The 143,009-nt window shown below is 43.2% G+C and overlaps 5 protein-coding genes across 13 annotated transcripts; 2 read left to right on the forward strand and 3 right to left on the reverse strand.

Moving 5' to 3' along the window:
* Positions 1-3,898: 3,898 nt before the first annotated feature.
* CARHSP1 (calcium regulated heat stable protein 1) lies at positions 3,899-42,429 on the forward strand. 4 transcript variants are annotated; one of them, XM_075105330.1, is made up of 5 exons: positions 4,148-4,225; positions 4,512-4,689; positions 24,169-24,361; positions 27,750-27,872; positions 40,691-42,429. In XM_075105330.1, exons 3-5 carry the CDS (start codon positions 24,189-24,191, stop codon positions 40,851-40,853), a joined length of 459 nt encoding a protein of 152 aa, XP_074961431.1. In that variant the 5' UTR covers positions 4,148-4,225; positions 4,512-4,689; positions 24,169-24,188; the 3' UTR covers positions 40,854-42,429. The 4 variants fall into 4 exon arrangements, with proteins under 4 accessions (XP_074961433.1, XP_074961430.1, XP_074961431.1 ...); XM_075105331.1 differs by having other exon boundaries at positions 4,156-4,225; positions 4,599-4,689; XM_075105332.1 differs by lacking the exons at positions 4,148-4,225; positions 4,512-4,689 and adding an exon at positions 3,899-3,927.
* A 1,131-nt stretch (positions 42,430-43,560) lies between these two features.
* Positions 43,561-51,774, reverse strand: PMM2 (phosphomannomutase 2). Its single transcript, XM_075105326.1, has 8 exons — positions 51,610-51,774; positions 51,127-51,238; positions 50,310-50,386; positions 49,263-49,354; positions 48,433-48,532; positions 47,422-47,497; positions 46,179-46,294; positions 43,561-44,622 (listed from the first exon to the last, which is right to left on the reverse strand). The coding sequence occupies exons 1-8, from the start codon at positions 51,676-51,678 to the stop codon at positions 44,518-44,520; spliced, it is 747 nt and encodes a 248-aa protein (XP_074961427.1). The 5' UTR covers positions 51,679-51,774; the 3' UTR covers positions 43,561-44,517.
* Positions 51,345-55,019, forward strand: TMEM186 (transmembrane protein 186). 2 transcript variants are annotated; one of them, XM_075105328.1, is made up of 2 exons: positions 51,345-51,451; positions 52,844-55,019. In XM_075105328.1, the coding sequence occupies exon 2, from the start codon at positions 52,847-52,849 to the stop codon at positions 53,579-53,581; it is 735 nt and encodes a 244-aa protein (XP_074961429.1). In that variant the 5' UTR covers positions 51,345-51,451; positions 52,844-52,846; the 3' UTR covers positions 53,582-55,019. The 2 variants fall into 2 exon arrangements, with proteins under 2 accessions (XP_074961429.1, XP_074961428.1); XM_075105327.1 differs by lacking the exon at positions 51,345-51,451 and adding an exon at positions 51,718-51,846.
* Positions 55,020-55,390: 371 nt separating this feature from the next.
* ABAT (4-aminobutyrate aminotransferase) lies at positions 55,391-118,785 on the reverse strand. Of its 3 annotated transcripts, XM_075105324.1 has the most exons (18): positions 118,638-118,785; positions 103,674-103,750; positions 102,032-102,344; positions 94,122-94,250; positions 83,345-83,442; positions 82,466-82,495; positions 81,611-81,728; positions 73,692-73,741; positions 67,997-68,077; positions 67,390-67,482; positions 66,965-67,027; positions 65,110-65,173; positions 64,124-64,272; positions 62,448-62,585; positions 60,959-61,126; positions 60,102-60,248; positions 58,854-58,965; positions 55,391-57,574 (listed from the first exon to the last, which is right to left on the reverse strand). In XM_075105324.1, exons 4-18 carry the CDS (start codon positions 94,189-94,191, stop codon positions 57,453-57,455), a joined length of 1,503 nt encoding a protein of 500 aa, XP_074961425.1. In that variant the 5' UTR covers positions 94,192-94,250; positions 102,032-102,344; positions 103,674-103,750; positions 118,638-118,785; the 3' UTR covers positions 55,391-57,452. The 3 variants fall into 3 exon arrangements, with proteins under 3 accessions (XP_074961425.1, XP_074961424.1, XP_074961426.1); XM_075105323.1 differs by lacking the exons at positions 102,032-102,344; positions 103,674-103,750; XM_075105325.1 differs by lacking the exons at positions 102,032-102,344; positions 103,674-103,750; positions 118,638-118,785 and adding an exon at positions 111,033-111,123.
* Positions 118,786-125,535: 6,750 nt separating this feature from the next.
* Positions 125,536-141,146, reverse strand: METTL22 (methyltransferase 22, Kin17 lysine). 3 transcript variants are annotated; one of them, XM_075105317.1, is made up of 11 exons: positions 140,932-141,146; positions 139,102-139,447; positions 136,325-136,672; positions 135,903-135,943; positions 135,673-135,817; positions 135,124-135,195; positions 134,465-134,518; positions 132,632-132,712; positions 131,583-131,685; positions 130,603-130,771; positions 125,536-129,079 (listed from the first exon to the last, which is right to left on the reverse strand). In XM_075105317.1, exons 2-11 carry the CDS (start codon positions 139,226-139,228, stop codon positions 129,044-129,046), a joined length of 1,176 nt encoding a protein of 391 aa, XP_074961418.1. In that variant the 5' UTR covers positions 139,229-139,447; positions 140,932-141,146; the 3' UTR covers positions 125,536-129,043. The 3 variants fall into 3 exon arrangements, with proteins under 3 accessions (XP_074961418.1, XP_074961421.1, XP_074961419.1); XM_075105320.1 differs by lacking the exon at positions 140,932-141,146 and adding an exon at positions 139,722-140,485; XM_075105318.1 differs by lacking the exon at positions 140,932-141,146 and adding an exon at positions 140,011-140,101.
* Between the last annotated feature and the right edge of the window lie 1,863 nt (positions 141,147-143,009).

Genomic DNA, 143,009 nt, shown 5'->3' on the forward strand with positions numbered 1-143,009 from the left:
GTGCTAATGATCAAGAATAAATATAAACAACAGGAGTAAGGATGCTAACTGAAGAGGGAGCAGGGGAGAATATTTTATTTCTGACAGGTAGTCAGTATTTACAAAATAAAAAGAAAATGGCAGAGTAAACAGTTCTTTAAAGCCTTGTTTTGCTACTAGAATGGGCATTGGGTTATTTTAGGGATGCCTGGTACATGTGAAGAACAAGACAATATTGGTCCTAAAACACCACAATTTCCCTGGAGCTTACCTTGCTGAAAAGCTCAGCTCTTCTGTGTTTCTACTTCAGAACAATCCATAGACATTATTTTTCCTGAGGTAAAAAACTGTAGCCTTTTGTCTGTGAAGACAAGCGATCTGAAAGAACAGGTTTGAGAGCTGAATATTAGGTGACTGCTTCAGGACCGACAGACAACCTGACTGACCCTAAAATATTTGGTAGCTATGTAGCCTCTGTCTGATTTCATGCATTAAGATTCCTTTGCTCATGATAAATATAATATTTCTTTAGGAGGAGTGGAATCTGAAGACATGCTAGCCAAGACGAAAAGTGATCTGCAGCGACTAGATGGATTATGCCTCCTGCCAGTCTGTTCACTGATGACTCTTGCACTGGCATGAAGTCCCTTGCTTCCTAATGAAGGCAACTACAGTTCACCTACATGCAAATCATGGGTGGAAGAGCATGGAACTGCTTTAGCATAAGAAAAGGAAGAATAGACATAAGAAGGTAAGCCTGCTAGAGGCCAGCTCTCACTGTTTCACTAGCTAAATGAAATACCCAACTGGCCAAATTAAGAGTTAAGCAATACCTGTCTGGTAGGGTTTTGGTATACCTTCCAGGAGTACAAAATGGGAGGTGATTACAATCTGGAACTGACTTACTCCTTGTCCAAGGCATAGCATCCCAAGTCTGGCTCTGAGGCTCTGGGACTTTTTTCGCACCCTGCTATTTAGAATGCTCTGGATTTGATGACTAAGTTTGGGGGCTAAATACTCCCCCTGAGGGAAAGGTGGAAAGATGTTCAACTAAGTTCTTGTTGAGAAGGTTGTGTTAGTGCTACTTTTACTATACTGTGCTACTGATGGGTATATGGTGATTTGTGACTTTGTTTTCATTATTTCAAAACTCTGTAAAGTAATTCGCAAGGTTATTTGTATCTGTAATTAGCATTAACTGGCTTCTGAACCTTAACCATAGAGGGAAGTTTGTTTCTTTATGACCACTTTTTTCCCCCTGGTCTTGCTGCTATGATTTATCTGAGAACAGCAAAGATGTCCTCGATTCCTACACTTTGCAAACCGAGTGGGACTCATCTGAAGCATGATTCAAAATTACAGATGATTAAGATAGTGAGAGCACACAATAACTTGTCAGATACCTGGTATGATAAAATTGATCTTATAAAATAGAACGACTGTATCCCATTGTATGCTAAAGAGCTTTAAGTGAAAGGCAGATCACATGCTTTGGGCTTGGCACACTGGTGTTGCATTGCTCAATTTCCAGTTGGCATTGTGACTGGACATGAGAACATAAAGTGCAGTGGCGCACTCTGGACTGAAGCATACTTAACATGCTACATATTCAAAGAGTTAAAGGTATTTTTCCTCCTTTTATTCTCTGCTACAATCTGATTGCTCTAGTCATTAAGAGCCTGCTTCAAATTTCCAGGCACAGTTCATTCATGTCCAGCCTACACTTTTTGTGCTTCTGCCAACCATATCTTTGAGATTAAATAGTTCCAAAAACCAGTCCAGAAGGAGGAATTGGAAATCAGGACTGTCTTTGTAATGTATGGAGCTGTCCTAGACTAATTCATGCCTTTCTAATAGAGATGGACAGTATTCACCCTATGTCAAGTACCAGCACCTATCTAATTATTTAAGAGCTGTTCAAGCCACCTCATCCTTGCTGCTGCACAGGGATATGTATCACCCCACCTTTACTAATGAATAGCATTAGCGGATACATTTCCCCCCTACACACTCATTTCCTTGACTCAAATTGTGTAAGTAATTGCACTTTGAATACTTTAAATGAATGAAAAGTGGTATAATGATGCTATGCTATCAAGAAATCCTTCTGTTTTTACCTGTCAGGGGTGCTGAGGGGAGTGCTCACTCCCTGTAACAGCCCAGAGATGTGTCTGAGCAAGCAGGGGACCAGCCAGCAGGAAAGGAGAGAGGCAGGAGAGCCCTGCAGGTCTGGACCACCCCCTGTCCTCCTCCTAACTGTGAGGTGCGTCTTGCTGGCCCAGCCCAGCAGCAGTGGCCTTGGGGAGGGTTCCCAGCCCTGCCTGCATCCTGGGAAGGAGCCAGTGCCGCCCTGCCGCCGGCCACCCCACACCAGGGGCAGAGAGAGCAAGGTAGGCCCTGTGCTAATGATTAACTAACTGGTCGTTGGTAGTTGTACTGAGGGGAAGGAGAAGGGGAGGGAGACAACTTGGAGTTTAGGCGGAAGCTGGAACCTCTCGTCTCTAGCAGCTGGTGAAAGAAGCAGCAGGCGAAATCTCTTTTTCTAACTGTGATAGCTGGGGGCACACCCGTGCACACTCACATGGAGGGTCCCCCAAGCCCACAATCTAGTATTGAAAACCAACCTCATGACTGTGGACATACATTGCCACGTATCTCCCATAGGCCACTGCTGTTTGGGAAGAGGAGGGATGACTCACGAGTGCTGAACTTTTGAGGAAAGCGCAGCTGTAATCCCAGACTGTGTGTGACTGGGGAGATTGCTCTGAACAGTGCTTACTTACGTAGTGCTTCATCCTCCTCCACCTTGAAAAAAACAGTCAGTTTTGCCACACAAAGCAAAAGAGAAAAGATTTCCAGGAATAAAATGAATGCTTTACGCAAGAGATGGCATCAGTCCCATTACTACATATCTTACTATGTAAGATCTTGTGCGGAATGGAAGTGGACCAAGAGAGGTTATGATACTTCAGAAGATGGCCATGTGGTTGACAGAGGAAGCTGGTTAGTTCATATTGTGCAACCACTTCTAGATCCCCTGCCTCAGATCAAACACTCTGTTATAGGACTTCTGTTTATTTTTGCTTGTGAAAAAAAGCCCATCTAAAGTCTATTTGTGGCAGATTTGCTGTAAGTTGTATGCTGCTGTTTCTTATGCGATCATGGTTGGCTAAAGGAGTCTATACTTCTGTCTCCTATAAACCTTACATTCGTAATGGTGTGAGGACGTGCTTTGTCTGGCACCCGTAAGTGGAAAAGAACCAGAAAGAATTCAGTGCCTAAGCTAGCTTTTTAAAACCATATTCTAAAATACTGTGGTTTATAATCAGCTGGGAAAATTGTGCACAAATGGAAGCATTGCTAAAACTCTGGTGAGCAGATACTGGATGAAGACGGCTCCCTCTGCCCTAACACTGACTCTTGTGACCCTAACAGTGACTCTTGTGTTCCTAGGAAAGTCCATGACAATTAACTGAAAGTTTGTCCTTGTCACTGTCCTGCACTGTCTCATCAGTTGTCCTGCTGCAGCTTCCGCTTCAGGCCCTGTTGTGGCAGCTCTGGTTCGCGCAGGAGATGCCGAACACATGCAGATGATGCTTCTACGGAGCACATGTGTGGGCTTTCTCATCGGCCTGCGCCGCGGCTCAGTTCCTCATCCTTCCTCGTTGCAAAATTCGGGAAAACTTACCAGGGTTATTCTTCCGAAACGTCAGCTGCTTTTACTGAGCCCTCTGGCCATGTCGCACCTTCTTTAACAACGTTTTGATTTCCCCGTTGTAATTCTATTTTTTGACAAGCGGCCTCGGGGCCGAGCGTGGTGGCCTCCGCGGCTGTGCGGGGGTAACGGCCCGCGTGTGCGGCGAGGCGCGCTGCGGGCGCGCGCCCTCCGCCCGCGCACTGCCTGGCGCCGCGGCAGTGGCAATACGCACAGGAAAGCAAAGCTCCCAGGTTAGTAAAACGCATCGGAAGACGCCAACCGGTTGCTTTGTTTCCCGCGCGGGAGTCGCCCCCCCGCTGCGGAGCGGGGCCGGCGCGCGGCGCGGCGGGGCGGGGCGGGAGGCGGGGGCCGGGGCCGGGGCGGAGGGGGGCGGCCGGCCCGGCCCACCCCGCCCGCCTTATATGTCGGTTCGCGCCGCGGGCGCGGCAGCGCCGCCCGCCAGCCCAGCCCAGCCCAGCCCAGCCCAGCCCAGCCTGGCGAGGGCCAGCCCGGCCCAGCCCTCAGCGGCGCCGCGCCCTCCAGCCCGAGGTGAGCGGGGCTCGGCCGGGGAGGGGGGCCTGGGGCCGCTCTCGTGGCCCTTCGCTGCCGAGCGAGGAGCGGAGCCGGGCGGGTCGCGGGGGCCGTTTCGCTCAGCGGGCGGCCCGGCTCGGGGCCGGAGCACCGCGCAGGGGCGGCCTGGGGCCGCCGGCTGCGGGGCGCCACCTGCCCCGCTCTCGCCCCCTCCGTTTCGGTGGGGTTACTTCGCTTCAGATATTAGGGCGAGTTTGCTTTTTTTCCTCTTTTTAAAACTTACTTGTGCTTTTATTGCTCTTAGGACCTGGGGATGTGTCATTGTTACGCTCGGAGCTGCTTATAAACCGCGAGAAACAAAGCATGCTAAATAAAAGCTTTCTCCCACTAGGAAGAAAAAGGTCTGACGCGTAGAGGCGTACCTCAGAACTTCTTACAGCCTTGCTAGTCCGTTCCTGTGGCGCGAACGGTTCGATCTTACGGTCAGCACCTCTGCTTATTAAAACTGGGGAAAATAACCCTTATTTCGTGTTTTCCTCGCATATTGGATGTGTATGTGTGTCACTTCTTGCCCTTGTAGTGAAGCCTCTGAGCTTAATTTTTGGATCTGTGCCTCTGAATTTGGCTTTTAGGGAGGAGATTTGAAGTTCTTTTCTGACAGTGTTTTTGCTGGAACTGCGGAGTTACTTCTGAAAAATGTTTGCAAAACCTTCTGTGATGCCAGATACGATTTCTTGGAGAGCCTGAGAAAACATTAAGGCTGCTTTGATGTGACCTTCCGGACCATTTTTTTCTTTGTGAGGTTGAGAAGGGGTTTTTTGACTGCTGTTCTTAACCTTCACCTTCTGGTGATTATATTGTGTTTGGCAAACATGCTATCTTCCATTACTAATAATCAACAAAAGGAAGCAAATCAAGTCCTGTGAACGTAGCTGCAGAGGGCTTGCACTTTCACAAATGCAGCTTAGTATCTTGTTAAATCTAAAGAGGCTTAACTGACGTATAATAAGGATTTTTTTTTTAAAAGTGTGCACATGTGAAGAGTTTGTGTGTTTAAAGAAAAAAAATGCATGCGCCAAAGGAAATGTAGGAAAGATGTGAATGTTCTCTGGCATGTTTCACACGCTATGTGGGAGTGTAAAAGGAGAGAAACCATGTTTCTTGCGAGTGGCCCTTTGCAGGGGCAGAGCTGAGGCTGGAGCTCATCCCACAGCTCTGTGTGCGTCGTGACACTCACACGCGACACGGCCAGCCACGTGGTTGTGCTGCCTCTCTGTCCCCGTGTTGTGTGCACCTGCTTCTGGCTACAGCTACCCTCTCCACCTTGAGCTGTCACTGTGGTTTGCCCATGGCTGTAAATATTTTGACCAGCATGCATGCAAGCACAGAAATATTTGTGTACAAGTAATTTCAAAGTAGCCATATAAGGCCGGGTAATGCTGACTTCTGTCTTCTCTTATGACTGTTGCTTTTCGGGTACTGGTGTACATTTGGCAAATCCAGTCCCTATATATGCTTGAAGAATTCAACGTACTATGAACATGAATGTATCTACTGCTAGTAAAGCTCCCTTACAGCACACTGTCAGACTGCGTTGGTATTCCGGTACATGGAATGTGGTTCTTTAGATAAAATGTGAGTGCGTGGGTTATTTCTAGGTGATAGGACCAGCAGGCAATGGCCAAGGTTGCTCTTGGTGGTGAGCCTGGCTGTAGCAGAAGTGAAGAAATCGTTCCCCTGCTTCCACTTCATTGTGAGTGGGCTGTGGGGTGCAGAAGCAGTTGGGGCCTGCTGATTGTGGCTAGGATGGCTTCAGCGTGGAAGCTGTTACTGATTTCCCCTCTTTGTCTATTTTTGTCTCAAGTTTCTATCAGGAACCATTTTTGGATAGCTGCCCAAGGGGTAGATTCAGCAGGGATTGATAGTAACTGCTTGAAACTTGGAAGATGACTGTTGAGGAGCATGACTAGCAAAATTTAATGAGACTGTAACTGTTCAAGTCAGTGTTGATAAATATTTTGGATGTTGGTGGTGAGAGCTGATGGTTGATCTGCCCCTCATCTGGAAGGTTTCCGTCAGAGGCTAAGGAGAGGAATTGAGGCTTTGCACTTTTAAAACCATCAACTTCCACCTTGGAGTGAGCCGGTGTGAGCAGGGACCACATCTCTCCCCTGGGGTTGGGAGCTGCCTTCTGAGGGCTGGCAACAGCACTCTGCACTGCAGAGGGGTGGCAATCTTTGACGAGGAAAAAAGGAATGAAATGGTGTGTTTGGTTTTTTTTCTGCACGACAGTTTTAAAAGAAGAAAACTCAAATCCTGTTTTTTGCAACAGGTTGATGCGGAGGACCAAACAAAAAGAAACAGCTGAAAACACTGTGTAGAGAACAGAGAGAAGCAGAGTGGTGATTTGGGTTGGCATGATGTGTCGCTCCCCAGTGTAGTTCAGATAAAATGAAAAATGGAAAGCATTCATCTGACTAACCGCTTTCTCTTTTCTCTCAGGGCAGGGTAGAGGCAGTTGTTTTGTTTCCTTCTATCTCAGTCTAATGCTGTCTTTCTCTCGTGTCTGAGGCAGCCCCCTGGACAGATCAGTCGTCTTCATTTCCTCTGCTTCCCGCACTGATTTCTGCTCATTTCCGTTCATTGCTGCCTGTCTGGATGGTCTCTGGGGGCCGCAGGGGGTAACTCAGAGCCCAAGTGAAGCAGCCGTAGCCCTGTGCTGCTCTGCTCTTTCAGTTCTGTAATTTTTTTCTTCTGAGCTGACCTCTGCTAGCTAGGTAGCAGTTTCAGGATTTTTCTTTGTGCCTGTTCTCCTTTTTCATGACATGTGTGTGGATACAGTTTGTGTGATATAACTTAAGCTATCGGGAAGAACACTGAACAAGGTAACGAATGGTGTCTGTGCAGCGAACAAAGACAGTGCTGCATACACGGTGTTGAACTCCCCCTGTTGCAGCATTGCTTCTTGCACAGTCTCCCCTTTCTGACAATAAACAGCTGCTTCTTGGTTTTTGTAAACAGGCATAAGCAAGATCACTTTGGAGGAAGAATTTGCTTTTTCTCCCCTCAGCTATTTAATAAGAAAAAAAAAAAAAGACATTAAGGAACAGAAGATGCAGAAGTGTGAACCACTCTGTCATGAGGTGGCACCTCAGAGCACCATCCTCACCTTGGAGGCAGCTGTGAGGTGCATCTGGGAGACAAACTGAACTGATGCTTTCTTTGTTTCTGCGCGGTGCAGAAAGACTCTTACTTAGCTTCCGTTTTTGTCATTTTTGCAGCATGCGGAGTATGTTAAAGTGGTGCTTCTGTTGTTTACTCTCCCCCAGGGAAGCTGTAAAATACCAAGCAAGTCAAGTCGCATCTTCTTAGGCTTGGCCATAGGGCTTACAGGTAAATGGAGCATGGATTCTGCCCTGGGAGCCTGATCTTACACTAACGGACAGGGCGGCAACATCCTGGAAAACCCCCGCCCGCTTCACTTAAATCAGGTTTCCTTTGAGTGGTTCCTCCGGTGCTACAATCTTACTGACTGATTTCAGAGATTTGCTGGTTACTTGCCATTGGTTTGAGGCTGTTGCATACCTGCTTCTTTCATTGGGTCAATTTAAAATATGGATAAATAATGAAGTAACCTAAGAAATCTGTTTTAAATAACGATTGTGTATCTTGGGGGTAATGACACTCACATTAAGAGGCTGCTTCATTATTAATGTAATTTGGAAACTGAATAGTAGTCTAAAGGAAACGAACATTACATTTTTCACCCATTGTCCACAGAGTGTTAGGCTCCACAGGCTAATCTAACTCTTGCCTTGAATTCTGCATTTCTCCAGGGTGGCGCTGCAGATAAAGGTCTCAACAGATGCTTCAATACTAGGGTGTTTCAAGGACAGCAAATGTGAATTTGGTCTCTGGATTCCTGCCAGGCTGTTGGGGTAATAATTCTGTTTGGTGCCCTGTGACCACGCATTTCACCTAGCAATGGGCTCTGGGAAGGTAAACTTGGGGTTTAGCTGCAGCCTCCCTTTGAAAGGTGATCAGGTAGTAGAGGGATAAAGGCACAGAGAAAACAAGCTAACCTGCAGTTAAGTCCCTGGGTGGTTTTCCACTGAGAGCAGTGCTGCAGAGGAGGGCTCTATTACAGTTTTCTGGAAAAAGCAAATAAGCCTGCGGGTGCCACGTTGCAAGGCAGTGTTCCTTACCCTGGTGGCTCTGTGCCTGATCTGATCACAGACCGCTTTGTGCGGGACGAAGGAAAACAGAGAACCTTGACCTGATAGTTTCTCTTGAATATTAAACCATGCTGGTCCTTTGCCATGCCACATGAGCAGCGTATGACTTCGGAAGTGGCAGAGCATTAAGAGCTAAGGCTGATCCCAAGCAGGAAAGCAAAGTACACGTTAGTGCTAGTTTGGGAGTTTATGAGCTGACGTGCTGGGGACTGCTGCGAAGCTGGGGTGGGAAGCCAAGCTGGGTCGAGTGTTGATGGTGCTGCAGCCATGAGACACCAGTGGAGCGTGGCCAGCGTGATGAGCGCTCCCACGCTGTGCTGTAGGGGCCTGTAGCAGTGGGTGTCTGTCTTCCTCAGCTATGTGTAGTGTGCTGCATGTCACATCAGCAGTGGTGTATGTGTCCCGTGGTGGAGGACAGACAGCCAGTTGGTGTGGAAACACAGCTGCCTGCCGCAATTGCAGCTTTTTGATGACTAACAGTAAAAAAAAAAAATTATTGAGAATCAGAGTGTGAACATCTGCTTCAAAAAGGCTGTTTATGCTGTTGGCTGTTGGGATAAGGAGTAGGGAGGTTTGTAGTCAACCCAGTATCTGACGTTCCCCTTGCCTTCCCAGTGCTGGTTTTGGGCAGGTGGGAGGGATGGTGTATTCTGTCGTGGCAGCTCTGCCATGGGGAGTCACGCTGCTTTCCTTCAGGCACAACTCTGTATCTTAAAACTTTTCCAGGAGCGCTGCTTTTCCCAAGCTTTTAAATTCTTTGCAACTTGCTATTTAAGATACTGTATAGACAAAGAGTTTATTTCCTGGACACAGACTACATTTAATCTTGCCTGTCCTGTTGGGGAGGAATATTTTTTTCAATTAGTACTCATTTAATGTTTGGCTTGTTTGCATTGTGCAGCCAGTCAGGTTGACCAAGGCATTCTAGCGATATGGACTATATTGTTTTATGAGCTTCTGCCCTCTCAGTGATTATTGTTTGGTGTCTTTCTCTTCTTGCTACGATTTCAGAAGGCTGGTCAAAGGCGTTTGCTTGTTTTCAGTTATGTCAGTTGCTTGATTGAAGTAAACCATGGTCATGGTCACAACTTCTTGACAATTACTTAGAAGGGTAAATGAAACTGCCAAAAATCAACGTGAAAGAATTTCCTGTTTATAAAAACCTAGACCTGTTACTGAGGTGTGAATAAATGATTTGGATGTTTTCACCTAGCTCAGCTAGGCAGTGCCTGTCTGTGTAGTGGCATGTCCAGACTAGGAGCTCTGCTGACAGCTGCCAGGAAGGGCAGAAATTACGCAGCTTTGTAGATTGTGATTCTCTTTGCTCCAGTCTTTGTAGAAAGTCTAGCAGTAGGGATTATGAAACATGGTGATAACCTTTTCCTGGAGCCTCTTTGTGGTGGAGGCTGGTAGGGGTTCTGAAAGTATTTCACGTGGTGGGTTTTTAATTTTACTGGTAGGGGAGAGAGTAAATAGAGTGAATATTTGTATTTACTTTCTGCTTTATGGGGGTATGGGAAGTGTGTCTGAAAAGTGATCTTACACAAGTTTTATTTTCTGAATAAACATGTACTTTGTTTCCATGTAGAAAGGCTGCTTTTCCCTATCTCAGGAACTCTGGCAGAGTCCTAAAAATTGTTCTCACCTATGTTTAGACACAGGTTCTAGAGGAGAAAATGTATCTTTATACGTGTTTGTGCAGCTCTACTGTCTTCTGATATATTGATTTAAAAAATTTGTTTTACTTTTCCCCAGTGCCAGGTTTAGGCAAGAAAGGTCTCTCTCCCTGGGGACGTGAGATGCACTGTAGTGTCTTTTACCTACAGTAACAGGGACTTCAGGAAAGAAACTCACTGCTGGAGCCAGCCCAGGCTGAATCTGGCAGAGCTGCTGCATAGGCAGTGCTGGCAGCATCCCAGGATCATGGTATCATCACACTGCTGCCTGCACTGCCATTTTTTCACATGCTGACCTTTCCCACCCTTCCACCCCTCGGGCTTTTCTTGTAGATGAACCTTTCCGGAAAATCCTCCCAGAATAGTAAAATAAGGAACAAAGGTAGTGCAGAGCTGTCTCTGCGTTTATCACAGCCCTGTGGGGAGAAAAGTGTTTTTTGCCAGACACTTGCTAGGCTGGTAATAATTGTGGTCTGGGATCCTAATTGGATTTGTTCTTAAACATTTTAGTGTGGCTGGGCTGCAGTGCTGCCTCTTCCCTGGCACAGATCCTGAAGATGAACTCTGTCTCTGGTACTCCACTGACATGGAGCTATGCAGCCTGGGATCTCCTGGCCACCAAGACCAGGGTGAACCCACCAGACATGAATGCACCTGGTTTCCCAGTGCCATGACATGACTTGTTCTGGACTTACGGTTATGAAAACGTTTCCCAGAGAGCCCCATGTGAGAGGGTGCATTGAAGATGCATCTCCATCCTTGGCACATCCCATGTCGTGTGCGTGGGGCTTGTTCCCAGCTCGCCCTGCGCTCTGGATGTGTGTGGCAGGCAGAAGCCCAGCTTGCTAGCTTGCTTTTGGGTTTCATCTGTCCCTGTCAAGACTGCCAGCTGGCTGTCAGTTCCTCCCCTGCTTGCCTGCACCCTGCCCTCAGTACAATATGGTTTTCTACATTTGGCGTTTGTTTAACTCCTTCCACCAGGCTTGGTGCAGGCACCCTGGCACTAGCTAGTAGGTCTGGTTACCCTGTTGTGCTGCTGCCGGTGTGTGGCTACATGCATGTGGGAGGCTGCTATCAGCCTCCAGTGAGCAAATCTGGAAAATGTTAACTTCTTAAGGTCATGTAACTACTAGCACATGGCCAAACAGGTAAATTGAATCAGAATAGTCTTTCATAAAGGCATTCATCGCCGTTGCTGTATGCAGTGTTTGCTCTGCCTGTGTCCCATTCCCTCTGTGTTTGCAATTGAAGTAGACATAGCTCTTTGGGGTAGTGACTGCTGTAATACAATGCTTAGTACAGTTTTCTATCAAACACGTGCTTCTGTACTGACTTTCAGTTTTGTACCTGAAAAACATACATGCCTCAAGATTAGTCTGCTTTTTCCTCGACTCTAACAGTTTATTTTCACCTTCCCTGAAAAGCTAATGTTGCCCGTTCCCTTGCTTTGGTCTGTGTTGGCTTCTGAGCATTGACGTAGTAGAAATAAATAATAGAGACAGCATCTGTGGTTCTGGACAGCTCTGTCCTGTTCCGTATGCTTCCAGCACATTTCTGGGGCCACAGCTCTCAAAATCACAGCATGGTAAATAGTTTTGTTGATGTGTAAGTAGGCACGAAATCCAGCCTCGCACACGTGCCTGTGCTGGCACTGCAGTTTTGCAGGCAGTAAAACACAGTATGACTCCTTTTGCCATTTAACTGGCTCTGGATGCAAAGAGTGGATGTGCTGAGCAAGAAGGACAAGTTTGTGCTCACCTGGTAATTGGGGAAAGCCATCAAACTCCCTGTAGGTCCATTTTCTCATTAGTTGGCTAAGAATGATGTATTACCTTTCTAGACTATTGGTATTGTAAGCTATTTTTGAGACTAAAAAGACTTTTCTTTTACTAGAAGTCTAAAGTGTATTATCAGTGATGTTTTCCAAACTGGAAAACAGGCCAAGAGGATGTGATGGAGGATTTGTATAAGCTGTAGTTTCCAAAGGGTTCAGGATGTTTACTGAAGTGGCTGCTGTCCCTGAAGCGGTTCTGGAGGCTGTGAGCTGTGGGTGTGTGCTTTGGGTGTATTACTACTCCAGCAATCACAGATTTGATTACACGGTATAGGCAGTACCTGTTTGTAGTACAGTAGACCACGCAATTCTATCTAAAGCAGCAGCTCACAGTGGGGATAGTTGTGCTGCCAAGGCTGAGCTGAGGAGAGGTCTAGGGAGACCTAAGGTAAAATGGCAACAGTTTCTGTTCTGCAAGTAGTTTGATTGTGTATTTGCATGCAGTCTCTGCTTTGCAAGTAGTTTGGTTATATAAGAAAAAACAGATCTGTGCAACGTGTGTATTTACATAGTGCTTCTCCTATAGAGTTTAGTTAAACGAATAAAGACAATTTCAGCTTAAGAGTCAAGACCCAAGTCTTAATTTTATAGTGTTGATGAAGCACTTGCCTCCCAGCAAAGCATGCATATGAGTTTTGCTTGAGTGGCGTTTGTGAGTGCAGAGCACGACGGTCCACTGCCTCAGCCTCCTTTGCGCCAAAAGCAGAATGGCAGTTCCTGTAGGGAGGTTTTTAGGTCTTGCGACAGGCACCTTGGCAGTGGGTGTGCTGCGTTCCACTTGTTGCTGTGGGGCAGAAACATCAGCGGCGGGAGGGGCAGGTGCTGGGACGGGCTCAGCAGTAACAAAGCCGTGTCACAATCGAGATGCAGGCTGAGGAGTCATAGTACAGTTGCCTGCTGGCAGAGGAAAGTGAGGGGGCATTACCTCCCTCTATTAAGCTGGGTTGCAAGAAGTCTTGTTCCTGTCCAGCGGTATGACCCAGACTGGAGTGAGACTGACTCTGGATTTGAGCAGGGAACCCAGACTGGCTATCGTCAGCCTGGTGAACCTATGCAGCTCAGTCAGGGTTTTGTATCCAAATGTGTGGTCACGGCTGGTCCTCACCATGCTGCTGCAAAGGAGGTTGTTATCTCTGCTTTACAGCTGAGGAAATGAGGACACTGAAGGAGTTCTCAGGGTCACAGGCACAGGCTTGTATACAGCACGGTGAGATATACTGTAAATTGGGTTGAGAAATACAGTGGAGGGAAGAAAAACAGAAATGCACTTGTTAAATGGGCCAGTGATCTATAGGCACATATATATGAACTTCTTCCGTTAAAATTTAGGTCTGTCATCCCATCTTCTGTTTTAAGTGTGTGAAAAAATTAATTTTAATGGAATGTGCACTTCTACACCTCTGAGTGCTCTGTCAATTAGCATAGGCTGAATATGTGTTTCGTCAAGGCATTGTTGCTGGTGTGATGAAGCCAGACCCTAACCTTTCATGCAGGTGGAATGTAGTTTTAAAACTTTGTCATGGTAGAAAAACGTGTTGTGGCTGCAGCCACTTGTGCAGGGAGCAGCTGTGCTACTGGAGCCTGGGAAGTAGGGTGCAGGTAGGAAACTGTGGGACACAGGATAGGACTGGAGGAGGCTTTAATGGAAATCAAGAGCATTTCTTTGTTGCTCAAAATATGACTCTTCTGTCAGATACAGAAGATTTTATTTTCCTAAAGTATTTCAATAAATTGTATATCTGTTGGTCATTAATTGATATTGATGCAGGTTCCTAATGACATCTCAATCACAAACCTTTTGTTTAGTTGATTTCTGAGAGATTCAGTTAAAATATACTAAGGTTATTAGACTATGATTCTTTAAAATATGTATAGGAGTTGTCAGGCAGTGGGATGGGGAGATGGCCTGTGCATTGGGACAGCCAGAAAATAGATCCAGACCTGGCAAAAAGGAGTCTGGGGTCTGCGGGTGCCTCATGGCAGGGTGCAGACTCAGAAACCACTCACAAATAAATCGATCCTCACACCAGTACCATCTGCCTCTTGCTGTAATGCTAGCAGATGAAGTATACTCAGAGGATTATTTTTTCCTTTGCCAATACTTGTATGCCTCATAAATTTCTATAGTTATAGATTTTTGTAATGTGAACTGTTTTCTCCTGTTGAAAATGTTGATTAGGGAGGAAACACAGCAAACTAATTGTTGAGTTACGCTTGAGCCACATAAATATTTCAGGGGATTTCAGTAGCCTTAAAAGGCTCCAAGTTGCACATGAACAAACTTACCCATAATCATGGCTGAAGTTTTGTGATGTGAGAGGAGGCTGAAAAAGGGAGAACTTTTGAAAAGTGCCTAGGGATTTAAATATGTGTAACTATTCTTTATAACAGTATGACACTGTATAAGCCCATTTGCCTTGCAGATGAGCCCTAAGACGCTTAGACACAAGATACACGAGATTTCTCACGTTGTGGTATAAATATTTTCTGCCAAAATGAAATAAATCCTGGAATAAATTCACATGGGATGTGCCTGCAGGGAAATAACGGAGAGGGAGAGCTTCAGACTTGGAGAAGCACTGAAGGAAGAGCTGAGTTGAGGAGCTCAAGAAGCAAGCGCTGGAAGGGACAGCTTCTTCCCTGTTCAGCCATTCATTGTACTTCATCTGGGAAATATGTAAGCTTACTGTGATTGAGTCTGTCTAGCAAGTATAGGATGATGTGTATTACATGTTGCCTCTGCTATCCAAGAGCAGAGTTCCCAGCCTTGGCTAATGGAGGCGTGATGAAGGGAGCAGGAGTCTGGAGTGATCAGTACAATGGTTCTATGCTGGAGACCATAGAACTTTGAATAGATAATATCTGGTTTCTGGCCCAAACCAGCTAACTTGTTGACAAGCTAAATCTTTAGAAATATTTGAAACTAGTAGGGTTTATTGTCTAAGAAAGAGTAATGGCAGCCATTCAAGCGACAAATCAGGGAGGTGATTTAGAATTACTGAGGTATGTTTTAAACGGGCATAAAGTTTTTCTTTTGTACTTAGAAATGTAAAAGGAGGGTGGGTAAACACCAGAAAGAAGCTTGTAGTTCCTTGTTCTCTATGCCATTTATGTCACTTCTGATGGAAAATTTAAGGTTTGATTTACAAGTAAGCCTGCACCATTCTGTGCTCTCCTCTGAGCTAATGCTTCTTTCCCATTCAGTCTCTTGCATATTATTTCCTTCGCTTTCCTTTTCTTACCTTATTTGCTATGCTATGTCTTTTGATCTCATTGCCCTTTCTTAATTTCCCTGTAAAAAAGGGCTGCTAAAAGGAGATGGGTGTTTTTCACATGACAATTAAGCTGTAGGACTCCTTGCCACAGGATACAGTAGGTGCTGAAAGATGATAGCTCAGGAGGCCTGAAAAAACTCATAGGAGGTTATTGAACACCCCTACACCGTCTTTAGTTTGGTATTTATTCTAACCATACATCCAGGATGCTGGAAGGACGTTGAAAGTAAGCATTGCTGTGTACGTGCCTTAGACTTAACTCTCACCTAGGCAGCCACACCTGGCTACCAGCCAGACTGAGTAAAGTCATCCTGATGTTCCCCCATTTCATTACAAAAGTCCTTTTGTGATCTCCTTTCACACTTCCCTGCCCCTTTATTACAGCCCATATGGGACATGTGAACACTAACTTATATCTGGGGAAACCAATATTTGCTACTAGAGGTGATGTGTTGTGTACTTGGCTCCAGGGAATGAGTGTTTGGAGCAGGGCTTTGGGAGTTGGTGTATGTGTTTCTGCTCGGGGTTCTGGCAGTGCTGGTGTTGCTGGCAGTGATTTTGCAAGTAGCTGGACAGCACTGCAACACAATGTCAGTGTGCTGTTACAGAAACAACTGGGTTTGTGGAGTGGCAGTTCATGCGGAAAGCAGTTGGCAGACTGAAAGCAAGGCAAGACACCAGGCTTCACGCCCCAAGCTTGTGCTGGCTCAGCATTGTGGTCTTGCTAGTCCAGGAGTGATGATTCATGAGCTGCCTGCAGCTGTGCCTTGGACTGGCTCAGGTCTGGGCCGTTAGCTACCCCAGCAACACGTGGATAGGTGTAATAGCTCGTCCCCACTGTGGTCGCTCCCACCTGGTCCCACCATATTTGGTTGGTGAGAGGCTGCTGTGTCCTGCTCAGGTGCAGGCAATGCAAGGGTTGATGGGCAGGTCTGTCTCCCAGACTTACTTCAAGTGTGGTGCTCTGTAACCTGTGGATTTGCCTGAGCAAGGAAATGAAGCCATATGCACAATCTTTAGACTTACCGTGAGCTTACATTTCAGGTAAGGTTACATCTCCACTGTATGATCCAGGCTGGTGCCGGAGATGCCCACACTCACCTCACAGGAGTGGGTTTCAATGCACAGAACAGGCTAATGCCATGCAGACAGCAGCTCCGATGCAAAGCACAGCTCAGTCTGCTCCAGCCTTAGCCTTGGCAATGCTATGGTCCTGCTCTGCAGTACCACCACCTTTTCCCACTGCTGATAAGGCAGGGCTTCCCAGAGCTGCTGTGACAGCACTTTCCCCTTGCTGTTTCCATGCTCTTCTCATACTGTTCTCATGGCCTTGTGCCTGCAGCTGTGATAGCATGGGCACAGTGTGTGCTCAGGAGGATACCCCACTCTTCCTGCTGTCCCTGCCTTTTTGTGGACTTTTTGGTTTGTACTAGAGATAACCAAAGCAAAGTGAACAGCATTGCAGATGATGGTAATTTAAATACTTGATGACATTAGCCAATAATATATGTGCACAGGAACTTAAGTCACTGGGCAGCACTTGCACCTGATTAGATTCACTAATTATTACCTTTATCTTCAACTGTTGTCTTCATCCTTGCTTGGGAAGAGCTCCCAGAGGAGGATGCTAGCCTGGGACCTGTCATTGCTTGTCCAGGCTTGCCATGAGCTGGGGAGAGTTTTCCATCTCTTTTAATCTGCTCTTTAAACAAAAAGAGTTAAGTGAGATTTTGTAAGCAGGGTGAAGTCTTGTACTTGTGCTGTAAGAGAGTGCGAGGGGAGGTGTGCCGATCCCGGGACAGCCCTTTGCTGTTCCCAGTTCAGCGACTGCTGCCCAGCATTGTCCTGAGGAGGTTACCTTAATGCTGGGTGCTTTGTGTCCTGTTCACACTGAAATACTTTTTGGCAGTATGTGGGATGAAATATGGTTCTCCTCAAATTATTGTGCGTGCTCTCAAATCCTAGTGAGTGCTATCACCTGTGGCAGCTGACACATTGCAGCTGGTTATGGCCTCCTGTGTTTGCTTACAAGTGAAGGACCCTGGATAACTCCGTTCTGGGTGACTGGGAGCAAGAAGTTTATGCAGCAGTGATGACAACTACTGGATTTCTAGTGAGAGAGGTTCTTGATTCCTCTATATTTTTTGATTAAAATGAGTCACAGGGTATCACCATATATCCTGCAGTATAGCCATAAACCAGTTAAAACAGGTACCTAATCTAACTCTCCACTCTGTTCCTTAACCTAAATGCGTAAATGCATCTGGTAGCTTACAGGAACAGTGGAAAATATTGGACTGTAAAAATTCCTCATCTTTATCAGTATATTTTATAGGCTGCTCATTACTTAGTTCCCCTCCCCCCCCCCCCCCCCCCCCCCCCTTCTGAGGTCTCTGCTGTGCAGGGCTGGTTTGTGGTACTTGGGCAGCATTGCTTTCAGACACAGCAAACTGCTTGCTAGAGGAGCAGGAGGGCAGCCAGTGTTTGGGGAAAAGGTGTTCTGTGCTGAGACTGCTTGGAAATAGCTGTTGCTTCTTAAACTCAACCCTGTTTTAGTCCAAATTAATGTGTATGCACAGACACGCAATAGGAATTTTCCTTGTTGTATTTTGCTTCCCTTATGATTAGGCTTTTACTGGACATGGAGACGGCTGGGCGATGTCCTGGTCTCCATTAACTGCCAAATCACTACAGTATGTGGGCACTCCTCTGCAGCCTCTAAGAGCGTAATGTTTATACTGTAATCCTTTGTGTTGACACGTCACATGCATGTTGCAACTCCTCTGAGTTTCAGCGTTAATTGAAATACCAGTATTAGTTGTGGAAAGTTAGTCATGTGAACTAAACTGGAAGGGGAAGCTTTTTGAACCAGCAGTTTCGTAATTGTGTGTGTTTTGTAAGTGCTTAACTCTGTGTCGCAGGAGGAGTGCTGTAATGCTCTGTGGTGCTGGGATCCTTGTGTACACTGGGGTCTGAGTACCAGAAAGTGCTTTGGAAAGAAACTGCAGGTGGGAGCAGTGCTGTGGCCTGGTGCTCAGGGTAAGTGGGTGCTCAGGAGCCTCAGAGTGGTACCAAGGAGCTGGGAGCTGCTTTAGAAGAGCTGGGGGCACCCTTGGGACCCAAGCGCCCCCAATTCCTCTCCTTCATGAGGGCAAGGTAATGCGGGGAGCAGAGGGTCCTGGTGCCTTCGCTCTTTCAGTAGATGAGAACAAGGGACACCCTGTTGGGAAGGGGCACTTAGGAGCAGAATCAGTCTCTGTAGTGCTCCCTGTGTGCCACTGAGCCATGTTTTTTCCTCTTGCTAAGAAGAGCTTGTAGCTGTCAGCAGAAGAGCAGGCAAAGCTCGGGGGTTTGTCTGCATGGCTTCCTTAGAGAAGGAAAGAAATGCAGCTGTGTAGAATAAATTTGGAAACCAGGACATTGAAAAGAGAGTCACTTAAAAGGAATTCTTGATGTTGTTTGTAAATTCAGGAAAAGCCCAGAAAACAATAAAATTTTCCAATGTCTGCATTCCTCTTGAAGGTTGAACTGGAAGAGCTAACTTCCAGCAAAACCCAGCTGAAAGCTGAAAGCGGTTGCTCTTGGGGTACAGAAACTTCGCTCTTTCTTTGAGGAAAGGCCTGGTTTTCCACGCACGTGTGGCCAGTGCTGTCCTGTTCATAGACCATCGTGGTACCTGCTGAAAGCAGCTCCTCCAGACAGTATCATTTCCAGGCTGAGGAGGCTAGAAAGAGCTGCTTCTCTGTGCTGGAGCACACAGAGCGATGCTTCCTGGGGATGAGCTCTGTGCTCGCTGGAGGTGTTGCAGTGTCTGTTTTGTGAAAAAGAAACCATTCATAGATGGAGAGAGATTTCCTCGAGTCTGCCACCCTGCCCTGTCCGTTTTGACTTTTTTGCAGGCATTTCCTTTAATTAAAAGTGAGACTAGATTTCTGTGGTAGTGTTGTGCTGGTCAGAATGGATAACTTCCCCCAAATTGCTATTTTTAGGGTGTTTTTAGAGGTATGAGATAGACTTAAAGAAGAATAGAGTGGAGGAGAAGGTAGACAAATAGAGACAAATATAGACAAATATATATGGCTATATATATAAACATATATAGAAAAATTATGGTGGCATTTACATACCCCCAACCTTAATTACTTCAGCAGAATTTTTTTTTTGGTAGTATTTTATGGAGAGTTTCAGAAATTTCTCCAGCATGTATTGCTCTCTGTGCTTTGTAGGTCACCTGTTACAGATGACATTTTGGGGTCTCTTTGTGTACACATTGGCCAATTGTTCTGAAAAAAGTATGGTAGAAAAGTATTTTTGCTTTGAAATGTTAAATTCATCTATTGTTTCCGTGATGCTTCTGAGATTTATTTTATTTATATTTTAGTCTGGTGCATACCTACAGTCTAAATAAAAATATTAAAAGATCATGTTGCTAAAAGATAAACAATACATGTTGAAATATAGGCAGATTTAAGGGTAAGGTGGCATGTGGCTGGAGTTTCCTAAAGAGCCTGAAAATACCATCACCTTGCATCATGTTACATTCATTCTGTAAATATCGAAAGGCAAGTATTTTGCCAGCTGAAGCAGGAGAGAGGTACTGCCTGTATTGTCCCTTATCTCTGCCATAGCTGGAACCTCATGCTGCTGGGCTTTTTTGTAGCTATGATTTGCTCCTGTGAAGTACTGACTGCCTTCACAAGGCACAGCAAGTGGGATGCTTGTGGGGAGCTGGGATAGAGTGCTCCATTAGCGCTGTGTGGGGTTTGTATGATGTCCTCCTTGCCATGGGAGAGTGGAGAGTGGTGGCTGGACTGGAGGGACAGAGGAAAACTAATGGAAACAGGGTAGGAGGTGTGGTGGGCTGGTGAGAGATGTAAGAAAGAAGGTTTGTTCAGCTGCTCACAAAGAGGGGAAGGATTCATGGCTGCTGAGGAAGGGCTGGTAGGCAGCTGTTTGAGTCCCAGGGGTGATTCTTGATTTGCAGAGGGTCAGTTTAGAACCCAGGATACGGTGTTCCCCAAGGGCCTGTGCTAGATCCAGTCCTGTTCAACATAGTCATCAACGACCTGGATGTAGGGACAGAGTGTAACCTTAGCAAGTTCGCTGATGATACCAAGCTGGGAGGAGTGGCTGATACACCAGAAGGCTGTGCTGCCATCCAATGGGACCTGGACAGGCTGGAGAGCTGGGCCAAGGGGAACTGGTGAGATTCAACAAAAGCAAGTGCAAGGTCCTGCACCTGGGGAGGAACGACCCCATGCACCAGTATAGGTTGGGGGCTGAACTACTGGAAAGCGGCTCTGTTGAGAAGGGCCTGGGAGTGCTGGTGGGCAGCAGGTTGACCATGATCCAGCAATGTGCCCTTGTGGCCAAGAAGGCCAACGGTATCCTGGGGTACATTAAAAGGAGTGTGGCCAGCAGGTTGAGGGAGGTTATCCTTCCCCTCTACTCTGCCCTAGTGAGACCACCACATTTGGAGTACTGTGTCCAGTTCTGGGCCCCCCAGTTTAAGAAGGACAGCGAACTGCTTGAGCAAATCCAGTGGAGAGCTACGAGGATGGTCAGGGGACTGGGGCATCTCCCTTATGAGGAAAGGCTGAGAGGCTTGGGTTTGTTCAGCCTGGAGGAGAGAAGACTGAGGGGGATCTCATCAATACTTACAAATATCTAAAGGGTGGGTGTCAGGATGGTGGGACTAGGCTTTTTTCAGTGGTGCCCAATGGCAGGCTAAGGGGCAATGGGCACAAGTTGGAACACAGGAAGTTCCACCTAAATGTGAGGAAAAAACTCCTTTCCTGTGAGGGTGCCAGAGCAGGGGCACAGGCTGCCCAGGGGGGTTGTGGAGTCTCCTTCCCTGGAGACGCACAAAACCCTGCCTGGATGTGTTCCTGTGCCCCCTGCTCTGGGTGTGCCTGCTCAAGCAGGGGGGCTGGACAAGGTGATCTCCAGAGGTCCCTTCCAACACCTACCATTCTGTGGTTCTGAAAAGCACCTTTGAAGACTACCAGTAGCTGCATTTAGAAGGCAAAACTAGTGTGAAGAGGAGGGGTGGGGGCATGGGGTTTTGTTTTGAGTGTTTGCTGTAGGCTTCCTGTGTAAACACTGCCCAGCCTCAGAGTGCCTCCAGCTTCATGTCCAAGTGGGCATAGTGTTTCTCCTTCAAGAGTGCTGCCAATGGAAATGTTAACCCCTGTATGAACAACATCAAGACAGTGGCCACACCAGTACAAATTGAAAGAGGTAAATTCCACCTTTGTCTTCGAAAATGTTCAAATGAAGTGATCTTCTGTGCTGAGCAAGCTGAGCGGAGGTTCACAGGAGGCAGGAGCTGCTGTCATCCCACTGTACGCAGTACACACAGTAAAGCTTGGTAATTCAGTATCCAGTCCTTTTGATTGTGTCCTATTTTTTATGATTGTTGGAGAAGCCCAAGAGGCAAATGGATGTGCCAGTGCACTTGCACGTGCAGTGATACAATATACATGCCAATATAGAACATTGCTGAGCTGTAGCGTAGCTACAGGCTTCCTATTGCTGCTCATTTGCATCCCCTCCTCTTCTGAGCTGTACTCGCTTGCTGCAGTGGGTGTGAAGTCGAGCGTGGCTGCCTCCAGCTGCATGCATTTGTGTATCAGCTCTCAGCAAGCTCTGATCACGATTCAGGACTTGTGTAATAGAAATTATGAGTGTTGAGGCCATTCATCTACTTTGGCCGTGGGCAGAGAACAAAAAGGGTATTTGTACAGTGAAATGGCACTGAATGTTCTACATCACTGTTTTATTTTATGTTTACAGAGCAGAGGGCACAAAAATAACATAAATGGGAACAATAACGTATGTTAGCACACTTCTAACTCTATTTAGCCTTGTTTGTAAATATTTTTGTGGTTTGTCTGTATTTTAAAGAAAGGAGGGAAAATTCTCCTGCCTCTCTACTGTTGTTTGAGGAAGGGGACAGGCAGTACTTCGTGGTTAGCTCTACTGCGTTGCTGTGGATGGATGAATAGCTCTGCATTTTGCTTGTCACCTGACAAGCTAGTTTATAGTTAGATTAGGAGAGAAAGCATATGATTTTGAAAGCTGTGTTTTCACTTGTGCAAAGGACAGACTATGTCTGCTGAGTTATCAGAATGAGGTTTTAATTGTTTGCTCTTATTTTTCCTGTGATTTATTAGAGTTATAGTCCTGCTATGTCAAACATGCATTCCTTGAAAGCAAGGCACCCAAAGGGAGAGGTCTTTTGAAATTTGAGGAGACTTCCTCAGTACCAGCCAGCACAGCAGGTCTCTTGGAGAAAGAGGAAGTTTGGAAAATCTCGTCCCTTTGTGCTATCACCTTGGTCTCAGCTGAATGCTGTACTGTGCAGGGCATTAGCTTGTGGGTGGCAAACACCATCCGTATTTGAAACGCCATCCGTAAAGCTGTGGTTTTGTTTTCAGCTGAGTTGTTGTTCTTGAGAACAGTGGAAAGCTCAAGCTGGTATGTGAGAGAACATGACTATCCACTTCTCAGCACCTTGAGCAATTAAATGCAAAAGCCTTTGTTCCCTGGTGACTTCATTCTTAAAAGGCCTTTTTAATTTTAGTCCTTAGTTTTGGGAAACAATAATGGCAATTTGTCATTGACAGGAAGGCTGCATCTCTCAAATGACATGTGAAGGATCCACTCCATAATTCATGGGCTAGGGAGTGTGGGTGTCAAAAGGAGGGTGCATAATGGATATGAGAGATTTCAGTTCAATGAAACTGTTGGTCTTAAAGGCAGCTTTTCTTGCCTTCATGATATTTTCTTGACCCAGATTACCACACTTTTTGCTAACTTCTCCAGATATCCAGAAATTTTAATGTTTCCTTAAGTAAGTGTGTGGTGTGCTATTGGTTATTTTTGTACAGCTTATTCCATTCCCAGTGTGGATGGGAACTTACACAGTAATACAAGAGCAGTGCTGACTGATTTCTCTGTCACTGCTGCACCTGTAAGCCATGCATTACTGAAGTGCTGCTGTTTCATATCAGTCCTTCTCTTTTCATGGATGCTGTGAGTGTTGCTTGTTGTGTGATAAGACATGTACTGATGTTGGTGTGCTGAGAAAAGGACATTCTCCCTCTTCTGCTGTAGGATGACGATAAATGCAAATCTGATATGGACTGCTGGGGGTCTGAGTGCACGTGTGGACTGTTGGCTTCCTACTTGCTGGAAGATTGTGGCAGACGCAGACCTACCAAAGGGTAGACCGCTGGGTCTGCCAGATCTCTGCAGGCTGGAGGGGGTCCCCTCTTTGTGGTTATCCACTGCCTCCCAGCTTTGCCTGTGTTCCTGTCCTTGGCAGTGAAAATTAACTGTCTGACTCTGTCTGAAGTGAATTAATGAGCACTTGTATGATTTTCTTCCTGCAGTCAAGCTGAAGGTGTTACGAGCTCTGAGAGCGCTGTGCTAATAGCTGAGCAGCAGCAACGAAGATAGCATTGCTGATTGCACAGCAAAACTAATGTCCAGGGGTGGAGGTGCAGCCTTTATTTAGCATTTGTTCTTCTAGTGTATGTTTCTTGTAATGTGTTTCTGTGCAGATGCAGCAGGCTTTTCTGCGCTGTCGGTGGTCAAACCCCATCCGTCTGGGAGCTGCACAGGCATACCGATATTTAGTGTTGGGGCTCAGGAGCCTTTGCCTATGAGTGAGGCAGGAGTAAGTTGTTAGTTGTGGAGTAATTTGTTCTCAGTGGAGCTTTCTCGTACAGCTTATAAAAGCTATGAGGTTTAAAAATAAACAATTTTTTTGAAAAATGAACTCGCTGACACAAGAGCAGGAGCTTTTGATGCAACTGTGTCTGTGTGTACGTCTGCAGGAAGTGAGTTGTATTCTTACAAAATTATCAGCTGAAGAATTTGTGACTTTTATGACAATTCCCATTTTGGGCTAAGTCAGATCTCTTCCTCTCTCTAGGTTTTTCTCACGCATCAGGAATGTCTTCTGAGCCCACTTCGTCTGCCTCGCAGCAGTCCTCTGCCTCTCCACCCTCACCCAGTTCTCTCCATCTTCCTGAAAACCGTAGGGTGAGAGATCGCTCCCCATCACCCATGAGAGGGTACCTCATCCCCAGTCCACTGCCCACCCGACGGACCAGGACGTTTTCAGCGTGAGTATTGGGAAACCTGCTTTTCATAGACACAGCCAAACGATTGCCTTTGGGTAGGATGATCAGCCCTGCCGAAGTGAAGGGAGTCGGGGGGGGCGGGTTGTATGTGGAAGATGCTTTGGTTTTTACTGTTATCTCTCTTCCAATAAATTCTGATGCCACTAGTCTTCTAGTCCAAGTTGCCTGTAGTTTTTCAATGCTGTGTTTGTGTAAAGGATGTTCAAAGTCTTTTCCACTCTTTAAGACCAGGGTTTTACAGGGAGGGGAAAATACACTGAGACTTTTCAAAACAGATTTTCTTGTCTGAAGCTTTGTTTCACTTCACATGCTGGGTTGTGGCTTTTGGGACCATGTCCTGTTGGTGTTTCTTCATCAGCTCCACCTCCTCCTTTGGCACAACCTCTCTTCTCACCACCCCTGAAGCACTGGACTAGACCTCACTGGAGGCTTTAGTTCTTTCACCTGTGACACGTGTGCTACCATCAGCCAGGTTACATTTTAGGGATGGTCCATGACCCTGTCACTTTTCAAAGGGCTTGTTTCTGTTTTATATTCAGATTTCATATCTCCATCTTAAGATTGCTCAAATAGACATGTAAAAGAATATGTTGGTTTTCAAGGTATGAATGCTGATCTCTTTCATTGTCTAAGATTGTATGAGGTTTTCCATAAAGAGAGATGAGGTTTGTTGCTATTTGTAGTTATTTGAGGTGGTGTTCCTACAGCAGAGTCGGCTTTCCCCGAGCTTTTCTGTGGCCCTGTGGTGCTGTGCAGGCTCCTGGAAGCCACCCGTCCAAAGGGGACTCCTCCGCAGAGCAGCAGCACAGAGTGGTGTTGCAAGGTTTGGCCATTGTGAAAATTCCTGGTGCCTGTGATGGGCCTCCCAGTGAGGTCCTGACCTGTGGATTGCAATGTGGGTTTCTTAGTTAATCTCAGTGGCCTTTGAATCAACCCACAGGGGATGAGGGTATAACGTGAAGCTGTGGTCAATCTGTTGCATTTCTGCCACAGTCTTGCAATTAATTCTGTGCAAGTGCAAGGTCCTGCACCTGGGGAGGAACGACCCCATGCACCAGTATAGGTTGGGGGCTGAACTACTGGAAAGCGGCTCTGTTGAGAAGGGCCTGGGAGTGCTGGTGGGCAGCAGGTTGACCATGATCCAGCAATGTGCCCTTGTGGCCAAGAAGGCCAACGGTATCCTGGGGTACATTAAAAGGAGTGTGGCCAGCAGGTCAAGGGCAGTTATCCTCCCCTTCTACTCTGTCCTAGTGAGACCACTGTGTCCAGTTTTGGGCCCCCAAGTTTAAGAAGGACAGCGAACTGCTTGAGCAAATCCAGTGGAGAGCTATGAGGATGATTAGGGGACTAGGGCATCTCCCTTATGAGGAAAGGCTGAGAGGCTTGGGTTTGTTCAGCCTGGAGGAGAGAAGACTGAGGGGGATCTCATCAATACTTACAAATATCTAAAGGGTGGGTGTCAGGATGGTGGGACGAGGCTTTTTTCAGTGGTGCCCAATGACAGGCCAAGGGGCAGTGGGCACAAGTTGGAACACAGGAAGTTCCACCTAAATGTGAGAAAAAACTTCTTTCCTGTGCAGGTGCCAGAGCAGGGGCACAGGCTGCCCAGGGGGGTTGTGGAGTCCCTTCCCTGGAGACGCTCAAAACCCTGCCTGGATGTGTTCCTGTGCCCCCTGCTCTGGGTGTGCCTGCTCAAGCAGGGGGGCTGGACAAGGTGATCTCCAGAGGTCCCTTCCAACACCTACCATTCTGTGGTTCTGTAAGGGAGGTCTGGCAATACCAAGTGAAACACTGGCTAGCTCAAACCTTCAGCTAGGCTATTTTGTGCTGCTTAATCTAGTTGGCATGCTTTTTCCTTTTTGCTTCCTGCAGTGTTACCCAGCTGTCTTCTTCAAGAGTTATCCATGCAGATTTAAATATCATCAATCTCAATGATGCTTCGTATTATTACTTCTGTATTCAAAATGAGGCAAAAAAACAGCAGCAGCAGAAGAAAAATGTATATGTTGTCAGTTCCAAAAGCCTTCAAATGCCCTAAACTTTGTAATGGAGATAGATTGCTAAAAGGAACATAATTGACTTGATAATTGGGATTGCCCTTGAAAAGCAATTCCAAGCTAGTTCACCTCAGTGCTGTGTTAATAATGAACTCTGTTATTCTTCTCAGCTGTTAATCCTAGTCTGTTTTTTACAAAACTAAAGAATTTGTTTTTTCCCTTCCACAGTTCTTTAATTGTTGATTAGTGTAGGAATCTTGCTGTATTTGTTTGGCCTGAAAATCAAAATAGCGCTAAATTCTTATTATTATTTTTTAGTATCCTTTTAAACAGGAGGAGCTCTAGGTGTGCTTTGCCCCACAGCTGTATGGAAAAGATGAATGTGACAGGCAGTATCTTATTCTTCAGTGGGATTATTTAATTTTGGTTCATTGCAAGTGTGGGGCCTTATCCCCCAAGTGCTTTATGTCCTTGAAGGATGCAGTTGAACTTTAATGGCTTCTTTAGGGCAGTGAGTGCTTTTCCATGTAACAAGCACTTGTGGGGTCAGGTGCATTGACAGCTTTATAGAGGTGGAAATAAAGTGATTTAATGATTTCTTCTTTCTTTAACACTTTCAACTGTGTTTCTTTCATGTAAGTTTGGCTTAAGGAGCAGAGCTGTTACCACACTTTTTAGTGATTTTTATTTAGACTTCAGTAAACTTTAAACATTTGGGAAAGTGATGTCAAAATTGTCACGGTGCATGTAAGCAAATGGCAACACAATCATTTACTGAGTTTGAAGAACCGCACCAAAATCATCTTCTAACATGGAAGCAACCTACTGGATAGTCATGGCATGAGAAGGTCCTGACCTACTAATGCCTTTGTGTGAACCCCGTTAAGAAGATAATGGTAGACATGCATGCGGAAGGGGGATGTGTATATGTTTATATATACACCTGTACACATTTATACAGGTCTTTATGCACTGCATTCTCTTGATACTACATGCACACACTTACTTTAAAATTTGTGAAAGTGCATACAACTCCTAGGTGCGCACTGGTACTTCTGAACTCATGAAAGGTACAAGATGCTTACATTTAGTATAGTGTCTGAAAGAAAATTTGGCAGGGTGATACAGCAGATGGATTCAAGATGGCAACTGATGGATTATAATGCTAGCAAATGTCATCATCTTTATCTCCCTTAAAAAGGCAACAGGCAAAATGTGCAGTGTATGAAACTGAGTATTCAGCAGTTGCTACAGGGGAGTACACTCATTTGGATCATTGTGCCCATTTGCTTTGTGTGCTCTGGCTGACACACCTGGAAGCTGTCGCATCCATGCTCAGCAATAAACCATTCTTTTTGTGCTTTCTTTTGCAGAACTGTGAGAGCATCGGAGGGTCCCGTCTACAAAGGTGTCTGTAAATGCTTCTGTCGCTCCAAAGGCCATGGCTTCATTACCCCTGCAGATGGAGGGCCCGACATCTTCGTACACATCTCTGAGTAAGTTGTCTGGGTGGCCGAGGAAGGCTGGAGCTTTGGTTTGCCTTAATTACTGAATGCTTTTGACGTTTCAGATAGAAGAATGGTTTATAATCTGTCACCCTTACCTCAGCAAAGAGGAGTTATGCAGATAGATTATGCTGTTCTTTTCCTGTATTACTATAAATCTGTTGAGCTAAAAACTCATCATCCTGTCAAATCTCTTGGAATAAGTTGTGCGGTTTCTCCCAGACCCAGAAACTTGCATCTACCTGAAGCAGATTATCTATGCGGTATCCAGTTTTAATTAAAAAATTTGTAACACCAAAAGTTATCTACTTTTACTTTTCACTGCTTGTACCATTATTAAACTAAAGGTTAATTACCTTTACTGCAAGAAAAGTCATACTTTATTACTTCCTTGAATTTATCTATCTTCAGTCTTGAGCAGTTTACAGCTAAAGCTTACTTGCTAAAGGGCTTATTAGTACCTCCACTTTTTTGCCTGAACACACTGAGAACCTTCACCTCTGAATCTACTTTTTGATAAACTAAACAGATTAAGCTTTTCAAGTCCCTCATTGAGATTTTTTTTCCTCCGGTCTAAAAGAGTCTTTCCAGTCTCTTTTCTAAGTGTGCTGCAGAATTTAAATATCATTTTAAAACAATACACTGTACACATACTTTCAGCACACGGAGATAAAAATCTTCTCCAGACTCCTGCTCTGTTTCTCTTTCTGTACATGCCATAATAGCATTAGCCCTCTCGTCCCTAGTCTTTTGCTGAGTTGCTTATCTGCTCTGACCTCGGCGCCCTTTGCAGCGTCAGGGTTTGGTGCAGTCCCAGATACAGTCTGGCAGCCCCGACAGCAGTGTTTGCATTCCTTGTTCCTTAATGTATGACTTCATATTTGGTTGCATTGCAGCACATCTTGCGTGACTAGGCCCTGCCTGCCAAGGGATCCAGATCACGCTCCGTGACTGCATTGTCTTTGTTATTTATTGCTTGGCTAATCTGTAGGGTTTAATAGACCATTTTGTATTTGTTTCTAGATTGAGATGTTGACCAGCGTGGGGGCTGGAACTGGTCTCTGAGGCCGTGTATTAAGATTGCTCAATGCTTATTCTCCAATAAACTGGTGGTAGATTGAAAAGATGTTTCATTCTACGTATTGTTTACAGTGTTGAAGCTGTACAATCCTGATTTGCTGTTTGGAGTGGTTATCCAGTGATACGTCAGCAAAAACCTTACCAAAATTATTCACGTTGCCCCAGCTATCTTTCCTGATTGTGTGTGTAGCACGTGTCCTTGGAGAAGGAGCACATTGGCCTTCTTCCAATTTTCTGAAATGTTACTGCACGATGGGCGTTGGCAAGCCAAAGCTTTTTAGGACTCGTGGATGCAAATGGGCCGGGTGGCCTGACTTACATGTTCAGCCCAAGGAAATGTTATTTGCTGTCATCTTTTCCTTCTGTTTAATACAAATGCACATTTTCTCCTTATTTCCTGAATAACTTAAAAATAACACTTCTCATATCACAATGTAAAAATTTACTGTGAGCATCTAGTCTGACCTATACAGTTACTGATCAGCAAGGGTTTAGTTAAAACAGCCCTCTCACAAAAACATGATTTCTCAGCCCTCTAATGAATTCTTGTTAAAGAACTGTCTATTTTCAGTCCTGTTTTTTTTTCTTCTACATTTTCTTTTCCAATTAGCTTGGTAAAATTTTCTTCAATTATGTGAAATGAACCCATTTAAAACCCTAGAGATCACTTTTTGACTGGGGCTGCCCTTTTGTTTGTCTGTACAAAATGTGAACTAATCTTTCAGATGTTCTCCAGTTCCTGCCCTGTGGCCCCAACACATCTTTGTCCGAGCCCAAACCCCAGTACTTGATTCTGGGTATGCTAACTGCTCCTACCCTCAAGCCCCTTCCAGTCAGCTATAATTCTTAGAAACTCCAGTGACATTTTTCTGTTTGGCTATTTGACTCCCATATGTCTCCCATACTGAAATCCTTTATGACATTATGAAAAACATTTTTTTTTTTTTTTCTCTGCTGTGATTTTGGTGGTCTGTGCGAGAGGCCCTCTCTCATGGGCAGTGCTAGTTGGTGTGTTGGTCATGTATGCTTTCAAAATGCTTTGACTGTGAGCCATCAATATGCTATATTTGAGTAATTGTGCCCTGAATGTGGCGTGCCACCTTCCCCTTTCTTCTACCCCCTTGATCTATCCTAAAAACACTATTGAACGAGTCACCAAGGCTGTAAAAGTTTGTGGGCAACCACACTTCTTGATGTATTTTCAGCATGTTTATTTTGCTGGTGCCTGCCCAGTTCTCTGCTTGCTCTCACCCTCATGCAGCCATGCCCTCAGACTGCCCCTGCATTGGAAAGCTGAAGCAGATACAGGGTAAGAGAGGGAGAGCTGCTGTGTGGCCAGGGGGTGACGGGCTCTGGCCTGCTCAGGTACAACCTTCAACCTGAGCTCTGGCTTCCCAGGTCTCAACTTAATTCCCTACTGGCTGGACCAGGCTGCTTCTCTTCATTTTTAGTTACTTCATTTCAATCTAATGCTCATGCAGATGGGGCACTGTCTCCGTATGCCATGCTGCAGTGCGCTGCTGTCTTTCTCCAGTATGGCAGCTCTCTTAAGTTTACTGTAGACGAGAAGATTGGAGGGGACTTCCTCTACCCTGTCTGCTGCTGGAAGGCACCGGTGCCTTTCTGGCAGATGCTTTACCCAACACATTCATAACAATTTGAGTGCTGGGGATCCACTGCCTCCCTGGGTGATGTCTTCCTGTAATTAACAGACCTGGCTCTTAATTGTTTCTGATATTTAACTGACGTCTCCCTTGTTTTCAGTATGGCCCTTCTTCTTCCATCTCCACAGCAGGTAAATTATGCCTTTGATCTTTAAGCCTATCACTTACGTGTTCAAAGACAGTTTTCCTTGCGCTTTCAGAAGCATTTTAGCAAGGTTGGTTCATATGAATTTTGTGAGACTGAAGGATGTGCTTTGTGCAACTTTTCTAGGCTAAATTCTGTTCCTTTGAAGCCAAGAGGATTTTTCTTCTATTGAACCAAGATTGGGCAACTGTTTAAATGTTTCTTATGTAGGTACTGTCTCAGAACTTAAATTAAAAAATATCTGATGTTTCTGCCTCAACCTGTTAGTAAAAAGTGCTATTATTGAAGTACTGAAGGTTGCAGCACAATCTGTTCTTTAATTACTCTGAGTGTATTTGAATTGTTGGAATGAACTTTTAGTGCTAGAGCACGATGGTATCACTGTCTTAATTCTGATGCAAGGCGGCACTGGAAAGATGAATTAATAATGCCTTTCATTTCAGTTTATTTCACTGTGAATGAGAAACATTGCTCTTTATTAATGGGAATTGTTATTGCAGCAGCACTCTGTAACCATCACTGCAGCTCAGGGGACTCCAATGACTTCGGTTTACGTAGTGTGAGTTTTGAGATACTGCTTATGTTTATCATGCGATTCTTTCTACCTGTTTTACTCAGTTATATCTAAATGTGAGAGAGACATCAATCTGTTCGCAGTCTCAGTGCTGTATAGGCATCTACCTGCGAAATGAAAGAGGATCGATTCTCCTGAATCAGTTCTGCCTGAAAACTAGGATTTCAGGAGCATGGATAGAATGGTATGCCAGTTTGGATTTGGCAAGATAGACTGTTCCTCTGTGTTCATCACTAAGCTGTGATGATTAGCGAAGATTTTGAGTGTTGGGACCAGCTGCCTATCTTGCAGATTAATATGATTTTAAATAAAAAAATTTGAGGAATTAAATTTTTTTCTTCCCTAAGCTTTGGAAAGCTGTAAGGTTACACTTCAATGAAAATGTCTTCTGTAAAATGGGATGTCTGTTTCCCGTAGCTTTCCATTTATTTTTGTAAGATAATAATGCTTAGCATGGTGTTTCCATTTCCATAAGTGAGCATTAGCCTAAAAATAAGGTAAAATACATGTGGCATTCAAAAGCTTCTTTATTTGGCATCCACAAAATTTTAAATTTCAGTATCTGTGTGAGAGTTTAATGTGGATGTGGGCATGTGGATATGTTTTGTGAGTGGAACTTGCAGCAAAGCTGTGCTACTGTGAAGTTGGACTTGTCAGATGTGGGTAGATATACAGTATAAGAAATGCCAGTTTGAAATGCAGGTTTTAAGGGTGTTTTTTGTCTGTGTGGCTTTTTCTGTTTTAACGAGTGGCTCTGAAGACTGCAGAGATGATTTGGTTTGGGTTGGGTTTTGATAACACTTGTGTAGAGCCAGTTCTACATTTTTAACTGGTTATGTACATACGTACAAAACTGTACAATTAACCAGGGCAGCCTGGAGTTCTCTGGAAATGCTGACACTTGTAGGTGGTAGCATTTCCTTTAGAGCTGTCCTCGTGCAGCAGGGAGAGGCATGGTGGCAGCTCTAGTGACAGTCACCGCAGGTGGCAGTAGCTTCCTGGCAGCACTCTTGACACCATCTTGGGTCAGTCTGCATGTGAAGCATCTGCGGCTGAAACCCAGTGCCACAACTGCAACACTGTCAGTGCTTGAGATGAACAGATTAGAGCCAGCTCATGCACACCGACCTGAGTGGCTGTTCCTGCCTGCGGATGTGTGGCCTGGCGCAGCAAGAAAGCTGTCGCACCCCTGCCACCCGCAAAGGCACCAGCCACAGGCTCACTGCTGCTTTCTGCGTTGCACGCGCAGCGAGTCCTGCCTCCTTGTGTTTATTGGAAACACTTCTCAAGTTGGTATAAACAATTGTGCTAGGAAAATGTTATGGCTTGTTGAATGTAGTGAGATTTTGTTTTCCTCAGTTTAATGCTTTGCCCTTCTCCAGAACAGAAAACAAAATGTGCTTGCTAGTAGTGAGTGCAAAACCCTAGCTGGCAAGCATGGGGATGGAGGAGTTGCTGAGATGGCAACTCCGGATAATGTCCCTGGCAGCAAAGGCAAATTCATTTGCCTAGAGTGAAATTTTTAAAAAGCCCCTAATTATGTTTTAATAGTGATGTGTACTCTTAATGCTTTCATTTCCACCAGCTTGTATCATGATCCACTGTCACCAGATTGATGGTGTTATTGTAGCATCAGTGCTGAGAATTGTATCCTCCTCGATATCTTACCTCCTCCGCTGTTCTTTCATAGCGGGAGTAAGTCAGCTCTCACAAATACGAGTCACTTTGGTTGTTACTGAAATATAATGGTTCTGGTGGCTTCAGTTTCACTCTCTTGCCACTCTTCCTGTAGGCGTGACATGTTTCCGGAGGGTGGACAGGGAATCCCTGCAGTGCTGGCTGTTGAGGTCCCCAGCCTTGTGCTGGGGGTGGCTGCTTGTACAGTTTCGTATTGGCTTGCCTTCCAAAGGGGGGTCTGGAGGGCATGGAGCAAGGGGGATGGGGGTAGGTGGGTGTGGGTGTCTGTAGCAGTAGATCAAATGATGTGCTTTAGAGCACTGTGTAAGAATCCCACTCTTCTACTTTCCCAGTGTATTTGGGAGTGGGCACCTGAATGGCAGGAAGATGTGTCAGGGGAGGTTTAGGTTGGGTATTAGGAAAAGGTTCTTCACCCAGAGGGTAGTGGAGCACTGGAAGAGGCTCCCCAGGGAGGCAGTCACGGCACCAAGCCTGATGCTGTTCAAGAAGCACTTGGACAAGGTTCTCAGAGACATGGTGTGAATTTTGGGGTTGTCCTGTGCAGGGACAGGAGTTGGACTTGGTGATCCTTGTGGTCCCTTCCAGCTCAGGGCGTTCTATGATTCACTCTATGATGGATACTCATTTACTCTCCAGGCTTTTGCATTTGACTGGGATTTGGCCTGAAGCCTGTGTAGCTGCAAGGACAAGGCAAGGAGGTAGTTCACCAGTGAGCAGTGACGAATGACCAGAGTCTTGTGGGTTTTTTTTTTTTAAAAAGATTTTATTTTGCAAAAGCCTCTGATTTAATGGAACAGAAAAAAACATGTGCAGTGCTTGTGGGTTTTCTGCAGTTTGCTAGTACTTGGCTCTGAAATGCTGCATTGCAGAGAGGCCTTCAGGCTGTCCTTCAGGCTGGATTCCTGACCCCATGCTTAAAGATGGCTTTGGAGAATTGATGCTATACTTCCCTTGGGATGTTGACACATAACACCCTTGGGACCCTGGAGAGATCCTGAGTTTGCTGTGCTTTGCTTGCGCATTGTGTTGTGATCTCAGGAGGTTATGTTCATAGTGCCTATAACTTGGGAGTACTGAACAGAACAGAAGCGGGCTCCTAGGCGGGGATATGGTCCGATTCTGCTGTTGCATCTCAGTTTCTGGCTATGCTGGAGATGTACTGTCAGCTGTATCTTCTTGCAGGGAGGAATCCAGCTGTATCCCTGCTGCATTGAGGAGCTGGCTTTGAGCTTTTCATGTCCATGGAGAGATAATCTTTTCATGCTCCTTTCCACTGATTTTCTGCCAGATCAAGATGTTTAATGCAAAGAATTAATGTCGCATCTCTTCTTCTGGCTCTTCTGTGATGCTCTTCTGGTGGAGTGTAACAGTACGGGTTGGAAATTAACTGATAATTATGAACACACTGAGAGCTGAATCTGAGCTGAGAGAACAAACCTTTCCAGCCTCTCTGCCTTTTCTGTGAACTAGCAGCAAAACAGTTTCTGCTGGCTGCAACCGACTGCTCTGGGGCTGTTGGGGAGCCAAATCTAAGCTTTCTGTTTCCTTCAAAATACTTCAAGCACTTGATGACTTACCTGCTTTGGGCTGCACGCTTCCTTCCTGATGTGCTATGTTTCTGGTGCATTGCTGCATCTGCTGAAGTGTCTGAAATAAGTAGATTATATGGGGTGGGGTGGAGAGGCAGCAGAACACCAGGTCTTACTGGAGAGGTGTTTGGAAATGAATAGAACATGGATAGTCTTTTTCTCAGGGTTGACCCTCAACCCCCACCCCCCAAGTTGGCTGCAAAAACTCACATGTTGCACTTGTGCATGCAGGAGAGCCAGCTTGTTGTGCTTGTGATTGTAGCAAAGCCTTCCCAGAATCTCCACCTAAATGGTATAACCTGGAACAGGTCAAAGCCAAGACTCTACCTGCAAGCAGGTGGTGGGCATTGAAGACAACTGTGGCCACCCAAGGATGGAGGTTCTTTGTGGTTAGTAAGCACAGAACATAACTGTCTGGGCTTTGGTTTCCAGTAGGTATTATTGTGACAGGATTCAAGCTGTACGCTTGCAGGAACAGATGTCGTCTTAAACTCTGAGTCCATGTAGGCATCCTTGGAAAGCTCTGCCTCTTGTGATGACCAGTTTCTTCCTCATGGTGCAGGTGTGCTGCCTGGTGTTGAACTAGCTGCTGAAAGTAGATTTAGAACCATAACTATCCCTGAACATGGATTAAAAAAACAGGACTAGACATCTCAGTAGAGAAATGGGCAAGAGGATGATGCAGTCCTGTAGCAGAGACCTTGGATATTAACACCTGGGATTCTTCAGTGTTTGGACCTCTTTCACACTTGTCTGTCCCACTTATGAGTGTGACTGGTGGGTGAGAGGCAGCTCTGCTTCTGCTTTGCCTGCCAGCCAGCTTGGTAAGGTCATACCTGGCTTTGCTGATGAGCACTGGAGCTGTCAGCTTACCCTGGGACTGCATGGGAGGGCATTCAGAATTAGTAACTCTTAATAGTTCATTACTCTGTCATGCCCTGCTGATTAATAAAAATAGGAATGGTGTGTTGAGGTGTCAAATGAGCTTTAAGAAGCCCACAAGATTATACAGCCCATTGATCCATGGGAAGTGCCTACACGGTGCGATCAGTGGCAGGGTTGTTGACCAGCAAGGCTCAGAATTCACTGAAAACTCTTGTTCAAAAATGTTTCCATGTGACTTAGTCTTTGTCCCAAGAGGTTTAACTACAGCCCTGGAGTATGAATAGCAGCTGTGAAGAGGAAGAACTAGAACATTCCTTATTTAGGTAATTTCCTAATAACCTCCCAGTTCCCTAAAAATAGTGCACGATAAAATGCTCCACTGTACCAGACTGGCGCTGAGCTGGGAAATGGGAGTTGCTGGATAATCTAAACCTCATTCTATTGTGTCTCACTCTGACACTAACATCAGGAAAGCATTTCCTATTTTTAGTTTGATTTGTTGGAGTGTCTTGAAGTTCCTGGATACATAAAAATCCATTATTTTGAATAGAACATGCATACCAATCTCTTAAATAGCAGTGAAAATCTCTACCTTCCTCTAGATCAACATTTAATAGATAGTTAGGGTAAAAGTAAAAAATACAGATCTAAAAATATTTCATCAGTATATAACATCAAAAAAGTTCATGTTTAACTTTCTCTACCAAATTATCTAGGTAACTTATACTGTATACATAGTGGCTGCTGTAGGCTGAATCTGTTCCAAGATCTGTTTACTTGCTCTGATCTTTCCCAGTTCATTTCCTTCTGAGTGCTTAAGGCAATTGCTTCCTGATGGAGGATCTTACTGCAGCTTTGTGTAGGGCTATGCTCCAGTGCCATGCCATCACCTTTCAAGTGCCATTGTATTGTTCTTTCTTGATGCCACCAGAAGTACTGCACAATCTGGATGTTGTTTGTTCCTGCTTCTAAGCATCACCTAGCAATAACAATGCTGGAGTAAGTCTGCATTTATCCCAGAAGCAGCATTTGGTGGGCAAAACTTTGCTGGGATTGCTGTTCACAAACAGGTTTAGTCAGGCTGCAAACCAAGACCATCGTCCTCTTGCTTTTCATGTGTACTGGGGGCAATGAGTTAATAACATATTCAGTAGGCACAAAGAGTAACTGGTAATTGGAAAGCTGCAGGAAAGGAAAGATCTGATCTGTGTGAAAAAAGTTGAATTTCATTTTCTGCTTTTAGCCTTTCAAGTTGTGTGTGTGGCCACAACCTTTTTAGACAGCTGTGCAAAGGACAGGCCTGGTCTTGTTGAGGTAAGACCACAACAAGCAAGGAAAGAAATAAGACAAACTAGGGGATGAGAAGCAGCCATGTTGGGGTTGAATGAGGTTTTAACACAAGCTTCAGTCTCTTGTAGTTTCAGTTTGGATAAGGTGTGGGGGGGAAATCTGAAGTTGTTGGCATAGTGCTTGGTCCTAAAAGAAGTGCTTTATAGTGGAGAGAATCGTACCTTTCTGGGTAATGCTTGGGGCTGTGCAGATTTGGGGGCTAACATGATCTGTTTAGAAGAGGGAACGGGACTAATTAACCTCATGATTCAAGCGTAAGAAATTTGGATCAGCAAATGTTTTGCTTTGTTTCCCTGTGCAAACCAGGCGCCATAGAGACTACTCCAACGTGTCACCTAACAAGTGCTGAGAGATGCCATGGCTCTCAGTGATAGCTGAGAGTGTGTCCTCCAGTCTGGGTCGGTCCCTTTGCTTCTTCTCTCCCTGACTGCAGCCTGTCGTACGTTAGGCGTACCATTCCTCTGTGTGTACTGAGTCACTTGTTCTTAATTTCTTGGACCACTTTGGTTATTGGTACATCTACAACCCCTTTCTTAGTAGAACCCATCCTGGTATTATTCATATTTCAATTTTGAGCCAAACTCACCCCAACAAAACTCCCAGTATTTTAACACTGAAGCTGTACTTCTTCCTCACTGGAATCTTCAGATTCAAGTGATAACTAATTTATCTCTGTTTTTCAGGAGCCTTTGTGTTTTGGCACATCTTTGGTGCTTCAGGAAATGCTGTGCATCCACTTTCTTTCTATGTTAACCATACCTACTGATATCTTTTGCAGATCTCAAGTGTTTATTTTGCTAACTGCGTCTCATCCTGTTTTACAGGAGCTTTTAAAGAACATGTAAGGTTCCTGTTCATTAGAAAAACCTTTCAGCCAAACATGAGATCCCTTCCTGGGCAGGGCATCCATTTCATTTGAAGGCTGTTAAATGGTGACTCTGAGCTCACCGCTTGCTGTGCGTGTTCATCCTTTGTGCAGAAATCAAAGGCAATACCTGGGACTGTGTAGTGAGTAGCTGTAACATCAAGAGGAGATGCTGCTTTAGTTCCAGCCCCATGTAACCGCCCTGCCTATGCTCTCTGAAACACTGCCTGCATCTTGTCCCGGTGTTTGAGGCTGCATGAAGAAATGTGTTTCATTACAGTGTGTTGCAGTGCCTCAGCTGTACTGGAGTCAGTGTAGACCTTCTGCTTTGGCTCCTATTGTCTATGTTCATTACATCTGGGCTGGGAAATGTTTCTGCTCGTGACGTTTCACTAGTCCTGCGTTGCTATGTATGGATAAAATGCGTGTGCTGTATTGCTGTCCACTGGAAGATGCTTCCTTAGGTGGCTCTGACGTCCTGCATGCGTTGTTTTGTAAGTTACTGCTCATGGCAATGTGGTTTCAGCTCAATAGCAGCAACTTTTTGGCAACAAGGGATCATTCAAGAGATTCAAGTGGGAAAGATGATGTCATTTTTTCCCATGGCATTTCTATTTTCGCTCATGGTTTGACCCTCTCTTGTGTCTTTTCTTGGGGCTTCATATTTACTTCTCAGCATCTTCTCACTCTAGCTTGAAATCCTCTGCAAAGTCAGGGTAGGCTGCAGAGAATTTGGTGGCCAATTCCTCTGGCAGTAAAAGAGGTAAGCTAATATCTGCTCCTGAAAGGATAGTAAGTATTGGGTATGCAACCCCTTCACATCTGAAGAAATTTAAACCTGTTAGAAATGGGGGAGGTGGGGTATAAATGAAGGCAATAACTGAAGAGGACAGCCACAGCAGGAGTTTAGATGTGGGAGCTTGAACCAAGTCTGTCCAGTGTGATACAGGGCTGGGCTGACAGGTTGGCTTGGAGACTTTGGAAGTAAATAAAGGTCGGTTGGATCACCCTGCGTGGGGAGGAAAGGGCTGTCAGGTCTGATGAAGGAGGCTTTACCTTGACTTTTCTGTATTTTTTCTGCCTCTAATTTACTGCCATTTTCCCAGGCAGTGCTCGGGAAGAGTTCAGCTTAGGACATGCCCTCTTGGGTCTGATTCCTTCAGTCACAGGCAGCTCTGGAGTAGAGGTTTACCCCAGGAAATGAAGTCTGAAGGACATGTGTTTCAAGCCACAGGCCTTGGGAATGTCTTTAAATGTTTGTAGCAGGTTTTAGATTCATATTTAGATATAGGAGCATTTTCAATATTGTGTTGATACAATCAGTTAGCAAACAATGACTTTTCTTCTGAATTTCCCACGGGAGAAGTTATAATTCATGGGTCAGTTTTAGTTTCCCCTGTACATGCCTGCTTACCCTGCCTCATTCCTGAGTGCAGGCTGCTTCTGCTCAGCCACAGCCCAATGCACCAGCTCCCTGAGCAGCAGTCAGAATACACAAGTCAGAGGGGAGCAGAAGCTGGGGCAGCTCTCAAAGGGGGAAGGGTGAGGGAGAGGTAGTGCAGGAGATGAAGCTGAAGCAGCTTTGCAGAACTGGGGGGAGAGGCAAAATCTGATGTAAAGTTACAACTGGCAGTAAGTGACGGTATGTTTACCTCCTATCAGTCCTGCCAGTCTTTCCTGCAATAGAAAAGCCATAACAATAATGGGTCACAAGATGAGAGTGGATATGAAGGGCACTGCTAAAATTTTAGGTCCCTGCAATACGAGGAACGTTTGTGGGGTAAAATTCCAGTGTGAGTATGCCCCCAGTATGCTCTCAGGGAAGGCAAGTAACAAACTCAATGGTGTTTATCTGTTCACAAATACAAATGCTGCTGAGAAACACTGAAAAAACCCTCAAAGACAAGAGATCTAGAGCCTAGGTTGTCAGAGAAGGGGAACATGAGCTGGGATCATGTAGGTACATTTAAAGAAAGGTGAAGTAGCATCCTTTCTACTGTCAGAGAATCATGGCAATGCAGATGGGAAGGCATCTCTGTCTTCATTGGCGCATGCTGGGATTTTTATTAAAAAGCTCTCATCTTCAAAGCAGCAGTAGAAGCGAGGAAGGCTGTTACCCTTTGCAATTCTGTGTTTCGTTAGTACATAGCTCTGGACAGAAGGTGATGGCCCTTTTGTTATTTACTACTGTTTCCAGGTAAGGACTTGTGTACATTAACACGCATGGTGTGAGTCCTCCAGAATCCCGTGTTGTCATGCTGGTAGAGGCTAAATAGGAGTGAATGACTCTTGGAAATCTGCCTAAGTGCTGGATGGTGGAGGAGAGTTTCTGCAGTGTAACACGTCAGGGTTGCAGAACTCTCTTTTCTTTCACGGGAAGTAATTTTGAAGTACTCCCTTCCACGCTGTGTCTTACTTGGCCTCCTCTTTTCATACCTCAGATGAACAATGTTACGGCGGAGTAACCTAAAGGTAAAATCAGTGACTGACATGGTACAATCCTTCTTTAAAAAAAGAAAAAGTCGGGGGAAGCTTCAGGAGTGTATGTGTGGAAATCAACTCCCTATAGTTTAAAGAACAAACTCTGAAACGAAGTGCCGAACAGTGTCAGCCCTGCCCTCTAGCGCTGCCGGAGAGTAAGAAGTTGTTCCATGGTTCACAGCAGTGTTGTCCCAAGCATTGCTCAGCTGATTGTTTTTTTAAGGTATATTAGAGTGTGGGGTTTTTCTGTGTTTGCTTTTGTTTGTTTTTTAGGGTTGTGATGGTGCTTATAGTGTTTTCATAGGATTTTGCTGCGAGACAACCAAAATAAACCTCAAGCTGTAGTGGATGATGGGCTCTCTAAAAAAACCCTGAAGTATCCTGAGCACCTAAAATAATCATTATCATAAACTCGTATTCTTTTGCAGCTTATTTAAATTTTTGTGATTTATGAGTAACTGAAGCTTCCCCTCCACAGTATCGAAGGCGAGTATGTTCCTGTGGCAGGCGATGAGGTCACCTACAAGATGTGCACCATCCCACCGAAGAATGAGAAGCTTCAGGCGGTGGAGGTGCTGATTACCCATCTTGCTCCTGGAACCAAGCACGAGACCTGGTCGGGGCATGTCGTCAGCTCCTGAGGCATCCCAGAGGGAGCACGGCCGCTGCCTGCGTGGTCACTGCTCAAAAACTGGCTGCAGGGGACCTGTCCTATGAATATTCTATGTATTGTGCAGGAGGAAATGCTGCATTGTCAATAAAGCAGAAGTAGGCTGAATTTACCAGTTTTACAGCTGGGCTCAAAAAAAAAAAAAGACACTTCAGATGCTAATGGAAAAAAACCCTATCTTAATGTGTTTACAGAGAACATATTTTAAAGAGACCTAGTTTGTGTGCTTAGTGGAGGGGAGGGAGGTTTGGTTTTTCTTTTACCTTTTGAACTGATTCCAGTAAATACCAAGGTTTGAAGGAGAGCTCTTCTAGTGCAGACGGCCGTAGCAGAGGCACAACTCCAAGGCCCTGGAGGTGCATGAGCACTGTGCTCCCTTGAGCTGCCCTTCTGTAAAGTTTGGAGTGCATTTATTGCTGATAACAGTGCCTGAATGCCTTGGCTTGAGAGAGAGGTGTTCATTGCTGCGGTTTGTTTTCCTTGTGGAAGGAAGTTCACGAACAGAGCAGCTGCCCCAGGGCGGACAATCTCCAGCTGGTGGTTATGCTCTGATGGCTGTGGCTGGGTGCCCTTCAGGTGCACCATTTGCAAACGGCATGCCTGTGTATGTGTGGAATATTGTTTTAAAGCTTGGATTGTTTGTGATTTACTTAGGTGCCTTGACGGTTGATTAGCTACAGATTTTATAGGCCAGTATTAAAAACCCAAACAAACCAAAATTTAAAAAATTTGCTTCAAGGTAAGTGGTAGAAGGTTGTAGAGTAGGGGATACTTCATGGCCCGTGGCAGTGTCTGAATTTAGACAAAGCTGATCACCTTCCTGATTGCATATAGTTGAATGTCTGCCATAGTATTTCACTGGGTCGGCAGAATAACTGTACTTCTGAAAAGCAAGTTACATGCTGTTCAGATGACCATGTGTAAAATACTGCGTGAGTTACTTAATCAGCTCAGCTGTCTTGGTGAAGTGGATTCTGCAGCTGTTTTCCTGGAAAACTTGCTTGGTAGGATGTGGTATGGTCACCCTTGCCCTGACTCTCCTCTGCCTGCAAGATTTCTTGTAGCTGTAGTGCAACTAAGATAGTTCTGTTGCTATTTGCCTTCCACATTTTTTTAATTATGTTCCTAACAGTGGATTTTTATTGACTTTGCAAATAAAAAAAGTAAAAAAGATGGCATGATACTCATCTGTTAGTTGTGTGAAACGGTGTAACTTCAGTTGCCTATTTGCAGTTCCAACAGCAGGTGCTCGCTGTTGTGAAATGTCTTAAGACTCTTTCACAGCAGATGATCTGTTCCCGGGTCTGACCTGGGGAGAGCACAGATGTGTGCAGGTTAGTAACCACTGCGATGGCTTGTTTTACCTCAGCTGTACCTGTGTGATGCTATAGTGTACGATAATGACCAGCCTGTAGTGGTGTTTTGGGTTTTTGTTTGGTTTTTTATTAACCATAAGGCCTAGTAGTTGTGGTTTTAACACTGTTCAGCTTGTTGGAGTATCACACGCTGTGTCCTTTACAATAAATGTGACCATTATAATGCTTTAACATACGGCTTCAGTCTGCTCTCTGCATAGCTGGTGTTGAAGATGATTAGTGTTGAAGACAGAGCAGAATGCAGGTAGCTGCCTATGCACACCTGTATGACATTTAAAAGTTTTTTTTAAAAAAAGTGTTGTAACATCAACTGACTCGCATTACCAGAACAATGAGGGAGTAATTTAGCAAGTTTTCCAGCTGCGCAATAGGTTAGTGTATAATATATAGTACTACTTCTATACACTTTTCATTATGTAATATTAAATATTAGCTATTATTTATGTTAACATATAGTGGGGGGTAACAGGGAGGGATAGCATAGCCTGGTCACTTCATCTGAAGCTCGGGGCAGGAAGGCCAGACCATTTCAGAAGGAGCTCCCGAGGCAGCCGGGACAGGACAGCCAGCATTCAAAATGCCGCTGCAAAGCCTTAGGCAGGCTGCTGGGGGTTGGGCCCACGCAGGAGCTGCCCAAGGCAGGAAGGATCATCTGCCCTGTTTGTTTGGAGTCACGCTAAAGATGGAAGCAAGGGAGTAGGCCTTGGGGGACGCTTTGCTGCTGGTTTTGTCTCCCCTCAGACAGAATGTTTGCTTCTCAGTAGTTGGCATGAGGGGCAGAAGACATGAACCTTAGCTATTGGCGATGGCTGTGCGAGGCTGACTTGCAAGCTTATAAGATTTGAATATCTGCAGGTAAGTGCACGCAGGTGCTTGTACTGGAGGCTGAAAACAAATCTGGGTTTGGTCCAAGATGTTTTGCATAGGTAACTTTCTGCAAATACAGGAAACAATCATGCATTAACTAACCAAATAATGAGATACATTGCATACGCACGTGCACAAAGCAGCAGCTATTAAAATCTGGCCATCTTTAACGAGCCTTCCGGCACTACAGGTGGTCCTGGTCCAAAGTCTGCTCCTGTTAAAATGGCGGCAGGCACAGAAGGGCGTTAGGAGACAAGACAGTTCTGATGCATGAGGGCATCACAGCCCCCCTCCTTTTTGTAAGCCCTTCTGGGGATTTTTGTTTGCTCACAAAGATTGTGTTGTCCCTTTTTTTACCGTGTAAGTATCACAGACTTAGAACCGGAAAGACTCAAGTCAATCATTCCTTTGTACAGACAGGCAGCACACAACAGGTCTGCGTTATGTATTTTATTTGCCAAATGACAAATTGAGACAGTAATTTTTCATTATAAAATGAGATTTTATTCTCCTTTACTAAATTAAACTGTTCATACACAGGATTACTTTCCTAATGCCAGACAAGAAAAGTAATACTAACAGTTACAGCATGACAGTGTAAGGTAAATTTTAATAGAAACATAGTTCAGGTCATTTTTCTTAGTACTAAAATCTCATCTACCCTTAACATCTTACCAGGGAAATCAGAAATGCCATTAGTGATAGAAAAATGTTTTCCTACTGTGCTTAAGTTGTTTTAATTAAAGGTTTTTTTTTTTAAGATTTAAAAAACAGTCTGCAAAAAGTGCAGGTACTGTGAACTGTACTGTGCGTTGGCACCGCAACTGTACCGAGGAGGTAACTTCAGCACCAGTTGGTCCAGTCTTTCCAGTGGTGGTAGACTTGATGCACCTTTTGACCATGAGATCAGGGACTTCTGGCTCAGTTCTACCCTCCTGCCCCCAGAAAGAAATAAAACCTGTCTCTCTTACTCATCTTCTAGTTTTAAACAGGAAGTCATGTCTTTATACCACAAGGTAGTAGTTTAAAAACCAACTCTAAAACATTCATCTTTTAAATAGCAGCTTCAAAAACTAGGGATAAAGCCTTGCAGGCCAATTTTGAGACCATAAATCAACTATAGGCAGATTATTTCCTGCCCCCCCGCCCCCACCCCCAAATCCACAACCAGTGAAAAAGAAAACAAAGTACTAGTGTGAAAGGATGGTGCTAAATGAGCTCTGCTGTATTCCACCAGTCAGCAAGGTTCCCTTCAATTAAAACATTTCCCTTCAGTAGTGACTGACATGCAAAGCCCTTGCTATTTGTGTTCAATTACAAAAAACAATACAAAGATGTTTTGAGTTATTAAGCTGTCTTAACCGTTTTGTAAGTATGAATTGTAAAAACCTTTTATTTAAAAAATAGCTCTTCACAGATTCTTCTGGTATCCTGTGGGCATGTGACGCTGTGGCCTTCTGTTCTGGAGTCTGTGAAAATTTCATAGTCGTTCCCTCCCTGAAAACAGAGGGAAGATTTAATTTTATTTAACTTAACAAATAGCCACAGTCTTGGGGTGGAAAAGGGACACATAAAGGAAATTATGGAAAGAAGAGACATACACATTTATGTCTGAGATGTCTTCTAGAAAGCTGAAGAACTGCAAACCACCATTTTGAGATGTTACATACTGTGTTTATAGCACCCCTGTGCTGAAACACCTGCTGAACGCCACAAACACTGTGTGAGAGCTTCCCGACCTGCACGTTAGCGCTGGTAATTTAAGAGCAGAACTGTCTGTAAGTTTAGCCATGTTTTTAGTTTGGTGCAGCAACCCAGTAGTCGCTTCTAAAAATTGTTTACTTCTTAATATTAAGATGTAAGGCTTGTTATAGAACACTACCAGCCCATGGTATTTGTAACTTATTTCCACTACCCTCTTCCTTCCAACTGGTTTCCTTTCGTTTCGGTTAAATCATTGTTATGACTGCTGATCCTTTGCTATTGCAGTAGTGTTTTGGCCTTGCTAGCTATTGGTCTGATGGACATTTGTAACTGGTTTCTAATTGCAGGAGAGTGATGAAAAGACCCTTTCACAGCTGGCTCGGGGAACAAAGGCACAAGCAGAGATTCCTGAAAGCCGCACCTTCCTGCTCCTCAGGAAGCAGTACCTAATTTTTGTACGTTGTTTCCCACACTGCTTTCCAGTGTGTCAGCAGCAACTCCTGCTACTTGAAAACTCTGAAAATGCTGCACTGCCAATTAAAGGGTTTAAAATCAACTGTCCATAAATTCTGAGCCAGAGAGACAGGTGATTACTTTTGCAGCTGGTGTCAAGGGGGGGGAAAAAAACCCTCTTTCTTGTAAAACTTGGCTTTTATAAATTACAAAGAACTTTAATTTTATGAACTTAAAGTTACAAAACTCTAAGTTCTTATAAAACTAAGCCTGTTCTTGTAAAACTTAGCCTGACACTGTCCCTTGGCCATGTCCAGGCAGCCTTCATTTCATCCAAGTCCTTGTGCTTGCTGTTGCCCTTGCTAGCTCTAGCCAGGTCTCTGCTCAGCATTTTCAAAAGCCTCCAACTCACCCTGCAGTGGTTTAGCTCTCTTCAATGACTAGGGAGCAGGGATTATATATAATTGCAGTTCCTCAGCGTGGAGACAGACAGAGGGGTTAGCAAAGGCACAATATTAAATTTGATGGAAAATAAATATGTTTAATAATCACCAGCCAACACAAGGCATCTATCTATACTAACTGAACAAAAATAACAAGTTCCGTATAGCCACATCACCTAGGTTTTTAACATAATTACAGAAGTTCAATTTAAAAACATGTTCCAGTATTAAGTCTGTCAAGAACACTGCGTTCACTTCAGGAAATAGCCATGGGCAGGGATTTTTCTTCTATCTCCCAGCTTTATGCTGACCAGTAATGCACAGCCAGTTAAACGCAGACATATGTTCACATTTATAGTCTGACTTCTTGTCAAGCATAAGGCTGCTGCAACCTACAGTGCTTGTGGTTTAAAACAGAATCTCTGAAACATATATACAAAACAATATACTCACTGGCATAGTCTTATCTCCAAAGAAATAAATAGTCTCGTATCCATCGTTGGCAATGATCCCTAAGCAGTACCGCTTATCCCAGCCATCTGGGAATACATCGAAGCTTATCTGGCCTCCTAGGACAGACATGAACCAAGGAAATGTTGTTTTACCACATTTCTGAGGGGAGAGTAAGGGAGGGAAAACTAAACTGGGTAAGATTTATGGTAGAGAGCGCTCTGCAGAAGTGACAGAAATGTTATGAGGCCCTGGAGTTAAGCCTTACACATACAGGAAGTGTTTTATAGGATATCAGTTACTGCAGTTGTGATTTACAATTTGCCCATTAAACAAATATGAAAGTCTTAGTGTGTTCCTAAATGCTGCCTGCTGTCAAACAAATGGAACCCTTTTAAAAAAGTTACATTTAAACCTTCTACTTTGAGAAAGAAACTACATGAACGAATGCAGCCATCAAGTCTTATGCAAAAGACTTTCTAAAGCTTCTGCAATAGAAAAAGGAGGAAATCAGCCTTTTTAACACAGCCTAACAGGACAACAACTGTTCCAGTTCCAAATCCTTGGACTTTACTAATACACAAAAGTGTGATTCCCAGTCAAAGTGGGTGTCAAAAAGGGATTTACAACATGCTTTAGGAGAGCTATGCTGGCAGTTCATTTCTGCCTTAGTGCTTCAACACCACAACTCTAATGGGAACCATACTTTTTTATAATTCTGAAAAATAATAATGTGGTAATATACTGGGGAAAGGGAAAAAAAGAAGTTTGGAAAATTAATTTCCCCTTATTACCACTTTTCTCTTTAAGCATGCACTTGCTTTTGGATTTTCTTTCCTCTCCTTCCCCCCCTTCCTCCCCCACAATGTAGTTAGGGAACTAAGAGCCAAGGGCTACTGGAACTGGACTGATGTAGTATTTCTCACCAAGACTGATTCGCAGAAACAGCTCTTGACTAATCAGAAGCATGTAATGTGTTTCAAAATGAGCAGAATCAGTCACAGAACTGACATCAGAAGACAACGAACTGATGACAAGCAATGAAGTTCTCTTTGATGGATTTCAGTTAAAATGTACCAAATGAAAGCCTAAGAGGAAAAAGAGGCTTAGTCATGCATGCAATGCCTGCAACCACCCCCAGAGAGAGAACTGTCTCACAAGGGTATGTCAGACCCATAAGAGGATATGGTTTAAGTGAAATTTAAATGAAATGATGTTTTAAACATAAGTCTTTTAAATGTTATACCTATAGAAAATGTGAGGCCTTTTCCTGCAAATTCTCTTCGTAAATCGGCTACAAATTTCTCTCTTATATGTTCCTTCTGTTTAAAAAACAATACCAAACCAAACGTCAGTTACATGCTGTGTTAATTCATCAATAAAAAGATAACCCAAAAAAACCACCCCAAAATATCCAAAGGTCTAAGTACTGGGATTATATATAACTAATATAACTGTATTTTATTATTACTGAAAGCATGCTGAGAATATTGCCACTTTAATCCGTTACCACCTTGTAAAAAATGAGAGCAATGCTTCAACTCCCAGTAAAATTCAGTTTTACAAATGGGGAGACTGAAGCATAGGAAGAGTTTCAAAACTGGTACTGATCTTCTGAAACTACATATTCCAGAAAGGGTATTTTCAGAGTGCCTTGGGCGTAGATATCTTTCAGCATCCATTAACTGAGTCACAGGCAAAGACTGTTTTTGAGGAAACAGATTTCAGTTTTTGTATGAGGTCAGAAACAGTGGTTATGGAGTAGCAGGGAACAGAATTCTGATCTCATGGCTCAGATTCATTTCAGCCTTGCATATTTAGCTGTGTACAAAGAAAAATACAGTTTGACCTCAACTTTTAAATTCTGCTTTAAAGAGTTGACAAGAGAAGTAATAGTTTTACTTATTTGAATGGATATGGGCTGTTTATACTAAGGAGCACTCCAGGTAAGTATGGTTTTGTCTATTACAGGGTTTTTGAGGAACCCTGTGAGTCAAGGTAGGATGTTCGCTGCTCTGGATACAGGGTTAAAAGAAATGTGAGCCAAACCCACCCCTTCTGCAAGTAAACATTAAGTATTGCAATAGAAAAGCTATTGAGTATTTCCTGAAGTCTGAACTAAGAGGTTAGTCAAACCACATGAAAAGGATTAAAATGAAAAAAATTGCACAAAGTATAAAAGCTTTTTAAAAATCATAACCTGGCCACAACTGCCTCTTCTGGAGGAGTTGGATATTTTTCAAGAGTTGTAACTCACTTTATCAAGTTCATAGAACTCAACTCGTTCTTCCTGGCTGCAGCTTCTTCCAATGGGGGACACATTTAACATCCCGTTTCGGAACTCAATAAAGGTGCCCCTGAAAAAGAATTTATACACTAGACAGAAAACAGATGAAAAATTGCTCAAAAATACTGACTATCACAAAGAACTGCCATTTAATTCTGAAGACAATGGGAATCAGATGTGTCCTTCAGCCTCTCACTGTACGCAGAAAAAACAACGTGTAGGAACTAATACCTCTGGCGTCCAGGAGTCTTTTGGACTTTTATTTGAATCTGCCAACCTCAACGTCATCCTTACTGACTTTTAAAAGTATGATTTGGTTTTAAGACTGGAGCATCCTGTCAACCCAACGCTCAGATGCCGACAGGCCAGCCTGTCAGCTTTGGGGTGAAGCGGCAACATTTAGAGCAGTCTTGGCAGTGTTTCTAGCTAACCTCCCATGTGGTGTGTGTTGATATCTTGAGCAGCTGCACCCTCACATGTCACACAGAACTGATCTTACTGCACGCTTCCAATACCTGGAAAACATTATACTGCTAAATTCCAAACACATCAAGGAAATACTCCTACTTCCAAACTGAACTGCCTTCCCTTTTAAATAAAAATGCTCAAATCAGCATTTCAAATCCCATGCTTCAGTTGGGATCTTGTCTTTGTACATATGGATTGAGCTCTGTTTTGTGTATACAGTGTTCCTAAAACACAAATAATTAATTTTTGGCTGAGCAGCCTGCTTTACGTATCGATGCTCAACACACTAACATGGAGAATATGGTGACACTGAGATGCATGTACGCACATACCTTTTCTTTGGCAGTTTAATCTTTGCAATATAACTCAGGCAGTAGTTGATTAGATCTTGAAGTATGTCCTCGCCCAGGTGACCCTGAATATTCTGACAAAATAAATACCATTCAACCAAGGGTCCAGAATTCGAGGTTCTAAAAACAAGCCACATGGAAGACACAGATATTGGATAATCAGGCATGGTTAATACCACAAAGGAACATGCCTTCAATAACTACCTCTCAGTTGATGCACACATGGCAGTAACTAAAGGCTCTCGTTTTTCTATTTCTTTGTTTTTTTTTAAATCATAACACCAAACTGTCATTTAATGTGCTCCCTACTAGTATTTGCTTTAGAAGGAAATAGTGTGGGCCAAAGACAGCAGACCTAAACAAAAAGTTGCGGTGAACATCTACTGTAGCGAAGCGCGAAGAAATGGAGATCGTTGCGCAATGAACTGGGAGCCACTGCTGGAGTCCGCCATTTCAGCCAGGGTCATTTATATTTTTAATCTCCATTACTTATGTTGAACCAATGAAGGTGACTAGGGTATCTAGAACCAGATGTATGCTTACATTAATTTAGAGTATCTACCTTCTAGCTTATGCAACATGAGAGCAATGCACTCCGAATTAATACTACAAAGCAGCTACAAAAGATCTACAAGAAACTTTGTGAACCCTGAGGCCCAACAGGTATCAGCTATGAAATGCCATGTACCCCAGGAACTCCAGGAGCAGAAGGCCTGGCCATGTTTCCTATGGATAAGCCGAGGGAAAGGCTGTTCCAGGATTTTCACTGTTCTTATTCGATCAGACGCTCCAGACTCCAATAGCTTTTGGTTTTGAGACTACCCCAAAGAATGAAGAGCAAGGTGCAGACTGTCATTACATGCGTCAGAGTGCCAAATGAATGATCTGCTATAGAAGCAACACATGAAAACAGCAGCAATTCTGGCCTTAGTTAGAAGGGTGATGATTATAGAGGACTGCAGCACAGCAATAAAGAAAAGCCTTGTTTAGAAAATTTCTCTTTCACATGACTGGAAATTTCACACTTACCTGTTTGCTCAAGAATTTCCCATCTTTGTATGCTACAAGACCATTTTCTGGAAAAACGTAGTCAAAGTTTTCAACCACTACAACCAAACAAAAAGACGGTAGCTTATAATTTCCCCTGTATGTTTAATGCAGAACTGCCTTTCATGTTAAATCGGTTAAAATACAGCAAACATTAGGTCATAAAGCATGAAAGATTCAGCAGCGTAACATCGAGCACAAGATCAAAACCACTCTCGTTTCTCTCCAGGGTTAACACACACCTCAAATAACATGAAGTCTTTCAGTTACCTGTAATTTTGGTTAAAGGCTCTTCCTCTCCTGCAAATATGTCTCTCTGCATTAAACGGAAGGAAGTAACACCTCAGATACTACAGAAACCTAGCACACAGCCTGGCAATGTTACTGATCTGCAGCAGATGTCAAGAGTTGCGAGAACCTGACTACGATGCAAGATCATATTGGCTTACTGGAGACCACTTGTAAGCCAAACAAATTCTGAGTCATCTCGGCATTACAGAGTGCTATCAGCGGCATCAATTAAGTGAAGACCATTAAAGGTGGTCTTTTATAAAGAGAAGTCTCTCAAAGGGCTAAGGCAAGAGTCCGCATTGTAACCCCACAGTAAATAAAAATCAGATCCTTCAGGGATGAGCTAGACACCTGAGCAGCCCGCACACGCGTATGTTAGGTGCGCAATTCCATTTTAAAAAGACAACGCAGGGAAGGAGGAGAATGAAAGGGTTTAACCTACACGTAACCTTCACAACTTCCTTGCAAGCAATTCAGTGCAAAGGATTGCATCAGTCGCCTTCCTTACCGTCATCGCCAAGCTGCTCCTTAATCTTCTCAAAATCCGAACCGCCCACCACTCCAACTTTCACCTTCTGACGCAACTTCTGCAGAAACGCGGCCATCTCCGCTGTGATTTTCTGGGTTCCAAAATAAAACAATTAGATTTGTCAGTATTCTTATGATGAGACCAGCAGCTCTATTCCACAATCATCATTAAAAACCAGCATTACTGCGCAGAGCCGCAGAGCTGTAAGAAAAAGGGAGGATTATTTTTTCTTTTTTTGCCTTCAAGGGCGAATTAGGTCCGCACACCGAGCACCACGGAAACGGACGCCGGATCCGACGTGCTTGTGCATTCTGTTCCCCAGGGCTGAGGGCCCTGAAACACCAGCCCGCGCCCGCCCAGTGCCTCGGCCCGGGCTGGCGGCACCGGCAGACCCTGCGGGCGGGGGGCGCGGCCCGCGGGAGCCCGCACAGGGCGCAGGGCACGGCAGGCCCCGGGACTCGCCTGGCGCGGGGCGGTGAGGGTGCCGTCCACGTCGAAGAGGCAAAGCGCGGCGGGCTGCGGCGGCGCCATGGCGCCCCGCCGGGCGGCGGGACGGGACGGGACGGGACGGGACGGTGGCAGCGCGCGCCCGCCGCGGGGGAGGCCGGGAAGCGGGGGGCACCGCCCCTCCCGCCGTGCCGCGCGGCCGTTGGGCCTTGTGGCGCAGCCGCGCTCCCCGGCAGCGGAGCCATGGCGGCGGTGAGTGAGGGCGGGTGGCGGCTCGCTGGGGGCCCTGCTGCCGGCCGAGGGGCTGCGTCCCCGTTCCCTTTCTTTCCCTTCCCTTCCACCGGAGCCGGGCGCGGGGCGAGCGGTGTCGCCCGTGAGGCGCCGGCATCACGTCCGGGCCGCCTCGGGAGGAGCAGGAGGCGGTGGCGCGCGGCCCCTCATGGCCGAGTAACGATCGAGTAACGGCCGCGGGGGGAGGAGGGTCGCGGGCGGCTCCTCACGGCCGACTGACGGCCTCAGGCTGCGGGTCAGGCCGCCTCTGCGGGAGCCGCTGCAAGGGCCGGCGGCTGGGGGGTGCTGGGGGAAGCGGCGTCTTCGCTCGCTGCCTTCTTCCGCCGGCGGTGGGCTCGCTGTGGGGCGGCGGCGCCCCTTGGCCCCGCTCCGTCACCGTCCGCTCAATCGCACGCCCTTGTGGACAAGGCTGGAGCCCCATCGCGTGCCCTGCAGCGCCAGGGCGGCAGAAGTTCCCCTCGTTCCTTTCCCCTTCCGCTGTCCCGCAAGTCCCTGATGTCCGGCCCCTCTTTCGGTGTCACTCGCGCTCTTCTCCCCTTCACGCTGCTTGGTCCGCGGTTCCCTGTTTCCCTAACATTGGTACTTAAGCAGTTATTTAACGTTTCACTGGCCGGCAGCCTCAGCTTCTCTTACCGCTTTGCTTAGAAGCGACCCGTTTGCACTTTGGTGTTGCTCAAAAAGAGAGAGGCGGGGGTGCCATAAGGGTGCGTTCAGCAAGTGAACTGTGGTACCGGGTGCGTTATGAGAAATGTTTTCCCCCTTCACCAGCTGGGAGGGAGGCAAGCACGAATGCCAGTTTCCTAACACCACTAGTTCTAAGTGTAAGGTTACAGTGAGCCAGTGCGGGGAGGCCTGTGCTAACTGTCTTCAGGTGCTGCGAAGGAGCAGAGGTTGAGCTAAGTGTGATTCGGTTACAAAGAAGACTCAAATGATAACCTGTGGGAATATTTCCTTGTAGGCTATGCTCTGCAGAATTAGGACTAAAGTCTGCGTGGCACCATCTTTTGGGAGATGCCTACAAAATGAGCTCTGGACAAGGTCATGGCAAAAGGAAGATGCTCGCACACCCTGGATTTTTGGTGCATGGGAGTGTTTGCAGTCACAAAAATGGCGAGTTAATGGTGCTAATAATTTTTTTGGGAGAGAGCGAGTGTCATCTGTGTGTCTGTGCCATTTGGCCCCTGCTGCTGTGGTCCGACAACAGGCTGTGGCTGACAAAACAGAAGAGTTCAAACTGGTCTACAGGTTTCCGGGGATTAAGTACTGCAGGATGCTGTCTAGGCTGAAGCTGTTGCAGACTGCGACCACCACGATCATGCTGCCACCCATCAGCTACCTCTATCTGCAAGACCAGGTTTCTCAGAATATCCTCTTGTATACAACTGGCATTGCACTCTTTGCTGGTGCAATGTTGTATGGTATGAGCTACTTTTTCAGACGAATTATTGGATTAATCTACTTAAATGAAACTGGCCGTACTGTCAGAGTGGCCCACTTGACGTTCTGGGGAAGACGGAATGACATTTATTGTCCCATAGAGACAGTGATGACTTTGGATGAAGTTGGAGATAACAAGGGGGAGCTACTTCTCCAGTTCAAACGGTATAATAGTACAGAGATTTTGTATTTTACAATTAAGTTTGGCCAGATTGTAGACAGACAGAAGTTTACTCAAATATTTGGACAACTTGAGTGATACAGCAGCTATTTCAGTGATTTTTCCAGTGATTTTCCTTGTTGTATGTTCATTGTGCTTATTCTGTGGAGTTTAGTTTACCAAACTGACGTACTTCAGTCATTTTCCTATGTGAAGCCTGCTGGTAAGTGCAGTCAGTTAGAAAGTAGGAATGGTAAGGAACAATCCACTGGATTAATGTCTGCAGCTTGTTTAAGGAGTGAGAAGCATCTCTTCCATGTTGGGTACAGCAGTGTGTGTGGTGTGCTGTCACCAGCACCTCTAAGTCTGAACTGTCCTGCTTGGAACATGCAGCTGGAGGCTGAACTGCTGCTGCTGACCCTGACTGTTCCTGCTGGCCTCTTAGATTGTTTTTAAATGGGAAAAACTCTTGGAAATGGAACACAGTAACTCTGCCAGAGCATCCTCACTTAATAATTCATTGTTTCTCTTAGTGAATTTTAGGTTGACTGGGAAGCCTCTTGAAATTAAAACTTGTCTCATACATACATATGATAAATAGTGCTGGATATCAGAGAGATACACGCTCAGACATTAATGAAGCAGAGGTAACTGGGAGGAGCGGTACAGAATGCTGTGTAAGGTGCATGGGGTCTCTTGGCAAGGTCTTCCAGGATGTGAACGTAACTGGGCAGAACAAAGGCGCATGTCGCAAGCCGTGTTGACAGTTCAGCTGCGAGGGTAACCTACAGATGGGGACAGCATCTCAGGAGCCTCTCACAGACATTGCTTTCCCATTGTAATAAAGGAAAACATACCTAAATGATGATGCTGTGTATTACGGGACAGTCTCTGATCCTTCGCTCAGTTTGGATCCTAATGATCACCTGAAAATCTGGAAGTACTTGTCCTTCTTTGTATATATTCATGTTTGTGTGTGTTTTGTATGCGTGAATGACATTTAATCAATGCTGTAACACTTGAGAGGCAAAAACTTCAGTAAACATTGCCAAAATTATCTTGGACTATGTGAATTCAGCAGCATTGTGTGACCATGTTGCATAGGAAATGAGTCATCTGTATCCCTTGCTGTGTTTGCCTGTTTGGGTGTATTTTACCATCAAAAGCTCTCTTGCCAAATACCCTTTTCAGTCCCTACTGCCCCAATCTGGGTTTACCTAAAATGAAAAGAAAAAAGGTATGGCACCTAAAAAATGTGTATTTTGTGTGGTGTTGAACTTGCAGAGCTGTCGCCTAAGCACCTGTGTCTGTGAAAGACAGTGGTCTTGTTCTGTGGTGGTAGTATGATTCCTCCTGTTCCAAACCCAAAACCTCAGCAGGAAGGAGGAGCAGGATTTAAACCTGAGACAGAATCAAACCTCATCACATGTAACATGTAACTTTTTTTGAGTTGTCAGAAGCAAGTTAATTCCTTACATGGCTCTTCTGGCTGTTATTGTATGTGAAACAATGACAAATAAACCGACCCTGACCAACAGAGACATTCAGTGTGTTCTTTTCCCTGTTTCTTCCTCATGCATATTGAAACTTCTGTCTCTTCGTGGACTGACAGATGTAGGTAAGTAAAATTGGCATTTAAGTGCATGGGGTAACCCTGCTTTACTATTTATTCGTGTTGAACTTTTCTTAATGGGGGCTCCATTATTTTAAATTTTGGCTGGACCGTGTGGTACAGCAGTATCAAAGGAAGAGCAAAGCATTCCTTGGCATAAACACCATGGCAACAAAATACAGTGGGCTGTATACATACAGCATATGTTTTGGAGGCCGATCTTCGTAAGAATGTGTTTAATATGCACTAATGATTTAATTTAGGTATGTACTAGGTGTAAAATAAAAAGCCCTGGAGAAGTTCAATTATAAATATTTTATTTAAGAATATTGATTACACATGAGATGTCATTTTTTATGAATCTGTGTACAGTTACTAGTTACACTATGAAGTGTAGTTAAGTATTTTTTTAAACATTTATTTGGCACTGTCCACAGTACGCTGTAAACAATATTAATTTTATACGCTTCAGCTGCAGTGCTTTCCGGGTATTCTCTAACATGATTTCATCAACATGTTGTACACCATTATACAGTTACTGAGTGTCAGTAAAAATTATAAAAACACCTAGAGTATTCATAATAAAAGTGAAGATGTGGTAAGACTTCAAGTTACTGGACCTTTGCTTCTGTAAAAGTACAAGACTTGCTAGAGACATTTACTAAAACTACTGCACTGATATGTTGAACAAACTAATTCCCAAAGTGCTGTCAGATACAGTTCTCAGTTTGGCTTTCCTCTCACTCATAATACGCTTATGGGGACGGCGATGACAGTGAGATTTTGTTGAACACCAATGCACAGTCCTTCCCCTAGGCTTCTACCACTACTGTTCAAAAACCTGCTCAGGTTCTGACCTGCTGGTACCACCCAAATCCCATTATTTTTAAGCTAGCAGAAATGAGTGTTCTTGAGTTTCCCAACACTGGCACTCAAAAAATAAAATGGGAAAACCATCATTAACACTTCTTGAAGCAGGTAAGAAACCTTTCGTATTTTGGTAGCTGTATTAAACCTGTAACTCTTTTTCACTGCTCTGTCTCGTACAATGTACTTAAAAATTGTGGTTAGATCCTAACAGGGCAACTGTAAAGTCTGCTGTGGTCCCTGTTTTTTGGTGCACAACAGAAAGGTAAACTTAGCAAAATCCAGGTGCTTGCTTGCCAAGAAAAAGGGAAAAAAAAAGGCACCAGACGTAGTTCAAGTCAGCCTTAAGCGAACGGCAAAGGGTACGTAGTAAATAGACGCCTCTTTACCATTCTCTGAGGGGAAACAAATTAATGAACTGTTGACACTTTTTGATCCTGTGGCTTTCTAGAACTCTGAAGTTGTCAGTGACTTAGAATTAACCATTAAAACATAAACAGAATTACTTTGCATTATAAATGTGCAATTAGGCCTAGGCTTTCACTGTAGTGGTTGTGATGTCAGGTAATGGCTAAGGTCAGGCGATTCTTCTGTAGTTTTACAAAATACCGCAAGTATTCATGTAGAACTTGTAATAGATAATTAATGGCTACTATGTATTATGGGCAAATGGTAAAATAAAGCATTCTAGATTGCTGACAGGTGGAAATAATGTGCTTCACGTGATTCTCTGAGCTTTGTCAAACGACATACCTCAGGGTAGTTTCTCTGTGCAAAGCTGGTTGCAAGGTAAGTCAAAAGTTTTAAAATCCAGAATGAGGGAAAAAAGTACAAGTGCTTCAGTTCTACTCAGAGCGCTGCACATGTGGCCAAGTGCATTACCGCCGCTGAAGCAGTGGGTGTAGGCTGGGCATAGAGTAGCCGATGGCATCCTGATCCAGTTGGTGTGGCAGACAGCTGTATTCAGGGGAAGGAAGCTGGAAATTATTCTGTAAAATACAGTACTTGGCAGTGACAGAAAGCAGAGCTTTCCTTGAAACACCTATTTCATTCCAGCTGCCATTAGAGAATGGCACTTTCTGTACAGCAGGCATGTGGCTTTAAGTGTTACACCATACTTGTTGCTGCTTCTGGACGCAAGAGTAAATCTACAGGGACTACCTGTGAAAATGGACTGTACCAGGTCATACTTAGACAATCAAATCATCAGGGCCATGAATGTAGAGAGGATTCTGCAACTAATACGACCCAAGCCAGAAGATGGAGGGCCACAACTTCTACAAATGCACAGTGTGGGACAGCTGCGTGTACCTGCTGGTGACCAGTACCGATGCTCTGCCTGGGTCGAGTTTGCATGGAGCAGCTTTCCTTGGGTAGGATGACAGAACACAAACCTTAAGTTTATGACTTTACACTTATCTTGTAAGTAGAGGACATGAATTAATGCAAACTAATTTCATAATCAGCTGTTCAGTGCAAGGGAACTGCTTTTTACTTGAAGTTTGCTAAGATGTCACTGAAAATGTTCAGAAAGAGGTGCGCATGGTGATCCTTGAAGATCAGTGTTGGACGAAAACGAATCGATCTGTCACCACAGCCTCCCAGCACAACACCTAAAATGAGAATAGGATAGGTCCTCTGGTCATTTCAGTCTTCGCCAAATATCCAGAAAATGCAGGTCCCCAGCTCAGGTTCACATCACTGTGGAGGGCCAACAGAAGCTCTGCAGATCATGAACTGCACAATGATGCAGCACCTAGGGCAGTGCTGCAAAGGGGCCTCCAGCTTCACAGCAACTCAGAACAACACTGTGGGTGCCTGTAGTTGTTCTGTGAAACACCTGGCATGTTGAGGCTAATCCCAAGAGCAATAGAAAGGCTCCATCCAGTGCAGCGCTCATGCAGCATCTGAGACACCAAAGAGCATCGCAATGCTCTACTGGTGAAGAATGTCAATGCCAGAACAAGACACAGTAGGTTTCTTTGCAGTTTTGTTTTTCAACTACTTCATTTTTAATTACAGAAGTTAAAATATCTCAGTGCTGGCAAACTTCTTCCTGCAGTACTTTAAATGTGTGGTGTTTTTTTTTACCCCAAAATCAATTAATTCTTTAAAATGTGGGCAACGAAAACCCATACTGTTGAGCTGAGCTTACCTTGCCTCTAAGCATAGCCTTCATTTGCCATGAAACAAATGGCTTGCCTTCTCTCCCTGCTGGCTTAGTTTCCAAGAACAAAAACCATCAATGTCTTTTACACTCTAAAACTATTGGTTTCACAATAGTTTAGTTGCACCATGCCTACTTCTCTCAAGAGATGCGAGTCAGCAAAAACTGACAGCAGCAAACCCAGGGCCCCCACACAGGAGGATGTTAGGCTCCAGACATGAGGTGCCTGTCCTGATACCTGGGCTTGTCTACAGCTGGGTAAGAGATCTGGAGCAAGAGAGGGATGTAGTTGTAGATCTGTGCCCATTTTAGGCAACTCGTTGTATTCCATAAAATTTATAGGTTTTCCCATTTTCCTGAGCGACAGTTACATTAACTTTCTTATAATTTTCCTGATCTGTTCCTAGACGTATGCCATGCCTAGGTGCACCGAAGGTCACTGCAGAGGAATATGAAAGTGATGTCACAAGAACTCATGCCCTACATAATCTCTCCCAGTAATGTTAGGCCTATAGGGAAAAGTAAATGTACGCACCATGCAACAGACTGGTCTGATGTCTCTGAAAATACAAGTATTTCCAGAAAACTCTAAATACAGCTTTGTTCATAATTTCACTTCTGTCCTCTTTATACTGTAGTACACAGACACCATACAAAAACGGTGAATCTAAAGCGTTACATATGCTACTGTTTGTCATTTGAAGCTAATCCACAAACTTTCTTACCTTTGTTTCGGGCTATTGTAATTAACTTGTTTCTAGTTGCATCATTTGGAGTGTCAAACGAACAGAATGTTCCTCTTCCTCTCACTCTGCTGATGAGATGGGGGTAACGAGCCTGCAAAGAGAGATGAGGACGCATGCACGGCAGCTGCTGCAGCAGAGGGCACCTGGCGGCAAGCTCTGCTCTGCCTGGCATTCTGCTACAGGGGAACCCCGCTGCCTCTCTCCTCCCTGCTGGTGGAGTGCAGCGATTGCACAGCGTGATTTCTTGCGTAACCTTGTGTCCTGCTCAGCCCTTTCTGATAACGGTCTGAACAGGCTGCAGAGCCCTACAGCAGGTAGGTTTGCTCCTCACAAAGCAGATACACATCTGAGCAGGAAGTGAGAATGAATTTGCACCCCTGAGCTGGGTCAAGTAAAAATCTTACCTGCAGCCTCCTGAAGCAAGTGTAAAGCACTTTACATCTAAAACGCAGTCTGGGGAAACCTGAGCATAGATAATCTGGAATGGGGCTAGAAACCAGCTCATTCTTATGTTGCATTAAGATGCTTGCTAGTATTATCTGCTTCACTTACTATCAGTTACAACCCTCTTTTATAAGAGTAACCTTTTTTGGATAGTACTAGTTGTATTCTGGCCTTCCACAGTAGGGAGATCATAATTTTTTGTGTTCTCCAGCCTGCTGTCCCTTGAAGTTGTGGAGAGAGCAGCTGCAAGCCTACCCTTAAATGCCTGGCTGATTTTCCTTCTTATGTGGGGCTCCGTAGTTGAAGCTGTGAAAAAATTTCTCTTAGTTAAGGGAGGGAAAGCTACAATTTCTTGCGTTTCAACAGCCCAGTGGAATTGTAACAAAATATGAAGGCACTTTCCTTTAAAAAGAACTTTGGGGACAAAGAAATGCTAGGTGCTTGTGATAACAGAGACTTCTAGCAAAATAATTTAACTAGCTGCAGTTCATACCTTCAGATATTTTGGGGTCACACTTTATTTTGGATTAAGCTATATAAAACCAGCATCCTTAAGTCAGTAAAAGAAAGTTTACTTCAGTTCAAAATGGGACACAGTATTGAGGCCTGCACTGAAGTACCTAAACCAGCAAGTTATGATTATGGTCTAGTTCCCAGCTGGCGTTCCTCAGTCCAAGTGTTTTGAAACCGCCAGCATCAGGTATCAGTTTAAACTGGATTAGGTCAGATCCTACCTGATCAGCAAACTTCTCCTTCTTAACTATAACCCTTCCGGGTGTTTACCTGTAAATCCAGCAGCCCAGTCAGTAGTGCTTTCCCGGCATGAGTTGCATTGTTTAGAAGGTCTTCTCTTTTAATAACCTTAATGACTTCAGCAAGCATAAGGTTTTTGGATGGATCTCCAAGCCAGGTATTAAAAATCCGGTAGGGCTTGGGAAAGGGTGAAAAGAAAGTTGTGGAACATGTTAACAGGCAAATCACTATAATAAAGAAAAGCAAGCCATAAAACTGGTAATGTATGCACTAATCTCACCAACTCCTTTTTTTTTGTTGTAAAAGCAGAATACAGCTGCCTTGCTGAGCAGAAACAAAGGGCAACTACGCGATGCTACAAATAGAGTGCATTCTGTCTTGCTGCTCTGACATCTCATTGAAACATGGCTATAGGTGACATAGAAATCAGCATCATCTACACGGGTTTTACATTCAAGTTTCATGTTCTCCCCCTTTATTTTTTTTTCATTTATTACATCTAAAATGTCATTAATACGAAGCAGAAATCTTGCTGACAGAATCCGTAATGCTGACATACAAGCTCTGAAGACACCAAGTTGCCCTATGGAAAAAGGTGTCAGTTTGTGGTTGGATTTTTGTACTGACGGTCAGTTCATTAGGCTAAACTCAGTTCACTCCCTCCCACCACCTTGCTGATCTTTGTGACTGACTGACAGCAACTGGAATAAAAGTGAAGAAGTGACAACAGCTTTTCTGTAAGCACAAAGCAAGTATCTATGAAACAGCAGCTCCACCTAGCTGAACCTGCATTACTGAAGGAAAGCTTGTCTCTTCCATGGACATTACAGTTACTCGCTATTGGGCCACCAAGTAGCACAGAGTTCAGTTTCCACTGAAAATCTTACCGCATTTGGCCTAAACTCTTCTTTGTGGAAAAATCCTCCTGTCATCATCTTCTTACTGAACGTTACCACATCAGCTGGGTCATCCAGGCCCCAGTGTTCATGTGCCCAGAATTTTCCTGTGCAGCCACCTCCTGTCTGCACCTCATCCACCAAGAACGCACAGCCATGCTGTGGAGACAGATGTGGAGAGCAGTGAATGTGAGTCCGCGTTTCCAAAACAAAAATACTTCCCTTAGGGAACAGATAAATACAAGCCAATTACATGCAACATCCCCCCACACCAATGCCACTCACTGCGCATTAGATTTCACAGTTAAAAATCCAGCTACTTTGCAAGAAAGGGACTAGAAACGTATTGTCTACCTAAATTCACAAAATACATACTTTTATATAGTCTTCAACATTTCTAGAGGATACCTGAAAACATCTCGGCAGAGTTTGGGTGGCATTTTCAAAACCTCTGTGGGAGGCAGAATGTAACTTCTAGGAGTTCTGTTTGTTTTCACTAAGAAGTCTCTGCCTCCAACCTGAGTCAGGCAATTTTTGTGGCACAAAGGCAATACCAGCAGCATGATATGGTTGATCTAGGGGCCTAAAATGATCCTGGAAGAGCTGCCTTTTCAGAGGAGTCTGCTGAAAATCTACTCATTTTATCTGGCAATTTTATTATTTTATTATGGCATTTTATGGGTTTCTTTAATGCAAAGCACTGTCTTGTTGAAACTTTGGGACAGGGAGATCAAGCTCTATCATGGTACTGTAATTAAAAACTTTGGCAGCATCTCCTTTTAGCCAAGGCAAACTTTTTCATTTCACCTTATTTACCACAGCACCCTTGTGTGAGCAGCTGTTAACAATGGGAAAAGCTGCTGTTTCTCATGACAGGATAGAATTTCCTAAATGTCACCCTGTGATCTTCTCTGTAAGCACACAAATGTTTTGAGGATGAAAAAAGCATGGAGTAAGACTTATTGAGGGTCATCGCTTCCCAACAGGTAACTTCACATTCCAAGTATTAAGACACTTGTCCTTTTCCTTATTTTACTGGAACTTCATCACTTACGTTGGAATCAATTTATGTTTCAGCCTTTTTTGCAGTTAAAAACAAGTATGTCAACAAAAGATTACCCTTTTCCAAACCTGTCTCTTCTGAAGTTGTTTGAATCCCCTCAACAAATGGGCATATCATTTAAAGAGCACGGCTGTGAAATCCATGGTTAATGAATCAGAGTAATTTCTCTCTCACTTAGACATTAGAACATCATTCACTGGACTGAGGAAACCACTAAGTGTGCGTCAAATGGAAGAGAAAATACGGCGCTGACAAGGGTTGCTTGTATCTGAACTCACGCACGTAACTACCCCAGCTGCGACTAAGGAGGCCTGTGAAGCTCTCAAAGTGCCAGGGGCAAGGGGAAGGCCTGTGCAGACACCAACAGGTATGTGCGTGTTTAGCTACCACTGAGTGAACAGTGGAATATTTGATTACCTTTCTGGCAATATCTCGTAGCTTTCTGAAGAAGTCATCCGAGGCGTGATTGTCTCCACCCTCTGACTGTATTGGTTCTATAATGATCCCAGCCACAATCTTCTTCTTTTTCCTGTACTTTACAATCAGGTCTTCCACCTGTAAAACAAACATTTATGGTACATTCTCCTCTCAAGACAATTGCACATTTTCCCCCAGAAAGATTAAGTCTCTGCAACAGAACTTCAACCTTTCATAGATGTTCCTGGCTATAAAGGTGTCAGGAAGCATAAGGAATTAACAAGCAGTTCCTCCAGGATTTAACACTGCCCTCATGTTCCTGAATAATGCCTAAGTGTAAATGATATCCTAAACGCATTGTATCTAGTTGCACATTTATCTACAATGGTGTGAAATCTGTAGCAAATTTCAGCTGAAAGTATTGTGGAAACCACTGTAGCTTGCTATGCCATTGCTGTCACTCCACCTAAGCAAAATAGAAGAAAGCAGATTTTGTGTCAGAAAAGAGAACTCAGCTAACATATTAAAGAAGGTAACCTGGTAAATTTGCTTTTTCTAGTCACCCACTTCAGACACTTTAATCAGATTAAATAGTGCAGAAATCCTGTTGCTGTTAAGGGGCTTACAGAGAAGTTTTCATTAACTTTGTAGAGCTACTTGCTGCAATCAGTAGTGTCATTTGTACTGGAAATCCCACTTATGGCTTTCAGGGCCCACAGCCCCTGCAGGCTGGATAAAGCAAAGGTTTCCAAAGGGTGCCTGTAAGCCAATTCAGAGACTTTCAAAGAATATATTTTGTTTCTTAAAATAATGGCTTCAAGTCTACGGATTGATATTCTGCATCACAATCCCCCCCGCCCCGCTCCCAGCTATTGTGGAGCAAATAGAGGTAAGCAATTTGCTATGCTTTCCGTGTTCTCTGAAGTTAGGCAAGTTTGAATAAGCAGCCTCTTTGATCCAGCTCTGCACAGCCACCCAGAGTGCTGCTGTGCTCCCTGCGGCACACCACGGCCCTCTCCTCTGGTCGGCTGTGACGCTCCGGGCTGTGGCTATTTTGGTTCCAGGCACAGGGCATGCGGTGCCCTGCTCCCTGCCACTGGCTCTCGAGCGAGCCCTTGCCGGTGACAGATCCTGGATCCCAGTGGGCCCAACAGGAAATCCCATGGTTCTGGTATGTGGAGATGGTTTGCCTCTGTTAGGCTCCGTTCCGCCCACCTTTCCTTTCTCCTGGGCTAGGGGAGGCCCGGAGTCCCTGACCACTTGCTCCCTGCAGGCAAAGGCAGGGTCAGAGCTTTATGCCAGAAGGCTACCACAGAAAAGCTGAAAAACCTGAGATATTGTTACAGGTTGTCTTTGCAGAGGATTATAGACACTGTGCTCTCTCTCTCTTAGTCCATGTCCCTTTGCAAGACCCGGCAGACAAGTTCACTGTGATATAACAAACTTCTCCTGCATGTGAAATTTCACTTTGGTATGATTCATGTAGACCTCAAATTCACAATAAGTTGGGTTCTTCTGAAAGGCAGGGACAAACTTCTGACCGTAAACAACAGTGAATGCTGTTTTAATCACATGCTGTTCCAATTCCTGAAAACACTCTTTTAGTGAAAAGCAGCTAATCCTACTAACACTATTCATCATTTCAAAACAAAACCAGCTGCCAGTGAATTTTTTACCTCCTCTAAACAACGGGCTTCTTCCTGTTGATTCTCTTTTACAAAGTCTTCCAGAGGATACTTTAGCCTTGGAAATGGAGCGATAGGCCAGTCTAGCGATGGAATGTCCAATTTGTGAATTGCTTTAGAGTGAGTTGTAGCTAAGCAACCTAAACCCAGAAAAGCAAACATTAGTATAATACCTGTCTAGGAACAATACAGGAAAAAAGCTACCAAGAGGTGAAAAATTGCCTGACGCCAGGACTGTAGAGTTCTCTTAATTGCTCTATGTTTTTACTTTATTTTCTGAAATACTGGGTAATTGGATTTAGTCAAGTTTAAGTGGATTGCTCTAGCTTTTAAGCATCAGCTTCCACATGCAGTGTTCCAGAAGAACACGAGAACCTCTGTCAATCTGAACAGGTTGCTCAGACAAGATGGGTTTCACCTGTCCACAGGCAACTGCTCGCAAAGCTCAGAATTACAGCACTCTTTGGTAACGTGTTTAGAACAGGGATTGAGCTGATATAAAATGGTAAAAATGAACGACATCTCATTTGTATATTGTGGTGGTTTTACCCCAGGAGTTAGATTTTTACTATTATGGACAGGAAACCTTGGATTCAGAATGAAAATAAGAGACCTTCTGAAAACTAATATTCAAAAAATATAATTTCCACCACCCCTCAAATATTCTATTTCAGTACTGGTGGGGGTCCCAAGGCCAACCTTCAGTAAACCTATAGCTTCTCCACTGGTACTATTTGTATCAGGAAAAAAACCCCACTTTTCAGAAACTACAGTGAGATGACAGCTTACTGCAGGGCTGAGGGAAAGGGGAAAGGGGAAAGGGAAAGGGAAAGGGAAAGGGAAAGGGGAAAGGGAAAGGGAAAGGGAAAGGGAAAGGGAAAGGGAAAGGGAAAGGGAAAGGGAAAGGGAAAGGGAAAGGGAAAGGGAAAGGGAAAGGGAAAGGGAAAGAGAGGTGTCACTGGCAGTGCTTCGCTTACCCATGGTCCTTCCGTGGAAGCCGCCCATGAAGGAGAGCATGGCATAGTCGGGGCAGCCGGGGGGCTGCAAGCAGAGCAGACAGGCGGGCAGTCAGTGTGCAGTGCTGCGGCAGGCGGCCCTGATGCAACCCAGATCAAACCCACGGCCAGAGCACTGCGGGATGGCTGATCCAAGCTGCTGCCTCTCACGGCATGCTGATCGGTTCCCTCTCCAACCATCAGGCACCGCAAATCGTTTTATTTACCCATTTAAATAAATACATTTGTCATGCCCTAAAGACTGCCTGACCTCCTCAAATACATCATTAATACTAACAAATACTTGGCAATTTATACTGTATCATAATATCACTTCACACAAAGGCTGAACATTCAGTACAATCAGCCCCTTTTTGTACAAACTATGAGCACGTGTATGGGGTGGCCATGCCCAGGTGTGGCATCGGAGGCTGCGGGGACTCTGCGAGGGGAGGCTGGGGCTACCCCGTGCCTGCCACCCCGTGAATTCCTGACAACTCGCTGTACCAAGAATGACAAAGAACTGTGACACAAGCCGTGCAAACAGTATACCATCTGGAATTTAATAACAGTTTTTTTATTAAGGATTTAGGACTTCATATTAATTAAGGATATAAGGACTTAATAAAAGGATTAAAAAATTTAATAAAACTTGGTCTAACTCCCCCACCCCCTCTAAAAGTACAAATTCTTCTTTGTGCCTCTCTCTTACCCTGCGAGAGGATTGTCACCACTCACACACTCCGTTTACACTTCTAGTCTTGTACCCCACACTCAGCTACAAGGTCAAGGCTCCAATATTTGTAACTGGATTCTGGAGGAACCCCTCCCCCAGCAGGGGGATGGAGTTGCCTCTCAAATATCTACCCTCCCCCAGGAAGGGGACCTTAATCAGAACTCCGACAACTAGCCCAGAGAGGAATCCTAATGCTTAGATAGCTAAACTTGGACAAAACGCGATCATTAGTTTTGCAAATCTTTGGTCATCTTATAAAATTCCTACTCCTTCAGGCGCCATCCCCTTATTTGGCACAGCCACCCGTCTGACCGTGCTGTAAGCAACATCACAGAACTTAAAAAATAATTCTGAAGACAAACAAAACAAAACAAACGCCCCCTATAAGAACCCTCGTCATTTTTAAAGCCAAATGAGTTCCCTAATCCCATGTGAATGAATTGAATGATCGTCACTACAGAATTGCTAAAGATCAGGCCGGCACCAGCAGGTTATTAGTCTCTAATGTGTTTCTCTTGAAGAAGAGATTAAATACTCTGGTTTTTGCTATTGCTGCACATTAAGATTTGTGACTGGCAAGAGCAAGACCACCTCGCTTGAAGGTGAATAGGACTTCAGGGGTTTATCAGCTGCATCTCAATTCCTCATCCTGCCTGTTGTTAACATTTACTCAGTCAAATTTTAACCAACCCCTCGAACAGTTTTAAACTATAAAATCACAACTTCTGAAAAAAAAATTAGGTCTGTTGTTAATATTCGTAAACTTTTCCATGTATTAATGATCTCCATGGACCCATCCATCATGTGGGCCCCTCTGTAGCAAATGATATGTCATGAAAAAGGGAGATCTTCCTAAGATTCACAACTGGAAAGGATGCAAAAGAATACAAGCAGCAGGTCTTGACATTTCTTGGGAGCAGTTTGTGCTTCACCATTTCCTAAATGTCACCATTTCCTAAATTCACCATTTCCTAAATTTACATTTTAAATTTACAAACCCGAGGTTCCACGTCATAAAGTAAAGCCTTTTTTCCCTCCCAATCTTCCCTTATAAACCCAAGCCAATGGTACACTGTAGATGTGGTAAAGAGCAAATGTTACCTGGTTAATCATGCAGGATTCCAGTTCCTCTTTTGTGACATTATTATGGCCCCTCTCCTTGTTCTGCAAAAAAAACCCCAAACAACCCAACAGATAATTTTCCTGTAGTAGTAACCAATGCATTTATGGCTGAACCACAGATTGGTAATGCTGGTATTCCAAATTAGAGCCAATGAAGGCAGTGACTGTGGCTCTTACATACTGACTGCAACCTACATTTTCTTTATGATTTCTAGAGTTCTGTCAATATAAAGTGAAAGCTTAGATGAAGACTTTTTAACAAAGATATTTTACTAGGTTGAATATATAAACATCATGAACAAGACAACCTCCAAGCCTTACTTTATTTTATAGTTGCAGTTCTAATGACGAATACTCATTTCTACATCTAAACCATAAAAAAAAAATCATAACGTTTTACTCACTCTGTACCACATAAATATTGCTTTAAAGGCATTTTCATTAGAGCAGGATCCGCAAGACATGGTGATCACCTGTGGCAGGCCCTTAGGAGCCACCTGTCAACAAAGACAGAAAATTACTCCAAAAGATTAAGCACAAGTATGGTGCAAGGTGATGGTAATACTGATCGGTCCTTAACATCATGAGCTTCAGTACAATGGGAGACCAACCATGCCAAGGATGAGGAAAGCCAATTTCAATTAGAGCTGAGAGGGCTTGACTCAGTTTCAGTCCCACGGATCTTCAAATTTAAATCAAAACAAACAGAAGCCACTTATTCCACTATCTCTTACGACAGCACAGTGAACAGAAGTTAGTTAAAGCGTGTTTTCTCATCAGTTCCTGAATCCAGAATGAAAGAGGTGGTATCTGTGCAGAGCAGGCACATCACCCTCTCACATTCAGCTGTCAAATCAGAGAAAAGGGTTCAATTTCGTGACTTGCAGTGGGAAGGCAGGTGGACAAACAGCTGATCTGTAACGTTCCCAATTAAAATCCGTAACACACCTTCATATACCTGTGTCCCCAAACACAGAGCATGGCAACTCATCGCTGCTATCACAAACTTACTGATAACAAAGATTCCTTCAGTCTTTCTGCAAAGTTCTCTGGAGGTAAAATCCCTAGGGCAGGTCTGTTGATAAAAGTGCTCTACAAAAACAAATGAAGAGAAATTGTTAGGTTTTACTACCACATGAAGAATATCATGTTGATATCAAGACAGTTACATTTTCTTCTAGTTATAAACAGCAGCCAGAAATTTGTAGTCATGGCACAAGTAGTTTTAAAACCAGAGAATAATATTCATGTCTTAGAATATGTTCTCCTCTCTAATCCTTAAGCTTCATTCCTGCAGGACACCTTAGAAAAGGTGCATGCTAACTGATACTGACATTTCCTCTGCATTATTGAGACGGAGCAACTAAAATGGCCATTTTCCTTATACACAGGAAATACACCTTAAAATCTTAATCACTTGCCTTCAGTTTTGAGTAGCTAAATCTAAAATCAATTAGGATAGCAGCACTTTCTTCCTTACTGAGTTTCAAGACAGACCATTTCAGAACGCTGTGGTTATAAACACCCCCCAGATGCTATTACAATGGGATTTGGGGGAGCACAACCAAAGTAAACTTAAAGGATAGGGGCTACATCTGAGAAAGATACCACACATGCAAGGATCAGCAACCCAGCACTACACTAAGATAGGTTCCTGATAGAAAGCTTGTGCACACAGGCATACTGTCTGCCTTTGAGACTCCTCTGGCATGTGCAGTAATGGGCAGTGCAGTGAGGAGATCGGTGAGAAGCTACCCTGCATGTTATTACCTCACTACTCAGCAACATGAATTTAATCAAGCTCAAGAATATTGACCACGATATATTCAGACATGTTGGTGAAATTCCTTTACAACCGTGTACTGTTTTCATGAAGCTTCCTGATTTGCAGGTAAATATTTCCTGTTCTAGGGCCACCAGTTTTCAGTCACCCTTCTCAGTGCCTCAGCCTGAATTACACGTACTTTCTTTATTGTGCCTTACAACAGCAGATCTCTAGCTTCCCAGTTTTCTCCTTTCCATTTCCTGACTGGGGTCTGACGTGGACCAGGACCCACTCATGCTGAAATAGTCTCTTCATGGTTGCAATACGATCTCTCCTAACAGCAGAATTCCATAGCCTACAGGGAAACTACCTAGCTGAACCCATGTCTGCTTCCCAGAATTCTTCTCTAAACATTCCCTTTCCCTGTCCATCAGCAGAAACAATTCTGGTTGCTGCAAGAGCCTTGGTAATCACAGGAGTGACTGCCGAAATGCAGCCTACCCATGTGGAGGTTATGGAGCCAGGCTTCAGTGGGAAGATGAGAAGCAATGGGCATAAATCAAAACATGCGAGGTGCTGATTTGGGTATAAGGAAAAGCTCTTTCACCAAGAGAACAGTGAAGCAGTGGAACAGGTTGCCCAAAGAGGCTGTGCAGTCTCCATCTTTGGAGGCTTTCAAGGTGGTCTGATCTCACAGCCGGTCCTCTTTGAGCAGAAGGTTGCACAAGAGACCACCCGAGGTCCCTTCCAACTTGAACTGTCCCATTGGACCTACGGTCTGGCCACATCAGGATTCACACCTTTGAGAAAGGTAATTTTGGTGTCAGTGAACAGCAGCTGGTGGGAAAGCTGAGCCTGCTGCCCACATGGCTGGTTCTGAAGAGCAACTCTGGAAAAAACCCTTCAGTCTCCCCAGTCCACTAATGGAGATGAATTTTTCATGTTTATGCAATTAATTTAAATTAAGTGTCACGGATTAAAATTGATTCATCATTGCTTTTAGTCTTTGTAGGTAATCTTATTTGATTCACAATGAGCTACTTTTCATTTTAAATTAAATTTGCTCAGAAAAGGACAAGCTCAATAAATTTGCCAACTGCAAAGCAGCATTATTTGCCTTTTTTTTGTTTGATTGTTGTTTTTCATGTTGTTGTTGTAACAAGTCATCGTTGAAGTTAAAGGCTGAGCTTCCATGACTGACGTCTTTATGGGTCTCCAGAGAGGACAGACTGCCTCCCCCAAAACATTACCATTTTCAGTGCAACTCAAGCTTGCACATTTATCAGCATCCTTCAATCTTTTTCCTCAATACAAGTACTCATTTATTCAGACATGTGGACCACAGCAAGAGGTGTGAGTGGTCACACTGTACCTGTAAGAACACTTCATCAGAATTCTAGGGAAAACCAAATATCACACTAGACACAACACAGTATGAGCTAGGACTTTGTAACTTGCACACGTGTGTTGCATCCAAAACAATGTTTGTTTCAAAAGGCTCAAGCTTAAAAAAAAAAACAGAACACCTAAGCAAGGACATTACTGAGAGCCAGCATGAACCCCATGGTGAATGAACCCCAGCCAGCACAGGTTCATGAAAAGCAGGTCCTGCCGACCAGCCCGATCTCCTTCTATGACCAGGCAACCCGCCAGTGGATGAGGGAAAGGCTGTGGACATTGTCTACTTGGACTTTAGTAAGGCCTTTGCCGCCATCTCCCACAGCATTCTCCTGGAGAAGCTGGCTGCTCACGGCTTGGACAGGTGCACTCTTTGCTGGGTAAAAAACTGGCTGGACGGCCAAGCCCAGAGAGTGGTGGTGAATGGAGTCAAATCCAGTTGGTGGCCGGTCATGAGTGGTGTTCCCCAGGGCTCACACTGTTGGGGCAAGTCCTATTCAATGTCTTCACTGATGATCTGGATGAGGGGGTTGAGTGCACCCTCAGTAAGTTTGCAGATGACACAAAGCTGGGTGGAAGTGTCGATCTGCTGGAGGGCAGGAAGGCCCTACAGAGGGACCTGGACAGGCTGGATCATTGGGCTGGAGCCAACGGTAGGAGATTCAATAAAGCCAAGTGCCGGGTCCTGCACTTGGGTCACAACAACCCCATGCAATGCTACAGGCTGGGGGATGAGGGGCTGGAGAGCTGCCTGGTGGAGAAGGACCTGGGGGTGTTGTTTGTCAGCCGCCTGAACATGAGCCAGCAGTGTGCTCAGGCGGCCAAGAGGACCAAGAGCATCCTGGCTTGTATCAGGAATAGTGTGGCCAGCAGGAGCAGGGCAGTGATAGTACTGCCCTACTATTGCCCCTGTACTCGGCAATAGTGAGGCTGCACCATGAATATTGTGTTCGGTTTTGGGCCCCTCAGTACAAGAAGGACATTGAGGTGCTGGAGCGTGTCCAAAGAAGGGCAATGGAGCTGGTGAAGGGTCTGGAGAGCAGGTCTTATGAGGAGAGGTTGAGGGAGCTGGGGGTGTTTAGGCTGGAGAAGAGGAGGCTGAGGGGGGACCCTGTTACTCTCTACAACTACCTGAAAGGAGATTGTAGCGAGGTGGATGTTGGTCTCTTCTCCTAGGTCACTAGCGATAGAACGAGAGAAAATGGCCTCAAAGCCGCATCAGGGGAAGTTTAGATTGGATATTAGGAAAAATTTTTTTATCACAAGAGTGGTCAGGCATTGGAACAGGCTGCCCAGGGAGGTGCTGGAGTCACCATCCCTGGAGGTATTTTTAAAAAATGCATACTCTGGGACATGGTTTGGAGGGCATGGGGGTGTTGGGTTGATGGTTGGACTTGATGATCCTAGAGGTCTTTTCCAACCTTAATGATTCTATGATTCTATGACAGATTAACATAAAGTTTTTATTTCGTACGTATGAGAAATCTTACTTGACTTTTAATCTCAGTTTAGAAGTAAATTTTCACATAAAGTTAGAGATATGAGACCATAAATTTGTTGTGAATTTCATTATGGGCTGTCACAGTCAGCTGACAGCATTTGCCATTAAGCAGAAAAGTGTATTTTTCTTTTGTTGTTAATGAGATACTCAGTACTGAGAAAAACAGAACACTGACATCAAGCTGCTATGGTCTCAAGTGAATGGATGCATATTCTGTTCTTTATAGCTGGCTATATAGAGGGTACATGGAGCATTAAAAACAAACCAAACAAAAAAAGCCTACAAGAAAACACCAATCCCATTGTTAACATTAAACAAGGGCCCTACCTCAGTGTGTATTACTCAAAAAAAGTACTTTCACAATAAAGCCAGCACTGTATCTGCAGTCAGACCCCAGCACACGCTCCGTCTGCAGCGAGGTTAGCCCACGTTCTGGCTCTTCATGGCTCTCTGGCCTTGGCACTGCAAAGCTTCACTGCAAAACTGACAGCCTGCCTACACTGTGCCCCGGCTAAAGCCTGCCAGAAATCCTAAGTGCACAATCAGGCACGGACTGATAGGTTTAGTGCCACCCTCTCCACTGAATTAATGCCGGCTTCAGAAATCAGGCCAGGGTACCAATAACATCTTTGATGATCATATGTGGGAGAGAGGGGTCCTGGTTGCACCATTCATTTTGGACTTTGGAGGCAGTTCCTTCAACTGCCCGCTTCTAACTGGCAGCCTGCTAACCTCCCTCTTCCAGTGAACAAACTAGCAGCTGCCACCAGACAATAAGGTTTTTTTTTGCTTTTGGGTTTTTTGTCTCTTTTTTAAAATCTGACTTTGCCTACTGCTGCATTATAGTGAAGGTATTGTAAAAAATTATTTCTGAGGAGATAACGAGTTAATATATGTATTGAAGAAACATTAGTCCTTCCATGATATCTGGATCTGCCTTTGGTAACTCCAGCATTTCTAGCTCCGGTATTTTTTTTAAAAATTTGACGTATTTCAATTCTGGGGAAGGCAGAATTTTTCATCCTGAAGAACTCAAATGTCTGCACTTCTTTGACATGCTGGCTCAGGATTCACACTCTGCTGGAGCGAGCCAGCAGGCTCCTTAGGGAGGGAAATGCAGGTATGAGAGGGAACTGGCCCACACTTGAGCTATGCCCTTGCGCGCAGCCTGGACACCCATTACTGGTTTTCAGTACCAAGGGCTCAGTTACTACAGTCAGTACAACCAACAAGGATCTACTGATGTGCAGTCAAAAGCCAGTGAGCTCAGTTTATCCCTGTACTACATACACAAGCTATTGTGCCAAAAAAAGTTACAATTTAAAAAACGGCACAAAATCATTATGGAATCCAAAACTTCTGCCCAAGCAGCAAAAAAACGAAGCTGGAAAATAATATGCAACTTCATTTCAACAACTTCCATAATTTAATCCAGGTTATTTCCAATTACTATCAGTATACTGTTAGGGAAAACAGGAAGATTATTTAAGAAGCAGTTACTCTGTTTTGAAATAATCCTGTTGCTCTAAATTAAATTAAGAATTTTAATTTTTCAAGGACATGTCAGTGGTTTCGTCAACTTAGCACTTAGGAGATGGGAACCAGCCACTACCTCCTCCCTCCCCTCAAAAAACCAACCACCCACAGCATTCCAGCTTTAGGGCACCATTTTCATATAAAAATACTATATTCTCTCTCAAGGGCTTGTGCTTGCTCTCAAGCTCAAAAATCTTCACTTGAGAACATTGCTAAAATGATTAATTGGAAACACTGTGCTTGAACTATGATTTAAAACTGGTTGTAAACGTATCAAGTGCTTGAATCACCCAAATGTTTACTTCTTGTAAAGCATCACAGAGGCTTTGGTGTCGTCTTAAAACACTACCAAGCTCTTTTCACCTAGTGAGAAATAAAGAAAGCAGATCCCGCCATATTTTAAATTGAGTCATTAAGCATTCATTATCAGTTTAATAAAAAATAAGACAGACCACCACTAGGAGGAGGAAGACTCTTTCAAGTACTTAATGTTTTAATTCACTTACCAAGTTCTGCGGCTGCTGTAGAAGCTTTATCAGAGAAGGATGGCTGTAACCTAAATAAAAAGAACAAAGAAAGAAAGCAGTTATTTGTATCTGGTTTCAATAAACTTATGCACAGCATAACCTAGTGAATAACCTTAACTTAATGCTTAACTATTTCTCTGTAACCGGTATCTGTTTTAACTATTAATAACAGAACTTCTTTTAAAGTAGGACAAACCTCTCTTCTTTTACAAAATATATTATCCGGAACTTTGGTACAAATTTTGTGTCAGGCACTAGCAAAACCTATTTTAGTACTGAAAGTTAAAAATCGAACACAAAAATAAATGAACACAACATGGATCTTTTGCCTGACAGGCCCTGATTGAAACACCATAGTTTCTACCAAGTACATCCAGGACCAACACATTAAATGCCTGCTTACTCTCCTTCCTAGGCTTCCCATGTATATTTGGGTTTTCGACAGTACAATGTGTGAACTTTTCCCTCAGTTAAGAGCAGAAATCACTTTCTGCCAATGCAGCCCACAAGCTGTTGTTTCTGTTAGCTCTGCTAGCTATACCGCTCAGCTGTGGTATCGAAGCATCTCCAGTTTCTCCTGCCTGAAGGAGGCCGCTTACCGTTCTGCTCACTGTAACCCTGATCTGCTTGACTTACGTGGCCCTCGCTGACCACCCAACACGCATTTCAGAAACGGCTTCTGACACTGAAACACAGGGGGAAGCTCCCCATGCAGCTGTGCCCATTTACAGTAGCTGGTGCTACACTCCTAGTCTCATAGCAATTTTTACCCTCCTTGAATATCAGACTGATTACTCCTAGCACAGAGCTTTTTTCACCCCCCTCTGCTTTTTAACTGACTGGATTTCTTCTCATTGTAAAATCAACTTAGAAACATATATTCCCCCCTTCATGCTTTTCTTCCATGCAGTTCCCCAGTCTTTGGCAACTGACCATAAGATACAGACAAGCAAAAACCCGCATATTTACCGATTTCCCAAAGAAAGCTCATTTAGCAATTGTAATTTTGGTGCATTATAATGTACTAACAAAATATCAGCAAGGGCTTTTTGCCCCTCAGCAGATACACCGGGATGGTGCAGGGTAACCTTACTAGCGCAGCAGTGCTCTTCTCAGAGATGGTTTCTCATTGCTGATGCGTGCAATGAGCACATGTTATGGCAGACCTAGCAGGGATAAGCCCTGGGACTCCAGCAGAATTTTGCCAATGGCTTCACAGTGCTCCTTGACATCTGTCACAGTTGGATGGCATTCATCACCACTATCCTCTACAATGCCATCTGAACGCTTTCTGTGCAAGACGCTGCCAAACTTGCTTTTGAGATGTGCAGACACTGGCCTCCACATTATCTAGGCTTTTGCTTATATTTACACACTCACTTTTATTTGCACGCATGAAGGTGCATATTCTACCCCTCCATACTGCACACGTTCATACGTGATCATTAACAATTCTACCAGAAGGAAGAGGCTGTCTACGCAGAGCGCCATACACTTGAAACTCACGAACTGAAAAGCACCCAAGTCTCTAACCCGCCAAAACTCATTAGTTATTCCAAGACATCTCTCAGGAAATATTTCCTTCTCAGTCACAGATTTACATACCTCAGCTGTGCATCTCCATAAAATCCTGATTGATAAATTGCTGTCTCATATTAAAGGAGGAAATTCTGCACTTTTCACTTTCTCTCATGACCAATTTTTTTTTTCCTGTTTTCCTTATTTTGACAAATTTTCATTTGGAAAAAGTCCTTTTTTGTGCAGACACATCAAGATACTAAGGATGCTTCAGGTTTAACACAACGAAGGTGCTTGTTTTATACGCATTGATGTTCTGCAGGATAACTTGCTTGATTAACAGGTAAACCAACATATCTGATGTAAAAAAAAATCTTCACCAAAGGAGCCCAGAGAATTTAATTTTAAGCCTGATTTCTAGTCTATGAAATGCCAAAGCAGAGATTAACATCATCTTTTATACTCCCTTGTAGAAACAGTTGGAAACCTCATCTTTCCTACTGCTCGAGAAGTCAGACCGCTCTAATTTTATTACAAAAGCTTATCATGCCTCTGAACGCCCATTCTGGTTGAACGACAATGGCCCTGATTATCCTGTCTGAGCAATGCACATTAGGCTACTGTCTTAACAAATCAATTATAAATTCTGTTTTGAATATTTTAGTTTCAAAACAAGGAAATATCCAGATTGCTTTAACTGCATGTCACGCTGCAAAGAATTTGTTAAAATTATTATGAAGATAATACAAGCGGTGTTTTGGGTACACCGACAACTAAATCTGCATTGCATCTGCTGTCACGGGAAGAATTGTTGTTAGGCTAGAGGGAGTGACACAGTTGAAAGCTGTGTCACTGAGAGCTGTTGCTGTGGCTACCACTGAAAGCACCTGTGAGAGTATATATATCATTTTAGAAATCTCCAAACTAAACCCTCCAGAAGTTCTTTATAAATAGCTACCATTGCTTAGGAAGCCGACCAACCTAGTGGCCTTCTATTAGTGAACAAGGGAAGAGCTATGGATGTCATCCATCTGGACTTCTGTAAGGCCTCTGACACGGTACCCCACAGCACCCTTCTCTCTAAACTGGACAGATATGGATTTGATGGGTGTACTGTTTGGTGGATAAGGAACTGGCTGGATGGTCGCATCTAGAGGGTAGTGGTCAACGGCTCGATGTCCAGATGGAGACCGGTGTCAAGTGGTGTCCCTCAGGTGTCCGTACTGGGACCAGTACTATTTAATATCTTTGTCAATGACACAGACAGTGGGATCAAGTGCACCCTCAGCAAGTTCGCAGGTGACACCAAGCTGAGCTGTGCAGTCGACACACCAGAAAGACAGGATGTCATCCAGAGGGACCTAGACAAGCTGGAGAGGTGGGCCTGTGAGAACCTCATGAGGTTCAACAAGGCCAAATGAAAAGTTCTGCACCTGGGTCAGGGCAACTCCTGTATCAGTACAGGCTGGGGGATGAAGGGATTGAGAGCAGCCCTGAGGAGAAGGACTTGGGGGTACTGGTGAACGAAAAGCTGGACATGAGCCAACAAAGTGCACTTGCAGCCCAGAAGGCCAACCACATCCTGGGCTGCATCAAAAGCAGCGTGGCCAGCAGGTCGAGGGAGGTGATTCCTCCCCTCTGCTCTGCTCCGGTGAGACTTCACCTGGAGTGCTGCATCCAGCTCTGGAGCCCTCAGCACAAGAAGGACATGGACCTGTTGGAGCAAGTCCAGAGAAGGCCACAAAAATGATCCAAGGACTGGAGCACCTCTCCTGTGAAGACCTGCTGAGAGAGTTGGGGTTGTTCAGCCTGGAGAAGAGGAGGCTCTGGGAGACCTTACTGCAGCCTTTCAGTACTCAAAGGGGAACTACAGGAAAGATGGGGGCAACCTCTTTGGCAAGGCCTGCTGTGACAGGACAAGGGGTAATGGTTTTAAACTAAAGGAGGGTAGATTTAGACTGGATATAAGGAAAAAAATTTTTACTATGAGGGTGGTGAAACACTGGCCCAGGCTGCCCAGAGAGGTGGTAGATGCCCCATCCCTGGAAACATTCAAGGTCAGGTTGGACAGGGCTCTGAGCAACCTGGTCTAGTTGAAGATGTCCCTGCTCACTGCAGTGGGGTTGGGCTAGATGACCTCTAAAGGTCCCTTCCAACCTAAACCATTCTATGATTCTAAGCTTAATCATTAACTCTGGTACGGCTTGTAAAAACGTGTAATTCTGTTGCTGGTGTTAAGATGCAAGAAGAACGCAGAGATCTTTGCATCTTCTCTTGCGTGGCACAAATTCAAGGCTTCTATTACCCATAACTTGCCCTCTCCCACCCACACAAGATGTCTCTCCCATTCTCTTCTCTTCAGGCCAAGCAGCCCGGTCTTCCTCCCAGCACTCCCTATTCCTCTGGCACATCCTCAAACAATGCCCAGTGAAATAAGAGAGAATCCTGAAAGCCTGACTCCTTCTGAAAGAGTAGGTCTGTGTGTAGAAAGATGCTGAACTGGTATGTGGGTTGATAGTCATAAAACTAACACCAGGAAGAACTAAATGGTTAAATAACTAAGGTAGACGAAGTAAAAAATCTCTAGGCTGAGATGGCACAGTAACTTTTTCATTGCCATGACCAATGCAAGAGTTTGTAGCTTTACAAATCCACTCTCAGATACATTCCTATAAGAAGTGACAGAGCTGGCTCTTAAGAGAATGGCAACTGCTTCATCACTCTTGCTGTGTGTCTAGATCAACGCGACAGGAAAGTACATGTCCTCCAGGCTCATGACTGTGCCTGTCTGCAAAAGGGAAAAAAAACTGGAGGCTGCTAAAATAATGAGCTGGAGAAAGCTGAAAGAATCCATTTGAACTGAGCAGCAGAATGCTGTCAATAATACCAAACTACACCTCTCCACACCTCCTCAAACAAAAACAGACCTTCCCAGCACTGAAAAACAGATTGTTCCATTTGCTATTCCAGGATGTTCGCTAGTAAATAAATCGATAGAATACCCTCTTGCATTTGGCTCTGTGGTGTTTCCAACTCTATTAGGCAGATTAGATACAGGTTTAAAGAAGTATGTAAGGCTACAACTTCCCAAAACCATGTAAAAAACTGTTTTAATTTTTGTTTTTTAGCAAGAAGCAGCCCAGAATATCTTTAACTAAAGGTTTTTTTATACTTTAATTCTTATCTCTCTGTACAGGCACTTATTGCCTCTCAAGCACTGCAGATAAATATATTCTAGTGTAGCAGATTATTAAATCTCGGGGAGTCCTGACAGATTCATAAAAGGTTTTATTGGATTTACTTGCAGAGAGATAAGCACAGATGACTAACAAGCACCTTGTGATCTTGTTTTGGTGTCCCAGTCTAGACCCTAACTCTGCCACCAAGAGGGACGTTATTAGCAACTTCTGCAGCTTCAGATAATCAGTCTTGTCATTCAGTACAGCTTAAAAAAATAAATTAGTGCCGTGTGTTCAGTTAGATTTAGGTCAGCCTTTATGTATTAAATTTCCATTTACTTCTTGTTGCTACACATCATAGAGCCATTATCTGAGAAGCTGTATGAAGCACTCTAGTTCATTTGTGACTGAGGAACATGGCCCCTAGGACCAAAAGACCCCCAGTTTATCCTCAAGAAGGCATTGCCACATGTGAAGGAGGAACTAGATGGCTTAGCTGAGGATCAGTTATAGATACTGCAGTCTTACAGCTACGTCACCAGTTTCAATCAACCAGAGAAAGTAAACTGCAGAAGCCCCTGCTATTATATCCTATGACTAGCATGTATATATATCTCCAGAGAGTCAGTAGATCTCAATTCAGTTATGGTCACATATGACATTATGAGCACATCTAATAGTGCTACAGTTATGAATAATCAGGGTTTTAGACCATTTGAATCAAATCAGGCATTACTACAGATGTTTCCAAGAAACTAAGTGATCTCTTAGACCAATTTGAATCAACTACAGGTTCAATTTAAATGTTTAAGGATTATGTTAACTATCTTGCAGGCAATATATACCTATGCTTTTGAAATTCACTCTCACTGAATTCAGCATTACAAGCTAAGAGCTGCATTCTCATTTCGATGGCTTGGGAAAAGCTGTCTGAGAATGAATGTATTCAGACAGTACAAATTCAGCCCCTCTTCACAGCTGAAGCAAATGTTAGCAGGAATTGCAATTTTGCTGCCTATGCTGCACTTAGGCTATAAGAGAGGTCACAAGTCTCTCAACATCTAGCATAAAGCAGCACAAAGCACCTTTTCTCCAATACTTAATTCACTAGTAAATCATATTATCAGCAATAGCTGACAAGAAGACCACGTATTCCATTCCTGAGAACTTCCCTTTCTACCTGTCAGCATCCAGAATGTATTTCAAGTAGCTTTCCCACTCCAGATTGCATTTTATTGCTTGAATATTTGCTTTGATAAAAGTTTAGCTATCATTGGAAGGGAGGAAATTGAGCTAAAAGAGAACTGTTGAAATCCTACTTTAAATCACAGTATTTTAAAAACAATAAATTCACATAACTAACTAAATAGCCTGGAAAAATTATTTCAAAGACATGAACGTTGTTTACTTAATTTTCTGTTCCTTTCAAACCCTGAAACTCACCACTGACCCATGCCTTAATGTGAGATAGAATGTTAGAGTGAATGTATCAAGCAGCTTCACCCCTCGGTTTGAATGACAGCTTGTGAAATCTCATTCCTTTTTCCAACAAAGACCGTTAGGAAGAGTTGGCTACAGTTCATATTTGTGGCAGGCATCCATTCAGTCAACCTCCTTTTACACATTTTCCATCATCAGAAAGCTATGTAAAATCATGTCATGGTTGCTATCAGAGCCAAAATAATGGTGGAGGGGTTCCCAGAAAGGTGATACAAATATGTCCAAATGTCAACAGAAGATGCTGTCACAGAATGTACAAAGAACAGCAAACCTCTGGCACAAGGGTGACAGTCAACAGGAGCTAGAGGAGAAATGAGAAGGGCCAAATGAAACAGAAGTGGCTGTCCAAGACTCCATATCTTACTCTGATTCTGGTCATAACACCGATCCTGTTAACAGACAACTGCAGTATATGTTAACTGTCATTTTGACAACAGGAGAAAATAGGGGAAAAGCCCCCCAAAGTTAGCCATCATCAGCTCCTTTAACTTATCATTATGCTAAAAAAGGTCAGAAAAAGCCATATAGCATTTTTGATGCAAAAAACCCGAAGTTGTTCAGCTGTTAATAAATAGCTGAACATATTTTTTAAGAATTTCTGCCCATTAAGAAAATATTTCCTCTGTAATACTTAAATATTTTATACACAAAGACTACGTTAAAAGAGGTACGCTTGTACCATCAAGCACTAGAAGGTCAGAAAGCCTCAGTGCACTGTCTGTACAACAATAATTGCTTTCCTTTGGAGTACGCACCGACTTACTTTCAACTACATGATCACACACTAGTTTCTCCAAATCAGCATTTCTTGTGTGAAGAATGGGAGGTCTTGAACACTAAATGCACCTCCTTTCCTAGAAACCTGAAAGCCAATTTCATTTAAGTTAGATGAGCACTGGCATACAAGCATTGTGCTCCTTTGTCTCACCCCTATTTCCACATTAGCGTAGACACACATTAGCGGTGACAAGGTTATCTCAATGCAGCCTCTGAAAGATTAAAAATATCTAGAACTTGTGTTGATGAAAATAAACTACAAACATTGAAGCGTTCTGGAGTGGTTACACATTTAATGAGGTGCTGCACAAGAGCAAAAATATTAACTGTCTGCAAAGATGACTGGGATAACTGAAAACCCATTTTGTTCACAAGTCTTAGATGCCAAAAATTTGGTAATGACCTGAACATCACTAAAATCTGTTTCTCAGTAAAAGAGGCCTGTAGGGATGATTTTTAGTCATCACTGTTTCTATACATAGCACAACATCTACCTTTTAAATTACCCCAGCACTTCTGCTCTTTTTGCTTCTGCAGAAATGTCTTTTTAAGCAACTGAGAGGAACCATGGAATAGAAACAAACAAACTGAACACCTACTGAAACCTGTGTTCCTTGCAGTTTGGGCCTACACGTCTGCCTTGCTTCTTTCCCTTGAAATGCTTCACAAAAAAGCCTAGAGTTTCTTCCAGGTACCACTATGTACTTCAAGTGCACTGCAAGTACCGAACTTGTAGTTTCTTCAGCTATTCAAAACCAACACTACAAAACACACAGCAGTGAGGTGCACCCTGATGGCCACAAGGCATACATTATGTCAGCTTTGTTTTTTTCAGTTAATCAACCAACTTCTCTGGTAGTGGCTGAGATAAGAAAACAACAGCTTGAGGACAAAGCAAAAAGTTTTGGTACAACTGTCTCCTACCTATTGGGATGGATGAAATCTGAGAGTAGAGATCCAGCATGCGATTGCCATCTACATCTACTAGGTAGTTCCCACGGCTCTCTTCATAATTGCAAAAAAAGTGTACAGCTTCTGCATTCTTAAAGGAAAAAACAATTAATGCTTTAAAAAGTAGCAGTGTGTAGGAAGTTGCAACTAATGGTTATACAGCAAAATCCGATAAAAATATTTAATGATAAGATACAAAGACACATTGCCCAGAGGGGTGGTAGATGCCCCATCCCTTGAAACGTTCAGGGTCAGGCTGGACGGGGCTCTGAGCGACCTGATCTAGATGAAGATGTCCCTCCTCACTGCAGGGGGGTGGGACTAGATGACCTCTAAAGGTCCCTTCCAACCCAAACTGTTCTATGAGTCTCGGATTATATTCATTGCATGGGAATTAACTCCAGGGCTACTTTTATAAAGAGGGACTGTTAAAAGGGCAAGCATGCACTTTTTCTACAGAAATGAAGAACAGACTTTGAGGAATTGCTCATCTTGGGAAGGCAGTCTACACTTAGATTGACATACTTTTAAGCTCAAATATACCTATGTTTTCACTGGCCACTTCACAACAACTCAAAAGGCACGTCGAGTGTTTAAAGAAAAATCACTGACCCTAGCAAAATAATTCTGCAATATTCAAAAGACAGTAAAAAGGATTTTATTGAAATGCATATATATACCATATATAATATGCTCACCATGCAAACCCAGAGTCAGTGTTTCACTTTTTCTTTTGGTATGGAATTAAACATACAAACCAGGATTTTAAAGCAAGTTCTGAATTCACAGTATTAACACTCCCCAATCTCAGAAAACTTGACAAATTACCTGAATTCCATTCAGCTGCTTCATTAATTCCTGTAGAAAAACGAACATCGAAGAGTCTCAGGTATGTAATTGCCAAATACTGAAGAAGAATGTATGGGGGTTTTTATGATCACATAAACCATATGCAAAACTTGCAGTCCTCTGTGCTTACCAGGCAACTCTAACTGCCACATGAACTCTCATAGTGCATCTTGCAAATATGACAGTCAAAACTATTAACTGTGGCATGCAGAGCTACATGGGCTGCACACAGTTTAATTGTAAATCTCCAAAAAGGGCAAGCTGCCTCTTCTATATTGATCAACTGAACTGAGAAAACAAGAGAGAAATCAGAAACAAGAGAAGACAGAGACGCACAGAAGGAATACTGGCACATAAGTTTCAGAACGACAGCTCCTTTTTTTTTCCTTCAAAAAAAAAAAACCCAAAAGCAAAAACAAAACAAACAAAAAAACCAAAACCAAAACCACAGCAACACACATTCACTGACTGTGCCAGAGTAAAACAATATCCAGCAAATTGAAACTCTTCTTTCATTTCAAAACCAAAGAGTTATTTCACATCATAAAAAGCCAACTAAGTTTCTGCTTCTGCAGGAGCACAAGTAACCCAGTCTGATGAGATGTTTCATCAAACCGATGCTCTTTTGCTTTCAATGACTTTATATGGGAAGTTGGCAGTTGAGATTCAGATCTCTCAGAGAGGGGCATTTCATTCATGAGCTTTTCATTCTCAGTGTCTTGATAAAAGTGGGCCTAGACTGTTGTGAAACGATGTTTATTTATATCAGATTTAAGGTTTGGAATGAAATTTGTTTTCTAGCAAGTTAAACACAGCTAAAGAAAAAAAATTACAAGCCATTATGCTTTGGGAACTTACTCTAGATCTTGGTCCAGGAACTTCTGTCTTCATTAGAGGTCCATCATAATCAAAATCCACATCAATTTTAGCTGCAGCTTGACTGATACATCTCTGTCCTGTAAGAAATAATGAAAATCTGAGTACAGATCATATTTTCCGTGCTCTCCTCTCAGGATAAATATCCATACCTTACCTGACAGATGAAACCCATCACACTGTACTGTTTCAAGTGAACTTAATATCTCATCTTTGACAAGTATTAAAATAAAACCAATACCAGTGATGTGGCTTTAAAAAAAAAAATCAAGTGAAATGACAAAGCAACCCTTAAGAAACAGAGGGAAATCCTACTGTAAAAGACAGGAGGACTAAGAGCACATCTGTTTCCACCTCTGTTGTTGAGTCTGTCTGTTATGCCTTGAGCAAGCCTTTGCTGTGAATTCCCCACTCCTATGCAGAGCTGGCTTCATTCGCTATCAGTAATAACTGAAAAGCATGATGGAGTCCACAGATAAAAAACATTGTGATGTTCTGCAATAGCTCAAAGAACACCGTTTGGGAAAGATTTGTGTCTCAAAGGTAAATGGCTGTGTTGAAAATAAATTCAAAAATATCACATAAATCCAGCATCTCACACAGCAGCACTGCCAAGAGTCAAAATGATACAACGCACCCCAATCCATCAGAGGTCCAGAAAGGGAGACGCATGGGAAGGCAGGCCAGCACCCACGCATGTGAAAGCACCGGGGTGCAGCAGTGCCACTGGGAAGCCCAGGCAGCACCGGCCCCTCTGCGCTTCTATCCATAAGCACCTCTCAGTGCCAGAGTTTTATTTCAGAAACATACTAAAAATGTTTTTTGTTTGGAAACAACAGTTGTCAAATAAAACTAATATTTATGATGGAAAAATAGAAGGTATACTATAATACTGCTTGGCAGTGTTTAGAATACAGCCATTTGGCCAAAAATTCCAACAGTGATTAGAGATGTTTACCTCAGTTTGTGTCAGCCCAAGTTGAGATGTCTCAAGCAAGCCTGATTTTGAGAAATTTTACCTGAAAAATCACAGCCCTTTGAAAGCATCTCTACCCGAGCGCTTAAATTCACTGCTCATTTTGGGAAAACTTAGTCTGCAAAGACAATTATTCTCCTCAGCTTCAATTCCAAGTGTTATATCTGAGATGCGTCAGCGCCTCTCTGCAAAGCTATTAATAGGTTTCATTACAGCAACTCCACTTCATTTTTGTGTCATTCTGTTTAGCGTTCATGTAATTGGGACTGCATAACAACTGCTCCATTGGGAAAAAAAAAGCTACTGCATATAAAAGATCAAAAGCTACACAATTCATAGCCAATAAATCTGCAGATTTAGTAGACACATTATGAAGTCTAAAAGGGGAAAAGAGACCAAACTAACCCTTTTGTGCACCCTGCTCCTTCCCCGATGGAGATTGCAGCAAACCAGCAGCAAACATTTCTCCTTCTCCTGTGTCCTCTTCTCTCCCCCACCCTGGCTCTGGGTGCTACTTGATATGATAAAGGGGAAAGCACCAAGAGAGGCACAGAATATATAGGACATTTTGGTAGTCAGCTGTAACAGGAAAGACATGGACACCCAGCAGCATACTTGAAATTGTTTGACACAGCTGGAAGCATACGACAGGTGAGCTACAACCCGCATGCATGGTCCTCCTCCTCCCCAGCCCTGCCTGGGCCTCTGCCGCCAGAGCCCCTGTGCCGCCACGTCTCCTCCCTCCACCTCCCTGGGTCCTCCCAATCCGAGCAGCAGCTCATGCAGGCGCACTCCTGCCTTAGCCTTTTTAACTGAGTTCTCACAAAAATGCACTTGTTTGGACAGCAATTAAAAGATTTCCTCTTCTGTTAATGACTGAGCCACCACTCATGCAAGATGCCTGACCTCCAGGCTCTAAAACTGAGACCAATATAATGAGAGATTTCCTGGCCATCACCCGTGAGGCATGGAGAACATTTCCCTCTTCCACTTCCCTAAAGGACAATCTGTGAAATATTTTAACAGATGAGGATTCTGAATTAAACACAAATTTAATTATTTCTCTAAAAGTTCTGTTGTGGATATTGCAAAGGGCACGGTCTCCCCTGCAAAAACACACACATTTATAGTGTTGTACAATGGGGAATTCATTTGGAGAATATTTACTGTTGTTTAACACCACAAGTCAAGAGAAGGTTGCTTCTATCAGCCAGGCTGTGTAACTAACACAGACCAAAACCGGTCAGCCTGCTTTGTAGGTCATCATCATCTCTTTACTACTGTTTATACAACAGCCTCTTTTGCAGAGGTATGTTGAACTAGGTGTTTGCTAAGGGCACATACGAGCGATTAGAAGCAAACAGTGCTTAGCTGTGCAGTGCTGCGCTAATTCACGCTGGCACAGCTCATGTCTATCAATAGGCAGGTTTTCATATACAGCAAAGATTGGTCAAGCGAAACTAAAACATACAGGTCTTCCCAGAAGAAGAGTCGCTTTAAAGATCATTTTTATCATACTAGTAATGTTGGTCAATTTGTGAGACGTTATTTTTTTGGACAACAGCTTCAGAAACAGCTTATCCAAACCTCAATCATTTTCAATAAGTCAGTGAACTAGAGCCATCTAAAAAATGAGCAACACAAGTGACAGGTTTCCCTTCATTTGCTTGATATCTCCTGAAGCACGCTACACATCATCAAGCAAGTGATTTTTAGGCTGATTCACTGATACAAATTTAATTTTATATACTTGTTTTCAGGAGCCCACAGAGTATCTCATTTTATTAACACCTATACAATGGCAGCTACACCGATCTATTGGTCATTATACATGCCAAAAAGTCATTCCACTTCCTAGCTCAGGCAAATGCTGTGGTCTGAATTTGAAGGAACAGCTTGCCATAAATAAAATGAAAATGCCATTCGCTACCAGATGAAAGGATTTTGAAACGTGGGGTTTTTTCTTCCCCTTAGGTAGAGGATAAATAATACAGGCTAGAACAAAACCCTCAAAAACCCAAACCCTCAACATAATAACAAAGCCTTTGATAGCAAAAGCTAAAACCAAAGTGGGGTTAGTCCTCAGACTTTTTATTTTTTAATGAAGTGCCCTTTGAAAGTATAACATAAATGATTGGCACAAACTCACACAATTTCTAGCAAGGTCAACACACTTATTCCAAATAGCCCACTTCACTCACTACTCATCAGATATGCATTCTTGTTCACAGGGTTGGTTAAAAATAAACAAAATGACCCAAATTTTAGGAACAGAAAAATGTTGTTCCCCTGCTTCCCCTCTTTCAACTTCTGTTTTCCTTCCCCTACTCTTATTCAAGTAAATTGGACTCTGATCAGAAATTTTAATGATAGACCAAACAGCCAGTTCTTGCAAAGAGTTCAGTCTCTGGGTGACTTGTACTGGCACACGCAGGTTGTGTGTGTCACTGGCAGTCACACGTAAAGAGCTCTCCTCATCTAAGAGCATCTTAACAGCAAGAAAACAAACTGTCTTATTGCCACACACCTGAAGACTTTTGAAGCCTAATGCTACATGAGCGCTCAGGGACTTGTCCAAATGCTCATGAAAATGAAATGAAAGGAAGCACAGCAGTTCATACTAGCTAAGGACTCCTGCCCAGCTTAATGCTGCAGAGTTTAACGAACAGAGAGGTACTGCCACAGCACAGCCCCCCTTCAGACGGCCCATTTCCTTACAGTCTCACAGGCTGCCCTTATTGTACAGGCAAAACTTGGAGCTCCGACCTCTCCCAAAAGGCACAGGCCTCAGAGCCCTGGCGAAAGACAGTCTGGGCACTCCCTGCATGGAGACTCACCAGTTTTTTGGCATCCCTCACTCTGGATACTCTGCAACACCTTGTCCTCTAGGCCCACATAACCGTGGAGCAAGGGTTCTGCCTCTTGCTTCCAGGCGCCTGAGACTCTGCACACAGAGCACAACTCCAGGAGGTGGCTCACTCTCCTGCAAAGGCTTCTCCAAGCACTCAGACAATGTGCAATGGACAGCTGCATCAATACCTGCTTTGTTTTGCCTTGAGGATTTCAGCCCAGAAGCCATGCTCTGTCTCTCTTGCTTCCCAACACCACAAGCGTCAGTATAGCACTCTCCTAATAATGCAAGTAAATCAGATCACTCACTGTAGTGCTTCATCCCCTAGTAAAATGCAGCATGCTCTGCTCACCTTGCATTTCTGTCTTGAAGATACTCAATGTACTTTACAACTTAGCCCAAATTATTCCTGTTTGACTTTTTAATATCAACTTACCCTGCAATAGAAGCCCTAAAGTCACCCTCTAACTCAGGCTATTCCAATTTGATACTGATGAGTTTAGATGTTGGCGCATCAGGTCCTGAACACTGCACTTTGCCTCTCCAAAGACAGTAGAGATAGAACAGATAAAAACTGAGATTCTTATTATGACCAAGCAGGGTATTTTCAGAAATTAAGAATCCCTGGTGGCACCCTTCAGTGAACTAACAGCATTGTCTTTGCAATAAAAAAACTAGAATACAGGAAATGCCACAAAGGTCAGGCCCCCAATTCCCCAAATGAGGGAGCTGAAACCCTCCAACAAATCTCCACAGCGTGTATGTTTATTATAACTTTGTCACTCACGGACTGACAGCACATGCACATGATAACCTGCCACTGTTAATACTGATGACCTGTACTGCTCTAACTCCTCCCAGCAGACAGCCTGATGGCTTTTTAAAAATTTCTTCAAAATAAAAGGTTGAAGCTCAACAAAAATATATTACTGGTCTAAACATCTTCACAGATTTTTTGTAAAAAACCAATATAATTTAAAGCTAATATTATTAAATTCATATTACACTATATCTTGTATGTAAATCACTACCTATATGTTTAATTAAAGTTGTGCTCTTGAGCCAATGGACCAAGTCAAACCACTGACTTTCTGTTGAGGTCCACGATCAAACTGCAATAGAAAAAGGGTTTCTTGTGTTATATTATTTTAGGTTAAGAACAGGACCAAATAACAGGATTTCAGCTCTCATCTTAAAAGCGTGTAGAGGTAATGGCCTACAGCAGAACGTCTGTCTCTGAAGAAGCATTAGGAAAGCTCTTAAATTACATTTAGCTAATATGACTGGGAACAACATCCTCTTTTCCCCGGTAAACAAATCTATCTCTTCACATCACTGCAAAAGTCAAAAAGGAACGTACATACTACTAATGAATTTAATTATCAGAGAGAACATCGGCTGCACAATTTGCAGAGAATTTTCTACCTATCCCATTTAAAAAGGGTGGGTACAATAAGTTAAATTCTACTTTTCTTCCTTCTTGCAGACTTCTCAAAGCTCTATGCAACATACACCATCTTTCTAGACACTTGAATAACATCAGCAAATTATCACATGCTTCCTTTTCATCTAACAGGATGTCATATCATTTGCTAGCAGACAGAAAAGCTCATTTTCCAACTTCTTTTTTCTATACTACCCTCGTCACTCACCAGGTGTCTCACTCAGCAATTTTTAACAAAGTACCACATTGCTATAGCAACGTAATGAATATAAGTACACCCTTCTAATGTTTTGTGATGTCGGTAGCAAAGAGCACTGCTGTCAGCAGGTCTCTGTGCTAAGTAGTGGTCTCTGCTAACAACAGCTAGGTTCAACACAGGCCTAGAAGGAAAGTGCCTAAGCCTCTGATATGTTTGACCACAAATAATACTCATAAAATCACAGTTCCCGAGTGTACAACTGGATATTACCTAGGAGAAACTCCAGTGGAGGTACTCAAATTGCATCAGTGTAATTAAAAAGAGGAACTACCCCAAGAAAAAAAAAGAAGATAGGTAAAAATAAATGCTGGCATACCAGATCTCTCATAAGCAAGTGTTTTGCTGTGAAGGAGTGTAAAGTGAAAGCTCCCCAGTCCCCAGGGAGGCACATTATATGTGCCATAGCACTGCTGCCCTGTGCAAGTGCAGAAAGGCAATCTCCCAAGCATGCCTCTAACATCCATGGTGTCTATCAACCACCTTCCAGACAGAATTTTTAGAGTGTGGAGGCCCTGACAGCCAAAAGTAGGAGGACTGTGATTTCCCCCAAGTCCTCTTTTAGGTGTTGCAAGTAGAATCTGTTACTAACAGATCTTGAAACAGAATGGCAAAAGGCCAGGCTAGCTAGAGGTGTTTGGAAAACGAATATCGCTATTGCATAATATTGTGAAAACTGAGATTGCTATTTACAGAGTGCTTACGCTGTAAGATCAGAAGCTGTTCCACATGAAATTGTCTGTATTTCAGTACACCCACATACACACTGGAGGTTTTATTGGGACAGGATTCTCCAAAGACGAACAGAAAATCCAATACCAAACAGGCCATACAGAAGTGGAAGCTCCTATAAGAAAGAGTAAGGACAGTTCCCCCTCCCCATCACAGCATAATCCTGAATCAACTCTTCAGCAGTTACAGCAGCATCCAACTGCTAGTTTCCTTGCAGATCTTGTGATCTGAATCAGCCATAATGTCCTTCCTCATTTGCAGCAAAACAGGCCAGAGTAACAGCTATGAGAGCTCTTCAGGACACCTCTACAGCTGAAGAGCTGCAAGGATTGCCCAGGTGGGAAAACACAGTCTGCACTGCCACAGCCACCCTTTGTGCCAGGAGGAACAAGAAAATTAGATAGCAACATCAAAAGGAACTGAGAAGTGAAGCTCATATTTAGCCTTGTAGCAGAGCCTTCTTCCAACAATAGGCTTTTATATGAACATTTTTATACATCTCAGCTTTTTTTTGGGAATGTTTGTTCAGACAGAAAAGGTTCCTCAGTCCAGTGGGAGAGATTGCACTCTAGAGCCACCAACGGCCAGTTCCCAGGGCATCATCTGAAGCTGACCTCAGGACCACGTTCTCTACAATCCAGTGAGGGGAACTGACGCTTGCTTCTCCCACACTTCCCTCACATATCCGGGCTGCTCTCTCTGATTTCCTAGGGAAGCTCCTAATGTACAAACTGATTTAAAAAGTTAGAAGACTTAGCAAGGATTAATACTGGAGACAAAAGTAGGACTGAGAGTAAATCCTTCTCATGGCTTTGCAACCTTCTCCCAGTAACTGTGATGGGGAAAGTTAATAATTAATATGAACATCTCCCAGCCTTTACTGCAGCGTACCTGTTGCAGTAAGATAAAACATTATTATCCTTTGTAGGGAGATAGGAAACAGACTGAGATAGGCAAGGTACAGCCTTAACCAGAGTTAGTCCATTTAGGGCACTGCAATAAAGTGCAGAAAATCTGGTGGAATAAAACTAGATCTATGAGGAGAGACTGAAACAGTATTTAGACCAGTTGAGAAAAAAGTACGTGGCCTTGGAGAATAGGTTTCAAATACGTAAAAGGCTGCTGCAAAGAAAAAATAAACATTCTAGCTTCCAGGTCCTTTGAGGGCAGAACAAATAGTAAGGATTTGATCTTTTTGCTGTTTTGAAACTTAGGTTAAATATTAGAAAAAAGTTTTAAAGGTAAAGTCAGTTCACCAATACAGCACACTGCCTGGGGAGCCTGCAGAAGCGGCATGGCTGGGGGCCTTTAAGAACAGGTCAGCACCCTAGAAGGGCATGGGCATGCACTAATGCTAACTGATGTTACCTTAAGGCAGAAGACTGACCTTTTGGCATGCTTTCCAGTTCAAGATTCAAAGACGTATTTAAGCCCTTGGGGTAATCAGCAGCAAACTGAACCTAGGTCTCGAGTCCCAGCCTGTCTTCATAATTATGGTACTACCCTACCAGCTAACAACCGACTGCATCTTTATCTGCCTCCAAAGCATGGAAATGGAACATCTTTCTTACTACAGTGGCACAGCTGATAAAACCAGTGCTGGCACAAAGCAGAGTAAGTATTTACATTCAGGCTATCAATTGTGAACACCTTGCAGCACACTGGGCTGACAGTAGCAATAGAACTCAATTCAGGTAGGATGTAACGTGGAGGTACCTCATCATTTCTCCAACATCAGCCGCCTCTCCTGGATTTGCCTGGCTGTTACGGTACTGAGAGCACTACCCAGGAGTCTTTGTAAAAAAATATTAGGCTACCTAATCAGTCGTCATTCTTTTGCCATCCTTCAAATTCAAGTAAACTTTGTCTTTGAGGCTAAAGTATCAAGTAGACTGAACACATAAGGAAAACAAAAACATACCCGATTAAGGCTTATTTTTAAGGAAATTGTAAGGACTCTAAATAGAGTCTTCACATTTTTGGGGAAGATTAAAGTTACCTATTACTTTCATACGTTTTGCTTAGCTTTTGCATTTTCATAAACTAAATGATTTTCGTTTTTCCTGTCCAGTTAGCTTGCCATGGGCTACCACTGTGTTAGTAATGAGAACACTACAAGCAATGGTTAAGTGAAAAAGTTTCTCCAACCAGATTCTTGTCCCATGTTCCTTCAAAGATTCAGGGCTTGAAATCCATCTTAATTAGAATTAAACACTATCCCCCATGTCCAGCTAGTAAAAAGGTTCCTAGAAATATTTTTATTAATATAAAGCTTAGTTATATTTGTTCCCACATGTTTTACAACAGTGAATGTGCATGCAATTCTTTGCTGCAGTGAATGCAACTTGCCAACATTCTTGTTTTTAACGTGCCCTTTTTTTGTCAGTAACCAGTTTTATTTCACACCCGGGGTCAGCACAATGCTGGCTCCCATGTTTGCTTTAAAAATCAGAAATAATGAAGGACGAAAAAAATCTCTTTCTGTAAATAAATTTATCATAGATTCAAGCTGAACAGGATTATTGCACTTAGTGCACACACAAAATTGAAACATGACAGCCCACAGATGTAGGTACTTCTACCAAGAGGCAATGTATTCTCTCCTCCTCTCCACCTCCATTGCCATCCCCTCCTTGCAAACCCTGTCACTTCAGTATCCACAGGAAAAAAATTAGCAGACCAAATGGCACTGCAGGATTTTTGTGGGAGTAAGGTACAAGTCTCTTTTTCAGTCTGTAAAGCTCTGAACTTGAGTGCTCAAAAATACCTTGGAAGAGAGCACTCTGGAAAAGAGAGCTCCTGGACGTCGCCCTGAGCATTTCCCTAAAAGCCAGCAGAGACCAGCAGCACTGCGACCTTAGCTGGAGCTCACCAGCAAAACGGTCTGATGCTCCAATTTTTGCTATAAGCGTCAGAGTCTCCTGATGATTCTGTCAGCCAGGCATGTTGCAGGCTAAAAAACTGCCAGGATGCAGCTCCTGCTAGCGAGGGATTCTCCTCTTGCTCCATCTTTTCTTATCTCTGGACACACACACAAAGCATTCAGTCCCAAAGGCCACACGCAGGTCCGTTATACAACTGGCAGGCAAGGCTCTCTATTCTGTGCTTCAGTATTTTAGCAGTCTTTCCCACTTACAAGTTTCCTGAAAGCAAGGATGGATTAAAGGATCCCAGAGTTGCTTTCCTTTCTGACTGAAGATCTACAGCCCCTCATTGCAATGGTCAGAAGGGAAGAGTGAGTTAGTGCATCTGCTCCAGTGACCTCACGTATCTTGCACAACTGCAATATATTTGTCTTTGCGGTTGGGAAGCAGCATAGAAGTGTGCAAGACGCTGGCAAGGACAGGGAGCATTAAATGATACTGAGATGACAGATTAGTTCAAAGGACTGACAGCTAATAAAGGCCTGCTTGCTGCAAGCACTTTCCATTGTCCACTATTGACCAAACAATCACTGCTCTTGCACAGCGCAGATAATCAGTGCGTCACTCCCATAAACAGAAGCGCATCCTGTACTGAAAAGCTGACTCAATACTTTTCTAATAGCTACCACACCAGACTTTGTGTTCTTTAGCCAAAGGTCAGTTCTTCCCCAAAGTGTATTATTTAAACGGAAGTCAACCATGTTTAAAGTTTCTGAGCAAAAGGAAGGGTTCTGTGTTTGCCTGGCAGTAGCAGAAGGAGCACAGTGGCACTGCAGAAGAAGGGCTGGAGGAGAGAAGAACCATTAATATTTAGTCGGTCACAGAAACAGCCATTAAGCCATAGTGTATTCTGCTTAAGACCACATGAAATGGATACTAGATCTTACACTGTATACTGCTTTGTCCAACAAAGCCAACAGAAACTTAGGGTTTTTTATCTATTGCACAGAGGTTGCAGGCTTAATATACACATACACGTGCTAACTTACAAGCCAGGGCCAAGCAAGAACTTGTCATTATGCTCTTAGGAGAGAGCAGCTTGATGCTGCGTGGTAGGTTTTTATTTCACACTAGAGCTAACTACAGGCAGAAACACACATCTCCAGTGATGGCCACCTCTTCATATCAGTCACACAAAACCTCCCCACAAAGGAAGACAGGCACGGTCACACTACATAGCACAAAGAACAAAATGGGCTAATTTTGATGGATGTTTGTTTCATCTCTGCACCACCTAGCATCAGAAAGTAGCTCTGTAAGAGTGGAGTTCCAAGGGCTGAAGAGCTTTGTTTCAGTTAGCATCTTCACAGCACAAATTGTTGACTAAATGAGCTCTTGTTTGTAGGAAAACAAAACAAAACAAAACTCAACAAAAAAACATAGCACCTTTGTGGGCCGCTTCTGGACTACAACTGCATCGGTATCTACAGTGCAGAACATCATATTCTTCAACTTGTGAAAGATTCATCACCACCACCAGACAAACCCCAGCAATGCTCACACTGGAATTTCCTCCACCAGCATAAAGTGAACAGTTATCAAATACAACCCAAGAAAATGTAAAAAAAACACTTACCAAATACAAGCAGCCTGGATTTTTGCTGCAGGCAACAGGTCAGCTGTCGACTAAGCAACATTGATGCCATTTTATCTTTTCTTTACTCAAAAAGGCTCAATCTTGAGAGATTTCTTTCTGGCTGACGTTCTGAAAAAAAGAAAAGCAAACATACTCATGTCCTTAGGGATGCAGCCACTATTACTGTGCCATTCATGTCAACTTCCCCTTTCACTAATTCCAATCCAAAGAAACCAAAAAGCATGCTTTGATGGGTTACTGCTGATGTTCAAAGCAGTCTCAGGATTGAGAGCCGAGTCTGATGCTAGGTCTTGTTGAGGCAAACAACTTCTAGGCTTAATCTGTACCTCCCAGCTTTAGCGAGGTCTGAGGGTGAAGATCATTATCTATTTTCCCTTGCTCTTCTTTGCTTTCTCTATGTATGTGGACTACATTAAAATTTAAAATAACTGTTTCCAGTCAGTCTCTCAAGCCAATCTGTTATTTTGACTCAATGTACATTTATGAGAAAAATCTCATCAAATACAAAAAGACAGCAGGACAAGCACTAGGAAATAAAATCAATCTCCTGAAAAAACAGTTTCCACCAATTAAACACATCTCTATGAAAAGAGACTGTGAGAGCTGGGATTGTTCAGCCTGAAGAAGGCTCAGGCTGCATCCCATCTTTATGTAATAAATACCTGATGGGAGGGAGTAAAGAATGAGTCAGGGTCTTCTCAGCGGTGCCCAGTCACTGGGTGTCATGGTTTTAGCTGTGATAGAGTTAATTTTCTTCAGTGCAGCTGGCCTAGTGCTCTGTTTTAGATTTAGTATGAAAAAAATGTTGATAACACACTGATGTTTTAGTTGTTGCTGGGTAGTGCTTATAGTAGTCAAGGAGTTTTCCATGCTCTGCCATGTGCACAAGAAGCTGGGAGGGGAGGGGGCACAGCCATGAGAGCTGATCCAAACTGGCCAAAGGGATATTCCATATCATGTAATGTCATGTCCAGTATGTTAACTGAGGGGAGTTGGCCGGGGGAAGCAGTGATTGCAGCTTGGGGACTGGCAGTGTCAGTAGGCAGGTGGTGAGCAGTTGCATCACTTCCCACCCCCCCCCAGTTTAATTTCTGTCTCTCACTATTTTCCTTTTTATCATCATTATAATTATTATTATTGTAATCATTATTGTCATTACCATTATTACTATTACTATTTTATTTTAATTACGAAACTGTTCTTATCTCAACCCACAAGTTTTCTTGCTTTTGCTCTTCTGATTCTCTCCCCCATCCCACTGGGGTGGGGGGAGTGAGCAGCTGGGTGGCGCTCAGTTGCTGACTGGGGCTAAACCACAACACTGGGTAAGCGGCAACGGGTACAAACTGAAATACATAAAGCTCCAGCTAAACATAGAAAAACCCTGGACAGGTTGCCCAGAGAGCATATGGAGTCACCATGCCTGGTGATATTCAAAACCCAACCAGACACGGTCCTGAGCAGCCTGCTTTAGGTGATGCTGCTTGAGTAGAGGGTTGGACCAGATGACCTCCAGAGGCCCCTTCCAACCTCCACTGACTGCGATTCTACCTCAGCTAGTTAAATATATATGATCTTGTAAAATTAAGTAGTATGAACAATAATATGACTCTTTTCACTCTGGATCACCTGTGCAGAAAACCTGGCTAGAAGTCATGAATAGATAAAGCAAGTCACTGAATTATTATCCAGGATACAGGTTAAATTCAAACTTCCCACTTAGAAGTGTGGTACCCTTTGTTCTGTGTAGGTCACTAGTGGCCTTTTTTGCCTGTGCAGACAATAAGCTGGCATTTTTCACCTGACTGGATGTCCCTCCACCCCCAGTGGGTATAGATCATCTAGCAGAAATGGACCGAGGATTGCAGTCCAAATGAAATGTTATTATTACCCGTAAACCTCCTGGGAAGAACTCTATTAACAAATACACTCTGAGAATGGAGCTGATCTTCCAGCAGGAAGAGATCACAGCTTACTGCTTACATCATTTCTATGCTATCAATAAAATACACAAACAGATGTTGATGCCTAGATGCAGGGAAGCAGCTGATCTATTGCCATCATGGTAGGAAGTAACTCTTACCCAACACTAATATATCAGAAATTTAATTTCTGTGTTGTATTTAGACAAGATAGCATTTGCTTTCCTTCACGCTTGATCTTTTTTAGAATTGACAAAAGAAAACAAAAAACCTCCTTGCCTACAGAGAGATCTCCATTCATGGACTTATTAATACTCAGGTACAAAGAAAATTTGCTGTGCCTTCCCAGGCAATTGACATAGCACTTGGTTTCACTTAGTTTGCTCTGAGTTCCATTTAAAATTTATTTTGAAATCTGCCAAGGTGAGCAAACAGTTGCACAACATTTGTGCACATGCTGGAAAAAGCTAGCTTAGCTTTGTAAGGTTTTGGGTCAGAAGTGTAGAGGAAACTAGTTAATTTTTTTCAAAAAGGTGTAACTTCACTTATAAGACAAGACAAATTTCATCCATTAATTTTTCACTCTCAGCTTCTTTCTTTAGTTGTGCTAACTTCTGCATAATCAATTAGTAAAGAAATATCTCAATACCATAAATTTCTTACCTCATGACCATCCTCTAGGAAAAAACAAATGTGAGTCTAAGTCAGTGAGACTACCACTGTGGAAAAAGGGCTGTTAAAGGGTGAATCAGCCCAGCACCCCTCACAATGATTAACCACCTTGATTGATGTTCTCTGCTCAGAGCTATTTATCTGGTGTGTACTTCTGCCATCTACAATTCCCTCCTTAAGTTTGTTCTGCAAAGTATTTCTTTTAAAAGACCCTAGAAGCCTGTTAAAAGCTAACGTGAACATAGCTTTGCAGGAACTAGCAAATGGAGCAGTGCAAATGTACCTATGACAGGAGGCTAAAACAACCCACCAAGATTCACTTCATCATTCTAGTCCCCTTCAGTCATCTTCTGTGGGTGTTTCACTACAAACTGACTAATCTACCTTCCCCACAATGATAAGATGCCTCTTCACATATACATCAAACTTCAAGTCACACTACGTGGTCGTACCCACCAGTGCCTAGGTTTCCCTGCAGTGGTACCTACTCTTCCTTCCCTAGGTGAACCACTCCTACGTCTTTGCTCCCCAAAAATCATTTTATCTTTTACTTATATTTAACTGATTATCTTAAGTTAAAATACAATATTCATAAAAGACTCAAATATATTTGGAAATGGTATTGGCTTTCTGCAATACTGGTAGAAAAAATTATTGCAAGAGGTTTAAATATAAAATAGCTTAGCCCTAATTTTCCTTGACAGTTGTTATATAAACGGTTTACTATTTTCTAGTCCAGAGTCAGAATAAATCATGTAATATCACATTTGACTATAACTAAAATCAACCTAATTCCCGTCTCCATTACGCACACAAATTCTCACAGGAGATCAGCTGATGTGATCGGTATATTTGTCTAAGCACGTTATTTGGTTATCATAATAACCAATTGAATTTTGCCTCCATAATCCATCTCTTGATCAATTCCCACAGGCCTAGCTTGTTCTAGCTCTGCAACCAGCAGCAGCACAGTTTGCAAGCCCGAAGAAATTGGCTCTTGTGCACACATCAAAACTGCAGCAAAGCCTTGCTCCATCACCACTGCTGCTTCAGAGCAATTGCATACAGTTTCAGCTTCCTTAAAAATCTAGGCAAAATACTTCCACCAGTTCCAGATATCAGACTGTAAAGGGGAAGGGGGGATGAAGGGCAATGTTTGGATTAGATTTGTGATTAAATGCTAGCTACCTTAGACCTCAGAAAAGTTAAGCTTTTCCAGAAAAAGAGATTCATGAAAGTCTTCTCTAAATATTTTTCCTCTAATGGCAGCTGTCTGAGCTGGCGAAGGCCATTGATAGAGACAACTGTACAAAGCAGCTATATTTGCATATATTTTTGTATCTAATTTTGCATTACATAAACTGTATTTGCCAATGCATGTGTTTAAGTCACAATCGCATTCTTTTAGTACGAAAAATTATTTTCAAAGAGGAAGCTCCATACATTTTATTGAACATATGAAACAAAGATACGTGGATTTTTTTAAATGCACACAACGTGAAATTGGATGTAATTTTTTCCAACAGTGGCTCTTAAATTCTGTACTGAGTGATTATTTCTGACAGGCAAAATAAGTTACTACGAACAACAGCCACTCATCAGCAGTAGCAGCAGCCTATTGTGAACATATAAAGATGCATTTTTTCTGTGAGCTAGAAGATTGTGTTTCTTAGGGGGAACCCCTGGAAAAATAAAAAAAATTAGAGAGGGACTCCAACATTCGGGGGGCTTAATCCAGATACAAGAGCGAAAATATACAAACTAGGAGTTCGTGTAACATTCTCGCTTGCTAGCAGAGACACTAATGCAGCACGACACCCGCATTTCAGACTGCAGCTTGCAAAAACCTGCCTCTCAAAGCATCGTCGGGATAGATGCAAAGGTAAGACGTGAAACAGAGACACTGCAAGACATGGATGAGAAGTCAGCACTGCAGATTTGCATCTTTTTCTTGCAACTCATGCCACAGACACATAAGCCTGTTTTAAATTCATGGGGGCACATTCATCTGTCCCTCAGCTGCTCCAAACCCATTTAACAAGAACAATTAAGTCGTTTAGAAACAGCAGCACAAGCTGTACAGTGCAATTACTCCAGAAGCCTCCACAATACATATTTGGGGGGCAGGGGAGCAGGGAGTTAAAGGCAAATTAATTCCTCCTTTGCTGTTTTCCTTCGCTTGACTTTTCTATGATGCGCAGCAGCAAGGGTATCATCGCGCTACATGTTAATTGCTGTGAAATTTAAAATATCTCAAACCATCTTTTACTCCTGTTCGCTTGGATTCTCCTCAACGTGAAACCAGCGCAAAGCCTGTTTGTGTGGCGAGCTGCTGGCTGGCGGGCGCCGGGGCAGCAGCCCACGGACCCGAAGCTCTGCCGTCCCGCAGACGGCAGCGGACGCTGCCCCTCTGTCGGGAGCCCACAGGTAGCACCAGCACTATGCCTGAGAGCAATACCACCCTCCCCACACCCCAGCATCCTGGAGGTGAGCTGATGTAGACGGTCAGCAAGGAGGGTGTTTCTCGAAGAGGTGAGAAGGCTCATCAGTTCACAGCTCAGCATGCTTTGACACTGCATTTTCTGCCCGTTTTTTTAACAGTGGAAGAAACTGCAAATTGAGATGCCAAATCAGCTATGGTTCCTGCAACTGATGAAAAAAGAACAATGTTGAAAAGCCTGGCAGTACTTAGGTAGCCATGCTGAAAGTGGGAAAACACTGCAAAGCTGATTTTCCTTTGGAAGGAGTTAATTCTCTTGGTTTCACAGGATAGTGAGTCCAGCTACTGTTACAAAGACCCACAACGTAATAAAGCATTAGTCCAGTTTTTTGTGATGTTTGTCTTCCATGAGCTTGTGTCTCCTTTTCTAACCTCCACAATGCTCCCAACGCCTGCACATCAGGGCTCTTCAAACAGCTTTCCTGGAAGAGAATCAGACTGGAATATATCAGAGGCAAGTTGGAAAGAGTTTGGATACTGGGGCCAGGACATGGGCACTAAGACGAGGTAGTCACAGACCCTGTCACACAAGCAGTGACTACCATATGGTAACTCAGAGATGAGATAAGCAGTGCTGAAAGAGGGAAAAGACAGAAAGGCTGCCAAAACCAGGGCTGGATGGGACTGCAGCTTCTGAGCTCACTCAGGCTGCCTCTTACTCTGCAACAGTACGGTAAGTTAGAAGGAGAAATCACAACTAGTCCTTCTACATTCGGTACTCTATAAGCTCCTGAAAATCCCGTTACTCATTTTTTTATTATTTTCACCAACTTCTGGCAGATAGCGGTCTATGTCTGGGGCCAACAAAACAGAGAGCTGAAGGGCCCTGTCTGAAAAAAAAAAAAAAAAGAAAAGAAACAGCCTTGGATTTTTGAAGTGGGGAAAGTCTTCTGATTTGCAGTGTTCATAAACAAGCATCTTTCATGACTTAGGTGATGCACCCCAAGTGTTTTACTTCTAAACACAGCTCAAGGAGATACCAGAGTCTGTAATATCCCTGTAATTTCACAAAGAAATATAAGTATGGGTGAGGTGGAAGACAGTAGAGTCTGTGATCCATTAAACATAATCACGTCCTTCCTTAGTCTGCATCTGAGGAAGAACAGGGCAACCTAATGGCATGGTGGTATCTACATAAAAAGATTTAATGTATACAGCACTCGCTGTTTGAAAATGCACTGCAATCTAAGTACTGCCCCACCCTCCCTTGGGGAGATGGGGAATGTCCACATCCAATCAACGCAGGAAAAAATTAAATGACTTGACCAGTTGTTATTGACAGAGCACAGGATGACATTAGAAATCCCGACTTACTGCTTTAGCCACTTAAAAGTAGTAAACAACAAAGTAAATAAAGAAGCCTGCCAGCACGTTGATGTATTTAACTGCAATTCACTTGGTCCCAGAAGCAGAATGAAGAATTCAGTATAGACTATGTAGTTATGAAAGCCTAAGCACACACAATTAAATACAACAGGTCCTTTTACTTCAATAGGTTTTTTTTCAAAGGTATAGTTCTGAAAAAAATTGAATTAGCTTACAACAGCATTTGCAAGAGAAGTTTGTCAGAGTAACACAAAAAATTTCTAGTCATAGCTAGACTAAGGCTATCTCAAATCATCATGGAAATAGGAAACTCCTGTTAAGCGGTAATTGCAAGAACATCTACAGCGAGTGGTCTGATAAGGCTGGCATTAGATTTTCCATCCAGCATCTATATAAACCCAGCACAAAACAGCTGAAACCCCCGACTTCAGAAAGAACAGTACCTAGCACCATCCTCCTAAGATGGCACAGAAAAGAGAAACAAGCTGCTCCTCATCCAACTCGGCCAGCCGAAGACCACAGCCTCACACTTTAAAAGTGGAGGTGGTTACAAGTACCCCACAACACCACGGCCACACACCAGGATCACTACAGTGCAGAAGAGGTCTGCTGGATCTATGGGACAACCCACACATCAGAAAAGAGACACCTGAGCGCTTTGAAGCTCAACATTTATCTGGTGCAATTTCACAGGCAGCAGCTGAAAAAGTCAGCGCAAAGAGTGACTCTCACCAATGAATGGCAAGTTTGTCCTTGGAGCAGCTTACCAAAGCATTTCCCAGCAAACAACACTGACAACAAACCATGCGACAGCTATCTGCAAATGGAAATGCGTACCTACCACCAAAATGGATTTTTCTAGAAAACACTTCACAAGCTGACAGTTGTTTCTGCTGATTATTCCTCTAATAACCTTAACAGCTTTGTCTAGAACAGGATGTAATTGGAAACTCCATGGTTGTACTTAAGTTGTCAAGGACACAGTTGTCATAGTTACAAGGAAAGCTCAAATGTCTGTTATTCATGGTTGCTTATTTACTTATTGACACCAACAGGATCAAACACTCCCACTACTGTTCGGAAGAACGGAAATGGGGAGACTCATTTTGTCTTTCAAAATTTGACAAAACAGTAGATATTGCACACGACATCATAAGTCTTCCCTAATAAACTGGTTTTTCGCACAGCTACCTCACCTCGCTCCACCTTCAGCTGGCGTCCAAGTCAAGTCTGTTCTGAAAACTGCAGCAGAAGACCAAAGCAAGATGCAACGCATGAGACAAAACCCTCAAGTCTATAGCTTGAAAGTACTGTACAGGATCCATCATGACGTGGCAATACTCCCCCCCCACCTACTGACACCAACAATTAGGTCAGAGCTGAACCAGCAGCAAAGCTAGAACAGAAACCTTCAGACCTTCCATCAAGTTTTAAAAATCATCTACAGTCAGAAGTATCATTACACTCACATGTCCAGGTTCTTCTCTTTAAACATCTTCTAAGCAGGGTTTGGTGGCTGGATATGAAAACATCCCTTTTTCCTTTTTCTCTCCTTTTTTTTTTTTTTTTTAAATCTTTCTTCCCTTGTCTTTATTTTCCCTCTCTCCAACAAATAGTGGATGAAGAAAAGACTCCTGGTCCATAATCCAATGAATAAGAACAGGTGGGAATGTTGCGGTTATGGCACACTAGGATTCAGGTGACCCACCAAACTTCTGAGCAGCTCGTTTTTTATTTAAGAACTATACAGCTAAGCTGGGATGAGATGTGCCTACACCTTCCCTGTGAAAGAAATACATTGTCTCAGGAAAAGAAAAAATGGGGTGTAAAAAGCATCTGTTAGAAATTGGGCAAGTTCCAGATCCACAGCTAAAATACCTAAAATAAATGGCATAACTGTACATAAAAGTTGGTAAAAAACAAGCACAACTAAACTAATGTTAGCTGAAATTAAAAAAATTTTTTTAGTTTGTCATTCCTTTGTAGTTCCCAATGAAAAAAAATGCACTTTGATATTTCAGTGAGCTTTACTAGTGAACTACCCATAAGAACTTCTCTTCAAGACTGCATATTTTGAGTCCATTATTTTAAGTGCAGATGGCAACAACATAACCAAACCATGCCTGTTAATCTCCACGCATTGCTCACACCGAAACAGTCCACCTCTTGACAGGTTAAACACCTTATGTTATGACATAGCAGTGCTTTTCAGATTAGTTGCTCCACAAGCATTCTGCAGTTTTTGAAATATTAAAGTACTGAAAAATACCCTCAAGTGGAGCTTCCTCCAAGGAAATTCAGTTATATTCCTTGTAAGATTTTATTCCTCAGCATCCTGCCACTGCCTCCTCAGAGGTCATGAAAATAGCTAGATAAATAGCATCAAATAAAATGGACTGTAAAAGCACAATTTATTCTTCTGCTTCCTGAAGTCATAAAATAGCTCACTTGGAGGCAGCCTGCACCAAACCAAGGGAAACGTCTTAAATGGGAGCGAGTGCTCTGGTTTCTCAAGGTGACCCCCATTTCGGCTGAAAACACAGAAAAGCAGATGTATGTGGGACATTTCTTTTACAAGAGGTCCAGCGAAAAAAACGGGGAGCATCTAACCATGCATATCCATGACAGGGACATTTTAACATCGCACATGCCTGCACATACACAGACGCACGCATTCACCTCTGAACAGAAAGCACGGGAGCGCAGCCCTTGCAGGCTCGGCCGTAGCCTGCGCTAACCCCCACCACACACCAACACAAGGCACTTACACGACTTGGATGAAAACTGCCCCCAGCCAGCTTGCCAGTCGAAAAAGCTGCTCTCTCCTTCACTTTAGAGTGGGCTGTTGCCAGCTGCATTCATGAGAAACGCCATTGCGGTCAGCTCCCTCCCGCAGCCGCCTGCGACTGCCGGCAGCAAGGACAGGCATCACCCAGAGGAAACCCCGAGCTGCGACCCTGCAGCTGAGCTGGAGGGAATGCCCCAGTTAATGAAGGTTAATGAAACCAGCTCCTTCAAGCTATACCCCGTGCTCAGCCAAACCCAGCAGAGAGTAATACCCACTTCCCTCAAACAGAGATCATCTGGCTCTGCCCGTTGCTAGTCCAGTACCTGTGGCGTGTGGGTGTAGCCCATCAGCTCAGACCCCTGGGAGTCTTGAGTTCACATGAATGCCTCTCGGCAGGTTTCTGAAAACAAATTCCAGAGATACAGAGCCAGACTGTATTAACGTTCGAAATGGCCCCTTAGTTTTCAAGAACTGTGGAAGCTGAAGAACAGGTTTTGTCTTTAAAACCCTTCATTTTACTCTGGTTTGCAAATATCCCGAGTGTGACACCGGGCACACACTTTCATAAAATAACCTTGGTTCGGTTCAGTTCCTTCAGGCCGTGCACAGGCACAGGCAGTACGACAGCCCGCAAGCACCCTAATGCCACCTCCCGCCGCGCGCTGCTTGAGAGGCAACGGGAGAGACGCGGATACGCAGAGAGAATAACAGCAGCACCCCTCAGGCCTGTGGACGCAGGGGGATCGTGTACAGGGTGCCATCGCCAGGTTGCCATGGTGCCAGGGGCAAGAGGGGAGATGCGCCAGAGCGCAGGAAAAGGCTGAGCCACTTCAGATTTAAATCCCTGTGACAGCATTTCAGCCGAGCCACTGCATAGTTGCTGTGGCAACCGACAAGTGAAAAATCACAGAGGAAATCTGTAATTATTACAAGCGAGATGGTGACTTACCCACTTCAGTAATCAGGGCATTAAAACGACTGGAGCAGAGGAGGGGGTAGTCATGCCCCCCAACAGGCAGGGCTGCACTGCAGCAGGGAGCCAGGGGCCAGATCCTCACTGTGGGACCTGCTTTACACCCTATCCCCCATCGGCTCTAGCTGTGGGATGCGACATTTCAGCAGGATGCTTTCCTACGTGCAGGGTTTGAAGCCTGCCAAGGGGCTGTGACCGAAGCGCCTGCACCCACGTGCTGCAAGGAGGGAGAGGAGGAAGGAGCCTGGTTCTCAGAGAACCAGAGCGAGCTCAAGACTTGTGCTGCCTTGGCTCAGCACAAGCACAGTGCAGCATGAGGAAGGGTCCAAGACAGACAGAGGGAAGGACAGATATCAGAAGCAAGTAACAAAGATACAGGATGCAATGCTTGTAGGAAGCACCTAAGGTCCCTGGCAATTTAGTGACTCCAGTTTGTGTTGCTATTACACACCACGTTTTCTTCCTCCACCTTCTCTCAGTGCAGTAACAGCAGCAGTGTTTATTTGGTTGGGGTGGATGTTGTGATGATTCCCGTGCTACCACAAGAACAACGAGGGACAGAAAGTCATTCAGGTAGACCAAACACACTCTGCAGTCTCTCTCCATTGTAACATTATCCTGGCACAGATCGTTTACACACCAACAGATGCAATGCCAGCATCCTTGCAATTGATTTATATCCACTACAGGAGTATGTGGTTTAAAGTCAACATGTTGCTCTCCAGAGCTCTCCTAAACACAGAATGGACAGTTGATGACCATCCAAACAAACTGCTAATGAAAATGACTTCAACACCAATAAGGAAGGGAATCAGACGTGGCTAACTCAGTTTCAGTTCCCTTCTCCTTCACTGTAAGACTGGGGCCTGGGATCCCATGTGAGCAATAGCAGCTATCAAGAAAGTAGCTCAGACTGCAGTTGCTTATAAGACAGATACCGTATGACTCCTAAGTAACAAGCTGTTGATTTGATCTAAATTTAAGACTGAGGCTGACTCCTCACCTTCTTCAAAATTTAAAATGTTATTAATTACATATACAGACTGTAAATAACACATTTAAACCAGCCTGTACTGGTTGCCAGACAGTAAAACAAACTGCTGACTCTAATTTGAACTTGTTAACTAGCTGATCTACCACAGAAAGTGTAATAGTCCTATTCAGACTGATGGTTAGCTCAGGGACACATCGGAAAGTAGAATGGGAAGGACTGAGAAAAGTTATAGGTATTTACACTCACCACATATAAAACATTGGATTCAAAGGCAATGTTTTGTATCAGCGATTTGTTACTACACTTACTCAGTGAATAATCAGGATGACAGCTCCTAAGGGTGCACTCAAGGGAGATCGAGGTATGACAAAGAAATTCTTGTGCCTCTGATGAGTGCTACCTTACATGATGTGAGGCTAAGCTCATTAAACAAAATTATCTTGGATGAAAAGTAGTTCTTCTTGTGAAGTGCTACAGTGGTGCTAACAATTTTTACATCATCCAGAAACTCCAGTCAGCATCGTGCCCCATCATGCTAAGCCATGTCACATCCAACTGCTTGGAAACTCATCCTCCAGAGAGAGAATAATTCAGTAGTAGACTTCTAGTTGTAGTGGATTTTTTTTTGTTTTGTTTTAACCCTTGCATCAAATGACTCGACACTGAACTGTCACTTCCTGGGTAGGACATAAGTTCTTGCTGTTACATACGGCTGCTTTCAGCACAGCCCCCTCCATATCCATAATCACCCTGCCTGGCAGGCTGGATGCACTGAGACGATGGCACTGACTCATATAAGTCCTGTTGCAGGGCAAAGAACACAGAAGTTCCGGTCATTATTATGTCAGTGATTTGAAGGAACTATAACTGCTAAACACTTATTTAAGATGCATTTAAAATGTGCAGTACACAAAACTGTGGATTTTAACAAGAAAGCCATTTGATTTAATCAAGAGAACATTGGTAATGAGATCTAGCTGAATAGCCTGTCATTGGAAAGGACACTGCCAACCACCCACAGTAAGTACACAACCTGCACGGATATGGAGTTTTCCAAGGAAGAGTCATTACACAATCTTTCACCGCTAGAAAATAATCTCTTGCTTTAGCAGAATCAAAAGCATGTCTTTCCACTGTTTGATATATTTCTATGTATCAATACTACAAACATCCTTCTGAAATATATTATGATGATAAAGGGGAAAATGGGGATCAGATTCTGGCCAGGCTGGTCCGCAAGTCCAAGTAAAAGCACAAGGTTAGTATAAAGGATATTTTGTTTTTATGGAAAATATTAGAAGGTTTAACTATGTTATCAACTGCTGGATTTCACTGCAAATGATGGCAAATCCCTCCAGAAGCAGGTCTGAGACCCTCCTTAATCCCTGCCTTACACTCTAGAAAGCATCTGCTATGATTTGTTAGGAAAAACAAAGCCTTTCAAACAACACAGAGTTACAGTGCTTGAGAAAAATCCAGTATCCAGAAATAGCAGCTCTAGGGTAGAGACAAGATATCAAAATCCTAAATGTCATATATGCCTGCCAGAAATGGGAACAAAACACACTAGTATCACAACGCAAAGGGCAAGGCATGCCAGGGTACTCAGCACCAGGTCCTAGGCCTCCCTCAGAAAACAGAGTTGCCACAGGACTAAAAAGCAGGGTTTCAGGACGCCAAACCTGCATTAATAGGAAGAGCAACACCCCTCTTAAGAGTTTGCCATGTTCGAAGAAGGAATAAAGCACTAACTGGAGTGTCAAATCAACTTTTAGGTACTGTGAACAGTAATGGTAGTTCCTTGGTTCACTTTAAAAAATATTAAAAAATCTTTCAATGCAGTTGGAAGAAAACATAAAGTAAGACTATATAGACGTTGACCCCAAATTAATTATAGGAATCTGAGCAAACAATTTTCAGACAGAAGGATAATTATCTTATTTGGATGAAGAGGATCATCATGAAGGGCAAAACATAAAACAAAGGGAAAGTCTGGGATTGCTTAGCTTTGCAGGAAACCCAACATACTGCAGCTTTTGCAACTTGTGGCTAGTCAGAAGACTGCTTCCTCTACTAGCAAATTCAATAACATTACACTAAGTGTAACAGAGGTAGATTTTCTTCTTTGAAAGAAGTAAAAAGCCTCATGAACAGAGTGGAATTCACCACAATCAATACCACTAACATCCAGGGATTTCTTCTGGTGGGCAGATGCTCTAACTTAAAATTATCAGAGGTTACACGTGTGCAAGGTCACACCTGAACTGCACCTGCATTACTTACAAATCAGTAACTGGAGTAACTTACACAGACACAGGGAGAGTGGGATCACCCCTCTCTGTTCTTCAGATTCTAACTACATTAACTCCCATTAAACATAAGAACTCCACATTCAGAAGAAGAAGGGATACAGGAATTAAGCGCAACTACTATGAATTTCTACTATTCAAAAGTCCTATTACTGCCTGTTTATTCAGGCAATGGGTTAAAAAGAACAGCAGATGGGCATTTTTCAAAACAGTTTAGGGAACATAGATACATACACAGTGTTAATCAATAGACTCTGTGGCTAAATTCCCTAGTATGTTTTGAAAATTATTTTTGGGCTCCAGATGGACAAAGAAACTCGTGCCAATCTGATTCAGCAAGACACATATTTCTCAAGTGGTCCCTTTTACGTCACTGGGCCCATTCACAAAACTGTAGTTGTGAATGAGCCAAAGCACCATGTTGAATGAAAAGCAATGCAGAAAAACTGGTAACTGGAAGACTCATGAAGGTTATTAAAATCTGAAAGTTATCCACTAGGGAAAATACAAATGGTTACTGCATATACTGTGCTTATTAACTCCTTATATATTACCTATTTGACAAAAATTATGAAGCTGCTGCATGACAACATTTCACACAGTACTAAATACCTGGACATAAATGTGAGGAGTAAATTAGACCTTACTAAGTGTACTAATGGCTAAACTCACTGGTGAAGTCTCGTTGAGGTACATCTATACTGCACCCTCTAACTCACAATAACACTAACACCCACATAAGAGACGGAGCACTGTTTTTTCAGTTTGGTATATACAAGCTATGAATCACATGAATGTGAAGATTCTGTACGTCACATTTAAGTAGTTAAAAAGCATTAGACAGTTTTGTAAAGGCTGCTAATACTGGGCAAATCTTTATAAAGTTTCTATTACGAGTTAAGCAAGTCCAGCTTCGTTGCTGGGGTCAGAGAAGAGGGACCTGGAATCAAGAAATTTTTGAAGGAACCCTCATGTAACTGCGATGCTCAGAGAGGCTGCACGAATTGGGAGTGGGGACACAAACCCAGGACATTATGTCAGCTGCTCCTGGAGTCACGGAAGATACCCACTATTTCCATTTCATAAAGGAGAAGGCTCATTGGACTGGAATTATAGATGAACTAAAAGCAGGAATGACGAACACCTGATTTTTACGGTTTTTTCTGGAATATCTACTTACACCCACACTCCAAGCATGTTTTGAAACCTTGTTAGAGGCATCCAAAGCCAGCATCCATGCTACCACTAGCCAGCATCAGTGCTGCACGCCTCACCTCCTGCATCAACAGTTTCAGAGCAGCTCTGTGCTGGCTCTATTCATTTCCAGCAACCAAGACAGCCAGTAGACATCCTGCAACTCCGCAAATATCCCATGAGGAACATCCATGGGTGCTGCAAGCAAATATCTTGCAAATATAGGCTGTAATGATGAACAGTTAGTAACAGATCAGCTGGCAATACCACTAGCCTTAGCGTGGTGGGACAAGTAGCAGAATGCACTTTCTATCAAATATCACAAAAACACTGTAGCAAGGGCAGAGAAAGGCATCCTAATGTAAGCTGTCCAGTGGCATGGGGCAACAGCTATCCCTGCTTTTTGCGCTGTCAGACAAGGCTGCCTCTCTGACTACAATACTGCCACAAAGGCACTAATAAACACTAGGAATGACTGCCATATCAAAACCAGATCAAGGTAAGTCTATTGCCGGTCTAATTTTACGCAGCTCCCCCAAGTTATTCCAGGATTAATATAGTCAGCATGGAATCAGGAGCTAGTAGTTAGATTAAACAACTTGTTCATTTACTTAACAGAAATCTTTAAGGGAAATATTTATCTAAGGATAGCTCATCAAAGTAAGCAGAATAGGACAATGGAGGACTTACCTTCAAAGCGCTGCCCTCCATCCTCCTTTAGAGGTGCTTAACCTCTCCCTCTCAAGAGGCCCCAAGAGAGCACTGTCATAGCACCTATGAGGGGAGGGGGGAGAGGGGGAAAGGCCCATTTTTCCTGTCCTTCATAAAATCAGGTTTTCAAATGGAGGCAACTGCAAGATTTATCAGTAATCAGATAATTCTTTACAGAAGTTCCTAAATCACTTGCTTTGTTAGCCTTTAGAAGCACTGTGTCAGTGTCACCTCAAGCTGCCTCTTTTCCCTTTTTGATGTTAACTAGTGACAGTAGGCGAAAGATGTAATCAGAGGTTGAAGTTTCACAAGAGATGAGAGGAATGCAGCTGCAAGCCTGCAAAGCTTGCTTACCAGCCAGAGCAGAGGATCAGTTATGCAAGGCTGCATATGGATTTTTATGAGATATAACACTCCCTTTCTCCTTTTCCATTCAGAACAATAAAACTGGACTCATGGGCTGTTTCCCATCATTTATCAGATCACTCTAGAACATGATTTTCTGAAAAAAAAACCCAACACCCCACAACCAAACCAAACAAACAAAAACCCCCCAAAAACCCCAAAACCACTTTACTTAAGTGTTGCATCCAGAAATGATGTATGGTGTCACCCAACCAACCTCAGGTTTGCAAGGGTAGTAGCACCTTCTTAGCCTCTTATTTGAAGACCTCCACTTTCATCTAGCTCTCCTGTCACCTGCATGGCTCAATCTCCCATCCACACCAGAGAAATCCTCAGTTTGGAGAAGAGACATCACCAAACCCTTCACTGCATCCAGCATAGTCACAAGTTCAGCTCAGAGAAAACAAGGTACACCTGTGAAAGGAAACAACTGAGCAGTGTGAAGATCAAGAGGTCCAACCAGCATAGCCACCACGCTTGACTCACTGTTGAAACATCACCTACATCATCAGTCTTACCATTTTGACTGAAAAAAATACTATTACAAAATCTATAGAGAAGCAAATGAACAAACTCTGAACTCATCCACAAATAAATAATGAATAAATTAACACCAGGAATCTTAGCGGTTGCATCAGAAGAGGTGTTTTTCAATTACTTTCTTGGCCAAGGAAAAATAAAGATTCCTGATGAGAATTTAAGCAAGTAGTCCCTGACCTCCTGCTACTGCTAAAAGGCACTTCTAAAAGAACTGGCATTTTGGATTTCATAACTGGAAGAAAAAAAGCACAACAAGATTTGTTAGCTATAGTTACTGCAACGCACAGATGGTTGCTGGGATCACAAAAGTTCTTCCCAGTCAAAGGCCCCATAACATCATGAATCCACCCCCTAGCACTGCTTGTCACTATTTCCATTTACCTCTACTCCCTCTCCTAATGACACAAGCTAGCCTTTTACATGTTTTTCTTCAGCTGCTTTTTTACAACAGCCAAGATAGAAGCATCACATTACTGCAGTTATGCCAGCCCCTTACAATACCCGCTGCCCAAACCAAGGAACAAACTGAAGGTTTTCACCCCTGTAACTCCATTACCTGGTAAAACTGCACTACAAACAAGGCGCATGGAGTTCATCTGAGCCAAGCTCATCCTCTGCTTTCCTACCTCCACCAGCACACTCTGATTGTGTAATCCTATTTCCCTCTCCAGGAAACTGCATTGCAGCAATAGCTGTGGAGCAAAAAACAAGGTTTGCTTTAAACTGGAGCTGGGATGACAGAATGGTGAGGTGGATGGCAGTACGGTCTGTAGAGGTAAAACACATCCCTCATGCCTGCCGTCTGGGGACCGTTGCTGTCAGTATGCTCAGCAGCAGCATGCTTCGCCTGAAACGATGAAATCTGTACGGATTCAGAAGTCACAGCCTCTAGCCTGCATGCAGCACTGCATGGTTGGCACTGCTGTTGCCAGGAGGCATTTTATGCCTGAAACCTGTCCTGTCATGACAGAACAGTTTGTCTGGGTTTCTAAACAGCTTTTTAACCTGCCATATCCTCCAATTCCCACTGAGGCAATCATTTATATTATCAGATTTATACAGTGAGCTGTTAAAAATGCTTCAATACAAACTTACCCTCTCCATCCTACTCCTAGTGTCCTTTTATTTTTTTTTGTGTACATCACAACACCAGTATGAAGGAAGCACCTGGCAAAAAATGTATCATTCATGCCAGATGTGGAGAGAGGTGACAGAAGACCAAGATAGCTGGTTCCCATTATTTGGCATCTAACATGAAGAAAGCCTGACTGACAGATTTGGAGGAAATGTAATACAAACAAAAAATATGACTGCGAGTAAGTTGCACCAAGCTTATTTAATATACTTAATTTTTATGTTATTTATCCACATTTTTCTATTATTGCCAGACCTATTTAAAACATAGGAGTTGATTTCAGTTGTGTTTACTGTCAAGGGATGCTGCCAAGAACCTCCGCACACACTATCCTTCGCTAGAAGAGGAAGCCAAAATTGGCATGCTGTTGTGATGTTCAAAGTCTTTAATCAGGATTGAGCCTGATGCTATACATACACAAATGAGGGATATTATTCTTTCCTTTCCCTGCAAACTATTTTTTTCCTGTTTTCCTCAGTGGCTTCTGCCAGCCTATATTCTTGCATTACTTCATTCAGAAAGGAAAAGTGCTGGAAGGGCAGAGGTGACATCTCTTACAAAAAAATCTGTAGGGTTGTTCATTTGCTGGGTAGGAAGGAAGAAGCAGAAGGGGTGATTTAATACCAAGATTACAGGCAAGAAAGCTAGCATGAAATCATCCAGCACTAGGTACAGATTTCCATGAAGAGCTTGCTGCCTTGTGCTTTGCCTGGTACAAGGCTTAAAGATGGAAGCTGGATACGTCAAAATTGAGCCAAACATAGGCCAAAAATAGGACGTCATGAAAACATCACTAATTTATATCTTCTTCCAACACCCACTGCTTTGTTCTGTGAGAAACCAGTGATGAAGCCTAGGTTACAAGGGAAGGAAAAAATAAAAGCCGTCAAAAAAAACAACCCAAACACAAATGGTCTTCCAGTCAAAAGCATTAGTTTTTAGAGCTGACAGGTAGGACTAGGAGTCCTTAAAACAGATCTGAGACACAGCAACCACAAGCGCTGGAAAACTATGTGGGAAGACCAGTAGAGAAAGAGAGTACATCATACTGACACTGTGAGCAGGCTGAAAGGCTTCAGGAAAGAAAACCCGGTGCTTGTGACATGCACATCGCAGAAGAGACGAAAAGAAATGTGAGAAAAACGTGCAGATCCTGACGCAAGGATCCATGCTCATGAACACGGCCGACACATCCATGAAAGCAGCACTGTCACTGGGGAATGGAGAGCAGACTTTGACATGAGAACCTGAATCCAAATCTCTCAGCTGACCCAGCAAGAAGTATCATGAGGGAGTCAGCACAAAATACGAATGTGCTATAAATTGAAGGAAGCACGTACAACAGCTGTCTCCTCCTGTAGCTAAGGAACAGCCTTCTGCTCGGGAAGACCACACCTCAGTGATGCACACCCAGCACCATCACCCTTGTGCAGAGCCTCCGAGCAGCCACCTGCGCCTGCCAAGGGGGCTGGGAAAGGGTATGTTGTCGTATCCCCAGCAGGCCAAGCCTAAATCAGATTCTACTAGCGTATTTTCACAGGTGCCAGGTAAGAATTGCTCAGAGTTATTACTTGGTCTCTTTGCTGTTATCCAGCTAATCTTTTGCCCCAGATCTAGCTAGGAATGTATATATGTATAGGAACGCTCTTCCTAGAAAGGTTGGACTAGATGATCCCTGAGGTCCCTTCCAACCTGTGATTCTGTGATATTAAAAAAAACCAAACCAAAACAAACCAACAAAAAAACAAACCACAAAAAACCTCGAACTATGCCAAGTTTCAAACTCCAGGCATTTCAAGGACATTGCTAAAAAATCCCTATATAAAATAGAATTATATAAAGGTACAACAGTTGCAAAGCAACGTATTTTCACTTATAAAATTAAAACTGAACTTTGTTTGTGGATGGCAAGGAAAATTCCATCTGAATAAGGAATATTTTTAAATGTTCAAGATAAGGAAAGCTGGAGACAGGTTTAGAAGTTGTTTTACTCTCAGAATTACAGCTGAACAGTTAAACCAGTAGTTTGGCAGTTCATCCTGTCACCCGGAGCGTACTTGAGCATACTGACTTTTTACATTAAATCTTTAGCAAGCTGTACTACTCTAAACCGCCCCCAGAAACAACATCAGAATTAGATTTTAATTTTTACACTACTGAGTTTCACAAGATTTACAAGAATAAACACTTCTTAGAAAGCTCTGCTCCCTGTCAATGCCAAGTCATTTCAGTGAAATGATGAGATCTGAGTGGGGAACTCACCAAGTCTGAAGCTTTATTGCCTTTAATGTGCCTTATTACCTTGCCACATGTAGAGTTATATAGTACACCGCCTTTCAGTCAGAGGCCAAAATAAGAGTTTAATACAGTACAATATAAGCACTCATCTACACAAATACTTTTTTCCTGCATTAAAACTGAGACAGATTCACTAAAATAATTGCAGTAGACAACATAAAGGGGAATCACTTAAATTTGAATAACTAAGGTCACACTTCTTGCCCTCTCCTTCAAGCTAGCAGTGTTCATTTACTAAAGGCAGTACTTTTAGTTGAGTGGTTTTAGTGCTTTCTCACATGAACCAGCACAGTGCAGCTCTATAATTTTTTAAAAAGTTCATCACTAGGGCAGACCTGTGTCCTTGACACTGCAGGTGTCAAGCTTTCAGAAGTACAGCTTCAGAAGGGACTGCAATATACCTTCATAAAGGCAGCTAGTGAGATCAGCTGCTAGCTAGTACAGTAAAATAATTAAATGACTATTCAGCTCAAGCTAGAATATGTTTTCGTTTTGTCAACAGAATTTACAACTGTAGAAGCTGCCACACAAAAAAAATGCAAAAATACTCCAAATCCACAAACTAGGTTGAAAGAACACAAACTTCATGCAGCAAAAAGCAGGATTTCTTTTCAAAACAAAGTCATATTCTCTGAAAATGTTCTCTCTGCTGCAAATCGACATACCTCTGCTGGACAGCAGGAGAGACAACCTTCTTCCATATGATGTATATGCAACAAATAACCAAGGTTCCGACCTGATTCTTCTCCTGAATTTCTAGTATCTTGCTAACTAAGAGATGGTAAATGAACAGTAAAATATTTTGCAAAAATGAAAGACAGTCTAACACAAGGATGCAGTACAGAACCCTACTTCCACAGATCAGAAAAGAGTCTGAAAGCCACAGAAACAGTTTAGGACAATATTCTGTTTCATACACTTTGCATGCTTTGGAAAACCCCCACAATACTGTTATTTTTGCACAAACACCACATGGCTAAGAAAATATCACTTTCTCTGTTTTCCTGGCCCACAGCCGTCATTTCAGGAAACAGGACTGTGATCTGATAAAACAGACCACAAAATTCAGAAACAAAGAAGGAACAGAGATGTATGGTTTTCAAGCCACAAAGCAGTGGCTGGTCAAATTACCTACTCTATGTTGGTAGCAGCTCCAACCCCTAAGGCAACCTCTGCTGTTCATAAAGATGAGGAATTTGAAAGCAGATCAGTCTGGAACAAGGTTAGGGTGTTTTCAGCCTCCTGAAAAGTAAGCCTGTTACATAAGTTTTAAAGCACATCCATCCTTTCATAGGCCATAGGCCCACATTGATAATCATGTGTGTAGTATATCTGTGGTCTTTAAGCTGCAGCTCTCCTGATGTGTCATTTTTGCATTAGTTATACTTTCACAGCTTCCTACATGTCAGTACTAGCTGCTCTCCTTCTGATGGAATCCAGCTCTTTTCTATTACTTACTCTTTAAAATGGGATAAGTTACCTCGCTATTTGATTCACACTTATCATTATGCTTGAAAGCCTCTTGAGAGCTTGTAAAGAACTGTAAGAGAAGAGTAGGCACTACTGGAAAAGCCTGCTTGAACAAAAACAGTTCACACAGATTGACAATTTGTAACATGCAAGAAGGAATCAAATGGTCTTTGAAAACAATAAAGAGGAAATATGTCTTAGATGAAATCTGAGAATTATCCCATCCAGATGTATTCCTTTCTTCTCCCTGCTCCCTCTCGCAAAGGCAAAGCCAAAGGCAAAGGAGATTCATTTAAGTTCAGAGAGTCACCATTTGATTAAAAGTTTCTGGTATACAGCCAAGGCAGCAAGATTTTAAGATACAACAGGGCTGTATCTTAACAACAGGGATACAACAATGAATGCTATACTGTTCATAAATGTATTGCTGCTAAGCAGCCCTTTTTTGTCTGTGACACTTCCACAAGCTGTTTCCATTTGGATAAGAAAGAAAGGGAGTGTTTACAGAATGGACTCTCAAACCTAGAAGTCATAAAACAGAGCTGGGAAGCCAAGCACCAGACCCTATTTGTCTTAGACCAGCTGTGACATCTTCTGAGTTCTGTGAACCCTGGTGTTATAAACACTGAAAATATTAAGTTAAGCAGTAGTAGAGGTATATGTCATGAGGTAACTTGAGCTGCTTTAATTCAGGCCCAGCGATCAGAGCATAAACCAGGAAGAACACTCTGTAGTCAAAGCTACACCTCCGAGGGCAGGAGTCATCCCTATCAGCAACCCTGGCAGCGCTGAGATCTGTGCATTTGTACCTAAAAACACAGGCAGCTACTGCTAGACTGCTGATGAATACAGCTGTGGGGTATACAAGGTATTGTACGAACTGTTCCGAAGCTTCACTATTAAGGACCATACAAACCAGACAGGGCAAAGGGAACCACCTGGAGACCTCTAAGCTGTTGGCAAGTGCAACAAGAACTGGTTTGGATGTACACACACACAGCCTGTGAGCATCTTAATTTTTCTCTGCTTCTGAAGGAATCCAGATCAGGGCATTTTTCTTTTCTAATGACAGCACAGCAGCCAGCAGGACACCTACTGATTTGCTTGGTGTTTATTTGCATGCTGTGCTTGCTTACTGCCTCCTGGGCATAAATATCCAATTTTATCCACTTAATTCAGTTTACTTTGTATCTGAATGCACAAGACACCTCACTGTACAGTATGCCTCAAAGCCTGTTATTCCTCAGAAGACTCAAAGCCTGGCCTTTGGAGGAAGCAGTTCTATGGCATCTTTTCCCCTCTGCATTTTACAAGTGGTCAGCTTGTCTAATAACACCAAACACAGACTCAGGCCTCTGTTACCTGGGGATGTCTGCATCAGTCTTTTGGACTCCAGATTGTCCAAGAGGTGCAACACAGTGTAATGGCAGAGCACTTGGCTGACTGCAGACACAGAAGACCTGAACACTGATCCTGAGTCCAAAAGGCTACCCAGCAAGTTACTTGCAATAACAGCTTTCTTTCCCTGTGTCTGCCTCAGTTTCCCCATCTGTACAGTCAGTCCAGTGATGTTTACCTCATTTGTGTAGTGCTTTAAACACTTAATGATGAGAAACACTATGACATCCAGATACTATCCTTCTTTGCCTATGCTGTGCTTCAGGACTGTGACCTATGATCCAGTATGTGAATCACTGACCTCCAAGGCTACATACATAACTCCAGGCAGAGAAGACAACCTGACCCCAGACACAATCTGCCCAACACTAACACCACCCAAATACACAGGAAGACCAATTCCAGTAAAAAAAAGCCCTATGCAACGAGTTGCAAAAAATGTTCTCAAATCAATTTATAATACAAAAATCAGACTATAACAGGTTTCAATAGGTAATTTCCATGCAGTAAAGCCTCCAGAAGATAATCCTACCAGTACTCTCCTTTTATACCAGCTGGCTTTCATCCTTTACTGAATTCTTCACCTCAAATTACAGGAGCAAAGATTCTTTCAAGAGCTCACACCCACAAGCCATGCCTTTGCACTGAAGGTCAAAATCCAATTTTTGTAAGCCTGAACATTCATTACTGATTACAAAATGACTTGGAAATGTCCCACAATAGTTCAGTTTCTTTGCATATGATTCCCTTTGCTATATTTTATAAACAGAGAAGGAGAATTCACAGAAGCAAAAGCAAAGCTATGGCTAACAGCCACGCACTACTTTAGAGCACAAATAAAGGTAAGGGGAGTGAAGCCAGGGAGGTCTCAAGGCAAAGCCTGGGTTAGTCGCTCGGCTTTTGCATCACGAGCACTAGCTGATGAACAGGAAACTGTAAAGAACTGGTGAATCTCAGTTGGAAGTGCAGCAGTAGGCCTACATAAACACCACTCCTGAAGATCTCCACGCAGCTAGCTGGAACATATTAAGAAGGGGAGAGCTATACGCAAAGCCAAATGTATTTTCCCCATGGCACACATACGTTTTGTCATGGGTTTTGTGCCCTCGCGCTCCGTCTCTCCCCCTTTCCTTTCCGCAGGCCCGTGTCAGGGTGCACCTGCTTGTCGGACACGAGCCCTACGGAGCCGCCGCAGCTGCAAGGGGCACCGAGCCTTACACACGCCGCCTCCTTATGCGGCGAAACTCACGGGTAACAAATCGTCCTGTTCGGGAGGGTCCCCCGCATCCACCGGCAACGGCTGCGCCCTGCCTGGCGCTTGCGGGCTCCAGAACCACGCTGGGGTCTGACAAAACACCCCGAAGGACCCCCCGAGGATGCCCGCACCCCCGGGAGCAGACGGGGGGCCCGCACGGCGCCCCCACCGCTCAGCCCACGCGTAGGCGCCAGCCGAGGGCAGAGGGGCCGCATCCCCCAGGAAGCCCCAGCATCGTCCCCCTCGCCGTGGCGGTGCCCCGGGGTGGGGACAGCGGCGGGAGGACGTCTGGCGGCCTCTCGCCACGGGAAGGCAGCCGGGGTGGGGGTGGGGTGAGGGCAGCCTGCCCTCCTTCCCCGCCGCACGCAGACGGCAGGGTGACGCGGGGCGGCCCGCGCCCCCGACGGGGAGGGGCGGCGACAGAGGTGTGCCGCCGGGCGGGGGCGGGCCGGCGGCCTGAGGGTCCTGGCCCCGTGGGGCCCACGGGCAGTGCCACTCGGCTGAGGAGCGGGTCCCCACCGGGGCAGCGCCAGTGGGCTCATCCGGGCCACTACCCCGAGCGGCCGGCGTCCCGGCCGCCGGCCCCGCGCGGTTCTGTCGCTCACCGGGAGGTCCGGGGCTGTCTCTCCTCCTGGAGCCAGGCCGGGCCGAGCTAGGCTGGGGTCAGCTGGGCCGGCGCCGCCGCAGACCCCCACGCTCGCTGCCCGCTGCCCGCTGCCCGCGCGGCCCCGTCGCCGCGCTCCACCCGGCTCGGCTCGGCGCGCCGCAGCCAATCCGCGCCGCCGCCCGCAGCCCCGCGCCCAACGTGGCCAATGGGGGCGCGGGAAGGCGGCGGGCGGGGCGGGGGGCGGGCCCGCGGAGTGGGCGATGTGGGGGTGTGCCGGGAGCGCCACCGGCCCAGTCCCCGCCGAGCCCGGGACTAAGGCCTGGCCTGGCCGAGCGAGGTGCTGGAGAGAGTGTCCCCCGAGGATGGTTATTAAGGACAGACCCTTCCGAAACCTCGCTGCTGGCCTGAACACACCGCTACAGCCGGGCCCGATGTGCCACCGCCGGCACAGCACGGCACGCTCCCTCAGAGCAGAGATGGCACACCTGGGCTACCTCTCACATCTGGCAGGGGAAGCAAGGAAGGGAAACTAAAAAGCCTGTTGCTGGCACTAGTGGCTAATTTCATCTTGAAAAAGGAGCCACCAGCCTTCTTGCAGACTGCTCTGCAGGCCATGGTGCAGCTGAGGAAAGGGCAGAAGAGCCTACCCGCTAATTGTGATGGGAATCTGGGCCTGCACTGTTACAGCTTCACAAAGACCTACTCTCCATTCATTAATTCCTAACATTTACCTGCAATAACTTTGGACATACTTAATTTAGCAAACTCAGCAATAGGGAAAGTCACTGGGCTTTTAACTCAGAGACTCAAACTAAACCTAGTATTGATGTCAAACTCCAAATCTAAAATCCAAGCCTTCACTAATATTTAAGCCTGGCCTAAAACACACACCTTTTTCTTGTAGACAGCAGTGGATCGAAACAGCTCAATACAATGCACAAGGCAGTGACATGCAGATGGCACATGAATCCTCCTGCCCAACACTATGCATGTCCCTACCCCTGAAACAGTGCAAAATTCAGATGCAATTAAGTCAGTAGAAGAGCTGACGCATGAGTAGTTTATAGGAGGATTCAATCCTTTCTGAAGACATCAGCTGTCAATCAACTCTATGATGTGGGAGTGGGACAGCTCGCAAATATTAAGCTTTCACAAGTTTCTCCATAAGCAATAATGCCCCCTTCTTCTGTCGTCACTTAGTTCATCTACAGCAGTGGGTTATCTGCAGACAAAAAACTACCCTCGAAACTCCCACACAGTAATAAATATTATTATGTAAGTCTTCCACAACAAAAGCTATTAAGAGCATATTGAATCCTGCCTTGACTCTCATCTCACAGAATTCTGTGTCTCATTCATGGTCTTGGTTTTCTTCAAAACCTAAGACCTGGCTAGTAAAAGGCCCACAGAAGCTTCTGAAACATACACTTCCCTCCCCTCGCCTGTGACCAACATGCAGGCATCCTCCCTGGTCATCCTTCACAGCAGAACTCCTGCGTTGGGATTTGTAACAGATGCACTCTTAGTCACAAGAGAGAGGAGTGGTCAGACCCTGCTCAGTCCTTAAGTACCTCCACTGAGGGCTCCAAGGAGTACCCTGGAGCAGATATCCAGGCAAAGCAGCTGGAGGCCACTAGACAGGACTGCTGAACCGGACACAAGCAAGGCAGGAACCCTGCCGACTTTGAGCTGCCAAAGCTTGTCTTTTTTGCTGCAAACACCACCGATTTGCAGATGGTGTCACAGGACTCTTCTGGCCCTGCACGTATCACTCGAGGCTGGGCCACCTACGCCTCTTCATTTCCACTTATCCTGGGTGGATCTCTCACTTCTGTCACAGTTTATTACAGTAAGAAAAATGTAATGGTCCAAAATTGCAAGAAAGGCACCAGTTTAGCCATTAAGAAAACCTTTGTAGCAGAAGGGAATATGAAGCACTAGAAGAGAGTACTGAAAGAGAGAAGAAAGAAGAAGAAAGAAGAAATGCAAGATCTTTTATCATGAGAGGCTTTAATAAGAAGCAAGACAAACACTCATGGAGATTCTCAGATAAGTATGATTCTGCTTTGAGAGGAAAATAGAGCACATGATTTCTTGGTGTCCCTTCTGATCAATCAACAAAATAAACCTAATACTGATAGCCCTAGGAATTGAGCTGGGCCATTAGAGAGTAGTAAACCCTACTTTTCTCACGGTACCTTCTGTCCAGCTGTTAGCTTTCCTGCCTAGCTTATTATATATATTTTTCCTTATCTTTGAGGCAGGACTTAATGTTACTTTTTAATTATTATTAACATCTTACTTGTCACTAGCTGATTAACTATCGAATACACCCAGCATTAAAAGGGAAAAACAGCATTTTGTGACGAATGGAGAGATGGTCCACTTGACAAGTTCCCAAGGAGTTACATGGTACAGTCACCTGGTGCTAGCACCAAACTGCACTAAAAAACTGGAAAGACATTTTTGGATCATATAGCCCCATGATAAACTCTGTCTTCTCCTTCCTTTTCCAAAGAATGAACTTTCTTTAGAGTTGGTGCTAGTGTATTATTTTCATTGCCCGATCAGCTCAAGTCCTAGGAGTATAAATATAAACCAAGATTCTTGTTCTTTCACAATCATTATCAGTTATAAGAACCCGGAGAGAACAAAATACATCAAATAAAGAGAATTTTTATAGAGTACAATTTGCTGCCACTATCCCTATTACAGAAGAAAATGCCTCATACAAAGGAAGCAGGAGCTTACAGAATACACTCACCTTGCTGAAGAAGCTAGGGATGTTCCTTCACACCTCCTCTTCTCAATAGCACTGGGACTGGCTTAGGCGAGCAAACTGTGAACACACACACACACGCACGCACACACACACACGCAGTTACCTCATTTGGGTGCCGGCATTGTTAAAAGAAACTCTGTATGCCATCTGCTGGAAGAGATCTTACTCTGAGGCAACACACCGTAACAACACATCTGACTGCGCTCTGCTGGCAGCCTGGAGAGGCAATGTTTTTCAGAATGAACCTTTACCCTCACCAACTTTTCAGTGTGACGCAGAGGACACACAGAAAGTCAGGGTCAGGATGAGTGAAACAAAAGCAGGATGAAGTCTGTAAGAAAATGCAAGCCTTTGGACCTATGTCACATGCCAAAGCATATGGCAGCCTAACAGCAAGTAGCAGCTCATTTTCATATCCTACTACTTGACTTGAACTTCTAAAGACTTCTTTTGTCCCCTTCCATTGTTTTGTTTTAGCTATGCACATCACACTGTGCTTACCGGGTCAGTCTGCTGTAACTCTCTAGGTAACAGTGAGCACATTAATCAATAATATATACTTTGTCCTATAAAAACTGCTGCACAATCTTCCCTTCGGAGGGTAGGGAAAAGGGAAGGGGCAGGATTTGTAACTAGACACAGAAGAATCTGAGAAGAAACCGCTTCTTTCCAGCAGCTGTGGCAGAAATCATTCAGGACTACAGCCTGATTATTTTTGGTTAACGGTAATTAGTTTCTCGCTTGACAATGTCTTCAATTAAATGAAAACAAGTTTCAGAATGCAGGAAGAAATGGAGAAATATTACTTATGCCCTAACTCTTGCCCATCCCCATTTTCTATTTCTTGTCACATGGATCTTAACAAAATTTTCAGTCCCTAACCTTTGGGATTAATCTACAGGAAAACTCTTTTCTGCCAACACTGTTTTTCAGGTTATGAACACCAAAATCACACTCAGGACGTGAACTGTATTTTGAAGACCTATTGCTATGCATTAAGTGAATAATTCTCAATTTACCTTCAGACTGAAAAATCTCTCCAAGTTCACAAGGCAGGCGCTCTTCTTGACATTTCACAACAAGCAGGTACATAGGAATTTAGCATCTGCTTTTCAGAAGCTGTCTTCAGCCTTCTGTACCCAACACTCAGCCCCAACAAGTCCTTTAAAATCAACACCAGCATTTGGCTGTTAACACTCCTGGCAATCTGACTTCAGGTAATCATGGCTTCAGGCACACGATAGAGATAAATCAGCTTGCTAAAATGCCACGCACTGCCACACGTGTATAAAGCATAATACAAAATTTTACTATTCACCTGTAGCCCATGTGGAGAAAAACTTATATATGCTTAAGTGATCATGGTTCAGCTGGACAGACTGATTTAGCTACAGCAAAGTAACCCACGAACCTGACTCAGACCCTCAGTGCTCTTCAAAGACAGGCAACCAAAACTCAGCCCACATAAAAGGCTGCTTCTGAAAACACTTTGCTCAATGCAAGAAATAGGGCATCTGCACAGATGGAATAGAACTGGGGACTTGCTTCCTCATTCTGTCTGCAAGAATCTATGATTTTATTTCTCCATAAGCATTATAAATTGCATCTTCAACAGGCCAGTACCTCTACATAAAAGGATATTAAACAAAAAAAAAAACAAACAAACTTCAGCATCAAGCTTATGCATAATCTAGATGTTTGGGTTCCTCAATTCCCCCCATTGCTTCCCAGGAGTCCCCCAACTACTTCCTAAGAATTAACTCCCACCCCCCATTACTTTCCAAGTTTCCTATGCTGCTTCCTGGCAATTCCCACACTGCTGCGTAGGACTGCACCTCCCCACAATTCCCAGCTTTGCCGGAAAACCCCAACACTACTTTCTAGGATTTCCCTCAGTTTTGTAGGAATACCCGTGCCTCTCCAAATCCCACTGGATTTCCAGGAATTCCTTGTACTGTTTGCTAGGACCCAGTATGGATCGATTGATCGCTCCCCCCTCCCCACTTTCGGGGAATCTTGTTTTCTCTCCAGGATTTCTCCCTTTTCTATTTTGTAATTAATATGATTTGCTTGTAGAGCACCAGGAAAAGCACAATAATCCTCTGTGCTATTTTTACCCCTTACGCTATTTAAGACCTCTAGCAAGACCTGGGCCTGTGCTTCAGAAAGAGTGCAATGAACATTCAAAAAATCATGCACTGCATGATGAACTATAAAGTCACTGTTAATGTGCATTTAAGTATTTCCAAAATCTACTCTAGTAACTTTTACTATTGTGAAATAATCAATTTAATATTTTACTTTAAATACATTGTGCTACCCCACTAGAGAGAGGCAAGTATTATAATGTTGGGTCCTAAAGGAAAGATGCTGGAGTCCATTGGCTTATTGATCTTGACATGAAACACAGTAGAAATCTCAGACATACAAAATAATTTCTTCCAGTTTCATGAAAATGTCAACCATACTGAAAAACAAAACAAACAAACCAACCTAGAAATGGAACCACCAGGGACAAAGCCCTTAATTCTCTGTGAAAACAATGAATGAGTCAATGAATAGACAATCTCACAAGATGTATCTGCTAAAAAACTTTGAGATCCAATTTAAGTCCTGATCTTCTAAAGAATGAGAATTCCCTACCACACACACAAAGTTACGTCCACTTCTTCCTAGAATGTTTCCTGAAAAATGCAGAACTACTGGAGACAGCCTCCTAAAGCTCCTGTTAAAAAGTAGGTAATGAAACATCACTTTTTTCAAGATTATATGCACAATCATTTCATCTCTAAATACACACATCTGCACGTCTAGGTGAGAAATGCAACACTCTGTATTCAACCTAAACTGTTACTCCAAAATACAATATTGTTAAACCAGAAAGGATCAGGGTGTTTAGCAAATTGGAAAATGTTTTGACTCAAAGAGTTGTACAGCAGATGGAGCTACAAGTATGGTCTATGAATAGCCTCCTACACATGAGAACACACAGAGATAATAAATATACATAACTCATCCCATCAAGTGATTAAACAACTTCAAAATGACGCACAAATGTTCACAAAATGAACTTTTGTGAACAAAAGTTCACAACAAAGCAGCTCTCCAAGTTTCATACCAAAGACTGAAAAGAAGTAACGTAACCAGCTTGCAATGCTCATTCAAAAGTCACACAGAATTTCAAGTTCTTATTTTGACCAGTATATGTGTCATCCGTGTTCCTCTTAAGAAAGGATAAAAGGACAGGGATGCCTGCCATCTTCATCTGAAGTGTGGAGACTAAGAAAGGAGACGTTATTTGCCCATACACCAGAGCAAAAATCAGTTTGTTTCAAACAACATTCCTCCTGGAAGATTACGCGTCCATCCATTACGCTTCCCAACAAAACTGTGACACTCCTCTCCTTTATCAGAAATAAGTGCACTGCTAGAGTTCCACAGGTTCCTCTCCACCTCCTCTGCATTCCTCTCTCCCCAAAACGGCCCACCTGCCTGACCAACCAGACTATGCCAACCAGATTCAGAAGTGTTCCCAAGTGCAGAATGGTTTTATTTAGCAAAGGAGAAAGTCAGCTTTCCAGATGAAATCTTTCCAAACTTAGTTCCACAGCAGAGCAGAAACATTAATAAATTTTAGATTAAGCACCTACCTTCTCTTCCTTCCCCTTCAGAGAAACAAAGGACTTGCAGGAATGGGCGATACTGACTAGAAACATTTACTAATTCCCTTTTTTTCCCTCCTAGCTATGAGGTGATCAGAAAGAAGTGTATGCATAGGCCAGCAGAGTTCTTAAGGGTTTTACAATGAAACATGCAAACTCTTTCCCAGCAGCTCACAAGTCCAAGACCATCCAACCTGACATTGAATCACTTGACTTTTCCATAAGGTGTATGACTTGAAAGCCTCATGCAATTTACACTGGACTGTTGTATACATACCAACATTCTCCCCCTCTCAATCATATTTTCTCTCCTTCCCATCTGGCTAAAAATCACGGTAAATTGTCTCTAACACAGAGCAAAACACAGGTGTAAGACAGGACTGCCAAAAAAATTTAAGAACATTACCTGTTATAATTTTTCAAAATTTAGATGCATCACCACAGGCGCATACTATTTTTTAAAATCATACTTTATTAGAAAAAAAATCCTTCTTGATTACATAAACACAGATAACGTGCTCAAGGCATTATCATTTTAGGCACTAACCTGATTTCCAATCAAAATCTGTATGCTCAAGACTAAACAATTCTCCACTTTTAATCATCTTAATAAACAATGATCTGCTAAAGGTGTAAATCTGCATGATGAGTTCCGAGAACAACCACCACGTAGGACATATTTAAAGCATGATTAAAGTCTGAAGTGAGAAGGTGGCATCTGTACTTAATACCCTTAAGTAGCAGTGGACAACCCTCTGGCAATACAGGCTATATTATTTCTCATAAACACTGCAAATCTAGGGCATTGTGAGACTCTCATGATTCTTGTGTTCTTAAAGTTGTGGCCTATTTTTGACTATTCCTTGTCATCAGTGATAAAGAGTCATATCCAAATTCACAATTTGGCCTTTAGATCTCAGCCACTGAATCCCCACAGCTGTTGTTTCACTTCAATAGAAAGATTAACTTTATTTCTTTAGGAGGAAATTCTGCTTCAGCTTGCTTCCCAAGCAGCCATGATATTTCTATTTTCTCAACCAAAAGATACAAGTATAAAAGTCTTTTTCAGATGTTAATTTAAGACAGCTGCGGTAAAGTGGCTGAACTCTACATTTAAAAGATCTACAGTATCCCTCTACCTAGATGAATTTCTGTTCATAATTCCAAAGACTTTCAGAAGTCCTATGCAAGTAAAAATTTTCTGTAACTGCACACACTATTTCACATCAGTTCAAATTAATTTCTTGCTACAGCCTTCAAAACATTACTACTTAAATAAGCAGTTACATTCAAATCCAGTTATTTTTGGTTACTCTACCCAAGTTAGTAACTCTACAAAACTAAAAAAACCCCACTAGTTTGGGAATCTTTGGATTAAAATACAGTTTTGTATCTTTGAAGTTCAAATGAGGGTTCTGAGAGAGAAGTTCTATATTAATCTAGGCAGACATATGCTAATATAATGTAATTTTTACTTTGATTATACTTACAGGAAAAGGCCATCATCATCTAATAACCTTTCATCTCCTTAAAGAACACACACAAAGAAGTCTTCATACACATATGCAGGTTATGAAATAAGTGACCTAGAACAATTGAACTAAACCAAAATGTAAAACAGATTTTCAAGAAGTCAGCCAGATACTTCTAATATAATGTATGCACACTCCCACGAGTCACAGGCCGGAACAGCTTAATCACTGATACTCTCATAATGCTAAAGAATCCAGCAGGCACAAGAATTTCCATGACAGCATACACATGGCGAGTGATATGAACACAATTTTACACATAAAAGTACAAATAATAACACATGAGAGATTTGATCAATATGTTGTACTTTAATCCAAAAACTAAGATCCTGAAGGCCCCATTTGTATGGGCAAGACATTCTTGATGACCTCCTCCTCCCCAGCCTCACATGTATACATTGAAGATAGAATTCCAAACATTTTAAGAGTGGTACCATATCACTTCACACATTACCTTCCCCACCCTCAGCCTTGCAAGGACAGAATAGCTTAAATTTTCAGCAGGACAATACAGCTCCAAGACCTCTGTGGAATATTTTTAGAGGCTCAAACAAAATGCATCTCATTTCCTTTCAGTCCAGACGGCAGCCCTAAACTAGAATGATTTAGATAGGACAAACTGAAAATGAAGGACTAAGTTTCATAAACAGATTGGTTAAAGAAAAGTTCATGAAAGACAAACCAGTCTTCCCCAGAAGTGTTTCACAAAGGTCCATAAATATAAATTTGCGGGACAACCAGGGGATGGGGCTCAGCCAGCATGGGTTTACTAAAGGGAGGTCGTGCCTCACTGACCTGGTCTCCTTCTATGATAAGGTGACCCGCTTGGTGGATGAGGTGAAGGCTGTGGATTTTGCCTACTTGGACTTTAGTAAGGCCTTTGACTCTGTCTCCCACAGCATTCTCCTGGAGAATCTGGCTGCTCACGGCTTGGACAAGTGCACTCTGCGCTGGGTTAAAAACTGGCTGGACAGGCAAGCCCAGAGAGTTGTGGTGAATGGAGTCAAATCCAGTTGGTGGCCGGTCACGAGTGGTGTTCCCCAGGGCTCACACTGTTGGGGCTAGTCCTGTTCAATGCCTTCACTGATGATCTGGATGAGGGGGTTGAGTGCACCCTCAGTAAGTTTGCAGATGACACCAAGTTGGGTGGAAGTGTCGATCTGCTGGAGGGCAGGAAGGCCCTACAGAGGGACCTGGACAGGCTGGATCATTGGGCTGGAGCCAACGGTAGGAGATTCAATAAAGCCAAGTGCCGGGTCCTGCACTTGGGTCACAACAACCCCATGCAATGCTACAGGCTTGGGGAGGAGTGGCTGGAGAGCTGCCTGGTGGAAAAGGACCTGGGGGTGTTGGTCGACAGCCGCCTGAACATGAGCCAGCAGTGTGCTCAGGTGGCCAAGAAGGCCAATGGCATCCTGGCTTGTATCAGGAATAGTGTGGCCAGCAGGAGTAGGGGAGTGATCGTGCCCCTGTACTCAGCCCTGGTGAGGCCACACTTCAAGTACTGTGTTCGGTTTTGGGCCCCTCACTACAAGAGGGACATTGAGGTGCTGGAGCGTGTCCAGAGAAGGGCAACAAAGTTGGTGAAGGGTCTAGAGAACAAGTCTTATGAGGAGAGGCTGAGACAGCTGGGGGTGTTTAGTCTGGAGAAGAGGAGGCTGAGTGGAGACCTTATTGCTCTCTACAACTACCTGAAAGGAGGTTGTAGGGAGGTGGGGGCCAGACTCTTCACCCTAGTAACAAGTGATAGGACGAGAGGAAACAGCCTCAAGCTGCACCAGGGTAAGTTTAGGTTGGATATTAGGTAAAACTTCTTCACCGAAAGGGTTGTCAGGCATTGGAACAGGCTGCTCAGGGAGGTGGTGGAATCTCTGCCCCTGGAGGTATTCAAAAGAAAGGTAGATGTGGTGCTTGAGGATATGGTTTAGTGGTGGACTTGGCAGTGATAGGTTAGCGGTTGGACTCGATATTAACAGTCTTTTTCCAACCTTAACAATTCTATGATTTTATGAAATAATGCGGAACTAGGATGAGACGAAGAATAATGTCCATGTCCAGAACACTAAAAAGGAAAATGCATGACGTCTGCATATCAGTCACATGGAAAAGGTTAAAATACCTTTGTCAGACTCTAAGACCTAAGTCTTCAATCCTGAAGAGCAAGCCACCGTGTCACTGCCACTGTTCAGCATACAGCATGTACTCTGAAGATCAACATTAAACAATTTTGTTAAATAAACAGCAAAGAAACCACATCCTAGGTGCCAAAGCCAAAACTTGCTGAAGTAAAGCAAATATGCATAGCAATATTTTCTGAGAACACAGTTCCACGAGGAAAATGGTTTTCACGGGATGAAAATCCATTTTAACAAAACATCAAAAAAGCCTTTATCCTTAGATAAAGATCTTCTATTTTCTCACGCCCCTGTTATGTTAGCTGTTCAGCAACGATCTTCCACAATTCCTGTAGGAGTGGAAAAAATACATACAGGTATTTTCTCAGATCAGTAGGTTGTCATTATGAAAAAGTTCAACATGCCCACTTGAAGACAAGTTTTAAGACACACGTTATATCTCCTCCTACAGAGAGTATCCATCTGTGGACAGATACTAAATCCATCTATGTAATTTCCTAGAACAACCACCAAATTATCTTTGAGACATATTTCTTCATTCTTATAGCATGATTTTTTAAAATAAATTAATATCATTCAAATAATTAAAAAAAAAAATTTCATTGGTCTGCATAACCTTCTGCAGTATTTTAAATTATAATATTGCTCTTTTTCTTAGCCTGTGTTGACAAACGCTTTCAATAATGCTAGTAAAAATACAATTGAAAAAATACTCAATTTACTGAGGAATCAAGGTCTCACAAATGCTTGTCTTATACGCACACTTGCGTCTCTATCTATTGGACAATGAATATGAAAACCAGACTATTTCTGTAGAATAAAAATGTATACACTTTGTCTGCTAGACAAAAGATTAATAAGCAGACTAACACATACCCTTCACCATGACATCTTGAATTGTGGCAATACACTTCATGATAAATTAGAAACTTAGGAGGTGTTTTAAAAATGCATATATTTCAAAGACCAGTAGCCTTCTGCAAAAAGGCTAGGGAATGAGTTTACATATTTAGGTATAATCCAGGTTACATTTATAGACTTGTAAAGCTTTTTTTTTTTTTTTTTTTTAAGTTTTGCATGCATGTTTTATGCCAGAAGGTATCAGCATTAAGTAAAATAAATCTCATGATGTAACTGTGGCCACCATAATCTTATGAGGCATACATACTGCAGAAGACACAGCAACAGTATGTTGACTACAGGAACACCATTTCTTGCTAACAGATTTGCAATCCAGTACAAGATTTGCATGTTCTCTAAAAAGATCTGTTAGACTGTATTGTTCTAGAAGCTAGCAAGCTATTAGCTACTGTGCGTAACATTTGTGCGAGCAGACAAATGGGAAAAAAAATAGAGAAAGAACCATAAGTTCTTTGGAGGTGGATAACTACAAAAATTATATCTGATGTTTCTGAATAACAGAAGTTTACAGCTAACTGACTTCTTCATATATATTTAACTTTATTTCCTGAACCGGGAAAGGAATTACTAAAACTATGGAATGAAAGCTCTTTTACAAGCAAATAAATTAGAAGAGATATTGGTCCCATTTTCTAGTCAATCACAAAAACTGCATTTTATGAAGTAATGGAGGTTGTTTCTTAACCTTTGAGGAAATCAGTGGCTTAGGTTGCACTCTACTGCTGCTGATAGAAAAGGCAATATTATGTCAATCTCAGTATAGATTACACAAGCACAAACAAGAATCATTTTAAAACAAAAAGCTAAATGGAAATAAATGAGAATGTAATCTTTATTCTCCTGTTCTTACTTCATGTTAAGTAAACAGCTGAAAACTAATTTGAGATGATTAGCCCAACACATTACATTTATTTTAATGAATGCCGCTTACCAACTGCTCGATTCGTTCATAAACGAGAAACTGGCAGAAATCAAGCTTAATGGGCTCTGCAGTATATTTCATTTTTCTATCTTGGAGGTTCTCCAAATCATTCAGAGTATTTCTAAAATGACTGTAGGCTTCGCATGTAACATCCATATGTCTTAAAGTGAAGTTCAGCCTGGCAAGAGAATATTTAATTTAAAATGTCTCTCCTATACGGGCACCTTAAGTAACTATGTAACTTCCCTCAGCTAATTGGAAATTGTGGGTCTTCTCAGTATAATTAACTAACATGAGTAGCAAAAAAAAGGTAACACCACCCCCACCCCCATTCCTTAAGAGTGGACAAGACCTACATTACCATAAAGACACCAGTAACTCTTGGATGAATCCTTCCATTGATTTTGAGGCATTTTGCCATAGCAGAATCATTGGCTTGGCTTCCCAGACAAACACTTGGCAACAAATCATATGAACAGTTATTGCTTACATATCTCCAGAGATTTAAGCAAAGCCTATTTATCTATGAGTTGATGAACGGACTGTAGTAGCACATGACTACTTAAAAACATTCAACAATTCCTTGAAAGAAAACACAACAAATTGTTATGGGGTACTCAAGCTGGGAAACATATATCCTAATTCTAAGCCCCTTCATTCCATTCTATGACTTCAAAAACATACAGCAAACATTGTCAGGCATTACACAATACACCAGTTTAGTCACATATTTACAGAGGTTATCTGCTGCAAGACAAAGGTAGAACAACAAAAGCCGAACTCCTGTGAAAGCCAAGTTCTGAACTGATAAAAATTAAGCACGTATAAAAACAAATGCTTGTCTTGAGCGTATACTGCAGCTTGTGATCAACTAAACCAATGAAAATCAGAAGCTTACCTTCAATCAAATGTTTCTTTGTTTCTTCCATATAAAGAAAGAATGTAAATTCTTTAGTGCTTTTTATTTTAAGTTCTTGGCAACAACTTACCTCTTTTCTAACGCTAGGTAAATTGTGCAAGAATTTCTCAAGTTGTGTGTGATTCTATACAGCATTCTGAACAAGGCATCTGTCAGGTCATCATCATAGAACACTACAAAAAAAAAAAGATTAAGAGCATAAAATATGCATGTTTAAGTGTATTATCTACTTAAGTCTCAGGTATGAAACAACAACAGGCCTTAATCTGATTATTCTTAACAAACAAGTCACTATTTTAACGAAATCCCAAAGTATATTTTTAATGGCAACAACTGACACTGTAATAGTATGCACTACTGCTATTTATGTCAGACTTTAAGACTTCCCTCATATCAATGGGTATCACTTCTGTCAGACAACTTACAGAACTTTAACAAGATTTCTCTCAGCCTGGAAATATCTTACTGCAAAGCTAAACAAGACAGGGTAACACAATGTATAGGGCTTAATTTCTTACAAAAAATACAAAAAAGGCAGCAACTAATAGACCATTATAACCATATCTCGTTGGAAAGCAGTCTTGCAACACCTTTCAGTATAATAACTAAAAACAATCCTCATTTATGTGTCAAAACAACAATGGTTTTCCCATACAGATAAGCTAGCCTGTTATTTTTCATTCTTTCACTTAAGCAAGAAAAAGACCAGGGCGGGGGGGGGGGAAGGGCACAGACTCTATGGAGAAGTGGAGCACCTGAAAATGTTTTCACAGAGGTTATCAGATGCAAGACAAAGGTAGGACAACAACACTCTTCTGAAAGTCAAATTCATCACTTATTTGTGATTATGTTCTTTGAGTAATTTATTTAGCCGCAAATAATTACCATACCAAATGAAAGAAAAAGCTAGTAGTTTTCAACATCTGTTCTCGTCTTGCTAATTCAGAATGTAAATACAATTATTTAAAAAAAAAATACAGGCAGGAACACTAAAAGCAGAGCTTTGACAGATTAGGTAAGGATCTAACCTATTAGATTTTAAAAGCAAACTAGATGTTTAAATTATTACTCATAATGCTCAAGTGTTTGATTTAAAAGCTCACTGTTATATTTTCCTACCATCAGCTGCCATTATCACAGTACAGTGCTCATGCAAATCAGCAATCTCTTCTTCAGACCAGCTGTAAGGAGATTCAGGATCTGTAACAAAGAATATGACTTTGGCTTACATGGTTAAATGTCTCAAATGATTGATAGCTGGGAAAAAGGAACGTTTTAACTCTCATGGTCATCTGCTACTCCATAAAGGGGCACCCCGCTGAAGGTAAATCAAAACCTCCCTCTATTCATTTTCTGAAGTTCCCTACAGTCCGTTGCTTTCTCTGCACTATGTCCAATCCTCCCAAGGCTGACTGGCAAGAGTAAGTTTTCTTTGACCTTAGATATTATAACCAATTACTACCCTGTAGTGAGATCACAGATTGACTAGATTAAAATAAACATTGCTTTATCTTTGTCTGAGTTTTGATTAAGCTTCCTACTTCATCATGCTTTTTAAAATTTAGACTTTGTTAAAATATAGAAAGCTTGTCTGAAAGCCTAAAAAACATAAAGCCTTTTCAACTGGCAGTAGCAAATGTTTTCGTTAACCAGAATTTTTTGAGGCCCAAGAGAGGCTTTTGAATGCATAAAGCATGTTTCCACTCGCTTAAATAGTTTTTCTATTTTTTAGAAGTATTACATCAAATCCAACTGACGATATACATATATATATTAAAAAAACTCTATAAGTAGTGTCCTGGTTTCAGCTGGAATAGAGTTAAATTTCTTCATAGTAGCTAGTATGGGGCCATGTTTTGGATTTTTGCTGGAAACAACAGTGATAATGTGGAGATGTTTTAGTTGTGGCTAAGTAGCGCTTACACTGGTCAAGGACTTTTTCAGCTCCCCGTGCTCTGCCGGGTGCACAAGAAGCTGGGAGGGGGCACAGCCAGGACAGCTGACCCCAACTGACCAACGGGATATTCCATACCATATGGCGTCATGCTCAGTGTATAAAGCTGGGGGAAGAAGGAGGGGGGGACATTTGGAGTGATGGCGTTTGTCTTCCCAAGTAACCGCTACGCGTGATAGAGCCCTGCTTCCCTGGAGTTGGCTGAACACCTGCCTGCCCATGGGAAGTGGTGAATGAATTCCTTGTTTTGCTTTGCTTCCACGCGCAGCTTTTGCTTTACCTATTAAACAGTCTTTATCTCAAACCACGAGTTTCCTCACTTTTACTCTTCCAATTCTCTCCCCTGTCCCACCAGGGGGGAGCGAGTGAGCGGCTGTGTGGTGCTTGGTTGCTGACTGGGGCTAAACCACGACAAGTAGGCTTCATATAACTAAGTGCTACAATTCTGTGTGGACCTTGCAATGTTACTCAAGTTAGTTGCCTTTATTTTGCTAAAAGCAGCAGAACACATTCCTTTGGCAAATATTTAAAATATAACACATTCACCACTACATTTGGAACAAGTATTTATATATCTTCAAATCATCACTTACCCTCCCCCACCACCTTTTGTAGTTTTGTATTCATGCAGTCATAAGCCATACAATACCATCACATCAAAGTCTGGATTACAGTAACCCAAATCCACGTCACTGTGCCTGGATCCCATTATCACCACATAACACGCACATCTTGTTTGTACGTCTGGTTTTTACCTAAGTAAAGGACAGCCACCACTTGCCTATTCTCAACCTGTCAGTAAGCCCTTCCGTATTCACACGGCAATGATTCACCCAAAGACAACCGCATACTTTCAACCATTTTTCCAGAGGCATGTGTGCTGGAAGAATTACTTCATGAACAATGTAATAAGCATTTCTTGATGGCTCTGAAGGGGAAAAAAAACCCCAAAACAAAACACCAAACCCCACCCAAAAAAAAACACTGTAACTACCTACCAGTGCAGAACTCATCTTTCAGCCAGTCCAGTTCCTTTACTTTAACTTCCCCTCCTGTGGGCAAAGAAAGATCACATCAGTCACAAATAGCCTTTCAGACAGTACCTAAGCAAAAGTAAAGAGTCAAAACCTGTACTGGAACAAGTGATGAAGATATAATATGAGGACATATGAAACAAGTACAGTTGAACATGAGATCATTTACTGTACAAACCCAGTCACCTACTCACAAGAGAACAGGGTGTACTTAAGGATCAGAAAGACAACCTGTGTTCTCTTTTATATGTCTCACCTGCAAAATACTTCTCCTTCCCAGAGTTCAACCTCTCTCATTTACACTGTTTATGTGTGACCCTTGACAGCTGGGTATCTGTGATCCTCCCAGGTACCTCAGCAAAACTCACACAATGACTGTGTAGGAACTACAGCTGGTCTTAACTGCTGACCAGAGAAAAAGCGTATTTGGCACTTCTCAAAAGGAAGCTGTCCCATTACAGACTACATAGAGATATCTTGCATATTTCTTTTTAGTCACTTTTAACCAAGACAAAAATTTAACTTTACTTGTGAATATGCTAGGTAGTCGATGACTGTGCTGTTTAATCCCAAAGTAGTCCATATATAGGCAACTGTGCAAATGCTGACTGTATGGCACTTACTTCCTGGCTCCATCAGGTGTTTGTTTAATGCAACATTTTGCTCACACATGGCCAGAAGATCTTCACCAACATCTGGAAAAAAGTGATAATGATATTCAAAATAAGAATATTTTGCATGGGCTGTGCATGCCCCTGACCTCTCAGACTAATACTCTAAGTTTCTCTCAAGCTGACAAAATGAAGGAAAATTCCAAGCAACTCTATGCACTGATGATTGCTTCCCTAGCATCCTTCCTGCTTTTGTCTTTCTGACTAAGCTCTGAGCCACCCTTGAAGAAAGAAGTTAGATCCCTATACTACCTATTTTAATCTAGGAATACTATCTTGAGTTCACAGCAATGTATTTTGCTTTTAAACTCTTGTGCTTATAAGTAGTACTGCTTTTTCAATTTGTTGAGAAAGTGCTTGTTATTCTTCAATAAACACAACTTTATACACATTAATAAGAATTATTAATTAAAACTGAACAGATGAGGATGAAAATCCTAGGATGAAAGCAATGCTTTGCGAAGTTTCATAAAAATATTTTAGTGAAAATAACTGCCTTACCAGTGCAATAAACTCTCTTGGCAACCATTCCCATGATAATGCTTGTAATTCCAGTGCCACCTCCAAGCTCTAGCACCGAGCAACACCTGAACGTGTCCCGTTTAAACAGAATGTAATCAGCAAGAAGAAAGGCAGCACGCCAGACCTGTGGATAAGAGAAGCAGTTAAAACTGAGTAGATTTTGAAGCACAACACATGAACAGCAAGATACTACAAGGCAGAATACATACTTGTTTACCGACATCTTCTAAGGGGGTTGCCATAGTATGTTCTGTGAAAATGAAAGTAGAGTATGAATAATTATCTCAAAATGTTGTTTAAATGAAGTTCCATAGTGGCAAATTTGAAAATCAAATCATGCTCCCCTTTCAAATATAGAACTAAACACTCTTTGTTCTATATGATAATGCTAGATAATGCTGGAACTCCTACTCTAAGGAACACAGAGTTTCCCATGGTATACTATTGCCCAAATCACTTCTGGAGAAAAACGGTAAATTTTTAAAATATTTACAATATCACAGTATTATGTTTGTTTGATTATTTAATTTCACTTAACAACTGCTGTTCCATTTCTAAAGAAAACATTTTTCTTTTGTTTTACACAAACAAAATATTTATTCCATTTCTCCTTGACTCTAAGCCTGTTTACCTATTTTAACAACATCACTGCAAGTGCATTCTTGTTCTTCATCTTCAAAAGCATCTTCTTTCCCTTTCATCAGAATTACAGGATACACTCTATCCCTCAAAAGATCCTCCGCTTCTAAATCAGAGGCACTTCGAGGTCTTCTGACCACTTCCAAGTCTCCATCATCATCTAGCAGAGCTTCCACTCCATTATTTAATTCTCTTTCTTTCTTTAGATTATTCCTGTCCTTGTCACATAGTTCATCTCTGCTTCTGTACTGGTGTTCTCTTTCTGTTGTAGCTTCTCTCACATATTTCTCAGATGCCAAATCTTCTGTGTTCCAAAGGAGTTTGAAATATGACAGGAATACTGTAAGAACACAGGGAGGGAATGGAAGTTAAACATTAGGTGGGAACAGAATCTATGTGCAACTTCCACATGTATGAAATTTGGTATGCATTTCACATATTAAAATCTGGCGGATAAGAAAATAATAGAGATAACTTGAAATATAGTTCAATTTGCTACAAATAAATATTTTTGTTATTAAGTTCTGTCAGTAGCAATAAATGAAACACTTTCAAAGTCTACTGGCTGACTCAGCATCTACTCAGTCACAACACACTTTCATCTGACTTAGCAACACTTATTTTAATAATTTTTACAATTGTTTTAAAAGGCTATAGGAATTCAAGCAACTTCAAGCCTTAAAATCAGCTTAGTATGAGTATGAGAGAACAGAAATAAGCTCACAGGAGACAGCTTGCTGAAGCTGGACATGGTGACACTTTTTTTTTTAAAAAAAGAGTCTTCAAACTAAATCTTTGATTATATTAAATAAGGCCATTGTTCTCAAGAAACCAACTAATCAAAAACCTTTTGCAACCATCATCCAGCAACATCAGCATCTAGTAAAAATTTTAAGCTATCCAAACACACAACTTGCAATTTTAATTATAGGAATCTGTATTTTCTGAATACAACAAGAGGAAGAACAAATATTTGTCCTTCCATCTACAGTCGATCTCAGCTCTACAACAGTGCTTATGCACTGTGCTTGACTAAATGTGCCAGTCATGGAACACAGGATTATGGATTTCCATTTGGCTACTCTGGTACAAAATTGGTGTTTGTAGACATCTTAGGCTGGGTACTATTATTCCAAAATCACACACAATATGTTGAGACTTCAGAAAAAGATAACCAAGAATAGGACTAGTGAAAAAGGTCAATACCAGCAAGATTCTAAGAACATCTTAGAATCATGTTCATTCACACCAAAGGGGAAGAGATAAAGTGCTTGCCACCACTGCTTTCAACAATTTCACAATTTATGGAGATCTATTCCAGTTTCTTTAGAAAGCAAGATATTCAACGTCGGTCTACTGTAACCTGAATAGTCCTTCTCTAGAGAGACCATCTTCAGCTAGATCTAATAAAATCTTCACTTTATCATTCACGCTATCCTAGCATGAGGAATTTTCTAAGTCATCTACTGTTTGCCTGACAACCAGATTAAACCAATTTGCATATTTCACAAACTAGAGGATGCCATCAATGAATGAAATACTTTTGTTCTCCAAGTCCACTCTGATCCTCTGCATGTTCTATGGCATTTCAAAAGGTGTAAGGTAAAACTGACCCAAAGCAGAAGAGACTAAATCCCCATGAGGTTCCCTAAAAACCAGCAAAGTGACAGTGGCAGATTGTCATCGTATTTGTTAGAGTAAAAGCTGTCATACTAAAATCCAATTCTTGTCATAATAAATAAAGGAACTTCCCAGACCAACTACATTCAGAGTAAGTAGCACATGCTGTCATTTCATTCTTTTGAAAAGTTCTTTGCATCAAGCAAAATCACAGCAAACAAAAACCGAACAGCATGAAGACACACCACAGCATTAATTACCTAGCTTTGATCTGATCAGGGTCAAAATTATTATCCACTTTGTCAAGCCTACTTTTATAATTTTTTACATTGTCTTATACCAGAACAGCTGCAAAAGTTTTTCTTTTTATGTCACAACTGGGTTTGATAAAACAATTAACAGTCTGTCACAGCAGGAGCAGTACTTTTCTACCGAACATTTTACCAGCAGCTTCAAGGTCAGTTTCACTGACAACTTTATAGAAACCTACAAGCTGGCAATCAGGCAGAGGCACCTGCCAATTAACTTCCACTACAGCCTTGATCCCTCAAATTACGTAAGTCAGTCAAAACCACTGCTATTTTGAGCTTTCTTGTTGCCAGTTTTTTTAAAACAAAAAAAACAGACAAAGCTGTTAGGCTTCTCTGGACTTGATGGTAAATCATCACAAAAAAAAGATATTATAAAAATCTATAATTACTCATAATTTTTATTTTAAACTTCAGTTACACTATTTAAAACCCCTGGCTTCTCAGCTTTTTGTCTGTATGCCAGAAACATCCCAACTTTTTAACATGATTCCCAAAGTGCTATATTACGATAATAAATGAACAAATAAATAAATAAAATTAAACCTGCAAGCAAATTAATTTGGTTACTTCTCAGGAAGTAACTTAAGATTTCTTTTTTAAGATAGGCTGTCTACAAATTCTACATTAAAAGTAGTTTTCATTTCTGTAGGTAATTTCATGAGGATAATCCAGCTAGTGCTCTTCCTAAAGACTCAGTAGGCAGTGATCCTGGTTCTAACTGGACTAGAATATGTAATGATTAGTATCGACTATTCAAAGGAGGATTCAGACATTACAAGACATTACAAAGACATGAATATACTTACAACATAGCTCCATCAATCTAAACATACGTTACCTGGTTGACCAACTGCATTCAATCGTACCATGAGATGTCTTTTATTTGGACAGTGTAAGTGAACATCAGAAAGTACAGTGTCACTTTTAAATGTGGCGTTATCCATCTTCTGTCTTATGTCTACCATGATGTGCTGGTGAGAGGAACATCTTCAGTACTCAAACAGTCCCCTATGAAGTGCTGTCACAAAGTGATAGGTTACTCTTCTACTAACAGGCATCAAGCAACAGTTTTGCTCAGCAAAATGACCTCATGACAGTTTCTGAGAAGACCTCAGGCAAGACGTGACCATGCAAGCTCCACCATGCTCCCGCAAGACACCAAGTTGTGCATCAGGATATTCAACCTAAAACCAAACACAGACAGCTTTGAGTTACATCCTGGCACTGTTTGAACACTGCTCCAGCAATATTTTAGAAGACAAAAATCGCATTACACTGTCCAGTAAAACCACAATGCTCCAATGCGCTCTTTTACAATTCTCCAAAGAATAATCAAATACATAAATGCTACTAGCTCACTGGCAGACATCGCATATTTTAGGAAGAGCTACTAATCAGCTTATGTTAAAAACAGCTCTCCATGAAAAAATGGATGTTATCATTAACACACAGACTTACAATGCCAAGCCAAGGTCTTCAAAGGAACACAAGGCCTTGTATGTACAACTTCACCATATTAAGGGATCTTGTTCCTCATAGGGATCTCTGAATTTTCTCAGAAATTAACACAACTACCAAATGTGTTATTACTTAGCACCCCAAATTTTGAGTGACTGCCCTTCCTGGAAAAAATTCAGCTGCTTTTATATGCCTCCATTAATTGGGCAGCTAATGCCTCCTGTTGTTGGTGCTCTTTATTCTTCCCCAGAAAAAAAAAAATAGAGACACCTGAACTCATCCGCATTACCTCATGTTCAAGGCTGAGTTGTCTCTCTGTCCTACAGCACAAACAAATGAATTACCTCTTATGAAAAGAAAAATAAAGAGGGCATTTATTTCCCTATGTTCTACAAAACTTGACGTTTTGTGAAGGGTGTCTGAAACACTGATGAACCATAGATCTGAAAACAAAATGTGTCTTTGAAAACTGAGATTACAAGCTTAGATCACACACACACGTGTATGCAAATCACTAAGCATTATATGAATTATTTAGTTAGCAAAGACATCCAGGTCTCATCAGCTATTAAGACCTCTAATCCCCTCACATAAAAACTGTTGATGCTATTTCCTATATTGCCACTAACATCTTGGAAGATTAAGCTAAATTTTCCATTACCTGCTTGTGCCTGAGTAAGATCATAAATATATAGGGTTAAAATGCTTCAAGTTGTACAGGCAGCCTCCATAACTTTAGTTATCAAGTTCTGTTAACTTTCGCAAAACCTAGCCCACCCTCCCATCCTGCCCTTTGCCAGCAGAAACCTGTGCACAAACTGCACCCGGACTCGAGGCAAAGCAACAAAACGCGGCGCCTCCACCGCCCGCGGAGGAGAGAGGCCTCCGCAGGGCGCCCTTCCGCCGCCGGGGCAGAGCCCGAAGCCCCCGCGCTCCGGCCCACCCAGAGCCTGCTCCTCCCGCGGCGCCGCCGCCCCCGGCGCGGGCAGCGCCAGCGCGGCTCGCTGGCAGACCCCGGCCCTGCCGACATCGGCGGGCTGCCAAACGAGGCCTCCCCCCGCCCCCGGGGCCGTGCGGCCGCAGCCGCGCAGCCCCCCCCGGCCGGGGAGCGACTCTGCAGGAAGGGGATGGCTGCAGGGAGTGGTCCACGACGCCGCCGAGGCGAGAGCGTCCCCTCGGCCGGCCGGCCCGCCCCTCCTACCGCCCCCACCTGCCGCCATTTCGGGAGCGACGGCCCCTTCCGCCGCGTTCTGCTACCGGCAGCCTCGCCGCGCCCGAGCGACGGCCTCGGATGGCTGTCTGGGCCGGGCCGGGCCGGGCCGGGCCGGCGGGGTACGGCCGTCCCTATCGCCGGGGCCGCGCCGCTCGCCCCGCAGACGCGGCGGGCGGCTGTGCCGGCGAGCTCCGCCTGCCGCAGCCGGGCCCGGGCCAGGCACGCGTGCGCCTGCTGGTCCCTGCCCCGCTGACGGCTGCGCGCCGCGGCGCGGCTGCTCCGTGCCCGGGGCACAGCGTGAGCAGCAACCGCCCCTCACACTGCAAACGGCGCCGTGGGCTCTTCACCTGCGCCCACCGAGGCTCTTTACTTCAGAATCACCCAGCACTAAGCCCTAGGTAGAAATCTGCCTGGGGAGTCAGTAGAAGGAAACAGCAGGGTCTAAGTCCAGTCTTGCCACTAAAGCATCCGCAGCAGCTGCCCAGAGCATGAACCCCCGTTTCTTACCCCCAATTCTTGCATCACCTGCTTTCAGCGTTTTTTACCCTGTCTTGGTTCATATGCGATTCTGTGAAAAGCCTCCAAACAGCTTCAAAACAAAACCAGAAAAACTATATGGAGCCAAGTGGGCGTTTCTTCCTTAGCCCGAATAATGTCAGGACTACTACCACCGTGAGATTAGCTGAAGCAATAGCAGTATCTGCTCACTTTGGGCATAGCGGAGTTAGCTGCTCGACTCTGCAGTTTTCAACTAGGTATCGTGAACCAGGAAAAGTAAACAGAAGGCTTAGTTAGGTGTTGAGCAGGAACGCCATACCAGAGTGCTTTGGGAAACTTGAATAATAGAAATATATCTAACTTGCAGAGGTAGGCAAGAGCTGACTAGCAGCTATTAGTATCCATAATTTGGATCTCGGTGCCTTATGTAGTCAATGCACAGCTGAGCTCATCTACAGCCCAGAGCTGGCTGCTGGCCTGGCACTGAACGCGGGGGCTGCTGAGCCCAGCCATGCTGGCTGGCGGCAAGAGGTGTGCAGGCACAGAGCACCAGAGCAGCTGGACTCGCTGCAGCTGACCCATCTCTCTGCAAAATCATAGGCATAGATGTGCTCCAAACTCCCATGGGTATTCTAGTTAAGTTCCTCTGCAAGGGCTGATGAAGTTGTTCTTTCAGCAGGAGCATCCAGTTCAAAAGCGGGCATTTATGTATTAATTACTTGTTATATGAAACTCATATCAATTGTTACAGATGATCCTTGTATTTTTCTTGAGTGGATGCTTGTGGGGAAGAATGAATTAAAGAATTAATGCTGGTAAAAAGCCTTGGAATGTAATGCATAGTCTGTATTTATTTCTAGATGTCTGTTTCTCATCATCTGCATCCTTCTGTAAAGGCTAAGAATTATCAAGAGAATGAAGTAGTCTTTCCTTATTTTTACAGTCGAGTGTTGACCGGTAATGAAATGGAGATCCCTTATTGGAGTTTCTGTTGGGAATTCTATTGGATGAACATCTGACAAAAATGCTTTGGAGGTCTGTTTTCCTTTTATCTGGCTCTGTGAAAGAGCAGAATATTATTTTACTTCCTGTGGTGATATGCTGCCACATAAATTATTACTGCAGTCTCTCTCTGCCTCTATATTCCCCACTGCTATAAAGTGCTAACAACATGCAGACAAATTGGACTATATTTGTCACAAAATCTTACCAGTCTGCAACAAGAGACACTGGAATGCAAACTAAGTATTACTAGAGGAGTAGCTAAAAAGCGAGGTGTTTCACTACACTACACTACACAGGAGATTTTAAACACAAGGGTACATTATATGAGAAACGGAACTCCTATCATTTCTTTTCTAAAAAATGCAGTTACCTTATTTCACACACATATAATCATTAAGCAAAGCAGGAATACCTTGTGGCTGCAGACATTACAATGTGGGTTTAATGATAGTTCAGGGACAACATAGCTCTGGAGATGCATTTTCTGTACCACACACAAGAGGGCTTTGGCATCAAATTCCTGAGATCTACCTATTTTCTGAAGACTTTAGGATGGACCTCAGTTACATTTC

This window comes from Phalacrocorax aristotelis, chromosome 10 (assembly GCF_949628215.1).
Source record: "Phalacrocorax aristotelis chromosome 10, bGulAri2.1, whole genome shotgun sequence".
NCBI lineage: Eukaryota > Metazoa > Chordata > Aves > Suliformes > Phalacrocoracidae > Phalacrocorax > Phalacrocorax aristotelis.

Excerpts from the sequence above, each read along its gene's own strand:
- CARHSP1 (XM_075105329.1), top strand. The coding sequence starts at position 4,099 with ATGTCGGTTCGCGCCGCGGGCGCGGCAGCGCCGCCCGCCAGCCCAGCC. Across the intron at positions 24,362-27,749 it reads CGGACCAGGACGTTTTCAGC|AACTGTGAGAGCATCGGAGG; the intron begins GTGAGTATTGGG and ends TTTCTTTTGCAG. Across the intron at positions 27,873-40,690 it reads ATCTTCGTACACATCTCTGA|TATCGAAGGCGAGTATGTTC; the intron begins GTAAGTTGTCTG and ends TCCCCTCCACAG.
- METTL22 (XM_075105317.1), bottom strand. The coding sequence starts at position 139,228 with ATGGTAGACATAAGACAGAAGATGGATAACGCCACATTTAAAAGTGAC. Across the intron at positions 135,196-135,672 it reads CAAGAGAGTTTATTGCACTG|ATGTTGGTGAAGATCTTCTG; the intron begins GTAAGGCAGTTA and ends ACTTTTTTCCAG. Across the intron at positions 132,713-134,464 it reads GAAAGATGAGTTCTGCACTG|ATCCTGAATCTCCTTACAGC; the intron begins GTAGGTAGTTAC and ends TCTTTGTTACAG.
- ABAT (XM_075105323.1), bottom strand. The coding sequence starts at position 94,191 with ATGGCATCAATGTTGCTTAGTCGACAGCTGACCTGTTGCCTGCAGCAA. Across the intron at positions 83,443-94,121 it reads ATCCAGGCTGCTTGTATTTG|GACAGAGATGTATCAGTCAA; the intron begins GTAAGTGTTTTT and ends TATTTCTTACAG. Across the intron at positions 61,127-62,447 it reads TACGAGATATTGCCAGAAAG|CATGGCTGTGCGTTCTTGGT; the intron begins GTAATCAAATAT and ends CTGTCTCCACAG.
- PMM2 (XM_075105326.1), bottom strand. The coding sequence starts at position 51,678 with ATGGCGCCGCCGCAGCCCGCCGCGCTTTGCCTCTTCGACGTGGACGGC. Across the intron at positions 47,498-48,432 it reads AGTTCTATGAACTTGATAAA|AAGGAACATATAAGAGAGAA; the intron begins GTGAGTTACAAC and ends TTTTTTAAACAG. Across the intron at positions 46,295-47,421 it reads AGGCCTCACATTTTCTATAG|GAGGCCAGATAAGCTTCGAT; the intron begins GTATAACATTTA and ends TGTCTGTCCTAG.